This window comes from Leptopilina heterotoma, unplaced genomic scaffold, assembly GCF_015476425.1.
Source record: "Leptopilina heterotoma isolate Lh14 unplaced genomic scaffold, ASM1547642v1 Lhet_81, whole genome shotgun sequence".
Lineage (NCBI taxonomy): Eukaryota > Metazoa > Arthropoda > Insecta > Hymenoptera > Figitidae > Leptopilina > Leptopilina heterotoma.
The window spans coordinates 280603-384630 of NW_025111185.1; the positions used below are offsets into that span (position 1 = coordinate 280603).

The following is a 104028-nucleotide window of genomic DNA, read 5'->3' on the forward strand; positions in this document are numbered from 1 at the left end:
TACTAAATAAATCAAAATTTCCAATCTCGCGGTTAAAGAAATTGAACCATTAAATGGTACATGTATCTGCTAGTCCAGAAAGTTCCATAAAACTCTCGCTGAATAATTTCTTTCCTGTCGCGATTACGTTCAAAATTCAATAAAATTGAAAGGACGAACCAAATATTTTTGTCGAAATGTATTACTATTTGTTTGAATCAACTAAATTTTGATTGGTCCAAATAAAATGGGCAAAAAAATAATATTATATTAGAAAATTGATAGCGGAAAAATTAGTTATATGATATAGTAGAAAATCATTTTTCTCAAAAATCCAAAAATGCGTAATGTTTATAATACATTTTTAAATATCTGTCAGAGGGGTGCTACAAAGGGAATAATTCGGAGAAGATAACTACTTCATATCAGTTACTAAAGATCATTAATTCTTCAGAATCTTCATGCTTATAGTTTGGATTTTGTATTCAGATCGACAAAAGGTTCTCAATCACCATCTGTTACTATGTACAATATGGATCGAGAAACATATATTCTTCGGTATTACAAAGACTATAAAAATCAGAAAAAGAATTTAAAGCATCTGGGAAATTGTTTTTTTTAAACAATTAGTCGAAAATTTTGAAAATTTTATCATTTTTAACCCCCTATTAAATCTAAATCAGTAAAATTCACAACACCGTTTTTTTGAAAGTATCAAATTGATACTAAGCGGATCAAATTGGTGCCAAAAATTTTGGATCAATTTTTTGTTTGATCCACATTTTTGGTATAAATTCTTTGCAACAATAAACAACAATGAATATATAAATTAAGAACAATGAATGTTGTTGTTAATGAACGAGAAGAATTAACACACAAAAAAATAAAAACAGAAAATTGAAAACATCCAATCAAAACTATATCACAGTTTTTCTGAGGATATGAAATTGAGACAAAAAGGAATCAAAATTGTTGCATCGCAACAATTTTGATTCCTTTTTTGTCTCAATTTCATATCCTCAGAAAAATTCTGATAATAAATTGAGAATTAGAAAATAATAAAAAATACAGAAGTATACAATTGACTTTTGATACAAATGGTAATTAATAAATAATTTATAGTCAGGGAAAAAAATAAATATAACTTTTGCTTCGTGCAACCTTGCAAAAAAGCAGTGCCAATATAAACATTGACGTAAACTTTGTGTTTAATTTTCAGGTACATAAATTCTCTAAAGCTCGCTAAAGTGAATTGCTTGTCTATAATTTAACCCTCTGAATTCAATCTACTCAGAGCGCGTGACTTATTTATGATTTGTTTAACAGGAGAAGGTAGACTTTAAACAGCAATAAAGGAAAAGTTATCGTTTCATTTCCTGTTGCTGCTATGACATAACCGAGCGCATGTCAAACTTCTCGGGAGTATTTATTCTTATTCGTATATTTTAAACTTCAAATAGTCAAAGAAGAAAAAAATGACCAGTTAGTGTTATAGTCACGCATAGACTTTGGAAAAAGTAATTCATTATTAGTAGATTCACTTCTATATGAACACCAAGACACTTATTTATTTAGTTTAAATATGTTTCTTGGTGTAGAAACACTTTTACAAAATATATATACTTATTTCAAAAAGTATACTATAATGAAAAAAAGCTGTGTGCAGAAATAGTACGTTAGGACAGGATAATCATATGTTGGTTTAGTGTATAATTTATCACTTTAGGAAAGAATAAAAAATGGAAAAATGGAAACTTATCTATGTGCATTTTTGCACTTTTGCGCTCGACACCTACGTCACTTCCTTCTGTTCGATGAATCACGCATAGATTCCGTTTCTTATACGAAGTCCCAGTGGGTGTGTGCTTCTCCGTGAATGGTGAAGGTGCGACTTTCTTTGACTATTGATTCATACATATGAATATATTCGGTTGTCTAGTACTCATTAACAAAGAAGAGTCTTTGTTTCAACAATTTGACCTTTCCTTTCAATCATTTTTTCTCTCTTTTCAATTTTTTGTCTCCTTTCTTTTCTATTTTTTTCTCTTTTCTTTTTCTTCTTTTCTATATTTTTCTCTTTTTTTTCTTCTTTTCTATTTTTTCTCTCTTTTCTTTTTCTTCATTTCCATTCTTTTCTTTCCTCTTCTTCCTCTTTTTCCTCTTCTTTCTTTTCCTCTCTTCTATTCTTCTCTATTTTTTTCTTCTCTATCTGTACTTTTTTCTTCATCTCTGTTTTTTCTTCTCTATCTGTTATTTTTTCTTCATCTCTGTTTCTTCTTCTCTATCTCCTCTTTTTCTCTTCTGTTTTTTCTTTTTATCTGTTTTTTTCTTCTCTGTGTTTTCTTTCTTTTTTTCTTTTCTTTATTACACTTAGAAAGCATTATACTTAATTTACAAAGAAAAATAATTTTAAGTGATTTTGTTTAATTAAAATTAGTTTGTAAGCTTAATCCCAATATATAGAAAATATCTACTGCTTTGATTCAAAAATATTATTTGTTTGAATAATTTTATGTATAATTTAAACATATTTTCTGTTATGACTTAAACAAAAATTATGTTTAAAAATTTTATGTTTGATTCAAACTTAAAAGTTGATTATAAATAATTTAAAAACAACCATAAGTTATGTTTAAATTAAATCCTACATTACTTTTTTAAATGAATCAAAAAATATGTTTCAATTAAACTTAAATATTTTTTACTGTATATATAGCAAAGATATTTTAAGCTTGATTTAAACAAAATATGTTTGAATCGCAAATAAATCGTTTTCTCAGTGTACATTTTAATTTCTTTTTAAGAAAGAATTTTTTACGTGCTAAATTCATAATTTAATGTGTGTCTCAAGTAAATTACAAATAAAATTTAGAAAAATCGTATACAAAAAACAATTTTCTATCTTTTCCTCTTCTTTGTAATTTCTTATCAAATCGTGAAGTCGCTTATCACTAATCTATGAATACCTGATAATGCATTTGTCGAGTATATCGGCAGTCATAATATATGAATTTATCACTCGACTTCCATATTTCCAAAGAGCAAATAATGTACATAATTATTTATTTATTATTGCTCTTTTGGTTTTAACATTCACGCTAATCGTGGGAAATAAAAATCAATAATAATATTCAAAAAGTGTGAAATAAAAACAAGACAAATTAAAAATTAGGAAAAATAAAATATTCTTAAAGAGAAAATCTTTAACGGAACTCGATTTAGTATTTGAGTTAAAGATCAACTCAAAAAGTGAATAAAATTAGTGATCGGCATTTTTCTATATGCTATAAGTTAAAAGAAAAGAATGAAAATCGCTAAGTATAATTTCTGGGTTAAATTCTGATGATCATCTGTCGTAATTCAGTGTTTTTATAATTGTATTTTTTAAGAAAGGATAATAAATAATATAACTATATTTCTTAAAAACAATATGATGGTATATAAGTTCAATTCTTTTTTTTAACTCCCTTTATTTAACTCTAATTTCTACTAATTTTACTAACTAAATTTATTAGTAAAATTTACTAATTTCTACTAATTCCTATACTAATTTTACTGACTTTTTGCTTTTGAATTAGTAAATTTTACTAACAAATACAGGGTGTCTAACAAGGATTGAGAATAAGATTGCCTGACTTTTCCCCGACTTTTTCTCTGACCTATTACTAATTTTATTTTTGCTTTCTTGAGACAAAAATATGGTAACTGAAATATTTAACAATAAATTAATATCTAATGATAGAAAAAAACGGTGATAACAACCTTCTAAGTTTTGTTAGGTTAAAAAAATTTTTTATTCACAAAAAATTTTAATTTTTGTATAAATTTTTAGAAATGTCCCTGACTTTCAATGAAATTTTCTGACATTCCCTGACTTTTCCCTGACTTCCCTGACCGTTAGACACCCTGAAATAGTAAGTTCTACAAATTAATAATTAATTAATAATATTAATTCATATACTAATTTTACTGACTTTTTGCTTTTGAATTAGTAAATTTTACTAATAAATAATAATTTCTGCAAATTTATTAGTAAAATTTACTAATAATTTTTGTAAATTTTACTAATAATTAATTTAATTAATAATTATTTTATTAGTAAAATTTACTGGTAATTTTTGTAAATTTTACTAATAAATAGTCATTTATTAATAAAATTTACTAACTCAAAAGCAAAAAGTCAGTAAAATTAGTATAAGGATTAGTAGAAATTAGTAAATTTTACTAATAAATTTGTAGAAATTACTATTTATTAGTAAAATTTACTAATTCGAAAGCAAAAAGTCAGTAAAATTAGTGGAAATTTGTAGAAATTACTATTTATTATGAAAATTTAATAAAATTAAATTTAAACAAGAATAATAAATAAATTTCTTTCAAAACTTTAAAGACATTATTTTAACTTAAAAAAGCTTTCTTAAAAACATATTTTTTTGGAGCTGAAAAACTTTCATTTTAGTTAAAATTTGTTATATTTTACGAAAGTTTTCAGAAATTCAAAAATATTAATCACATTAAATTAATATCAAAATTAAATTCTTTAAGTTTTGTTTAAAATTTTTAAAAATAAACTTTTTTTCAAAACAAATAGAAAAAGAAGAAAAAACAAAAAATAAAAAAAATTTATTTTAAAATTTCAGCTCTGAAGGTATATAACCTATAAAAAAATCATTTTTTATAATTGTTCGTAAGTAGTTTGATAATTATTACATTTTCACCAAATTTAACTTTTGGAGTAAACAATAATTTCTTTTTAAAGAAAGATTTCGATAAGCATTTTGCAATAAACATTTTAATATATAGGGATCAGAAAATCATGGAAATTTAAATTCAGATTATTATAATCAGGCAGTTATACACTAAAAAAAATTTATTTGATTTCAAAATAATTTTTATTGAATCAAATAATTGTTATTGATTTCAAAGAATTTTTATTGAATCAAATAATTTTTATTGATTTCGAAGAATTTTTATTGAATCAAATAATTTTTATTTGGGTCTGTTAAATTGTATTTGCTTCAAATACTGAAATTATTGATTCAAATATACAATTTAGTTGAATCAAATAAAAATTATTCGATTCAAGTAAATATTTATTTGATAATAGACAAGTAATCGATTATTTGAATCAAATAAATTTTTTTCAGTGTAAAATTGCAAGAGAGGAAAAGAGTAAAATAGCAAGAAAGAGAAAAAAGAAAAGAGCAAAAGAGAAACAGAGTAAAACATCAAGAGAGAGATTGAATAAAATACCAAAAAAGACACAGAGTAAAATAGCAAGAGAGAGAAAAAAATAAAATACCAAAAGAAACACAGAGTAAAATAGCAAAAAAATCACAAAGTAAAATAGCAAGAGAGAGAAAGAAGCAAATAGCAAAAGAGAAACAGAGTAAAACAGAGAGAGAGAGAGAGAGAGAGAGAGAGAGAGAGAGAGAGAGAGAGAGAGAGAGAGAGAGAGAGAGAGAGAGAGAGAGAGAGAGAGAGAGAGTAAAATATCAAGAGAGAGAAATAATAAAATAGCAAAAGAAACACAGAGTAAAATAGCAAGAGAGAGAAAAAATAAAATAGCAAAAGAGAGACAGAATAAAATAGCAAGAGACAAAAAGAATAAAACAACAAGAGAGAGAGAGAGAAAGAGTAGAATAGCAAAGTGAGAAAGAATAAAATAGCAATAGAGCAAGAGAGGAGGGAGGGGGGAGAAAGAGAGAGAGAGAGAGAGAGAAACAGGAAAAAAGTGAGTGAAGAGGGTACACAGTAAAGAGGGAGAGAAAAAGAAGGAGATGAAATAAATTGAACGAGGAGAAAGCTAGAAGTTGTTGCCTGTTTCCTCTTATACACCTGTCCTCGTTTACCTGGTTCGCCCCGCCCCGACCAATAGCCAGTCGACCGATTTGTGACGTAGTTGTTGGGCACCAAGCTCCCATGGTGGGGGGTTAAAGTACCAGGAGTTGCGGACCACGTTGGTACACAAAAGAGGCGGGGGTGGGGGTGGAAGTAGTGGTGGCAGAAAGGGGCACCCGGTCCGAACTGTTCTGCTCAGCCAAAGGAACACCAAAACCATCCTCGCATTTCCCACCACTGGGTCGTTGCGGGAAAACGTTCCCGAAATTAATTTTTTCGCTCATAAAAAAAAAAAAATTTACAAAACTCTTTCATCGAAATTGTGTTTTGTGAACGCGATCGGTAGTGATTTCTCTGCTTTTTCAGGAGCAATTTTTTGGATTACAGTTAGCAGTCTTTCTTGCTAATAAAGAGATGTTTTTTTTGTGATTTAATAGAGTGATGTGAGAAATGTAGACACAACGCCAGGGGGTGAAGGATTAAGAGATAGGTAAAAGTTTGGATGTTTAAAAAAAAAGGGAAATTTGAGTGAGAAGTGAAAATTGTGGATTAGGGGGTGAAATTGGGGGTGGCTTGAAATTACGAAGTTGGGAAGGTCAGAGTGCGCAAGGGTGTGATGCCCTGGTTATGGTTAGGCGTGAGTGAGGTCAGTGGCAAGAGGAGGAGGTGGTCGACGGACCGCGATTGGCGAAAGAATAAGAAGCTGGTAGCATCATCAGCGGCGTCGTCGTCATCATCATTCACGACCCTTAACGTAGTGCAGAGTGCAGCCACCGCGCGGTACCACGAGGTCCGTGATTATGGTGTGTAATCGTGTCCTGGTAGCAAGGCCGGCGTACTTGCACCAGGTGAGTGGCTCCAGGCTGCAGTTTCCGCGTTATCTGAGAATTGTGCTTGTGCTCGTCATCCTCGGGATACCGAGTCCGGGCAATAATCTTGTCCTGGCCTGCGGTCCCGGCAGGGGTGGAGGTCGCAGGCCAACCCTTCGCAAACTCACGCCCCTTGTTTTTAAGCAACATGTGCCCAATGTCAGTGAGAACACCCTTCCGGCAAGTGGGCTCAGCGAAGGTCGCGTGTCTAGACACGATTCCAGGTTTCGGGATTTAGTGCCAAACTATAACACCGACATTATCTTCAAGGATGAGGAGGGCACTGGAGCCGATCGTCTCATGACCCAGGTGAATACGCTTTTTCTTCTCTACAAAATGATGTCTCCCAATATTTTTATTTCTCCTATTTTTTGGTGTTGGTGCAAAAATAACTCTGGTACTGAATCTGAACTGTTGCTGTCATTCTTAATTGAGAAGGACTATTGCTTTCAGATCTACATAACATTTGTTTTACTCTAAAAAAAAGTCTTATTTTAAAGCCGAAATGAAGTCTTAAATTAAGATGCAACATTTCATCCTAAAGTGACTACAATGTATTTTAAGATACCACTTTTTGCAGTCTTGTTGTTAAAACAAACTTTTCGTTATCTGAACAATTTTGAAAAGTTGTAGCAACAGATTTCCTGCTGTAAATACTTCAAGTGCTTATTGCATACTCAAAAAATTGTGCTGTATGATTTTAACACCAAAATAGATTAAAATAATCTGTACCAAGTAACTCTATAATGTTAATTCAGCATAGGAAGATCCTTAACATAAAAGATTTTCATTTTGCAAAATGATCTTATGCAACCCAATTTTTTCCCGATTTGCAATAAACCACCATTTCAGATTTTTCGAAATGTCGCATTAAAATTATAGATACTCTATAAATTGCTAAATTTCTAAAGTTGCATTTGCTTTCAATGTAACATTAAAACCGCACTTAAAAATTATATGACCAGGAAAAATAGTTGTTATTGGAAAAAATAAAATTTTTCCTCAAACATACAAGTATGCTATTTAGCGAAAACCGTTTATTCAACTTTAACATTGTTGCACGCGTGAGTAAACTTATATGCTTGAAATATCTTGTCACACAAAGATTACGATACGATTATCAAGTTTGTTGATTTTGTATATACGTAATATGTACCTACGGTTTCTCACCAAGTAGTAGAAAATAGTTGAAAACATATATTTTATATCTCATCGTAAATTTATCCATAAAAAAAATTGCGTTTGCCTCTAAAAAAAAAAAAGAATTTATTCTCTTCCAAATTTTAAATATCAGAAAAGAGGCAAAAAAATTCCAAAAGGCAAAAAAATATGTACTGTTTTGAAAGGCTCTTTAATGATTAAGGACTTTTAAATCATTAATAATTTAAACGATCTTGAAATTAATTACCACTGTTGACTGTTATTACCTGTCGTTACAGTAAATTTGATTTAAATCAGTTAATGAACGCGTGTCAAGTGTCTGCCTTTTAAAAAAAACGACTCCCAATGATTTGTGCCTTCCCATTCCTCATTATTCTATATACGCGCAAGTGAATTTTGAAATGTTTGCAATACTTTTTATTTTCAAAACCTTGATTTATGTGGGTCGTAAAATATAATTGGTATCGTTCGATGTTGATTCAAACAATTTTTTTCCTCTTAAGAAAAAAAAAAAAAAAAAAACCTGCTTCTATAAACAAAAAAAGCATCTCAACTTTTTTCTTTCTCAAAAATTTGTTTCAAACAAAAAAAAGTACCTATCTCAATTTTTTCTTCTGAAAAAATTTGCTTTTTCAAAGGAGAGGGAAGGAGAATTCTTTTCGAAATTTGATCGGCAGGGAAGTATCGGTTGAAAGCGATCGATTTGACTTCCGTCGCTTCTTCTCAGCCTTACTTCCAGCACCTGTGAAGCCCGCTGGAACATTCGAGTAACGTCGCGTTGGCCACATTCCATACGAGTCATTTATACATATACACACATACTTGTTCATACATTTATCCCGAGTATTTAAACAGCGTCCATTCGTACTTCGTTCACATTGCTTTCATCGATGTTTACCCTTCATTTCGCATACGTTCGAGAGTAAACGTTTTGGAAATCTTTTTTTTTTCTCTCTCTTTTATTTCGTCGTTGTTCATACTGCAATTTGAGCAGTGACTAAAAGGAGTTTGACCGAATCTTATACCGCGCCTCGTTTGTTTGTTTATCCATCAAAAGGGGCGCCAATTTCTTTAAAAAAAAAAAAAAAAAAATTCCCATTCAAAGAACATTAATGTCTATAACACAACGTCTTTAAACTCGCCTTTTGTAAAAAGTAAATTTATGGAAATATGACACATATGTCGGAAGGTGAATTAGTTAAAGAGTGAATTTACATTTTTCATCAGCTCGTTCAAATATTGACAGTCTTCAAAAAAAAAAGAAAGAAAAAAAAAGTAGGATGTGGATCAAATAAATCTTTATGGGCAAATTTCGAGCTATTGTGCAAATGTTTGTTTAATCATACAAGGAAAAAAATCTTTTATCGGGAAATTCGATATTTTGAGGGTACTTTTGAAATTCCTGCTGGTCAAATTCAGACGAAACAATGGAAATTTGAGGCGAATGACCACAGATTACAAGTACCGGGGTGTAGACAACGTTCTTAGAATAAAAGTACTGACGCGTTGTTGCAGTCCAATGAACTGTATTTAATCTGGAATGTTACATGTATTGTGGATGCATAAACTAAGTGCCGATTTGCTACCAAACAGGTGACAATTTCCTGTTGCGAACAAAAATTATTCCCTTTCCGCTTTTGAGAAAAAAATTGTTTACACTGTCAGATAAAATGCTTGCACTGCACATATAGACAAAAAATTATACAACATTCTAATAATTTACTCCTCTCTCAAGTTCACTGGAATTCCACACGAGAAAACGCCAGGCAAACATTATCATTTTGGAGAGATACGTTTGAAAAAAAAATAATAGGCACTTTAAAGACAAAAATGTTATGCTTATTTAGGACAAGAAAATCTCTGAAAACACCTATTTGATTTATTATTTACACGGTAAAAATTTAACATAATATCTAATTCACGTGAGCAGCGTATGTGCCAACTTTTTTTTCTCGTCTAAAAGGGATGTTTAAAAACAATCCTCTTTCAAGTCGATTGTTAACAATGAAAACAAACGACGATACTTATTTCACTTGTTTGTAATTCAATGTACAGAGTGACAGACGCAATTCGCGTTTCACATTCACAACAACGGAAATAACAGAGAACGACTCGAGACAATGCCTGAAGGTACAAACATTGTCCCCCTGTATTTTTATACAGTAGAGATTGTTTTTTAATGACGAAAAGAAAAAAGGGTAAATTCTTTTCTCTAAAAAGAATTAGTAATAATTTTCCATGCTCATTATTCATATGTTATTTAATTAATTAATTTAATTTCATGTTATTTAATTTAACCATTTTAGATAAAATAAAAATTGAATATTTAATTTAAACAGTTCCAAAGGTTTTAAAAAATAACCTCGATTTATAATTTCCAAATTATAATTCAATTTTTTATTTTAGAAACTGTCTCAATAACCTTATCAGGGACAAAAATGGTTTTGTGTAAAAGGGATAATCGTTTATCAAAGGTGATTCAAAAAAAAAGACTGAACCTCGACCGGCGCCGGATCCGGTGTTTCAAACTGCGTACACTTTCAATTGTACAAATATCATTCAAAGCGATGCATTTTAAAGATAAGAATTTCTTTTTCGAATATATACAGAACTTGAAGAAGTGATTTGCTAATCCATAAGGAAACGAATAACGGATATGATGACAAACATTGGGGAGGGTAAAAATTTGTTATTTTTAACAGGCGATGCTTTTATAAGGTGCGATATCAGAAAAGTTATCAGTCGAATGTGATTGATGGCTAATCGGACTATATACATTTTTATCAGTATTCTGTGTTAAAAATGCATTCCTCTGTTATTCCCAGACTTATATGAAGTGTAAGTCGAAAAAAATATTTTGTTTCTTATTTTTTGATATACAATTTTACGTTTTATCTCCAGGAGATGTTTTACGCATTTTCACTCAACTTTTTGTTTATCCGTATCTCTCAAGTGTAATATGTGTAGAGTTATAATCACAACAATTTTATTATCTTGATTTCCTTAACTAGAGGCAGCTTGGATCGCTAAATGATATCAAAAGAATGAAGTTTAGTTTTCAAATGAATAAAGTTCATAGTTGACAAAAGTTTATTGTTTAATTCTTAAAAGATTAATAATTTGGTTTTCAAAGATTAAAATTTGGTTCTCAAACATTAAAGTTTAATTATCAAGAGCTCGAAGTTTAGTATCCAAAAGATTTCAAGATTCATTTCAAATATTAAGGTTTAATTATCAAGAGATTGAAGTTTAGTTTCTAAAGATTAAAGTTTCAAAAGATTAAAAATTCCCCAACCGAAAGGAAACAATTGTATACTTGAGGGTACACCAACTTTTTTCGGATTTAACATATTACAAAAATAAGGCAATAGCTGTTGGCAATATTTATTTAGACAATAATTGCGGGAAAGTATTTATATCCGAGGAATAAAAGGGAATTTTTAAACCTGAAGGCAAAACCGAGAAAAGGAATGAAAATTGCACTACTTAACAAGAGATAAGGAGGTGGTAGGAAGGATAAGAGCGCAGTAAAGCGAGAAAACAATATCGTATTTTGTAAAGAGCGAAAGGGAAATCAAGTGCAAGCATCGAGAGAGAATCTCACTGCAACATTAGTCAGGAAAAAAAGAATCACGTACATATTTTTCCTCCAGACGAATGGACCTATTTATTTACTGTTTTCTTTTTCCTTAAAAACCCATCTTTAAAATAGGGTCAGTGACGTTTCTTATAATACCTAGGGCATATAGTCCTTGCGCCACATGAAATAAATAGAGAGGAAAAAGTGTATCCCGACGCTCTAAGTGATTGTGGGTAGGTTTATGGCAGTCATAACCGGTATTTGGTTTGACGAGTTAAAACTCCTCCAATTACGGCAAATAAACTTAATGGCGAGTTTGTCCTACGTCCTTTAATAATCTTTTCGTTGACTTTCCCTCCTTTTTCCTTTCCTACTTTTTTCTTTCCTTCCTTTTTCCCTTTTCTTCCGCAAGAAGAATAAGTTCTTTTTCCGAAAGGACAAAAAAACCATTTTTCCCCTGCCATGTATATGCACATTTGCGCAGTATCCTCGGAAAAATCCAAGCAAGTAGCCAGAAGTTATTGCGGTCTCGAGCAATGCCAACGAGAGTTGCCCTACTCGCGCGGGAAATAATGCCAATTCTAAAGTGTTTCGCGCTGCAATCATTGTAAAATCCTTCCGAGAAACTCTATACTGAATCGCAAAACTCGCATTTCCTTTCGCCAATCTTATGTCCAACTTTAAGATGTTACAAATCTTCAATTCGAAGCAAAGTATATAATTTTTTTCTCCCCCCGCTTCGAAAAACATTAAAACTTTTTATATGTATACACATTTTCAAAGCCATGGCAGATTTTCTTATCGAGGAGCCCTTAAAGCTATATGTCCGTGCGCGCATACCACATTTTAAGATCCTATAGATTCCATGTGTTCTTTTACTGCGCGCACTTTTTTTTTCCTCTTCTCTTTCTATATTACAGTGTTTATTTCCAAACGATTTGCAATAATGTTTTCAATTTTGCTTAAATATGCTGTTATGAGTGTAAATGGTAAAAAGAGGAATTGGATTCTCCACTTGACGATGGATATAAATTTACCATCTTATGCATTTAAATTAGTAGAAGTTTTACGGATTCGATCACTTCTATATTATCATTAAATCTCCTAACTTTGGATCACTGAAGAATTATAGTGAAAAGTTGCCCGTATTAGAGAGTACTTCTCCCCATTTCATAGTTTGCCCGTGGTTAAAAAAATACTAAAGGTCTAACGATAAATTCTAAAAATGGCCTGCGTGAGTGACCTTGAAATGAATATTAGTGCGACTCCAGGCGCACATATAATCCTTTGTTTGTGAGAATCAAGAGATGTTGGAGATTGCGCGAACACGCAGTCGAGATCAATTTTCATCACAGTGTGGATAATTGTAGTAGAGTGATAAGAGGAATCGAGACAACGAGTCTTGATGACTTGTTGCTTATTATTTGGTATCACGTGGCGCCACGTGCATCGCATTATCAGGTTACCGGTTACCGACGGTCGTCGATCGCTTCGGACATCATTAAACACCGCGATAGTTGAATGTTATATATACTCACAAATACATTATACGAATACAGAATATACATACATGCGGATACAGACTATGTTATACCAACTCACGAATACATTGTTAACGAACTATCCCAAGCACTATCAACTCGTTATCTAACATCAACCAATCGTATAATCCAAGTGACTCGCACCATTCGCACCCGGTTTGCTCTCTCAGCACTATATATATACACTCCTCGAGCGAGTACAATGTCGTAAACGCCTGCACCTTACACCTGTCCAACACGAGGTTTATTGCACGCGCGGTATTACGCGACTTTAACCAACGGATCGGAGAGCAACAAATGATACGGTAACAAGACGTCTGTATTTTCCCGGTCATGAATTCCTAACAACGTTCAAAACATACCATTAAAAACTTAATTGGAAGTTACGGCAATTTATTTCCAGTATAAAGTCTACTACACTCTTGGATCGCAACAAACTTCAGATGGATTTACAGCATCCAAATATGTCCAGTTTTCTATTGTCTGCTATTGCTCTTAAATTTTCAAGGATTAATGATTGATAAGTTAGAAACATTGGAACACTATTCCAGATTATCTTACAAATCCGTTTGGTACTTTAGGCTCTAGGTTTTTCTCAATGTCAAAAATTCTAAGGACTTGTTCTACTAAGAACAAAGTAAAGTTTATTAATTGTACATTTTTCTAGTTCCACTAAAGATTTACTTCGAAAATAGGAAAAATTTACAGAAAGGGTAAAAAAAAGTTAACAGGGTAAAAGGGCACACTAAAAAAAACCTGATTCAAACTAGTGGAAGAGTGATTTAACGAGCGTGAAGTATGCTGCTCGAGCCTCGCGAGAGCAGCACAAACTTCACACTCGTTAAATCCTTATTTTCATCACTACTGGAACAAATTTCTACTCTCACTTTCATTTAAACTTTTACTTTCAATCTAAAACTTCACTTCCCCTATCGAATAACAAAAAACATAAAATTTAGCAAATGAAATGAATCACAGAACACAGAGTATGAATAAATCAGCAAAATCTAAAAATATGCTTATTCTTTGGGTCCAAATCGAGCAATCTTGGAAAGTGGTACATCCAATAAAGGTAGCACACTTAGAACAAATGAGTACAACTAGTCAGTGAGACAGGCAAATACATCTCTCCAGGCTAAAAAGGTGTAATTTTTCACGGGATGTGAACAACAACGAAAATAGAAAGATCCTATACTCGCATATAATAATATGTGCGCGCAGGAATAGTTTCACGTCGAAGGATTTATCTCTTGGGCTCTTTTTCAGGCAAGATAAACAGCGACACGTCGTCTGTCATTTCTTTAACTGGCGACTTGTCTGACCAAACACGACATTTTTCTACTACCGCCGCACAGCACAACGCAAGAGTCTCGAAATCAAGAGTGACAAATAGCATATGAATATCATATCCTCTATAAATTCATTTCGCAAATGAAATTTTCTCCTCATGTTGAGCTCGGTTGAGATTACATAAAGTGGGAAGAGGATAAATATAAGAATGAGCGATTTGTTTCCCTGAAGGGCAAGTTCTTTTTTCAAGAAACAAATGCCCCTGTGGCTTTATATTGTTATAGAAGTATGGTTCGTGAAATGAGCAAAAAAAAAGGGGGGGGGGGGAGGGAGAAGAAAATGCAGTGTGGTCTTATGCCCCCATGGAGTCATGACGTAAGGTCAGCGTTAATCCCGCGCTCATTAGTAACACGTCACGGACAGGCACCCATAAGTAATCTCGACGTGTGCTGTTGCACGCTGCGGCTCCCTCGGGTCACAGGATCTCTTCTTTTTTTTAAGTTTCTTTTCGATATCTCTTCTCTCTGCTCGCATTGAAATGGCCGACGATAAAACGCTTCTCCTCCTAATCGCCTATCGAAATCTAAACCCGAATTTATAGCATCGACTTTCATATTACTTCAGGTATATACCAAAGAAACTAATTATCGACTAATTTTACGACTCATATACATTGAGAAATTGTTGAGGTTTTTACAGTTTTTATGTTTGACAACAAAATGATTTTTATAACAAAAGATTTGGTTGATATTTAACAGGGTTGACAAGCTTTTGCTCTTTTCAAATTACCTATGACTTTTCCAAGTTTTTAGAACAAAAATTATTCGAAAACATATTATTAGAATATTATTATAAAACATGAAGATATCAATCACTCCGAGTCTTCGATTCGGAGTGATTGCTTTCTTCATGTTTTATAATAATTAAAAATTTGCTACTTTGTTACTGTAACTTCTTCAAAAATTATTTTCATTATTATACGATTAGTCATTTCTAGAATTTTTAACTAAAATTCTTCTTCAAGTCAATTATTTTTAATAATTTTTGAAAAAGTTCTTTGTGGATTTTCAAATTCTTTTGTTTACAATTCAATTTTACGAAATTTCGATTATTCTGACATTCTTTAATTAAATATATTAGAAATTAAAAACTTCAAATAATTAAAAAATATTCCATTAAACTTTTTGAGAAAAATTAATTCTACAAAATTCTTAATTAAAAGTATGAAAAGTTCAAATTTTCAAAGATTTCAATTTGAAATTCATTTTTAAATCAATAATTATTAGAAAATTTTACGAGAATTCAATTATTTAACTATAATTAAAAATAAATATTTTATTAAACAATGGAATGTTTCTTAAAATTGAATTTTCATAAAGAATTTCTCAACAAATTTTTAAATAATTGAATTTTATTGACAAATTTTTATAAAATTTTTAAGAATAATTCCATTTTTCGAGAAATTTGATGAAAATTGTATAAAAAATAATTAAAATTCTGCCAACAATTTTATTAAAAGATTTGAAAATAATTGAATTTCAGAGAAAAATTTTATTAATTTTAAAGATAGGTAATTGAAATTTTGACGAGAATTTTTGTAAATTTTTAAACATATAATTTTTGCAAAGAATTTTATTAACAATATTTTGAAAAAAATTAAATTGTTACGCAAAGAATTTCATTAAAATTTTTGAAAATAATAACTTTTTTCGAGGAATTTCATTAAAATTGTATTAAAAATAATTGAAATTCAGCATTGAATTTTATTATTTATGAAAATATTTGAATAATATATGAAAATAATTTGTAAATAATTTAATTCGTGTGAAATTTTTATTATTTCTGAAAATAATTAAATGTTTGCGTTGAAATTTATTAAAATTTTTTTTAACTAATTAAATTCTTTTATAGAAATTTTTATACAAAAAATCATTGAATTGAGGAAAGTTTTTGAAAATATTTTACTTTCTGAGAAAAATTTTAATAACATTTCTAAGAATAATTGCATTTTTCGAGAAATTTGATGAAAATTGTGTTAAAAATAATTGAAATTCTGCCAAGAATTTTATTAAAAGTTTTGAAAATAATTGAATTTCTGAGAAAAATTTTTTTATTTACAAAGATAATTGAAATTTTGACGAGAATTTTTATAAATTTCTAAACACAATTTGATTTTTGTGAAGAATTTATTAAAATTATTTTGAAAAAAAAAGAATTGTTACGCAAAGAAGTTCATTAAAATTTTTGAAATAATTTTATTCTTAAAAGAAATTTAATTAAAAATGATTATTAAAAATAATACTTAAATTCTAATAAATAAATTGTAGCAAAGGTTATTAAAATAATTAAATTTCTTTGATAAATTTTAATAAAATTTTTAAAAATAATAACTTTTCTCGAGGAATTCCATAAAAATTGTTTTAAAAATAATTGAAATTCAACATAGAGTTTTATTATTTATGAAAATAATTGAATAATATATGAAAATGTTTGCGTTGAATTTTATTAAAAATTTTTTTAACTAATTGAATTCTTTTAGGAATTTTTATTAAAGTAGTAGATATAAAAAATCATATTGAATTGAGGAAAGTTTTTGAAAAAAATTGAAATTTTGCCAAGAACATAATAAAATTTTTGAAAATAATTGAATTTCTGAAAAGAATGTTACTATTTTTGAAAATAATTGAATTTCAGCAATCATTTGTAATTGCCTCAAAATTCAATTTATTTTAGTGTTTTCAACTAAAATTCTTCTATAAGTCCATTATTAAACTTTCTGGAATTATATACGAATTCATAAAATTGCCAATGAATAAAAAAAGATTTGTCTAACATTTTTCCTTGAGTCGATTTCAACGAAACAAGTTGATGACGTGTCAAAATGTACATGAAGCGCATGACGTGTGAATGAAATGAAAACATTACATTTATAATCTAATTAAAACTATTACTTCATTTCATGTTTAGAGTTTTGAGTCACGCCGCAACCTGTTGAAACTTGTGCGGAACTTGATAAGCGTATTTCAATTTTATTTTTAGTATTCTTATTATAGTATATAGTATTAATATTCTAGTATATATATTTCAAAAGATTAATTTCCATCACGAAGAAGAAGAAATAAAGTGCTTTTGAATAATTTTTTTTCTTCCTAAACTATTTTTTAATACATTTTATTTTAATGATGATTTGTTTCACCACATCCACAGTTTTTCTAAGATTTTAAAATTTGTTAACAAATTTTAAGACATTCTTTTTCTCAATTTGGTAAACTTAGAAGAACTGTGTCAATATGAGAAAAGAATTTGAGTTTGAAAATTGTAACGAAATGAAATTTGTAGCCGAACGTTCGCAAAAGTTTAGGAACACAGATTATTTTTGTATGTTGTACGAATGGGTTTTGACCGTATATTTGAATAAATAAATAAAAATTGAATAAATTTCGAGAATGCGAACGAAGAGGAGAATTTCATTCGGCTTTCCTTTGTCTAACTGAGCCGTCAGAGTGTTAATTAAGGAGTGGGGAGGTCGGTTCGGTTTTTTAAGGTCGAAAACACTTTTACACCGCGTTAGGGCCTATTACCTGCTGAAGACTCTCAGTTTATGCGCCTTCACTCTTCCTTTGCTAATTTGGACACTTCTTCACTAACGGAAATAGTTCGAAAGTTGGTCAAACCATTTCGTGTTATTCGCAAGAACCTTCAGATCCTCCTCCACTGAATTGAAATCAGTAATATTCTCCCTGATTCAGATCCTAAATCTGCAAAAAATTAAAAATCCAAAGTTTGTCATAGAAATGTTGTGATTTTTCGAGGAAATGGTAAAAATGTTTTTTGTACGTCGAACATTTTTGAGTGTACAGGTGTTTGAGGGGGGGAATATAAAGGAAAGAGAGAGAGAGAGATGCAAGAAAATCATCAGTAGCCGCCATAGGAAGAGCAAGAAGTTAAATTAATTATTGTGGCCCCGGTGATGGGAACCCGCATTCCAAAACGTCCGCGGGCCGCGAGCCAGTGACGTTTTAAATTAGAACGATAAATAAAGGGTTCGAGTTCTTCGCGGGGTTGTTTTTCAACGCGCGTGGTCTCCCATTGCAACGTCGCGGAATCCCATCCGAATGGCTCCGCTGCAGTTTTTTTCCCCTCTCAACAATCGCGAAACTCTGTGTGTCCTTCGAATTTCTCAAGGTCCGTTCGCCAAAAGGTGCGCACTTGGTTTTTTTTTATTTAACAACAAAATTTCGAATGACAACAAAAATAAAAAAAATTAACACAAAACTTTTCACTTTTGACGAAATAAAAGAAAAGTGAAAAAAAGGAATAAAAATTGAGGAATATATATTGGATTAGAGAGATGAAGAAAGAGAGTCGAAGAATTCATAATGGTACCTAAAAGGACGCGTTTAGGTGCCGCCCCATTAATTAGGCCTCTTCTCACGTCTCAAACCCTTTGCTCTCCATGTTTGTATCAAGGGCGCAGCCATTCACAGCTTGCGAAATATTATCCCAGATCTCTTATGATGGTTTTCTTATTTTTACCTCCATCCGATTCTTTTTTTCTCTCTCTATATTGCATACTTTGTTGCAGCAACGATTCCGCGAATTCACTGCGACCAATTATTTGTTCACGGATCGTAAAAGGAATTTAATTACGCATCATGAGGATAATTGTCCTGTTAGCTCGTATGAAATGCGCGTATACAGCAGCTGTTCCCCTCTAACATTGTTTGTTTAATGCCCTTCGAAAAAAGAAATTACTTTTTCAATCATTTCGTTCATTTGAGAAATATCTGCCGCCAGGGGTAAAAAAATTCGCTTTTAATCTTTAAATGTAAGAGAGTAAAAACGTACAGGAGTAAAAAAAGTAAAGGAGTAAGGGAGTAAAAGAAATGATTAGGGAATAAAATAGAAGAGATTTGCGCCTTTAAAATAAGAAAAGAAAAGATTTGTCCTGCTGGGAGAATCTAAGGAAAGTGTTTGCAATTGTGCGAGCTGTAAAGTGATCTTCGCGACCACTTCCTGCCTTCGGGGCGACCTAACAGGGGAGATCCAATGACCAGTTTGAGGTCGACGATGACTGACGTGGGAAACGATCGTTACGACTTTTCTTCCCCTCTCCCTCTCTCTCTCTCATCTTCCCTTTTTTTTATTTCTCCTTTCTTCCCCCGCAAATTTTACATAATTTATTTCCTCCTTATCGAGCGCGCGCAGCACCATTATTTATCCCGCGATCGTGCGTCATCCGCTTTCGCAGAATCGTTCACCTCTTGTCAGATATATATGTCGCTTTCATTTCATACCTGCACGTTCTGTCTCTCTCCAGTGGAGCTTTATGTTAATTTCCATGCCTCTGTAATCACTTTTCTTGATATGACTAATTAAAGCCGCTTATCCGGAATCTTGTCGACAAGACATGATGATTTAATGAATTAATACTCACTGTGCTGTGGTATAAACTTAAACTGTGTATAAAATGTGTCTCTGTATGTTATTTGAATAAGAGCATCAGAACTTAATGAATAATCTTTTAATTCATTTCCATTGTGCATTGTAGGAGATACGAATACAATATCGTTTACAATGCATTATGGTCCACGAGAAACGTGTTCGATACACATCCTCCTGCTTGATATTTGCATCCAACTTTTATAAATCATTCCCGAAACGGTAGTAAGAGAGGACAAAAATTACTTTCCCCTCGTCAGGACCCATTTTCTCCTCATGACACAGTAAAAATACGACTTGCAAAAGATTTGTCCTTCAAATAAAAAACGAAATCGTATTTCAAGGACGCACTTGGAGATTGTCTTGAATTTTTACAATTAAATGAAATTTAAAAGTGAATTTTGCTTCTACTAATAAACTTTGAATAAACTTAGTAAACTTTGATCGTAACATAACTTTTACTTTAAAAATAGTAAAAATTGATGAAAAAATGAGCTGAAAATCCTGTTTTAGTTTGAAAATAATAAAAATTACTATAGATTTATTCCTTGGAGAGAAAATAAGAGATAAATAGAACCAAAAAGTGGTGTACAAATATATATAGAGAAGTCAATTTATTATCGTCCTCTGAATGTTGTTTGGCACCTGTGAAAAAATGACATATTCCCGATGTCGTCTACAATGACAGGTGAACTACTGATTTCTCTGTCGAACATGAGAACCGCCTTGTTAAAAGGGACGGGCTTGTAATGTAATTATTATCGAATGATTGCCCGATGTCATGTAACGCAAACAACAATGTTGATCAATCTCTAATGTAAATTAAATATTTATACGCCACGGGAATAATCAAACAAATCTTTCGGAAACTTTAAGCGAATACTCTCTAAATTTGAATAATGTAGCTAAAAATAACTAAATGTTAGCAGAAAACAACTAATTATTAGCAGAACATAACTAATTCTTAGTAAAAAATAACTACACGGAGAAAAATATAAAGTAACTTTTACTACTTATTTATATAGTAAAACATTTCCGGTAAAGCATTTCTGGTAATTTTTACTATTTTTGGAGTAAATTTTGCTATACGTTTGAAGTAAATTTTACTAATTTTTACAAATATGTACTTCGAACGTAGCAAAATTTACTCCAAAAGTAGTAAAAATTACCAGAAATGTTTTACCGGAAATTTTTTTACTACAGAAGTAGTAAAAGTTACTTTATATTTTTCTCCGTGTACTTTTACTATAGAAAATAACTAGATATATAGTTAAAATGAATAATTAGTAAAAAAATAACTTCGAAAATAGTCAAATTTGTCAAATTGAATTAGTGTTTACAAAAATTTTATTTTGACATTTTATGATCCTCAAGTTCTGAACGTTGAAATGAACTAAATTTTTCGTTGAATTAAATCACAGTTTTTTGAAGGATATCAAATTGAGACCAAAAAAGAATCAAAAGTGTTGCGAAGCAATATTTTGATTCTTTTTTGGTCTCTTTTTTGGTCTCTTTTTTGGTCTTTTTTGGTCTCAAAAAGAATCAAAATGTTGCTTCGCAACACTTTTGATTCTTTTTTGGTCTCAATTTGATAATTGGTCTCAACTATGATAATAACAATAATAAAAGGCAAAAACGAAATTAAACATTTAGAATCTTTGCAATATTTTTTAATAAATAATGCGACTATTTTACGATAAAAGTTGATGTTGAAGAAAGAATAATTAAATTCCGTTCATTTGGATGTTCATCAAAACATTTTAGGGCCAATTTTCCTAAATAAGTTTTGAACCTTCAAATTAATGTCCGTTCTATTTCAATATAAGTTTAAAAATAACTAATATGCAAAATAATTAATTTTATTATAAAAATAAAAAAAAATTTGTTTAGTAGAAATATTAGTAATATTGCTAATTTATAACTACTTATTGTCAATAATAAAAATATAATCACAGTTAACTAAAAATGTTGAATAAACAAAAAATTTAGTTACATTTCTGGTATCAATTTGATATTTTCAAGAAAACTGTGATTAAAAAATAATAAAATATATTCCCAAAAATATTAAAAAATAAATAAAATGTAACGTACTCTAAAGATACTATACACTGTAAAAAAATTTAGTAAATTTTCTTAACATTTCTTGGATAATTTCTCTAATTATTTTGGGTAAAGTCATTTTACCCAAAATTTTTGGTAATTTTGCCAAAATTGTAAAATATTACCTAAATAAATTGGAAAACTATCCTAAAGCTTGGGTAAATTCTTCGGTAAATTTCCAAGTTTTGTGGGTAAAGACATTTTACCCAAAAATGTTTGGAATTCCATATCAAATTTGTGTAATATCACCATATGAAATTGAAAAATGTTTCGAAAGTTTAGGTAATCTCTTTGTAAATTTTCCATTTTTTTTTGTAATTTCTTATTACCTAAAAATTTTTGCATTCACACAAAAATTGTGTAATATTACCAAATGTCATTAAAAAACTTTCAATTTTTACCTAATTTTTTTTACCTAAAAATTTTTGGTTATTTTTTCCGAAAACTTTATATATAAAAATTCCAAAATATTTGAATTTTTATCCGAGAAATTTTATGTATTACTTCCAAAATCTTTGAGTAAAATTACCAAAAACCAAGTGTATTTTTTCCTACTAATTTATGGGTACTGCTACACATATAACTTTGGGTAAAGATACAAAAGCTTGTGTAATTTTATCTAAAAATTCATGGGTATTTATTTTCCAAAAAATTTATATAAAAATGCCAAAAAGTTTGTATTTTTACCCAAAAATTTTTAGGTATTTCTTCCAAAATATTTGGGTTAAGGTTACCAAAAATTTTTTTGCATTCTTACCTAAAATTATTAGGGATTTTTTCTAGAAGATTTGGGTTAAAGTTACCAAAAATTTTATGTACCTGATTTTTGCCCACAAATTCTTGGTGTAAATTACTGCCGAAACGCATTTTTGGTAAAATTACCCCCAAAAATTTTTTACAGTGTATGACAAAAATTGTCTTTTGAATCCTATTTATTAAAATTCAAAAAAGCAACAAAAGAATTCAGTTTTCTGTTCTACCTGTTGCAATAAGTCAATAAAAAGAAATGAGACCGCAAAAAATGCTAATCACCCAAATATTTGGACTCAAAAATTGCGAGAGGGAGAAAAGAGAGATTTTTTCAAAATATAAGTGGCAGTCAAATGGAACTAGTTAGATTATTATCCACTGCGATTTAATTATCCTTCAAAAATGCAATTAATTTTTTTTATAAAAATGGTTTAGTTTCTATAAAAACATGTTTTTATAAAAGAGTTTTTATAAAAACTTAATTGCTTTTTTATTCAACCAAAACAAAAAACGGTTTTATGTTTTTCTATTACGCATGTAATTTGTCAGGTGTTTCAGTGATTACTGTTCTCGCACGTATATCAGCCTCTCTCGATCAATCACTTAAATTAAGTTTAGGATCAGTGAACGTTATACAGCTTCGCGATTGTCTGAATGAATATGAAAATATACGATCTTACGTGTACTGCGTAGGTGGGCAGTAGGAACAAGCAGCGAACAACGCGTTTATTCAAATACATTCAATTAATTTCCATAGTCCGATAACAATAGCTCCCTGCCGTATGTATCTTTTGCCTGCGCAAAGACAATCCTCCTTTTCGTTCTATATGTATACATCTCAGTAGACATCAAAATATAATTACAATTTTCATGCAGAATACATATTATAACGCCAGACACGCTATTGTCCCTATTTTTTTCCCAAACCACCCCATACTTTGCGGTAGTTAAACTACAGGAAAGATTTTCTCCTTCTCTCCCATCATTGTATATATATAAATTCACCGCAATGCTCCTTTTGTCGAATAAAGCTGCTTTAATTTCTCGATCTCTCATATATCGAATATTATTAGAATATTTTTTTGACAATAGTTTTTTCACACATTTGATATGAAGGGCACTCTCTCTCTCTCGATATTCTCAGAAGGGCTTTTTCTTGCTGGGCGATAATTTATATTTGACAGGTTGATTTTTTCTTTCACTACAAATTTACAGGCATGAAATTTAAAGGTGAACAAATATTTATTTGACGGGGACATTGCGATCAAAGGAGCGTGCATTGTTATTAGACAGTATATGATTCGAAAGAACGAGGGAATGACAAATCTTCATGCGGCGACTGGAAAAAAGGGTCTGGCGATTGAAATGCCTGGGCGCAACGAGGGTGAAATTTTCAAACACGTGTCTTCTCTCTCTTCTATCCTTGCGTTTGATTCACCGATTATTTTTGCTTTACCGAAGAAATTCAATTATAAAGCCATACCTCCATTTTATAAGGCTAGGCACGCGTGTGATTCACTGACAAACGGGAACGTTTCACCACACACGTGTGCGCTTCCTTAAATAACATTTTTTCACCTAATTCGCACTCGATGATTAATTTTTTAAAAAAAGTTGCTATCGAAAAATTAAATTTTAAAAAATGCCTAATGAGGGCGCTAATGTATATCAGGGTTGTCACACTTTTGCTCTTTTCAAATTCCTTGAATTTTTCAGTTAAAAAAACGGAATTTTTCCAGGTTTTTAACTATAAAATTCTTCTTCAAGTCAATTTTTTTTAAAATAATTTTTAAAAAAGTTCTTTGTGCACGCAGAGAAAATTGATATTAAATTTTGTAAAATTATTTTACAAATTAGGGAAAAAGTGCAACAGTGAGAAATTTTAATATAAAAAATACTAAAATTTAGGAAAACTTATGAGAAATTTAGTAAAGTTATATTAGAATTTAATCAATATTTTTGCTATTTTGATATAAATATATTAAATTTCTCATAACTTTTCTTAAATTTTAGTATTTTTTATATTAAAATTTCTCATTGTTGCACTTTTTCCCTAATTTGTAAAATACTTTTACAAAATTTAATATCAATTTTCTCTGCGTGTGAACTTTCAAATTCCTTTGGTTTACAATTAAATTTTACGAAATTTTGATTATTATGACATTCTTCAATTAAATATATTAGAAATTAAAATTTTAAATAATTAAAAAAAATTCCATTAAACTTATTGAGAAAAATTAATTCTATAGAATTCTTAATTAAACGTATGAAAAGTTCAAATTTTCAAAGATTTTAATTTGAAATTCATTTTTAAATCAATATTTATTAGAAAATTCTACGAGAATTCAATTATTTAACTATATTGAATGTTTCTTAAAATTTAATTTTCATAAAGAATTTTAGTATTTACGAAATATTTAGTATTTACGATTTATTATTTATGAAAGTAGGTAATTGAATTATTGCGAAGAAATTTATAAAAAAATTTGTAAATAATTGAATTCCTGTGAAATTTTTATTATTTTATGAAAATAATTGAATATTTGCATAAAATATTATCAAATTTTTTTCAAATAATTGAATTATTTTGGAAACCTTTATTAAAATAATAAACATTGAAAATCATTTAATTCAGGAAAGTTTTTAAAAATAATTGAATTCCGGAGCAGATTTTTAATATTTTTAAAAGATAATTGAAATTTCGACGAGTTTTTAAAAATTTTTGAACGAATTTATTTATAAAAATAATTGAATTTTTGAAACGAATGTTATTAAAGTTTTAAAAAATAATTGAATTCTTGATAATAATTTTCTTACTTTTGAAAATAATTGAATGTTTGTCTAGAATTTTATAAAATTATTTTTAAATAATTGAATTATTTTGGAAAATTTTATTAAAATAATAAATATTGAAAACCATTTCATTGAGGAAAAATTTTGAAAATAATTGAAATTTTGCCAAGAAGTTTATTCAAAATTTTGAAAATAATTGAATTTCGGGGAAAAATTTTATTATTTATAAAGATAATTGAAATTTTGACAAGAAATTTTGTAAATTTTTAAACATAATTTGATTTCTGCGAATATTTTATTAAAATTATTTTGAAAAAAATTGAATTGTTACGCAAAGAATTTCATAAAAAATTTGGAAAATAATGTTATTCTTTAAAGAAATTTAATTAAAAATGATTATTAAAAATAATACTTAAATTCTAGTAAATAAATTGTAGAAAAGGTTATTAAAATAATTAAATTTCTTTGATAAATTTTAATAAAATTTTTAAGAATAATTACATTTTTCGAGGAATTTTATTAAAATTCTAATTGAAATAATTGAAAGTCTGCGATTTGTTTTATTATTTATGAAAATAATTGAATTCCAAAAAAGAATTTTATTATATTTATGAAAATAATTGAATCTTTGTAAAAAAATGTTATTATTTATGAAAATAATTTGTAAATAATTGAATTCTTTTAGGAATTTTTATTAAAGTATTAGTTGATTACTAAAAATCATTGAATTGAGGAAAGTTTTTGAAAATAATTAAAATTTTGCCAAGAATTTTATTAAAATTTTTGAAAATAATTGAATTTCTAAGAAGAATTTTACTAATTTTGAGATTAATTGAATTCCTGCAATGTGGAATGATTTGTAATTGCCTCAAAATTAAATTTGTTTTAGTGTTTTTAACTGAAATTCTTCTATAAATCCATTATTTTTAATAAAACTAGTTAAATATATTAAACAATTTAACTAATTTCAGAAGAATTTTAGTTTATAAAATTTTTTATATCTACCCAGGCGAGAACTGACGCTGGATTCAGGCTTTACGGAACCTTCGTTGAGGCTTGGTCAACATTGATCAAGCCTTGGTGGGACGGCGGAACGAAGGTTGCTTCTAGCTATAATGTAACACTTATTTAAGACTGACGCTCCAGTCTTTGTTGTAGATTGGCGTTTAATGTTCAATCAATGCTGCGGAACCCTATAATGCAGGACTGAAATAAGGCTGCTTCCACTGTTCCCAAATTTACGCGTCTCTCGCGCTTATTCAATATAATATGAATATATATGAATTGTATATAATAATATTAATAATAATATTAATAATAATAATAATAATTATTATTATTATTATAATAGTAATGAATATTATTGATATTATTTTTATTCATGTTATATGCGTTTGTTTGGAAATAAGTTATTATTATAATAATTATATTATTTTCATATAAATAATATATTACTAACAATAAATTTCATTTGAAATAGTAATATTAAAAAAATAATTTTAGTAAAAGAAACCAATTTTTCTGTTAATCGGTACATTTTTTTCTCGATTTTTCAGCAGACTTTTTAATATTATTTACAAACATATTCACATTTTTTTATTCACAACACAACACACAATTTTATTATTATATATAACGCTTAAAACAAAGAATGAAAAATATTCGCTCGCATGTGGGATCGAACTCACGCACCCCGCCCCTAACGCATACCCGGAAGTCCTAAACGCACGCATTTAAACCGCTCGGCCACAGAAGGCTGGAAGGCACCTCGCCTAATCTACTATTTCAATGCCAGCGCCGTATATTCTGTATATACGGCGCGTCACTCAATATTTGTTCAGCATGGGACACCAATGTTCGTCCCATGCTCGATTCAAGACTCGGTCAATCTTGATACAATATTCACTTTCTTTATTACCGTGTGCACTGAACAATATTAAATATCAATATTTATAAATTATTTATTATTAAAATATTTTTTATGATAATTTTATAAGTTAAATTATATATATTATTGTTTTTCTTGTATACAGTGTCAAATTATTATTTTCAAAGTTTAAGAGTTTCGTTTATCTGAAAAATTATTAGTAAAAAAAATGTTCATTAGGTAGTGATAAATATATATGCTTAGTAATTTTACACTAGGACTACTATTTTACTAATACTACTAATTTTACTATTTAGTAAATATTATCAAAAAACTATTTTTTGTCAAACGCGCGCGACTAAACACAAATAACCTTGAAACTCCAGCATTACCAACTCAACACATACGTTAAACTCTTAAGTTGGCAATGCTAAAGTCTCAAGGTTATTTGTGTTTAATCGCACGCGTTTGACAAAAAATAGTTTTTTGATAATACATATTTACTAAACAGTTAATCCTAGTGTAAAACTACTAGGCATAAATATTTATTACACCCTAATGAACATTTTTTTAACACTAAAAATTTTTCAGACAAACGAAACTCTTGAACTTTGAAAACAATTATTTGACACTGCAAGAAAAAAATAATAATGTATAATTTAACTTTATTTATATAAATTTTATATAATTAATAATAATAATAATAATTATTATTATTATTATAAAAAAAAATAATATTTAATATTTATTTTTAATTTAATATTTTATAATAATAATAATAATAATAATAATAATAATTATTATTATTATTATTATTATTATTATTATTATTATTATTATTATTATTATTATTATTATTATTATTATTATTATTATTATTATTATTATTATTATTATTATTATTAATAAATTAATAATTAATATAAATATTATACACTAGATAAATATTAATATTTATTTACCAATTGATATCTTAATAATAATAATTAATAATAATTTTTAAATAGTATACAAAATTATCATAAAAAATATTTTAATATTAATTAATTTATAAATATTTATATTTAATATTTTTAAGTGCACACGTCAATAAATAAACTGTCAAGATTGATTTAGGCTTGAATTAAGATCAGATGTTCGAGCTTCACTCACAAAGATTGACCGAGTCTTGAATCGAGCATGGAACGAACATTGGTGTCCAATGCTGAATCAACATTGAGTGACAGTGGTATAAAGACTGCTTCAACACTGGGTTACCCAGGCTGGGCGTTCAAGGCTCAATAAATCTTCAATCCATCGTCAGCATTGGTCTTTCGCGCCTGGGTAAGTTTTTTTATATTTCTAATTAAATTAATTTATAATTTAAATTTCACAAAATTTTAAATCAAAATCTTTTAAAGTTTATCTACTTATAAAAATTGTAATTATGCAATTCTTTTAAAATTGAATTAATTTTGAAATATTGAAGTAAAATTTGATTTAAACACAATAACTTTAGGAAACAACAGTTTTCCAGGATTTCATTAAAAATTCCCTGACTGTTCCAGGTTTTTTCAAGGTTTATAAAATTCCCTGACATTTCCAGGTTTCTAGGTTACGTAGCAACTCTGTATTATATGAAACAGTAGAGAGACGACGGGATGAGGGTTAAAATTTTCAAAAAAAAAAATTCTCTTTAGAATAGCCCCAAATCGGTAAAGAAAAATAAAGTACAATAAAAATATATAAAAATTGAGAACAACATGGTAATGAATAAAGAATGGAAACAAAAATGCAGAACAATACAAAATAAATGAATAAATTTGTCTGTGAGGAAAATTTTAAAGATGAGAACAAAAGGCACCGTCGCCTGTAATAATGAACTAAAAGGGATAAGAGTGCGCTTTCAGAGATACGCGAAAGATAAGGAATTTTTTTTTTTTTTTTGATACTCGCGCATTTGCCGAGGGTGAAGGTGAGTGTATATGCGAAAGACGATGCGGGCACTGAAGCCTAGCCGCCATGACGTTCCTTTGACCCGTTTGACCCCGTGCGCACTTCTTGGCCATGCATTATGGCGGCTCCGAGGCCCTCTTGGCCCTTCCTTCATCCTTTCCCCGTTCAAGTCTCCACGGACCAACCAGATTACGTCCTTCTCTCTTGCTCCTCGTCTCTCTTGTTCTCATCGCATTATCCCACACATAATCGAACTCGCGAGATGATGCCGGCTTTTGCTCCATGCGTAGGTACATAGTTGCTAACTGCAACTATGGCCATTCTGCGACTTGCAATACTCGATTTCTCCACTTTTCGAAAATTTTCTTTTTTCCTTATTCAGTTATTTCTTCCACATTTTGAAAAACACGGCTCGAACCAGTGAAAGTATTTAAAAATACGGACTTTACGAACCAAAAATTAAAAATTACTGATAAAAATATAACCAATTAACCAGTCCGAGTCAAATAAGAGAACATTTTACTTAAAACTATAAATTAAATTTTTTCATGACTATAAAAAATCATTATCAATTCAATTCTTATTTTCAAGAATTTTTAACTAAAATTCTACTTTAATTCAATTATTTTTAATAATTTTCGAAAAAGTTCTTTGACAATTTTCAAATCCATTTGTTTACAATATTCAATTTTACGAAATTTCAATTATTCGGAAAATTCTTCAATTCGTAAATATATAGGGTAAGTGCGGGTATAGTCGGACAGTACTAGTAGTCGGACACTTTCGTGTTTTTTGGCAAATAAGTAATAATGCATTGTGATAATTACTTTAAAAAGTATACTAGACGAATATGTGAAGTTTATATTTTATTAAAATAGTGTTATTTTCGAAAATAATTAAACAAGAAATATTTTATTTAATGTTTTAAAAATCATGGTGTCCGACTATAGATACAACCATTTTCGAGTAACGCGATGAGTGGCACAAAGTTTTGTTGACAATTAATCATAAATATTAAAACTTATAGGGTTTAAATATTATATTAATAACTTCTAATATGCTTTAATTCCATTTTCCAGCAGATAGCAATTAAAAAATTATCTTTTTTACTTTATAAATTCAAAATATCTGACAGATGTCCGACTATAGAAACAAGGGGAAAAAGTGTCCGACTACTAAAGCATTCGTAATTTTTTATTAAAATGTTTATATTTTATTAAATACTCAACTATTTGTAACAAATTTATATGATTTTTAATCCTGAAGAACTCCTGTAATTAATAATGTGCTTATAAGCACAGTAGATATTTGCTATTTCAAGAAAAAAAGCATAATTTAAGATTGTATCCTTAAGTGTCCGACTACTAGTGCATTTACCCTATTAGAAAATAAAAATTTAACTAAAAATATTAAGCTAAAAATATTATAAAAGAATTCAATTAAACTTTTTCAAAAAAATTAATTTTAAAATTCAATTATTTCTAAATATTCACGCTATATTCATTTTGATATTCAATTATTATCTAAAATGTTAACTGAAATTTATTTTTAAATCAATTATTATTAGCAAATTCTACTAGAATTTAATTATTTAAATACAAAAATAAATAGTACATTGAATAATTAAATGTTTCTTACAATTTAATTCGCATTAAGAATTTTATAAACAAAATTCTAAATAATTGAATTATTTCGACGAATTTTAATAAAACTTTCAAGAACAATTACATTTTTTCATTGTATCAATTCAATTATTATTTTCAAGAATTTTTAAATAAAATTCTTCTTTCAATCAACTATTTTTAATAATTTTCGAAAAAGTTCTTTGATAATTTACAAAAAAATAAATTTCAAAATTCAAATTGTTACGAAAAATGTCATTAAAAATTTTGAAAATAATTAAATTCTTTCAAGAAATTTAATTGAAAATGTAAAAAAATGTTAAGAATACATAATTGCATTTTTCGAATAATTTTGTAACTCATGAAAAGAATTGAATTCTTTTAGAAAATTTTATTTAAAAAAAGCAGATATTGAAAAGCATATTGAATTGAAAGAAAATTTTGAAAATAATTGAAAATTTTGCTAAGAATTTTATTAAACTTTTTGAAAATAATTGAGTTTCGGAAAAGAATTTTATTATTTAAAAGAAATAATTGAAATTTTGTCGGGAATTTTTTAAAAGTTTTGAATATAATTGAATTTCTAAAAAGAATATTATTACTTTCGGAAATAATTGGATTTCTGAATTATTTGTAACTTCTCCAATATTAAATTCTTTTTAGTTTTTTTAATTAAAATACTTTAAATTCCCGCTATATGGCTATGTTAATATTCAATTATTATCTAAAAATTTTAACTCAAATTTATTTTTAAATCAATTTTTCTTAGAAAATTCAACTAGAATTCAATTATTTAAATACAAAAATAAATAATTTATTGAATATTTGAATGTTCCATAAAATCCAATTCTCATAAGGAATTTTATCAACAAATTTGTAAATAATTAAATTCTTTGGACGAATTGTAATAAATTTTTTAGGAATAATTTCAATTTCGAGAAATTTGATAAAAATAGTATTAAAAATAATTGAAATTCTGCGATAAGTTTTATTATTTATGAAAATAATTGAGTTCTTAAATGGAATTTTATTATTTATGAAAATAATTATTTTTCTGCAATAATTTGCAACTTCTCCAAAATTAAATTTTTTGCAAATATTTTTTTAAGTGAAATTCTTCTTAAAATCGATTATTTTCAATAATTTTCGAAAAAGTTCTTTGAGAATATTGAAATTCATTTGTTTACAATTCAATTTTACAACATTTAAATTATTCGGATATTCACAATTAAATATTAGAAAATAAAAACTTCAAAAAAATAATTTCATATAAAATTCAAATAAACTTTTTTAAATAAATTAATTCTTTTGCAGAATATTGTTATAGTTACAAGAATTCAATTATTTAAATAGAAAAATAAATAATTTATTGAATTAATAAATGTTTTTTAAAATTGAATTCTCATAAAGAATTTTATAAACAAATTTTTAAATAATTAAATTCATTCAAAGAATTTTAATAAAAAATTTCTAAATAATTGCATTTTCCAAGGAATTCAATTATAAAATTGTATAAATAAATAATTTATTGAAGTAATAAATGTGTCTTAAAATTGAATTCTCATAAAGAATTTTATAAATTGAAATTCTGCAAATGAATTTTATTATTTATGAAAATAATTGAATTCCTAAATATATTTTAGTATTTACGAAAATAATTGAATCTCTGTAAAAAGTTTATTATTCATGAAAATAATTGAATTATTGTGAACAAATTTATAGAAAATTTTTAAATAATTGAATTCCTGTGAAATTTTTATTATTTTATGAAAATAATTGAATATTTGCATAAAATATTATCAAATTTTTTTCAAATAATTGAATTATTTTGGAAATTTTTATTCAAATAATAAATATTGAAAATCATTTAATTGAGGAAAATTTTTGAAAATAATTGAATTACGGACCAGATTTTTAATATTTTTAAGATAATAGAAATTTTTACCAGTTTTTTTAAAAATTTTTGAACGTAATTGAATTTCTGCGAAGAATTTTATTATACTTTTGAAAATAATTGAATTTCTGCAATCATTTGTTATTTTTTCTAAAATTCTCTAAATTACATCGTACAATTTACAAACTTTTCGTCCTTTGTTATCAAATTATGGTTTTTACGGAAGTTTTTTAAAAAAAACTGACTTTTGCCAACTTGAACTAGTTCGAGCCCTGCTAAATCAAAAAATACCAGAAGTATTTTTTTTTTTTTTGCTTCCAAATAAATTATTTTTAACTGATTCAAATTTAGAGAGTATAGAGTAATTTTTACTATATTTACCAAATAAAACCAAATTGACTGTAAATTAGCAGAATAATTATACCAGAATATTATTTTTAGCAGAATTTTTCACATTCGGATCGTATTAAATAAATTACCAGACTTAATGTTTGGAAAGGAATGTGCGACAACTAATTTTCAAAGACTTTTTTTTAAAAAAAGTCGTGCGAGAAATGGTTTTGAATTTCCAAAGACAAGTTTTATTACCTCGTATTAGAGTTCTCTGAGAGAAGGGAGAGAGAGAGAGAGAGAGAGAAAGAAAGAGTATGAGGAGGATAATGATGATGAGCACATGAGTATCTATTATACACGTAGAGAATAATATGATACAACAAGAATATGTGTATTTGAGGAACATTTAGTTCCCGACGCGACGGCTTCTGGTCAACCATATACACAAGACAAAATCACTATATCTGCCTTGGGTATTTAGTATTAAAAATAATATTGTACATTTATTTTATCTTGACTGCATGGTCATGATCAACCTGCAAGATGGCTTGGCCTACGACCCTAATCATCTTTGTTTTCCCTTTTACTGCCATTTTTGCCGATATCAAAGGAGAAAATAGCATTGAAAGGTCTTGTAAAATCGCGGCGCGTATTGCGTTAACGAACCGAGCAAAGTGAGAATAAAGGAAGAAGAAGAAGAAGATACGGAAAATAAGAATAAGAAGGAGGCGAAAGATGCTTTAGCAAGCTGAGGTGTGAATTTTGCCGACCTTCTCACACCACACCTTTTTGATGCAAGTGTGCACATTGAATGTGAATGTACATGCGCGCATTTGTTGCACGTATATATATATATATGAATACTGGCTATTAGTATACCCTAAGGGAAGGAAAGTACTCGTTCTGCCTTATGAAGATCCCCAAGTTCTCCTCAAAGTCTCGCTATCTCTCACGCCGCGCTTCTTCTTCTTCTTCTTTCTTCTTCTTCTTTATTCTTCTCTTTGAGATTGCACACGATTCCAGTGTGCGCGAATAGCGGTTATTCAAGATCATAAATAACATCGAAAATCACCAAATTATCGAATGCCCAGGGCGCCACATTCAATCCGATTGCTTTGCTTTATGAGTTACACCGCAAAACATTTTTTTTCCAAACCTTCTTTATTCGATGCATGCACGTTGATAATGTTTGTTATTTTCAGCATATTTCAATGACATGCTTCCTTTTTTCTCTCTATATAGTTTCAGATTCCATCTATCATTTACAACTGTCATATTCACTATTTATCATGTTTGTATAATGTTTGTATTAAAGTAACAATTTTTTTGTCGATTAGAAAACAAATTATATAGATAATCTTAATTCACTTTAATTTTCGACAAATATTTCCAAACATTTCATAAAATCATTCCTGACATTTTTAAAAAACAGAGGATTCTTTTAAAAGCTATTATACTTTTTTCTTAGGTCATCCATAAATTACATAAGGTCTTTTTGGGAAATTTTTACTCAGCAAACCAGCCCCCCTTTGTTAAATCACCCCCCCTCCCTTTCTCTAAATATCTTGCATCCAAAAAAATGTCTAGTAGATCTGACTATGTTTCAACTACTTTCAATATTTTAATAAGTCCTTAACTGAATTTAAAAAATTGTTCTGACTATACCAAACTCTCTAATCTGTATTATTAGGGAAAAGTTCACCACTAATTTAAAATATATGAATAATAATATTAATAATAGAAATAATAGAAAAAAAATAATAATAGAAAATGAAAAATCTGATTAATTTACAATGAACTTAGCAAAAATTCGAATAAATTAATCGGATTTTTAATTCATAAAATTTTTCCTTTAAAAAATTTCTATTAAGGTATAACTCGCTTTTCCGTAAAAATACTGCGGAACTGATATTTTTTGTTGAAGAAACGAATCAGTTTTTTAAAATTATCCCTTTGATAATAATTATATTTTAGGTACTTATATTGTAATGAATAATAATAAGCGCGGTTCGAAATAATATTTACTTACGAAATAAAAACAAACTGGACAGGAAACACATTGTTTGACTCACCTGAAACAAAAAGAAAAGAAAATATTTTATATTTCAAATTATTATAAAAAAAAAAAAAAAACTTAAAACAAATGGTAATTTATTTTAAAAAATTAAATTAAATTACTTCTATTGATTCAATTATAACTAGTTAAAAAGAAAAATTAAATAATAATCAGATTTTTTGTTCAATTTTTCCTCTTAATTATTGATATTTATTTATTTTTTTCTGTACCTGACAATTATTATGATATAAATTTTGAATCAACATTTTTGTTAGAACACTACTTTTGTTTTAAAATTTCACGAATTTTCCTAAATTCAAATTAATCTTCAGTAAAAAATTAGTAAATTTACTTTGGACTTGGTAAAATTTCCTCTATAAGAATAGTCAAATTTAGTATATTAAAAATTCAAAAAATTGTTATTTCCGGAATAATTTTCCCTGTTTCCGAAGAAAACATCTTTATAAAATCTTTATCAAAAATTTAAAAAAATCTACTTTAGAAGTAATAAAATTTACTACGGAAATAATAATATTTAAGAACAAATTGAATTACGTTCGAGGGAATTTATTAATATTTTTATACAAATTATTTTCATAAATAATACAAATTTCACAGGAATTCAATTATTTTCATATATTATTCAATTATTTTCATGAACAATAACACTTTTACAGGGCTTCAATTATTTTCATAAATAATAAAGCTCAATGCTGAATTTCAATTATTTTTAATATACAATTTTAATGGAACTCCTCGAAAAAAGTTATTTTTCTTAAAAATTTTATTAAAATTTATCATAGAAATTTAATTATTTTAATAACCTTTGCTACAATTTATTTATTAGAATTTAAATATTATTTTTAATACATTTTTAATTAAATTTCTTTAAACAATAAAATTATTTTCAAAAATTTTAATGCAATTCCTTGCGAAACAATAATTCAATTGTTTTCAAAATAGTTTTAATAAAATTCTTCGCAGACATCAAATTATGTTTAAAAATTTACAAAAATTTTCGTCAAAATTTCAATTATCTTAATAAATAATAAAATTTTTCTCCGAAATTCAATTATTTTCAAAACTTTTAATAAACTTGTTGGCAAAACTTCAATTATTTTTAAAATTTTTCCTCAATGAAATGATTTTCAATATTTTTTAATAAAATTTTCAAAATAATTTAATTATTTAAAAATAATTTGATAAAATTCTAGGCAAACATTCAATTATTTTCATAAGTAAGAAAATTATTCTCAGGAATTCAATTATTTTTAAAAACTTTAATAAAAAATTCGTTGCAAAAATTCAATTATTTTATCATAAATGAATACGTTCTAAAGCTTTAAAAAACTCGTCAAAATTTTAATTATCTTTAAAAATATTAAAAATCTGGTCCGTAATTCAATTATTTTAAAAAAATTTCCTCAATTAAATGATTTTCAATGTTTATTATTTTAATAAAATTTTCCAAAATAATTCAATTATTATAATATAATATATATATATATAATAATATAATAATAATATAATAATAATAATAATAATAAATAAAACCGCTGCCAAGTTGTATTTTTTTTATATAATTTTGGTGCTCATTTCATGAACACTTTACTTCCTCATAGAGATAAAAATAATAGAAATATATGAATGACTTTTTATAAATATGGTAAAAGTGATTGAATTTTGAGTCAATCAATGTATTTTTAAATACACTACAAGATAGTTACAATAATTTAATAGTTAAATAAAAATTTTCAATCAAAAAATTTGAGAAAATGTCATTTTTCACAATTTTTGGTTTTTAAAATACCAATAATTTTGAAATTTATTATCGAATTAGGTTCAAAAATAGGTCAATCGAAGCGTTTTTTAATGCTCTACAAGTTGATAACGATAATTTTAAAGTTACTTCTACGTTTTTTAACGAAATTTTCAAAAAAGTCTTATTTTCCAAAATTTTTGATTTTTAAAAGTTTAATAACTCCGGTTAATATGGACGAAAAATGTTCAATTAGGGCTCAAAAGATGCGTCTAAAAAAACTCTACAAAATTATGAAAAAACATTTATAGGTGTTCTAACATTTTTTTAAAGTTATGGGAAAAAAACGTTTTTTTGCAAAATTAAAAATAAAAAAAAATTTAGTTAAACTTTATTAATATATCAGAAAGTACTCTCGCTTTATGTCCGCAGGTGAGATCTACAATTTAAAAAAAAATTCAACCCAAAAGCTCTTCATGATTTCGAGATATTTATGAAAATGTGATGTTTACACACACACACACATACACACATACGGAATGACATTTTTTAAAAATGTCATTTTTGAACTCCTGAGGTCAAATAACATAAAGATATGTCAAAAAATCGAACTCGAAAAATTTCGGTATTACAATACTTCCTCTATGAGGAAGTAATAATAATAATAAATAATAATAATAATAATAATAAATAATAATAATAATATAATAATAATCTAATAATATATATATATATATATATATATATATATATATATATAATATTATATCATAATATTTTATGCAAATATTAAATTATTTTCATAAAATAAAAAAAATTCACAGGAATTCAATTAATTACAAATTTTTTTTGTAAATTTCTCCGCAATAATTCAATTACCTACTTTCATAAATAATAAAATTTTTACAGAGATTCAATTTGTTTTCGAAAATACTAAAATTCTTTTTAGGAATTCAATTATTTTCATAAATAATAAAACTCGTTGCAGAATTGCAATTATTTTTAACACAAATTTAATCGAATTCTTCGAAAAATGTAATTATTCTTAAAAAATTGTATTAAAATTCGTCCAAAGAATTTAATTATTTAAAAATTTGTTGATAAAATTCTTTATGAAAATTCAATTTTAAGAAACATTCAATTGTTTAAAAAAATATTTATTTTTATAGTTAAATAATTGAATTCTCATAGAATTTTCTAATAAATATTGATTTAAAATTGAATTTCAAATTAAAATCTTTGAGAATTAGAACTTTTTATACTTTTAATTATAAGAATTCTGAAGAATTAATTTTTTTTCAAAAAGTTTAACGGAATATTTTTTAATTATTTAAAGTTTTTAATTTCTAATATATTTAATTGAAGAATATCAGAATAATCGAAATTTCGTAAAATTAAGTTGTGAACAAAAGAATTTGAAAATTCACAAAGAACTTTTTCAAATAAATTATAAAAAATAATTGACTTGAAGAAGAATTTTAGTTGAAAATTCTAGAAATGAATAATCGTAATGATGAAAATAATTTTTGAAGAAGGTACAGTAACAAAGTAGCAAGTTTTAAATTATTATATGTTATTGAATTTCAAATTTTTGAATATCTTAATTTTTATCAAAAAAATAATGATTAAATATTTATTTAAAAATGAAGTTATTAATGTTTTCGAATAATTTTCATTTTAAAAACCTGGAAAAATTCCGTTTTTTAACCTGGAAAACCTAGAAAAATCAGGGAATTTGAAAAGAGCAAAAGCGTGTCAACCCTGATTTCAAAAATATTTTTTGCTGATGCGAAATTGACAATTATTTCGTATATATGAATAATTCCTGAAAATTTCAAAGATAATTATATTTGATTCAAATATATTGTTTTCTCAGTGTGATTTTCCGAGGTGTGATTTAAAATCCCAAGGAAAATTTACAGTAAAAAATGAAAAATAAAAAAAAATGTCCTAAGAAGTCACAAAATCTCAAAAATATCAGACCTTTTAAAATAAAATGCTTCAGATTTCTCATAAGCGAACATCGAGGCCATAAGGAAGAAATAAGCATACCCGATTATTTCAATTCTTCCTGCTTCATCATATATACACATGAAATTATTGTTGAGAACAAAATAAGTATTCTCATAGCAAGGGTATATTGTAGTCTAAACACAATATCAAATTCAATTCTTATTCAACTCTGGGAAAAGATATTGGTGCTGTATAATATTCTGGACCAGAGTATGTTTGTGGCGATGACGTTGGTGGTGCGCGGGACCAACGTTAATCGGCATGGCACCTTGTTTATTTTAATCGGCATTCACCAGCTTCGAGATTGTTTCGTCTCGTGCACATGATGTTTAGCTGGCCGCGTTTAATCGCCGTTAACGAGCGGTTATCGTTCGCCAAATGGAATCACGTTAGTGCTAACGAGGCGATTGACCGGAAGTGTAGCGTTCACTTCAATTTTTCCCTCTTCAATAGCAACTTTCTTCACTATTTTTTCGCATCTGTTTTTCTAATATCAAATTGAGACCAAAAAAACGTATATGAAAATTGTTGCCTACGTTTTTGGTCTCAATTTGATATTAGAAAAACTTGTAATTCTATTCTTTTTTTAATTACACAAGAACCTTGGTTTTTTCGAACTATAGGTTCTGCCTCTGAATTAGTTCGAATAATCGAGGTTCCATTGTATACAGAAAACGACCCAACGTACGTTTCGTAAAAATTTTTATATTTTCGAAACCAAAGTTTTGAATTCAGATCCAAAGATTTATAAGAAGGCAATTTAGTGACGATTGTAAATATAAATAAAGCAGTATAAAAAGCGTAAAAAACTGAAATATTTTATGTATCTATAATATTAGGAATGTTCTTTGGTAACATATTTTCGTTTCATTGAGAAACACTACTATCACATGCGTTGTCAATGCCACGAAATTAGACCGTGAACTAAACTTCCGGAATGTTTTCAAGAAGGAAAAAAAGAAAGAAGTGATTTTTATCTGTCGCTATTTTACAACATGAGCATTAAATTGGAAAGTTCTTCTGAGAACTATTTTTCGAAAAATTCAACACTCGAAAATTTTGAAACGGAAAATGCAATTTTGAGCGGAACGTCTTTCATGGGTTTATATATATGTATGTGACTTTTCAAGATGGAAACAAGCGTGTCGGCACACCTCTAAAAACATGGCACGTTGTTGTCCGGTGACTCTTTTTTTCTTTCTTTCTTCTCTCTTTTTTTTTATTTCGAAAAGATTTAGTTCAAACTGGAATTGTCGCTTGAACAGCGTGTTTGTTTACGCTTATAGCTTCAGGGCGTCTATTGTAGTTCTCGGCAGGGCCGGAAGGTAGCAAAAGGGGCGCCAAGTTCCAAGGCAGGCTTCCGTTTCTTGACTCCTTGGTGGTTTCTTTGTCCCCCAACACCGTTGGAAAGGTCCGTCTCTCCTTCAATGCTTGTGTGTGCCTACTGTATTAAATCACTACCTGTAGCCTCCCAATAATACGCGATTAGCCACGGAAAAAACAACAGCGACACCATGAAACACCTAATCGTGTTGAAAAGCACCCTCGATTTTTCAAAAAAAGACGAAGAATAGGGGAAAAAAAAATTCTCATATGCCAAAGAATACAGCGGAGAATATATAGTTAAAAATTTAGTCTCACCTTCGTCATTACACATCTTTATGTTCGTTTTCCAACATTTGTAATTCTTTATTACCCAAAACTGGTTTCGTTTATATTTTATGCAGTATTAGGAAAATTCTTTGCTTTAACAGATCTCAATTATTTCTGAACACTTTTTTACTGTTCTTTCTAACTGATTTTTTCGGTTTTGAAATTGAGACAAATCTCAAACTGTTGGTAATACTTAAGTCTCCAACTTAAAGCCCAGAAAAAAATGTACTTGACTCAGAGCCAACACTAAATTATTTATTTCTTTCAAATAAATTTATTTGTATTCAATGCAATTTTACTTGTGTTGAATCAGATTTTACCAGATTCAAAATAAATTTATTAACGTTAAATCAAATTTTACTTGAGTTAAATAAAATTTTACTTGTGTTAAGTAAAATTTATCTAGTTCAAATAAATTTATTTGTATTAAACAAAATTTTATTTCAGTTAAATAAGAATTAAATTTATGCAAAGTTAAATTTTACTTGTATTAAACAAAATTTTACTTCAGTTAAATAAAATTTTATCTGGTTCAAATAAATTTATTTGTATTAAGTAAAATTTTAACCTGGTTCAAATAAATTTATTTGTATTAAGTAAAATTTTAACCTGGTTCCAATATATTTATTAGCGTTGAATAAAATTTCACTTGTGTTAAGTAAAATTTTACTCGTATTAGACAAAGTTTTACTGGAATTAAATAAAATTTTATTTGGTTGAAATAAATATATTTCTATTAAGTAAAATTTTAATAGCGTTAAATAAAAATGTTATCTGGTTCAAATCAATTTATTTCTATTAAGTAAAATTTTAACCTGGTTCAAATATATTTTTTTGTATGCGTAAAATTTTACTTGCGTCAAATAAGAATTTACTTGTGATAAGTAAAATTTATGTAGTTCAAATAAAATTTTATTTGTGTTAAACAAAATTTTTTTTTTCACTTAAATAAAAATTAAATTTATGTTAAGTAAAATTTACATGTATTGAACAAAATTTTACTTGAATTAAATAAAAGTTTACTTGAGTTAAATAAAATTTTAACTGGTTCAAATAAATTTATTAGCGTTGCGAATAAAATTTTAATTGGGTTAAGTAAAATTTTATCTGGTTCAAATCAATTTATTTGTATTATGTAAAATTTTAACCTGGTCCAAATAAATTTATTTGTATTACGTAAAATTTTATTTGCGTTAAATAAAATTTTACTTGTGTCGTTGAGTAAAATTTATCTATAGTTCAAATAAATTTATTTGTATTAAATAAAATTTTATTTCAGTTAAATATGAATTAAATTTATGTTGTATTAAAAAATAAATTACTTTTATTAAAATTTTACGTTTATTAAACAAAATTTTACTTGCATCACATAAAAGTTTACTTGAGTTAAATCAAATTTTAACTGGTTCAAATAAATTTATTAGCGTTGTATAAAATTTTACTTCTGTCAAATAAAATTTTACCTGTATTAAACAAAATTTTACTTGAATTAAATAAAATTTTGTTTGGTTTAAATAAATTTATTTGTATTAAGTAAAATTTTAACCTGTTTCAAATATTTTTATTAAAATTACGTAATTTTTACTTCTGTTAAGTAAAATTTATCTAGTTCAAATAAATTTATTAGCGTTGAATAAAATTTTACTTGTGTTAAGTAAAATTTTACTTGTATTACAAAAATTTTACTTGAATTAAATAAAATTTCACCTGTGTTAAACAAAATTTTACTCGCATCAAATAAAAGTTTACTTGAGTTAAATAAAATTTTAACTGGTTCAAAATAAATTTATTAGCACGTTAATAAAATTTCACTTAAGTTAAATAAAATTTTATCTGGTTCAAATCAATTTATTTGTATTAAATTTAATTTTAACCTTGTTTAAATATATTTACTTGTATTACGTAAAATTTTACTTGTCTTAAGTAAAATTTATCTATAGTTCAAAAAAAAATTTAATTGTGTTAAACCAAACTTTTATTTCAGTTAAATAAAAATTAAATTTAGGTTAAGTAAAATTTTATTTGTTTTAAACAATATTTTTCTTAAATTAAATAAAATTTCATTTGGTTCAAATAAATTTATTTGCATTAAATATAATTTCACTTGCGTTAAACAAAATTTTACTTGAATTAAATAAAATTTTATTTGGTTCAAATAAATTTATTTGTATTGAATAAAATTTTACCTGTTTTAAACAAAATTTTACTTGCATTAAATAAAAGTTTACTTGCATTAATTAAAATTTTACTTGAGTTAAATAAAATTTTATCTAGTTCAAATCAATTTATTTATATTAAGTAAAATTTTAACCTGGTTCAAATAAATTTATTTGTATTACTTAAAATTTTACTTGCGTTAAATAAAATTTTATTTTTGTTAAGTAAAATTTACCGAGTTCAAGTTCAAATAAAATTTTACTTGTATTAAACAAAATTTTACTAAAAATAAAACTTTATCGAGTTCAAAAAAAAATTTTATATTAAATAAGATTTTACTCGTGTTGCGAAAAAAGTTTTCTTGTATTAAATAGAAATATATTCGTGTTAAAAAAAACTTCATTTAAAACAAATACATAAATAATTTAGTAAATTCTGTGACAAATTAACTTTTTCTAGACTCAAACGAATTATATTTAACTTAAATAAAACATTTCTCTGAGTGCATAATAATGAACAACACATGTTGAACACATTCGTTTTTCTTGCTTTTTTAAATATTATTCTATTACTATCTAAATTACCTTAAATTACCTAAATTTAAAATCCAATTATATAAACAAATAAATTTCAAAAACTGCTACTCCTAATGAAATTTTCCAATTTAACGGTACCATATCTACACATTTAATTTGAATAACACAAAAAGCAAAACTCACTAAATTATCAATCATTTTGAATATAACGTTTTTCTGAAAATTAGAAAGAAAGAAAATGTTGGAAAAATATTTTGATGCGTTAAAATGTGAGGCTACAAGCGAGGGTATTTAAAAATGAAAAATCCCCCGAAGGAATCTGGTATTTACTGTGCGCGACTAATCAATTCGAACAAAATATTTGGGGTTTCCATTTTTCTGGAAAAAGGTTTTTTTTTCATTGATGCGCAGAGAGTTCAATCTTGGAAGACATCGTTCTCTATATCTTTTTTCTCCAAACATTTACACTCACCAAAAGTAAGTCGTATATGAGATGGTTTTTCTGAAAGGTTGGGACACCATGAAAAATTGCACAGTTCGATATAGTGTCGATTTCTTTTCCCATCAACGCATTTAAATTCTTTTCCATTCGACACTAAGGAAACCTCGAAGGACTTGCGTTTTCTTCACGCATATATATATATATATGTATACTAAAAATGAAGGATTCAAATGTGAAAAGTTTTCCTTGAAAACTCGTTTTCATGCAGGTGCGCTCAAACAAATGATCCTTTCCATATCTTTTTCAAATATATACTCAACCAAAGTCTTCTCTCGAGTCTAAACAGTGGCTCATCATCCTTCACTCAAAAAGTAAATGAATCGAAAGAGGTTCATTTCCGAGTGTGTATATATATAAACATTAGAAATTCCTTAGTTTTAAAAATTTACCAAAAATATTATTTTTTTCCTTCATGCTTCATTTATGCTTTCAGAGAAGGACTTTTTATTTTCAGGAAGTGCGTCTGTTGTTTTAAAATAAACTTCGATTTAAGATGTTTTATCTGTTCAGCTGTTTTCTTATCACTTGTGAATGGATTGACAATAAAAGTTTTCTGTTTTCTTGTTTCTTCCCTAATGGAACCCACGCAGACAAATGGACGAAAGAAACGTAGTAGGTGAAGGTGCTATATCCATCATGATCACGTTAGGCTCTTAGAGAAGTTTTATAGCTGTCATAACCAGGTTGTTTATTGCCTCAATAACACTCTGCTGGGCAAAACTCTCCATAGACCGATATAATTCCTTCGTCGTATTTATTTCCGATTTACTCTCTTATATTCATTATATATAGAGACTCATCTCATAAACTTAATTTTCGTGAGAATTTTTCTACTACATAATTGAGGGGACGGATTCTAAAAGGGGATACGCGTGGATTCACGCGTTTAAGTTTTGTCCACTAGGTCAATTTTTGAAACTATTACAAATTGCAATTTGAATTACTGAAGTTTGTAGAGAATGAAAATGCGCATCTTTTTTCTTTAAGAAATAAATTTATATCTTTTTTAGTTTATGAAATAATGAGAAAAAACTAAATTTTTGAAAACAAAAAATTTAAATGTTTTGCGTCTTTAACTCGTGCTGGCGTTTTTGATTTTTCATATTTTGTAATCAAACAAAAACGAACTTACAGATTAAGACTTCCTGAAACCAGCTATACTTTTAAAACTACAAAATCTTAATTAATAAAAAGTTTATTAATTTTTTCGAAAGACGTTGCAAAAAATGTGTTTTTCCAACTTTCAACGCTTCGTTTATCGAGGAAATTTTAAGGTACAACAAACTTCCAGTGACAAAGTTTTTCATTACTATACGGACAAGTTTTCTGTAAAATTTTATTAACATGATATGAATGCTTACAAAGTTATTAATGTTTAAAGCGTATGGTGCGTCAGATTTCTCGCGCCTCGAACACATTGAGTCCCAAGGTGTTCGTTTGTAACAGATTAAGACTATTTTAGTTTATTCATTTGTTTACTTAAAAAAATACAATTTTTAATGAAGTCACAGATAACTTTTGGAATCGCAGTTTAGTTAAAAACGATTATTTATTATTAAAAAGTAACTAATAATAATTAGCCAAAATCGCCTGAAGATAGTTAAAATTGACTGACATACAAATAATTAATGCATAGTTATTTTGACATAAATTTAATGTTAATGAAACTAATAATTGTTGATTAAGAAGAGTAAAAATATTATTATTTTAGTTATTGACTAGTTTTTTGCTATCAAAGTAATTATTTTCAAATAATATTTAACTATGAGATTATGACGATTTGGCTAACTTTATATAAAAGTAGCATCAGTTTATTTATTTTAACATGTATTCTAAGTAAAAAACATAATATAAGAAATATTTTTTTAAAAAATATTGCAGAATTATTTGCAAAATAATTTGTACAATAATTCTATATTTTCTATATTCTATATTGTCGTTAAAACATATTGCTCTCTCATAGAGGAAGTATTTTTATTTTATTTATATCTGTATTTTGTCAGACATTTTCATAAAATAGAATTTTTTTGGTTATCATGTGCACTTTTCGAGGAAGTAACCCTTTTTTAAATGCTATTTTCCTCAAACTTGTGATTTGTTTTCACTCTACGGGAAAATATGGTATCCAGATGGGTCGCGGCTGCCGCGACCGTTGACTGCAAAAAAAAGGGTTCGGAAAAACCCAATACAATTTTCCCAGGATTTCGAGATTTTTTTATCACAATTGAGAAAACATTATGGCCATCTTGGTCAAGAACCGGACCAAGAAGTAATAATCCCGAAAAATGTTAAAATCAGTGAAAGCTACGCAATTCAGTATTTACCAGAATCAAGTATAAATACTTTTGAAAACTATAAATTACAAAATCCTTCCGCTTTCAAAATTGAATCAAAATGAATGATGTAAAAAGTTAAGTACGATATCTTTCTCCAAACGGACAGGAGTTTTTTAATAATTATTTTAAAAACATGAAATGTAGTAAATGAGATCATTTTGACAAAGAGTGGAAGCCTTAAACTAAATAAAACAAGAAAGTTAAATACAAGAAATATTATTGTAGTTGAGTTTTTTATATATAACAAAATAAAACATTTATGTTAAAAATAAATTTTATTAAATTTTATTTACTGTGAATATTAATTAATAATATTAATATTCAATATTAATTGACAAACACATTTTCAACGCGTTGCAAACGAACACCTTGGGACTCAATGTGTTCGAGGCGCGAGAAATCTGACGCACCATACGCTTTAAACATTAATAACTTTGTAAGCATTCATATCATGTTAATAAAATTTTACAGAAAACTTGTCCGTATAGTAATGAAAAACTTTGTCACTGGAAGTTTGTTGTACCTTAAAATTTCCTCGATAAACGAAGCGTTGAAAGTTGGAAAAACACATTTTTTGCAACGTCTTTCGAAAAAATTAATAAACTTTTTATTAATTAAGATTTTGTAGTTTTAAAAGTATAGTTGGTTTCAGGAAGTCTTAATCTGTAAGTTCGTTTTTGTTTGATTACAAAATATGAAAAATCAAAAACGCCAGCACGAGTTAAAGACGTAAAACATTTAAATTTTTTGGTTTTCAAAAATTTAGTTTTTTCTCATTATTTCATAAACTAAAAAAGATATAAATTTATTTCTTAAAGAAAAAAGATGCGCATTTTCATTGTGTATAAATTTGTGTCATTAAATTTGAAAATTGAAAATGTTTGAAAATCGCACTATTGGTCAATAGTTATACGTGACAATCCACGCGTATCCCCTTTTAGAATCCGTCCCCTCAATTTTAATCTGATTCATCATAGATGTTAAGATACCAAACGGCACTTCATTACACTCATTTCATAAATTAATTATTTCAACATTAGGCATAAGACGATAATTGAATTTCATTTTCACAATTTCATTTCATTGATAAAAAGGAAGAATAAGAAAAAGGCGCCAGAAATTTCTTATTGATATTGTTAAATGAAGAGGCAAAGTGCGATAAAATTCCGGTCATTCACGGGGCGGAGTGGAGTTTGAAAATATGTGTCTCGAGCAGAATGAATTGTGTAATATGGTGAAATCGATTTGTCAACCCTTTCAGTGAAAGTATTATGGACACTTTCATTCATTACAAATACTTTTTAAAAAAATACACTTCAGGACTCGAAACTGTGAAAGTATTTAAAAATATACGAACTTTACGGACCAAAAATGAAAAATTACGGACCAATTATTACTGATAAAAATATAACCAATCCAAATAACACAACATTTTACTTAAAACTATAAATTAAATTTTTCATAACTATAAAACTAAAATTCATTTCTTAATCAATTTTTAATAGAAAATTCTACGAGAATTCAATTATCTAAATATAAAAACATATACCCATAAATAATTTTATCAACAAATTTTTATATAATTAAATTCTTTCGACAAATTTTATTATTTATGGAAATAATTGATTCCCTAAGAAGAAATTTAATATTTCTAAACAATATTTAATTTTTGCGAAGAATTATATTATTACACTTGACAATAATTGAATTTTTACAAAAATTTGTAACTTTTCCAAAATTAAAATTTTTTTTTCGTACTTTCAACTAAAATTCTTCTATAAATCCTTCAATATTCAATTTTACGAAATTTCAATTATTCGTAAATTCTTCAATTCCTAAATATAAATATTAGAAAATAAAAACTTAAAATATTTTCAAAGAATTCAATTAAACTTTTTCAAAAAAATTAATTTCAAAATTCAATTATATTTCTAAAAATTCATGATTTAATAATTTTAATACTAAATAATTATCTAAAATTTTAACTAATGAAATTAATTTTTAAATCAATTTTTATTAGAAAATTCTACTAGAATTCAATTATGTATTAAAATACAAAAATAAATAATTTGTTGAATAATTGAATGTTTCTTCAAATTTAATACCAATATATAATTTTATCAAAAAATTTTTAAATAATTGAATTCTGAATTACAATTATTACATTTTTCGAGAAATTTTATTAAAATTGTATTAAAAACAATTGAAATTCAGCAATGAGTTTTATAATTCATGAAAATAATTGAATTTCGGAAAAGAATTTTATTATAAAAAAATTGCAAATAATTGAATTTCTTGTAAAATTTTAATTATTTATGAAAATAATTAAATGTTTGGGTAGAATTTTATCAACATTTTTTTTTTTGTTAAATAATTGAATTTTTTTTGTAAAATTTTATTAAAATATAAGACATTAAAAATCATTGAATTGAGGATAATTTTTGAAAATAATTGAATTTCATAAAAAAAATAAAAAATAATAAAATAAATAAAAAAATTGTAAATAATTGAACTCCTGTGAAATTTTTATTATTTTATGAAAATAATTATTAGAGGGTTTGCGTAGAATTTTATAACATTTTTGTTAAATAATTGAATTCTTTTGTAAAAGTTTCTTGAAATAAAAGATTTTATTAAAATTTTTCAAAATAATTAAATTTCAAAGAAGAATTTTATTGTTAATAAAAATAATTGAATTTTTGACAAGAAATTAAAAAAATTTTTTGAAAATAATTGAATTTCAGAGAAGAATTTTATTATAAAAAATTTGTAAATAATTCAATTCCTGTGAAATTTGTATTATTTTATGAAAATAATTATTAAAGGTTTGCGTAGAATTTTATAAAAAAAATTTTAAATATTTGAATTTTTTTGGAAAATTTCATTAAAATAGTAAATATTCAAAATCCTTGAATTGAAAAAAACTTTTGAAAATAATTGAAATTTTTGTCAAAAATTTCATTTCAATTTTTCAAAATAATTGAATTTCAAAAAAGAATTTTATTGTTTATAAAGATAATTGAATTTTTGACAAGAAATTTAAAAAAGTTTTGAACATAATTGAATTTCTGCAATCATATATGTAACTTCTCCAAAATTCAATTTGTTTTAGTGTTTTTAACTAAAATTCTTCTATAAATCCATTATTTTTATTAATTATCCATTATTTAATAATTTAAATTTTTGCTAAGAATTTCATTTCAATTTTTCAAAATAATTGAATTTTTGACAAGAAATTTTAAAAAGTTTTGAACATAATTGAATTTCTGCAATCATATGTAACTTCTCCAAAATTCAATTTGTTTTAGTGTTTTTAACTAAAATTCTTCTATAAATCCATTATTTTTATTATATTTATCCATTATTTGATAATTGAAATTTTTGCCAAGAATTTTATTACTTTTGAAAATAAATTGAATTTCTGCAATCACTTGTAACTTTTTCAAAATTTTTCAAATTAAATCGTCAATTTACGAACTTTTCGTCTTATTTCTATTAAATTGCAAACTTTACGGACTTTTTTTTAAAAAAAACTTATTATTTTTACAAACTTGAAGTAATATTGTAATAAGTGAAGACCCAAAGTGTGTTAAAATTCCAGTCCCATTCACAGGGCGGAGTGGAGTTTGAAAATATGTGTCCCGAGCAGAATGAATTGTGTAATATGGTAAAATCGATTTGTCAACCCTTTCAGTGAGAGTATTATGTACACTCTCCATTCATTACAAATACTTAAACAAATTAACTTTGGATATAAAATTAAAAATGCTTTTTAGAACCGAAGAATAAATTCTCGATAAAAAAGTAAATACTTTTTAAGCCTATATAGACAAAGAACTTTGATCTTTAAATTTTACAAGTTGTTAGCTGATTAAACATTGAAACTCGTTTTAATTTCGAATTTGGACATCAAACAAATTAACTTTAGAGAAGAATTCGGGACAGCATTTGGAGCTAATTTAAAAAGCATTTTTCTGACGACTTTTTATTATATATTATATATATAGAGAGAGGATGACTCAAAAGACAAATGTTATGACACACGTAGCTGGAGGTTGATAAATGCGAGTCTTTCAAAAATTGGTGTCTGTTTAGAATATTCATTGAAATCTAAGAGATAAGAGACCCCGGGTAGGATATCGATGCGGAGGAATCGATCTTTTAAGAAAAAGAAAAAGAAAAGAAATCAATAATCGAAGTTGGGTTTTCGGGTTCGGTATCCCTTTAAGGATGTATAGGCCTAAAAAAGAGAGAAAGCGAGAAAAAGAGAAAGAGAGAGGAATCCTTTTTCTGCCGTGGATTTAGGGGTCGGGGATGGCGGGTAGATGGTGAGTAGAGATAAGGAGCTACTTAACTTAACCCTTGCTCGAGCTCGTGCTCTCTTGGAGCAGAGCCAAGCAGGAGGACCTGTGAGACCGGAGGCCACACACCAAGAAAGACTAATAGCTGGGAAGATAACGCTCTTAAACACTTTGCCCAGCCAATACTTCTCTGCAACCTGCTGGTCTCCGCTCGATTAGCTCTCTTTTTCTCTCACGCTTGCAACCATCTCTCTCTCACTCTCTCTCTCACCAACGGGGTGCTACCTCGCGTCGATAAGACACGTACCAACCAGTTTTTGACTACCAAGCGGCTCCTAGGGCTTTCCATATCTAACGTATGTAATTCCCGAATCACTCGCAGGAGGAAATTTACGATAAAAACACGCTCCACACCTCCAAACTATTGCCTTTAGATTTTTGACCCAAGAATTTCTACTCCAAAAAACCAGGGTTCAAAATTTAGTTCTGTTTCTCCCTTATACTTTTCCCTCATTCTCCAGACAAAATTTTCACTTTTTCCCTGACTTCAAATAATTTCTAAAAAAAAAAATACAAGTAAACTTTTTCAAAAAAAAATCCATTTTACAGAATTGTTCAATTATTTCTAAAAAAATTCACGCTGTTTTTAATATTCAATTATTATCACAAATTTAAACGACCAAAATTCATTTGTAAAGGAATTTTTATTAGAAAATTCCATGAGAAATCAATTATTTATACTACAAAAATAAATAATTTTTTGAATAGTTGAATGTTTCTCAAAATTCAATTCTCATAAAGAATTTTAATACAATTTTTTAAGAATAATTGCATTTTTCGAAGAATTCGATTAAATTTGTATTAAAAATAATTGCAATTCTGCAACGAGTTTTATTATTTATGGAAATAATTGAATCTCTGTAAAAAAAATTTGATTATTTATGAAAACAAATATTGAATCTCTGTAAAAATTTTATTATTTATGAAAGTAGGTAATTGAATTATTGCGAAGAAATTTATAAAAAAATTTGTAAATAATTGAATTCTTGTCAAGTTTTTATTATTTTATGAAAATAATTGAATATTTGCATAAAATATTATCAAATTTTTTTCAAATAATTGAATTATTTTGGAAAATTTTATTAAAATAATAAACATTGAAAATCATTTAATTGAGGAAATTTTTTAAAAATAATTGAATTTTTACAAGAAATTTTATTAAAATTATTTGAAAATAATTGAATTGTTACCCAGAATTTCATTAAAAATTTTGAAAATAATTAAATTCTTTCAAGAAATTTAATTAAAATTGTATAAAATTTTTAAGAATAATTGCATTTTTCAAAGAATTTTATAACCTTTGAAAATAATTGAATTTTTGCCACGAATTTTATTAAAATGTTATTTTAAGTAATTGAATTCCTTTGGGTAATATACTAGATACTAAAATACTGGATATTAAAAATAATTGAATTTCGGCAAATTTTTAAAATCAATTAAATTTCTACGAGGAATTTTATTAAAATTATTTAAAAATAATTGAATTGTTACGCAGAATTTCATTAAAAAATTTTGAAAATAATTAAATTCTTTCAAGAAATTTAATTAAAAATGTATAAAATTTTAAAGAATTTTTTCAAAGAAAAGCATTTTTCAAAGAGTTTTATAACCTTTGAAAATAATTGAATTTTTGCGACGAATTTTATTAAAATGTTATTTTAAACAATTGAATTCCTTTGGGAAATTTTATCAAAATACTAGATATTGAAAATAATTGAATTTTGACAAATTTTCAAAATTAATTAAATTTTTGTTCAGAATTATATTTAAATTATTTAATAATACCTAATTGAATCGTTACGAAGAGTTCCATTAAAATTTTTGAAAATAATTAAATTTCTTTAAAGAATTTTAATAAAATTTTAAAGAATAAGTGCATTTTTACCAAAAATTTTTGAAAATAATTAAATTTCGGAGAAGAATTTAATAATTTCTAAAGATAATTGAGAAATGATGACGAGAGTTTTTACAAATTTTTGAATATAGTTGAATTTCTACAAAGAATTTTATTGTTATAATGATTTTAATATTCAATTATTATTTAAAATTTTAATTAATATTCATTATTAAATTAATTTTCATTAGAAAATTCAACTAGAATTCAATTATTTAAATGCAAAAATAAAAAATTTATTGAATATTTGAATGTTTCTTAAAATTCAATTCTCATAAGGAATTTTACCAACAAATTTTAAAATAATTAAATTCTTTCGACGAATTTTAATAAAATTTTTAAGAATAATTACATTTTTCTAGAAATTTGATTAAAATTGTATTAAAAATAATTGAAATTCCGCGATGATTTTTATATTTTATTAAAATAATTGAATTCCTAAAACCTAAAAAGAATTTTATTAACATTTTTTTATTAAATAATTGAATTTTTTCTGGAAAATTTTATTAAAACAGTAAATATTAAAAATTCTTGAATTGGAAAAATCTTTTGAAAATAATTGAAATTTTTGCCAAGAACTTCATTTGAATGTTTCAAAATAATTGAATTTCAAAGAAGAATTTTATTATCTATAAAGATAATTGAATTTTTGACAAGAATTTTTAAAAATTTCTGAACATATATTTGAATTTTTGCAATAATATTTAACTTTTCCAAAATTCAATTTTTTTAGTGTTTTTAACTATAAAATTCTTCTACAAATCTATTATTTTTAATAATTAAATAAATATGTATTAAAAAATTTAACTAATTTCAGAAGAATTTGATTTATTAAAATTTTTCAAAAATCAATAAGTTCTGTTTAAAATTTCTAATTAAATTCATTCAAAATTGAATTTTTCTAAAATTTTAAATTAAAACCTTTTGAAGTTGCTCTATTTATGAAAATCGTCTTTTAATAAAATTCCCTGACTTTTTTCTACTTTCTCTGACAAATTCTACTTTCTCTCCCTTTTCCCTGAATTCCCTGACCTGTGGCAACCCTGAAAGAATGAACGGATTTGAACAAACAAATATCCGAATTTTTGAAAATCGATCCCGATCTTTTGAAAATTTAGACTAAACGCAGAGATGACGAGAGAGAGAGGGAGAGAAAAAAAAATGAAAGAGAATGATAAACTAAAGCTTGAAAATTTTCATTATTCCCGCAGATTATGCTACATAATTTTGCGATTAACGAATAATATTTGCCACGCGAGAAAGAACGATACGAATGATAATATTTTCCGTAAACTCCTCCTCTGTTTGTGAAAGCGACATGACAGGTGCCAGGTACCCTTTGGGAACCACTTGTATAAACACTTATTTATACAATTTTATTCATGACTCACAAAACGCCATGCAGCCGCATTTACGCCTCTTGAATATATACTTGAATTCTTCTCTCGTTGACCTTTGAAGGTTCTTGTGTGTACATCTAAGCGTAACGGCAATTAATAACGGTATTGTTAAACGGATTTTAATAAATGTGCTATGTCAAGTTTCGTAAAACTCATATTCATATGCGCGCAATGTCTCATAACTCCGCGCAGATGGCAAAGACAAATTTACAAATTTCATTTTTTTCCCCATACGATTGCATAATAAAAATGAGAATTTGTACTTTCCTCAATCAATTTGTACTTTTTGTATTATGAATTTTTACTTTTTGTACAAACTTTTTGTATGAATCTGTACTTTTTTGTGTAATGAATCTCAATCTGTACTTTTAGTATAATGAATTTGCATAGTGAAGTATTAAAACAGAATCGAATTATTCCGAAATATAATAGCGGATTAGAAGAGCTCTGTAAAAATAATTGTTGTTGGTCACGTATATTTTTATTAAGTCGATATATAAGAGACGATATATAAAAGTTCTCGTGAAGAACAACACTTGCGGGATAAAAAATGCTCTTGCAATATACGGTAGTAGTATATAGTTTATGGTCAATGTGCTTGATGTAGTCAGGCTTCTTGTAACATGATCTTGACTCGCTATAATTAAAGTTCTCGATCACCGCTATCTCGTTCATCAGAGAACCGTCAGTTTTCATCACCCCAACCCCCATGAAACATTCCTTCCTTCCTTCCCTCCGCGCACCTCAATATGTCCAGATTTACTTTATTTTATTTATTTTCTCATACAATTCCCTCCACCAAAAATGGTGCCCGGAATTTATAAATAAAATTCAATTTCACACTATTACCAGTTGTAAAATAATAAGGATAAAATCGTGATAAATTCTCTTAATAGGCTGCTTGTATCTGCGTATACCCATAAAGTTAAGAACGGACACGCGGTTTATGTGAATTGGGGATATAAAATTGTTTCAGATTTCATTCTTAATGAGTCTCTTAATTAACGTGTCGCGATCTATGCAATATTCCCTTTAATTGTCTTGTAACTACATCCAATTTTTGATAGCAAAGAAGAATGCCGATTTGCATTATTTCGTTAAAAAAAAATAAGATTTCATTTTCATTTCATTCTTTTAATGTTTATAATACTTTTTATAGTTCATATGTTTTATTTTCTCGAATATCATATCGTTTCGGACAAAAATCTTATTCAGATTCATTTATCTTGAATGTCGACCTGTCATATTGTTTTTTTCGAGTCATGATGATATTGAACAAAACAACTGATGCGAGTGAGTGTGTTATATAGAAATCAATTATCGCAGTCATCATTTTTCCTTATGTTCTATTATATGTCGAAGGTCAATGAGAATGTAAATCCCAAACGATGTAACAGATTATTATTTATAATGCATAATATTTGTTGTCATATAAACGTCAATAAACGCGTGATTTTCTCTTTAATCTGTAATTGATAATCTTGACAATATGCGATCGTTATTGATGACAAATATACTTGTTTATAAACTTGGATCATCATTATCAGTTTATCGAATGCAACATCTGTGGGAAGCACTATTTGCAAATGTCTCATGTTTGATACCAAACAAATAAATTCAAGATTTTTGTTCACAGTTTCTAAGCATATCAAATTGAGACAAGAAAGTATCAAAAAATTGTTGCATCGCAACAATTTTGATACTTTCTTGTCTCAATTTGATATGCTTTGAAAAACTCTGATTGTACAACTAAATTTTTCTATACAAGAAAATGAATGAATGTTATTTTTAGGACCAAAATCAAGTTTTCGGTTGTGCAACTGTTTTAGTATTATTGTAATAAGGAAACTTTTGTACAGCCGGAACCAAACACTAAATGATGACACTTAGAGCGAAGAAACTGATCATAAAATCAAATGTTGAAAATTAAGAAAGAGCAATAAAATTTTACCTGTATGCTCTTCTCGCTCCTTAGCTAGTGATGTGATGAGTACAACAAATTCTTTAGACAAGAGCCTTCGACTTAAGAGCATCCAACAAAGAAGAGCATACTGAAATAACAACCGAATAACTATGTTTTGACCAAAATATGTCAAATATGAAAATAATACACGAAAATTTGATACACCCTCCCCAATTTTAGGTGTCGAATAACATGTGATTGGAAAGTAGACATGAAAGTGGCATGTTTTATGGCTTTTTGAAAACTTTTTTTTTTTTGTTATATTGGTTTTATGTTTTGAGCTTCTCTCTCCAGATTTCAGGAAGCGGAAAGAAGCCCCGTCGCAATGTCGTCGTCGTGGTCGTCATCATCGTCATCATCCGCACACGAAGCGAAAAATTTCTCTCTCACTCTTGCCGAATCGTATCTCATCTTTAACGGTCCCTCGCCTCGAGTCGCATTCAATTAGCGCTAATTAGCATGGCTTCCTATATGTCGCGCTTGATTGATTTACCTGACGTGCCGTCGCTCGAATCTGCGATTTTAAAAGCACATGGGAGAAACTACTCGTGGGAGAAACGTGACTCGAGAAAGAATTGACTTGGAGACGCGTGGCCTTAGAATCGCTGTTTCTAACGCGGTGTGTCTCGGGGCAATTACACGACTCAAAAGATAAATAGATAGCCGTCGACCCACGCTAAAGTCGGCGTTTCTGTCCCGCCGACGACTGCACCACACACAAACATTTTATATATGTTGCGCGCATATATACATTCGGGTCCTTTCAACAATTTTTAAGACGCCTTTAAAAATCGACAAAAAATGGTAATAGTCATGTAAATTACATTAGGTTCTACTACTTGACACCAAAATATTACCTTCCTTCTTCATTCTCATTGTATTTTATTATTCGACACTCTTCAAAATTTACATTAAACACCTTTAATTTCATAACTGGTTTTCTTTCCATATTTAATTAATTTTTCTTCGCCTTCCGTTTTCTTTTATTAATTTACATCGCGGAAAATTCACTACACGATTCATTTCTGATTTTTTGAAGTAGAATTTTTATGCGTATTACCCATGATAATTCCATGATTTCCAGATTTTCCATCATGACTTATAGAAACCCTGTATTATTTTGTATCAAAATTAACAAATGTTTTTTTGAATACAACAACTTTTGTTCCAAACATATTCTCTGCCCAAAATACAAATTTTAAGAAATATTTAAGAAGTTCCATTCTTTTGTGAAACGGAAAGTTATTATTACTGAACTTGCAGAATTGTAATCGTATAGTGTTATTGATGTTAAATTACCAAACGATTGCCCGCAATGATTTATGACTATTTTATTATATTTGTACAAGCATATTGGCGTTATCAGGTGAAATCGCGAAAGGATTTGCTCTCTCGCGTCTGGTTGAATGTACCATGATTTACAGCAGAATTAATGAGCGATTATTCCGAGCAATTAATTAGTATTCGGCGTCAATTACCGCAAAGCGTTGTACAGACACAGTGCGCTCATGCGCGACTCGACAGTCATCAATTTGCTCCCGTGAGGGGAACTATCCCACCAACACCGCTCGCCGAGGGTCCAGGTTCTCCAGCATCATTAGCACCACAGGGCACCAAAACAGTAATCTCACATTATGCACTTTTACGCTAATTACTTTTTCGCCAAAAAACGAATGTAAAATTCCTCAAAATCATTCTTATATGTCCCGGAGAGAGATTTTACGATTCTAACTGTACATTTTCTTTTTGCAAAATTGTAAAAATAAAAAATTGAAAGGGAAATTAAAATTTTTTTTGCAAATGACAATGTGGTTGATTAATCGTGAATTTGGTGGGGGTACATACTTCCCCTCAGGAGAGCGGATTGATAATTGCCCCTCCCGACAGTAATTGCCCCGCGGGGCGGCTTGACATCTTAATTGCTCGAGGCAATCGCATTGCTGAGTGGTAGCAAGTAATGCAAGTGGGCAGCTACCGTAACGAGGTGATTTTTCCCCAACACCCACGAGAGACGATTCAATTGCACTTATTCTCTGGCGATTTTAATCTTCCCATAAAGAAGAATCTTATTTTGTCATCCCAGATGGGCATCACTTTGATAAAAATCCATTCGCCTCTAGAGTATAAAAATAAAAAATATTTTAATACCATATTTGAATCTCCTGACAAATTTCGAGCATATCTTTTGGCACAAAATTCTTTGACTTTTTATGCAAACATATATATCTAAAGAGAAAAAAAAGTATAGTGTTAATTTGAAGTGGATTTTAAATGAGTTTATCTATTATTCAATGTGGCAAAAGCAAAACTACCAGATTTCAAATTATTGACTCTCGAAGGACAAGATTTTCAATTTACATTTTAATTCCTTATTAAACTTGAGGAGATAAAAAGAATCGATAATTATTCACTGTGGAAGCAAGAAAAGCAATCAGGTATAGATTGAAATTGTTGAGTATCAGCATCTTTTTATACTCGAACATCGAAAATCGTTTTCGGCGTGGCGATCGGCTTAATCCTTATCGAATCGACACTTTAAGACGTTGGTACACGAGTGACGCATTCGTGCATGAGTACTCAAGGCATAATTCCATCTTTCTTGCTCGACCGCTCAAATAAACAGCGATTAAATCCTTGTTAAGTCCAAGCACACCGACATCGCATTCCTGTGACGACGACGCAATGTTACGCCCGTGAGAGATTTAAGACTCGTTTATTCATTCTTTCCTCCTTCACTGCAGGCAAGCCGCACGGTTCCTAACAACTGAGAGAGAAAAATAGAGGGATAGATAGCGTCTGTCTATCTATACATATACACAACGAACCCAGAAGAGGAGGTATATATCTAATCTGTCCACTTTGGGTCTCGCGGGTAGCCGTGTTTTGCCCAGGGATCGTGTTAAGGGGATTTACATTCATTTCGAACCTAATAACCCGATCCCTGATCTTCACTGCGATTTCGAACACGATACATGCGGATATTCTCCATATAGGTCTCACACCTTTCTTCCAAAACTGATCTGCCGACTTCAACGTCTGCCAAATTTCACCTCAACAGATTACCAGTTATTTAATTATCCCATATTCTATAATTTGTTTTCATTTGTCCTTTTTAATCCATAGCATACTACACACCTCTGACCGAAACTTTCAAATTTACGCAACTCTCTATATTGGCTTAGACATACCCTTTTACAATCTGTCTAAACTTAATGACAACTGTTTCAAAAATTATGCAACAAAAATGCCTTCGAAGACTTGAAAAAATCGGTTCTTTTGTGTAACGCACCTTTTAAAAAAGGATCGATATTTTTTATTTTGTTTTTAAAATAGAAAAGAAGATGTTTTCCGATGAGTTTGTAAATAGCTGCTTGAGCGAAGCGAGAGCAGCAATTTACAAACTCATCGGAAAACATCTTCTTTCTACACTTGGTGCAAAATGTACAGTATTTTTTCCATTGTCAATAATTTCCCAAAAAGAAGAATCATATCAAAATCCTTAAAATCATATTGATAGGAGCATAAATCGAGAAGCTTCATCATAGTGTCATCGTCCTCGAATGATTAGTCGCAAGAATAGACAGTAGACGTTGAGTCAGCGAATGAAATGTGAGAAGGGAAAACGCAGAAATAATATAATATACAAGAAACAAGAGGCGTACAGCAAACAGGACCAGATGGAATTATTAATCGCTGCATATAAAATATCAGCGTGCGTAGGAAGATGATGAAGAAAATTTATCTTGAAGTTCTTGACTATTCGGAAGATAGAGAATCCTGGCGGGATCTTTCTTCCCTTCACTTGAAAGGATTCAAAACGACTCATCGTTGTCGTCGGCACATCATGTATAATCAGAATATATATACATATATATATATTTAACCAGATGCCGATTATTTTTGTCGAAGCTCTTGTTGTGCCATTAAGTACCGTTATCTCAACTCACCGAATATTCGCATTTAAGCTATATATGCGTGACCACCACATAAGCGTGAAATTCTTCAAAAATATACATGTCAGCAAAAACAAGTCGCAAAAATAATCGCCAAAGATTTTCAACAAGGTTTAAATTTTTAAGAGATGCACGATATCTTAAATAGATATAGTGTTTTGATAAATATTTTGATAATTTATTAAATATTGGTGAGACCTTAAATATTACGGGTTAAATACTGGCAAATACTGCCTAAGTACTGACAAAAAATGATAAATATCAGTAAACACTGAGGTAAATATTGGTCTTTTCTGTACCAAACAAAAAAATGTCGTCTTCAAGAGAATTTCATTGCACCTTCACGTGGAAGTTTGCCAACAGGTCCTAATCCCCCTAGCGGTTTCTAATCTGATGCCATTCTCTTTCAAAACCGGCAATAATCTGTTTGAGTCTCATACTCTTTGTATCGTCTTTAAGGAACACTGAAAAATTCTATATATCTTTTACAAGAAAACTACTTCATTAGAACAAAATATTTTTGGTTTTCTTGACCCAGTCCAAAGATAAGATATGTCGATAGGTTTTTTCTTTTTTTGCAAAGCGAGAGGTGTGTTACATCTGTGAGTTTCGAGTCTGGGTGCATCCAAGTGTTGCTGATCGGCTTTGACAGTGCGTCATCACCCGTATACTTCGAAGCTCGTGGTCTCATTGACGACGCGACGGGAGTGACGTGCCCAGGGGGCAAAACAACACACTTGGGCCTCCGGTAATCCGTTCCCACAGACAAAAGAGATTCGTGGCCCGTCGCCTCCAATCTTCTTCATCAACATCCTCGTGGTCGTCTCTTCGATGCAGGTAATAAGGATGTAACTTGAGCTTTCCAAACAGTGATGGTCCTCTTCGATCGCCTCCATATACGATCATGCTCGCGATCACAATTTTTCCTCGAAATCGCACCTCAAGACAGGATTCTTTCTCTCATGATGCTATAAATATATTTTTCAGCGTAGACTTTTGGTGTGTATTTACCGATCATCATCAGTCTTTGCGTTTTCAGATCTCTCAGCATCTCGTTTACTTCTTTTGTTCTGTGTATACTCAATGCGAGCTCGAAAGGACTTTGACTTTATGTATATATGTGCTCTACGATCCTTGATGGACCGAGAGGGAGAGACGCCGACGAGAAATATTAATGCAGTTTATTTTAAATGCGCATGGTAAGAGAAGATGAAAATAAAATGGTAAACGAAAGACAAGGAAGGAGGAACGAAGCGTGAGATAGGTCATCCGGTACTTGGATCGCATCTTTGCCAAGCCGGACCTCCTGAGAGCTCCACAAACACTCAAAAGTCTCGCTCGATTCTCTTTAAAAACCACTGGGCCATTGTTGCCACGTCATCTCACGAGGTTAACACCGTTGTCGCTGTACATATGAGTGAATATATCAAAAGAGGCGATCGATCTCGATACTCGCCTGTGGGTTTCTGACACCGGAAGTCAACTTCGCGTCTCTTCTATACGCACTTGTACGGCTTCTATACTCGATTTTATACAAAAGCTACTCTCGCATATTCATCACTGCATAAAATTAAAATTTCAAGTCTTTTCATAATGGCATGTGCCAACAGTTTTGTTGTGTATAGATGTAAAACAAATTTTATGTTAATGTGCCGGAGAGATGGTGACAGACTTTTGAGAATATGAAGATGGATGAGCATTTTTGAAGGAATGAAGATTAATTAGGGAAGGTGGGAAGAAAAGTGGAAGAATGACTTCCTGCTTTTAATCAGCTGATCGCAGGGCGGATCGTTCAAAGAGAGTCCATAGTGAATGGAACGAAAAGATCTGGTACTGGGCCAGTGGAGACCGGAGATGAGAATACCGCAGGTGGGAGGGAGTCGAAAGGTCGAAAGAAGAACCAAGTGGAAGGTTAGACCCTGAGAAACCGAGAGAGAGAGACAGAGAGAGGGAGTGAAGGAGCAAGGACGAAGGAGGGAGGAACCAGAAGAGCCAAGGTGGCGGGGGCGGGGCTCACCTCTGGATACTGGAATGGAGCCATGGAGCCAGGCAACCAGCGTTGCTTCTCCATCTTCCTTTATCTCGTGGGTCCACGAACCCAACCCCCTTCAACTGGCCCTCCTTCTGCACATTATAATCTTTTTTTTCCTTTTCTCGCACTCGTGCCTTCGTCTTTTCATAGACCACTCTCCTCTTCACACCACACGTGATACAAAGATAGCTACCACGCATATTACTTCAGAATTCCACTTTCGAGATCTACATTATTTTTCTAATTTACTCACTTGACTTCATTATATCTGTATTCAATAGCCATCTCCATTCACAGTGAATATCATTCCACCATTATCGCAATTATCCTCCTTTCAATGTTGCCCCTCATCTACTACTTTATCACAAATAGCACAACACTTCATAAAACATAAATTCTTTCGCATCTTATTTTAATCCTAAAGTTAGCATCGATTTTTCGCCAAAAAATAAACTAACCATTTTTTTTAAGGTTTCAGGTTAAAAGTTCACACATAATTTGCCAAACCCAAAAAGATTTAGTTCCTTAAAGATTCATAATACATACTTTCGTTTTAGGTCGATTTTTAATTATTTATTTAAAAAGAGGGATAAGACGGTGTGTTCCCACAGTAAAATAAAATGCTTGTTATACGTTATGGCCTTACAACACCCTTTAAAGTCAGTTCGCGGTGAATTATTATCTTCCACCGATCTACCCATTCTCTCTCCTTCTCTCTATATATATATAAACGCCAGAGAGTCTTGGCGCGCAGAATATAACTAAGTCTCCAAAAGCTATAAGGAATATAATGAAGCAGAAATTTATGGGTTTTATGCATGATAATCTCGCGAGATGTACGCTGAATCAATTTAACGAGACTAGCGAAACTTTATTATAGTTATATAGATCTCCTCGCTGCGGTAAAACTTATTGTAAATTGTAAAATCAACTCAAGACTTTCATCTTATTAAAAAAAAAAAAAAAAGAAATCAAGTATACATAAAATTTAATCAACAAAATTTGATGTGATCATAATAAGCGTCAAATTACAAAGTATTTATTTGTAGACCTTGTGAGAGATTGTTTTCTTTTGTCCTTGTCAGGAAAGACAGTTTTTTTATTGTAGACTATACAGTTAATTTTGCATCAAGTGTGGAAAGAAGATGTTTTCCGATGAGTTTGAAAATTGCTGCTCTCGTTTCGCTCAAGCAGCTATTTACAAACTCATCGGAAAACGTATTCTTTTCTATTTTAAAAACAAATGTCGAACAATTTTACTTTTCTCATGTGGGGTACATGCGTTGAAAAATTTACATTTTTCTGCGCATTGTGGGCATGGAAAGTAAAGAGTGCAAAAAAAAGATGAAAAGCATCCAAAATATTGCATTTTTCTGCCTAGCATGCTAATAAAATGTATACAGAAATGTGTATTTTTTGCAGAGTATGCAGCAAAGTAATAAAACATGTGCAGTAAAATGTATCTTTTCTGTATAGTAAGCAGCAAAGTAAAGAAGACCTTCCTGAAAAGAACACTCTCCAGCAGTCAAAAATACCCTCTCTAATTTCCATTCGCCATATGGAAAGCACAAAAATTAACATCCTAATGACTTGTTGAAGTGCAAAAATTAATGGTTTCCGTTTATTGGATACTTTAACTATTATACAGTATATATTCTTCGTGGAACTATTTAAGGTCAGAGCAAAGGTTATACACGACGACCGAAATGTAACGAGGAGCATCTCTCTCTCTCTCTTTCTCTCTTGTTTAGTAATAAACAGCGGCATTTTCTTTTCAAGTTTAAAAAAGTCGGTGATTCCTGCTTCCTGGGGTTATCTTTTTAGTGAAAAAGAAACAGGGATGTTCTCGCGCACGGTAGTAGGCCACCATCAAGGATATATATGTACCTTTTTTTCCCTAATGGATTACAAGCCGGGCCATTTTTCACTCGAAATGGATTTTCATAAGGGCCGACGGAGATTCTTGGCCTTTGCTTGACCGCCTCTCTTCCCTTTTTTTCCCGTTCTTTCTTTCTTTCTTTCTTTCTTTTTTTCTCTCTTTTTTTATTTAGTGCTTCTTCGTTTTGCTCCTTCCCCTTTCTCACGCGAACGCGACTCTGCCAAAATGTTTGTAAATACATATAAAGTTTTGGGAGGGGCTCGCGGATATCCCGCTGAGCGAACAGGACGCCCCATCGAGCACTCAGTTCCTTTGGCCCCCTCATCGGATTCCTTCCACTCTTTATATAAGCGATCTTAACTTTTTTACATTAAACCACATCGACTCCCCTCCCCCCTCTCTATCTCTCTTCTTTTCTCCATTCCCACAAAAACCACAAAATTCTCCACATTTCTCTAAATATTGTATATGGAGAATCGATTTTTCTTGATGTCAACTTAATACTATTTTTATTGGGTTTTTTGATAGTTGGGTGTTACCTTCCTTCCGCATTTTCTTTGTGCTTTATTTTCTTATTAAAAATTCTTCAATTTTCATTAAATCCTCCACATTTGACATAATGTGATTGTGACTCTAGGTAAAAAAAGGAAAGAGGCGGTCAATTTTGTTTATGATTAATTTTCGAATTGATAGGCCGGAAGTACAAAATACTGCGAATGGGACTCTTAAAGATTAATCGGTCTCAAGAGATATTCAACTGAATGAGGTCACCATTGAGATAAACACAAATACTCTAGAGAATAATCCCTTTAGTACAAATTCTCTCATTGACTGTCATTCACAACTTTTAGCATCGCTTTTAGCATCGCTTTTGGCACAACCATGACTCGGCAGATATTTCCAACAAGACATTTTTCCAATATACTAAGGATAACATCTTCCAGTAGGTATAACTCCTGCTAAACATGAAAATATTACTTCTAATTTCGCATTTGAATAATTTGTCCTCGAGTAATAACTCCATTGTGAAGAAATTTTTAGAACGATTGAAATGTCCAACAATGGAAAAAGTGGTTAAAGAATTAAAGGGAACCTAAAACTGGTATAAACACTCGAGTTTTTTGCCTTCACGCCCCGAGAGTCAATTGCGAGTATTATTCCCTTAATCCGGTCGGGGTGAATGTCAAATTTTTTCGAAACGGATCGCTCACAGGGGAATTAAGGTTCGCATTGAAAATCGAACCAGAATAGTTGTGTGTTGGAAAGTGTCACTAAGCTGTTAATTGTTACCTACTATAGTAACCCATTCATTCACACAAGCAAATCTTGCCCTTGGGACATTAATGGGCAATTGACATTCGCGTTTTATTATAAAAAAAATTCGGACCATCGAATCATTTTACATTTTGGTAACATTGAACGAGAGAATAAGGATCGAGTAGACGGCTGCGCGTTTCCCTTAGGAGGTTTCGAGTCTGGATAAAAGGAAAGACCGGTCGAATGCTTGTCCTGGCAGTCAATAGGACCTAATTGCTTTTACACAAACCATCCTTTAGACATGAGGAACAAATCGCCGCGCGGCCGCTTTTACCGCGTCCATCTTTCTCCCATTCAAAATTCAAAGAATCAAAAAAAAAAAAAAAGAAAGAAAAGAAAAATACAGAACCCAAAACAACTTCCCAAGTCAGAGAAAGCCAATTCACTTTTTAAGTATTTACAAACAGCTGTTAACTGTGTTTTCAGACAATTCAGATCGTTATGTAAAAAAATACCTCACTCTCACGTTCTTGTTACAATTTCTAAACAAGAATTAAACACTTCTCACAATTATCTTTTGTACATCCTTCGAAAAACTCTGTATCGTTTTCTATGCTTTTCATACTAAAATATTCATTTTTACAATCTTAGCAAAAATATGACGATATTTATATTTATCCATAAATATTTTCTTCTTTTTAGCAAAAATATTCGGATATTTACATCAAAATATTTTCTTCTTCAAAATGAAATCTCCTCAATGGGGATTCCATTAAAAAAAGAATGTTCAGATTTGTGCACATCTCTTGAAAGACTTATATTGACGAATAAAGAGAATCATTTTCAACTTTAAAAAATGAAGAGGGTTGTAATATGAATATAATAGTTTTCATTTATAGCTTTGCGAGTATATTCGTGAAATGCACATGAGCAGAAAGAAAGTTGCCTTTTTTCGCGTCCACAAGCAGAAGGCAATCATGTTTCTTAAAAATAAAAAAAAGGAAAGAAAAAACAGGTACAGAAACATTTGTCCGCGTTCATGAGGGTAAAAAAGCATTTTGAAACACGATTATCCCGCAGAGCGCTCGAAAATCAAATCCAAGTCTAGCAACTTTTGTGAATGAAAGCCACAATAATATGCGCTACGTTGCACTAGAGAGGAAGAAGAACTCAAGGGGTTTCACTCTCGTGCCCTCGATATAATACACACTATGCGGCATTCCAGATTAGACAAGGTTTCATATGGAAGTTTTGTACTCGCAGTGGCGTAGAAAATAAGGAAGTCGTTCAAAATATAATAATAATAATAATAATAATAATAATAAAAATAATAAGAATAACAAATAATAATATTAAAAATAAAAAATAATTAAAAATAATAAGAATAACAAATAATGATAAAAATTATAAAAAATAAATAATAACTCAAAAATATACTAAACTTTTGAACGCTCAAATAAACGAAAATTTATTTCTTCGTCAAATTAAATTTTTATTACAATAATTTTTCGTTCACTACCAACAAAAATTAATTACAAAGTTTCTGAATGTAAAATTTCAGTTTTTAATTTTTATATTATGTAATCGCAGTAATTTACAAAAATATTTTTAATAGACAATATTTCGTTCATTTGAACGATCAAAACTTTTATAGATAATAAAAATAAAAGTCTGAAAAAAAGGATTTTAATTTATAAAAAGGGGATTTTTCCAATTATTAAGTAAAAAAAAGTTATCCTACATCGCTTTTAAATATTCGATTAGAAATATTTGAAAAGAAATTTTGCAAAACCCGATATTTTCATTCAATTTAATTAATTATCAATTCCAAAAAAAAAGTGGAGCTGATATTTTTCGTTAAACAAACGAATCAGAATTTTTAAATGATTTCTTTTGATATATATAATCATATTTTATATACTATATATATATTTTACTTACGAAAAAAACTCATCCTTGATAGAAAACATATGTTGTTTAACTCACCTGGAAAAAAAAGAAAATACTTTATATTAAAATATTATTCTCCAATAAATAAAAAATGAAAATAATTTTATGAATTAAAGTAAGATTAAAGAAAATTTCTCTTAAATAATTTTATTAAAATATTTCGATTAATTGACATTAAAAAATAAATTATAAATTTATTAATTATTATAATTTTAGGGATCGCACAGTCATTTTTTTTTATTTAATTTTAAATAAAAAGGATGATTTTAATTTTTAAAAAGGTGATTTTTCAAATTAAATAAATTATAATTGTACTGTAGTTCATTTTAAAGATTTTTTACCTTCTGTCTTAATTGTAGCTTTTTTTAAATCAGACATTTTTGTTCATGCTTTTTTCTTAATTAATTATATTTCTTTATTTTTTCCTTAATTAACAATTTATTTAAATTTTTGAATCAAAATTTTTGTTATAACGCCACTCTTGATTTAAAATTTTATGAATTCGACTAAATCCAAAAATTGAATTTCAGTAAAAATTAGTAAAATTTACTTTGGACTTGATAAAATTTCCTCTAATAGTAAAATTTACAATTAAAAAAATTTTTTTCCGGCATAACTTTTACTATTGACGAAGAAAATTTCTTTATAAAAATGAGAAAAATTTACTTTTAAAGCAGTAAAATTTACTCTGTAAATAATAATATTTACTATCAAATTATACTACGTTCGAGAAAAATTAAAAAAAATATTTTCAAAAATTAACTGTGGAAATAGTAAAATTTGCTATTAAAAATTTGGAAATAGTACAAATCGACAGTTTAGGTTTCGCTTTGCAAATAGAAAAAGTTATTTTATGTTTGTTACTTCTTATAAAAAAATCTCAAAGTTTAAAAACTCTGAGAAAATAATATAAAAAGATTTTTAAGTTTCAAAAAATTAAAACTTTTGCAAAAGTTAGCAAAAACTAAGTAATTCTCTATCTTACAAAAATAAAATGCAAAATTTTTGTAAATTTTTTTTGAAAAATGCGGGAAAAGGGGAAAATATTCATGATTAGAAAGGAGGGGGAGCGGGGGGTAGCTGTTTCAGGGGATTTTATTAAATTTTTTTTAATTGATTAATTCACATTAGTAAAAATTTTTACTAATTTTTAGTCACTTTCCACTAACATTTTAGTAAAAAAAAAAAATAAAATTACTCTCTAAATTTGAATTAGTAAAACTGTTTCCTAATTTGAATTAGTGGCTGACTTTTTACTTTCGAGTTAGTAAATTTTAGTAATAAATAGTAATTCCTACTATTTTAATAGTAAATTTTACTAATAAATAGTATTTCCTATTTTAATAGTCAATTTTACTAATAAATAGTAATTTCTACTAATTCATTAGTAAAATTTACTCATTCAAAAGTAAAAAGTCAGTTACTAAAAATAAGTAAATTTTTACTAATGCTTGTGTAAATTAGTAAATTCTTAATGATCCTTAAGTAAGTTAGTAAATTTTTAATGATCCTTAAGTAAATTCTTACTAATCCTTAGGTAACTTCTTACTAATGTGAAAACAGTTTTCTTAAAAGTATCAAATTGATACTAAAGTGGATCAAATTGATGCAAAAAATTTTAAACAATTTCTGATTTGATCCACATTTTTGGTATCAATTCGTTGCAATTTGATACTTTTAAGTTAACAATGAATTAGTGTCTCAATTTTTACTAAAGTTAGACAGTTTTTTTAAGGATATGAAATCGAGATAAAAAACGAGTCAAAAGTTTCATTTCACAACGTTTTGATACGTTTTTCCTAAGGATATCAAATTGAGCCAAAGAACGAATCAAAAGTGTTGCGAAGCAACCTTTTGATACGTTTTTTGTCTCAATTTGACATTCTTAGAAAAACTCTGTTCAGGTTTAATAAAAGCAAACAAAAATCCAAAAATACAACCTACCAAATATACCAACTCCCAACTTTTTCCCACAAGAAAAATCAACTCCCACGCCTCTGGAATTGTGACCTCTAAAGCTCATCTTTTTCTCAAGTCAAAAGACTATGTAAATTTACCTCCACAGCTTCTTCATCTTACTAACATCTCTAATTCGGTCATCATTCTCGCATATGCTATACAGAAGGATGAACGCATCTCTCTCTCTCTCTCTCAAATAAATATAAATACACACAACTTTTCTCTGACTGCCACAGGTAGCAACGAAAAGAAGGAAAAATATTAGTCGATCGCCGTGACCGGATCTCCTCGAAGCTTGTATTTATACTCTTGTTTGCCCCTTGATTCGCCACGGACTCACCTTTAAAAGTCTGTCGGTTCGCCTGTCACACCGGTCAAAACACGCATTTACTTTTCTCCACCGTCTGTCCTTTACCTGCCGGAGACCACCCTCTGCTTCGTTTTCCTCCCTTGGATTTATTTCAATATTCTTTTTCCAAAACATATATTTTGAGGTCAAATTATGTAACTGGATGTTGGTTCAACTTCTCAAGCAAAAAAACCATTATTTTCTTAAGTAGACGTACCGAATTAAGGCTTAAAAATTTCCATTCTTCAAAAAAAAAAAAATTATTATTAATGACGTTTGAATGATTATAATATTTCTCTTTCTTTACATGTATATGTATATATAATATTTATATTCTTTATAAGTCAACCGAAAAATATACTCTAAAGCTCGCTCTAAAGAGCAAAATATATTTTTATAGACAAAATTTCTAGCTAAAAATTTCATATTTTTCTGAAAATATTTTCTATGTGCTTTAGTTTGTTTTTGGTTCAAGAAATTTATATTCAATTCAACACAGAAGGAAATTATCTGCTGGTTATTGTAGCTCTTTTGTTATTAGTAGAAAATAACTTGAAATTCGAAGAAAATGAGAAGCATTGAAGCAAATCTTTTTTTATGCATAACTTATTATTATTAGTTAATATATCATAAAAAATCTATTCTTATTTTTTTATTTCAAAACTTACTAATTTTGGGGCAGGATAAAAAAAAACTATTGATTATTCAAAAAAAAAAAAAGAAAACAAGTGCTAATGGGAAATTTTTGAATGTTTTTCAGAGGTGCAAAGAGAAGCTGAACACTTTAGCAATATCAGTGATGAACCAATGGCCAGGAGTAAAATTACGTGTAACAGAGGGTTGGGACGAGGAGGACAAACATGCCACGGACTCTCTTCATTACGAAGGACGAGCAGTCGACGTTACCACCAGTGATCGCGATCGTTCCAAGTACGGCATGCTGGCAAGACTGGCTGTCGAAGCTGGATTCGATTGGGTCTACTACGAATCCAGATCACACATCCACTGTTCTGTTAAATCTGGTAAGTTACCATCAAAAACATATTAAACCCATTTTAACTATATTAAAATCATTCTAACTAATAAAACCATTCAAACTATTAAAACCTTTCTAACTATTAAAACCGTTCTAACTATTAAAACCGTTCAAACTATTAAAACCGTTCTAAATATTAAAACCATTCTGACTAAAAAAACCATTCTAACTATTAAAACCATTCTAACTATTAAAACCGTTCTACCTATTAAAACCGTTCTACCTATTAAAACCATTCAAACTATTAAAACCATTCAAACTATTAAAACCGTTCTAACTATTAAAACCATTCAAACTATTACAACCGTTCTAACTATTAAAACCATTCAAACTATTACAACCGTTCTAACTATTAAAACCATTCAAACTATTAAAACCATTCAAACTATTAAAACCATTCAAACTATTACAACCGTTCTAACTATATTAAAACCATTCAAACTATTTTGACCATTACAACGATTCTAATCATCAAAATATTATAATCATCAAAACCATTGTAAACATTTTAATCATCAAAATCATCCTGACCACTAATAACATTTTAACCATTCAAACTATTTTAATCATGAAAATCATTTTAACCACTAAAAACACTTTAACCATTCTAAACATTAAGACAACATTTTCTCAATTTGATATCCAGGGTTGCCACAAATATTTAATTCACTCTCAAAATTATTTGATACTCAAAAAAAGGTACTATTACATTTATTTATAATTTTATACAAATTTCTCTAATTGTAAAATTATTCGAAAACAATGTTAATAAACAATGTTAACAAATAATGTTAAACAAACAGAAATATTAAATATACATTCATACAAAATTACTCTGGTTCAACGAAACTAATGTACAAAATCGAAAAAAAATCAATAACTTCTTTTTTAAATAAATATTTAATCATTATTATTTTTCCACAAAAATGAAGATTTTAAAAAATTTTAATTTCAAACCTTTTTGAAATTAAACAACTTATAAAAAATTTTTATAAAACATGAAGAAATCGATCACTCCAAGTCGAAGAATCGGAATGATCGATTTCTTCATGTTCTATAATAATTAAGATTATCATAAAATTTTTCAAACAAAATTTAATTATTTACAAAAATCCTAATCGAATTCTTCGCAAGAATCCAATTATTTTTAAAAATAGTAAAATATCTCAAAAGAATTCAATTATTTAAAAAAATGTAATAAAATTCGTTGCAAGAATTCAATTATTTTCATAAATAATAAATCGTTTATTCGGAAATTCATTTTTAAATCAATTTTTATTAGAAAATTCTACAAAAATTCAATTATTTAAATTCAAAAATAAAAAATTTATTAAATAATTGATTTTTTGTTAAAATTGAATTCTCGTAAAGAATTTTATCAGCAAATTTTTAAATAATTGAATTCTTTTGACGAATTTTAATAAAATTTTTTAAAAATAATCACACTCGTAATCACATTTTTCAAGGAATCCGATTAAAATTATATCAAAAATAATTAAAATCCTGCACTGACTTTTATTATTTATGAAAATAATTAAATTACTGAGAACAATTTTATTATTTATAAAAATGAATTATTGCGAAAAAATTTATAAAAAATTTATAAATAATTGAAATTTTGGGAAATTTTTATTATTTATAAAAAAAATTTGTTTGCGTAGAATTTTATTAACATTTTTTTTAAATAATTGAATTTCAATTCAATTCAATTATAAAGATAATTGAAATCGTGACGAGCATTTTTTTCTTAATTTTCGAAAATAATTGGATTTCTGAAAAGAATTTTCTAACTCTTGAAAATAATTTATTTATGAAAATAATTGAATTTTGCAGAGAATTTTATTAAAAATCTAGAAAACAATTGAATTTCTGGGATGAAGAATTTTGATATTTATCTAGATAATTGATTTCTTTCTAAGAATTGAGTTAAAATTTTGGAAATAATATTAAATACAATATTAAAAAATTCAACTATAATTTCAATAGAATTAAAATTAAAATTGTATTTTAAAAAATAATTGATATTCTGCGATAAGAATTTTATTAAGATTTTTTTTTAAATAATTGAATTCTTTTGGAAAATTTTATTAAAATAGTATATAGATATTTAAAGTCATTAAATTGAGGGAAATATTATTTTTGAAAATAATTAAAATTTTCCCAAGAATTTTCTTAAAGTTTTTGAAAATAATTGAATTTCGAAGAAGGATTTTATTATTTATAAAGATACATGAAATTTTGTCGAGAATTTTTAATAATTTTTGAACATAATTAAATTTTTGTGAAGAATTTCATTATTTTTGAAAATAATTGAATTTCTGCAGTTATATTTGTAATTTTAATTTATTTTATATATTATATTTATTTATTTTCATTTTTTATTTTAACGTCGTTAAAAATTCAATTTTTTTTTTTAGTGATTTTAACTAAAATTCTTCTATAAATCCATCATTTTTAATAATTCATTAAATACGTATTAAAAAATGTAACTAAGTTCAGAAGAATTTGAATTATTAAAATTTTTTTAAAAAAATAAGTTCTTTAAAATTTCTCATTAAATTCATTCAAAGTTGAGTTTTCTTATGAATTTTAAAAATTTAATTTTTTCTACTATACTTTTATTAAAAATCCTTGACTTTTCCCTGAATTCCCTGACCTGTGGCAACCCTGAATATTCTTACAAAAACTGTGACCATTTTAATCATCAAAATCATTTTAACCACTAAAAACACTTTAACCATTAAAACCTCAGTTTTTCTAAGGATATCAAATTGAGACAAAAAACGAATCAAAATTGTTGCAATGCAACAATTTGCAACAGTTTTTTGTCTCAATTTGATATCCTTAGGAAAACTGTGACCATTTTAATCATGAAAATCATTTGAATCAAAAATTCAGAATGTAAAAAAAGAATAAAGAGAAATAAATTTCACACTGATGGAAAAAAGGCATTTCGGTATTCTAATTTTGTAAAACAAAAAGATATCAATTATAATAGAAATATATCCCCTGCATTGGAACGTGAGAAAATAAAAAGATAAAATTGCAAAAAAAATGTATAATTTTATATGAATAATCGTGTTGCTATACTTGTTTTCGTGAAAATTCAAGTTCGTAAAAAATAATCGTAAACTCTTAACGAGCGAAATCACGGCGAAATGGCAAGAATCTTGGGTAAAGATATCCCTCTGCCGCGTGAGAAACTTAAAGGTGCGCTTATATATATATGTATATATGTACAAAACTGATGTCGATTCACAGTGTGCTGAAAATAGAAAGCAGGAGGGTTCATATGTATATAAGAATGCGATAAAAGACCCTCCCCGCTTGGCTTTTGGAAAGAGAATGGCCTTTTTGAGTTAAGGACTTGTTTGATTTAAATGGAAAAAAACGGAGGAAGCCATGATCAAAATTGGTTACATTAAATGAAAGGCGGAGTCAGTATATATTATAGAGGCACTCAAGAATTGTATTTCAATCGATTTTCTTAATTTCTTGATAATTTGACAAGTATAAATTTTATTTCAAAAAAAGAAGGCGCACGGTTAGAAAACGATTTTGAAAAATCGTTTTTAAATCTTAAAATTTTTATGCAATATCCCTCTTTATATAGAGACAACTTCGCGAACCAATAATAATAATTTGTATTCGTATTCTTCATAAAAGTTTTCAAACATATAGTTTTTAGTATAAAATATATAAATACACTAAAAAATGTTTTTCAATATTGAAATTTACTTTTGAAAACTTTTTTATGAAGATTGACAATAGTTGTAAAAGTTCGGATCTTAGAATTCTTAACCATGAATAACAGCGATGCAAAATATCACTGCTGCCTATAATGACCATTAAAAATTTAATTGGTCTTTCCTTATGAATAATAATATATCATTTCTCAAACGATTCTAAACTTGTTAGAAATTAATGCCTTTCTGAATAATTATCACTCATTTCAAATTAAATTGAACATGTACCATTCTGAATTATCGCATTAAAAGTTTTCTCGACACAAATCAACAGTTTTACAAAAGTATATATCATACAAAATTTTAATTAGTAAAAATGTTTACTAATTAACTTTTTGATTTTAAATTAGCAAATAGCAAATAGTTTTACTAATAAATAGTAATTTATATACTTATTAGTAAAATTTACTATAATTCAAAAAAGCAAAAAATCAGTCACTAATTCAAATTAGTAAACATTTTTACTAATTCAAAAGAAAGTAATTAAAAAATATCAAAAAGTATCGATATTGAAAATAAATATGAAAATAAAAACAAATAAAAATATATAAATGACGTCAGTGACAGAAAAAATTCTTTAAATACCTCCAATCATCTCATTATTACAATTATCATCATCAATAAATCAACAAAATTGGATAACAAGAACGAAATTCATCGGTAAATATTATTTAATCGCAAAATCGTGACCATTTATCATCATGGCACGAGTGTAATCACGCAAAGTACTACAAATCGCTCCATACAAATGGCTTAATTGATTATTTCACTCTACGATTAAAATTCTTTAGACATTTCGTAATTCTCTTTTTTAATTTTTAATTTTTTAATTCCTAAAATTGATTTTAAAAAAGATATTTATTTTATCAACATGTATCAGTTTTTCCCCCCCAAAAAAAATGTCTGATCGCAAACAATTTTTCAGATTTGCTGGAGAAATGAGTAAATAATTGAAATTGCGCGATAAGATTTCATCGATTCAAGTAACAAGAAATGTTGTTGTTGCAAAATATTTATCTTTTAAAAACCAGCTTTTGAATGTAACATAACTTCCCCGTAAGATATATTAAAGGAAAATATTAAACATAATTCTTGCATCAACATAACAGGAAAAATTTTACATTTAGGATAAATTAATGGAACCGATCTTGATCATAAACTTTCAAAATAACACTAAAATCATCAAAAACTTTTGGAAAAAAGTCTCCAAAAAAACTGTCTAAAATCAATACTAACATAAAATAATTTTAAAAGAATAGTAAATTCAGGACAAAAGTACTTAATATATATAAGACTCGTTTTGGACTTTAAACAATCATTTTCTTCTGAAACTGGTAAAATTTAGTTTCAAGAATCGTCGAGTAATTTTAAATAATTCTTCAGTTATTGGTTTCGCAATTGTTCAAAGAGTAGCGCTACTTTCTAGAGGACAAATAGAAAAGGCTGCCTTTCTTACCGACTTTGGAATATGAATATCTCCTTTGATACTACAGGTTGCTAAAGCACTGATATTGATCAAATTAATTACAAGTTTCTCTAAAAGTCATTATATTATTTCTTAAGATGTCTCTACTAGTTCCTAATACAATTTCGGGGTTGCCACGCTTTTGCTCTTTTCAAAGTCCCTGACTTTTCCGAGTTTTCCAGGTTTTTAAAACGAAAATTATTCAAAAACATCAATAACATATAATAATTAAAACTTGCTACTTTGTTACTGTAACTTCTTCGAAAATTATTTCCATCATTACGATTATTCATTTCTAGATCTAGAAATGAATAATTCATTTTTTTTCAAAAATTATTAAAAATAATTCTTCCTTAAGTGAATTATTTTTAATAATTTTTGAAAAAGTTCTTTGTGAATTTTCAAACTCTTTTGTTTACAATTTAAATTTACGAAATTTCGATTATTCAGACATTTTTCAATTAAATATATTAGAAATTAAAGACTTCAAATATAATTAAAAATATTCCATTAAACTTATTCAGAAAAATTAATTCTATAGAATTCTTAATTAAAAGTATGAAAAGTTCAAATTTTCAAAGATTTTAATTTGAAATTCATTTTTAAATCAATATTTATTAGAAAATTCTACGAGAATTCAATTATTTAACTATAAAAATAAATATTTTATTAAACAATTGAATGGTTCTTAAAATTGAATTTTCATAAAGAATTTTATCAACAAATTTTTAAATAATTAAATTCTTTGGACAAATTTGAATAAAATTTTTAAGAATAATTACATTTTTCGAAGAATTCGATTAAATTTGTATTAAAAATAATTGCAATTCTGCAACGAGTTTTATTATTTATGAAAATAATAAATTGAATTCCTAAAAAGAATTTTAGTATTTACGAAAACAAATTGAATTTATTTTTAAAGATAATTGAAATTTTGACGAGTTTTTAAAAATTTTTAAACGTATTTATTTATGAAAATAATTGAATGTTTACCTAGAATTTTATAAAATTATTTTTAAATAATTGAATTATTTTGGAAAATTTTATTAAAAAATATTGAAAATCATTTCATTGAGGAAAAATTTTGAAAATAATTGAAGTTTTGTAATCAAGTTTATTAAAAGTTTTGAAAATAATTGAATTTCGGAGAAAATTTTTATTATTTATAAAGATAATTGAAATTTTGACGAGAATTTCTGTAAATTTTTAAACATAATTTGATTCCTGCGAAGAATTTTATTGAAATTATTTTGAAAAAAATTGAATTGTTACGCAAAGGATTTCATTAAAATTTTTGAAAATAATTTTATTCTTTAAAGAAATTTAATTAAAAATGATTTCTAAGTAGTATGGTTATGCTTAATCCAAAAAGTATTTCTCGGGGACTCTTGTCGAAGTGCGTAAGGCCAATGGGGCAGGAGTATAAACAATAAAAAAAAAAAAAAAATTAATTAAAAATGTCTATCAAAAATAATACTTAAGTTCTAATAAATAAATTGTAGCAAAGGTTTTATTAAAATAATTAAATTTCTTTGATAAATTTTAATTAGATTTTTAAGAATAATAACTTTTTTCGAGGAATTCCATTTAAATTGTATTAAAAATAATTGAAATTCAGCATGAGTTTTATTATTTATGAAAATAATTGAATCCCTGTAAAAAATGTTATTATTTATAAAAATAATTGAATATAATATGTATGAAAATCATTTGTAAATAATTGAATTCCTGTGAAATTTTTCTTATTTATGAAAATAATTAAATGTTTGCGTAGAATTTTATTAAATTTTTTTTTAACTAATTGCATTCTTTTAGGAAGTTTTATTCAAGTAGTAGATATTAAAAATCATTGAATCGAAGAAAGTTTTTGAAAATAATTAAAATGTTGGCAAGAATTTTATTAACATTTTTTAAAAATAATTGAATTTTTGAGAAGAATTTTACTACTTTTGATAGTAATTTAATTTCTGCAATCATTTATAATTGAGCCTCCCAATTCAAGAACTCGCCCGACGCTCGGATGAACACTCTAACGCCAGTCAAACGTTAAGAAAAGTCACAAAAATTAAAATTTGAAATTTTGATTTTTTAGAAGCACTACCTTGTAGGAAATTGAATAGCGCATCTTTTTTTCCTTTGAACTTTTTTCGTAGGATGAATATTGTCGGAAATAATGACGAAAAATGGTAAAATTTTGTTTTTCAAATTTCATTGCTTTTTAAAACATAAATCATCGTATCTTCGACAATTATTGTCGAATTGACTTCAAATTTGGTATGCAAGTCTATTTGGGTTCTGGGAAGACGATAAAATGATCAGAATGTAAAAATTTCCTAATTGTTCACTAATTTGTTAATGTAAATAAAGGCTTGTCAATTTTAGGTTAACTTACCTTCGTCAACAAAAAGTCTGCGGTGAACTTTCGAATTGAAAAAACTTCCAGTGAGACATTTGTTTATTAGTATATAAGGAAGTTTTTTGGAAAATATTAGATTGATTTAGTAAAAAATGTGGAAAATATTAAGGTTTAAAGACAGCGCGGAGAGCGCGACATAGAGTCGCGGCGTGCAAATATCACTAAACACCAACTTTATAGGACGTCAGTTGTTGAATTTGTTCTTATTACCTCGGTTATAAAAAAAAGCATTAAATAAATTATTGGGATATAATTATAACGTTTCAAATTTTGTACATAGTTGAATTTTATAAGAAGAATTTTATTATTTTTTTTTTTTTGAAAAAAAAATTTGTAAAAATCCCGATTATCTTTATAAATAACAAAATTCTTTTCCAAAGTTTAATTATTTTCCTAAATGTCAAAAAAATTCTTGTCCTAATTTCAATTATTTTCAAAAATTTTTCTAATAATTTTTGAAAATAATTGAATTTCTGCAATTATTTGTAATTTCTCCAAAATTGAATTTTTTTAGTGTTTTCAACAAAAATTTAAATTAGAAAGTTTTCAAATTCTATTATTTTTAAAATTGCTAATTTTATTTATAAAATGTAGTAAAAAGTTAGCCGCGCGAATTGTTGCTAGTTCTTTATTATTTATAGAATTTTTATGTTTGTTATAATGTTAAACATAGCGTTATAATTATATCCCAATAATTTATTTAATGCTTTTTTTAAAGTACTGAGTAATAACCGAGGTAATAAGAACAAATTCAACAACTGACGTCCTATAAAGTTGGTGTTTAGTGATATTTGCACGCCGCGACTCGATGTCGCGCTCTCCGCGCTATCTTTAAACCTTAATATTTTCCACATTTTTTACTAAATCAATCTAATATTTTCCAAAAAACTTCCTTATATACTAATAAACAAATGTCTCACTGGAAGTTTTTTCAATTCGAAAGTTCACCGCAGACTTTTTGTCGACGAAGGTAAGTTAACCTAAAATTGACAAGCCTTTATTTACATTAACAAATTAGTGAACAATTAGGAAATTTTTACATTCTGATCATTTTATCGTCTTCCCAGAACCCAAATAGACTTGCATACCAAATTTGAAGTCAATTCGACAATAATTGTCGAAGATACGATGATTTATGTTTTAAAAAGCAATGAAATTTGAAAAACAAAATTTTACCATTTTTCGTCATTATTTCCGACAATATTCATCCTACGAAAAAAGTTCAAAGGAAAAAAAGATGCGCTATTCAATTTCCTACAAGGTAGTGCTTCTAAAAAATCAAAATTTCAAATTTTAATTTTTGTGACTTTTCTTAACGTTTGACTGGCGTTAGAGTGTTCATCCGAGCGTCGGGCGAGTTCTTGAATTGGGAGGCTCAATTGCTTCAAAATTCAATTTGTTTTAGTGTTTTTAACTATAATTCTTCTATAAATCCATTATTTTTAATAATCAATTAAATACTTCCTCTATGAGGAAGTAATATATAATAAAAAATTTATCTAATTTCAGAAGAATTTTAGTTTTAAAAATTTTGTTTAAATTTAAGTTTTTTTATATTTCTAATTAAATTGATTTAAAATTTTAATTTTACAAAATTTTAAATCAAAATCTTTTCAAGTTCATCTACTTATAAAAATTGTAAATGCAATTCTTTTAAAATTGAATTAATTTTGAAATATTTAAGTGAAATTAGACTTCAAGAATAAACACAATAACTTTAGAAAACAACAATTTTCCAGGATTTCAATCAAAATTCCCTGACTTTTCCAGGTTGCGTAGCAAACCCTGAATTTAAAAAGAACATTCAAATACAGCAGAAATAAATATTTCCAGCAACGAATGCCAAAAGCGAAAAACAATTCAATAAAAACTTTAGTCTCGAAATTTTGGTGATACCATTTTTCCTGAATTGAAGATTTTTGAAGTGACAGTGAACCGCGAAGATTATGTTTTTTAAAAATTCTTTTTCATCGTTTTCAGATCACGTCAGTTTCTATGACTTGTTCTTGTATATTTATTTACCTACTTATGCACAATCAACGGACCATGTTCATTTTGGACCCGCGTCTCCGATTTCAAAATAAATGCCAATAAAATCGAGGCTGACCTGCCGGCTCGAATTAAAAGTGAGCGCCACATTGGCGCGAAATTGATACGATCCAATGGGCATCATTCACGAAATGCTTGACGGGTGCGATACACGCGTCAATTTTAACACGTGTGTGACCAATTTTTTCTCCAAGCTTTATTCGCTTTTTGAAATTTTTTATATTATTCACACATCACCTAATATTTGAGAGTAATTTTGCAATTCTATTTTCAACTTTATGCGAGAGATCACTATATACATATAGTCTATTTTTGAAGCTGAAAACGCTGAAGAAAGGAGCCTAAGAATCAAAAAGTTTTAGGTTATGTTTGTCATTTTAAGGTCCATGTCCTTCTTTTAGAACTCGTCACAAATTATATCAAAAATCGTATACAAAATAAAATTCCGTTTTGAAAAAAGCAAAAGGGGAACAACTTTAGATACTTATGAGCCTACAGCAAAAAACTGCACAGCAGTTTTGATATTTGATGATAATATTGAACTTTTGCAATATAACCAAAAGGAAATTCTGACCTTCGAATAAAAATTTTGGAATGTTGGATCATAGCACCACGATTAGGACCTCTGTTCCATGCGAGCTATATCGGTTTCCTCGCATTAAATGAGATTATATTTATACATATGATTTCCCACGGTGACCGGGCCTCATACTTGTCTTTTCGTGTTTGCGTCACACCTTACACGTGGTCAAAACGACAACTCCCGGATCCAATTACCTGATCGAGAAACCGATTGGCTTCAATTTCTTTCAAAAGCTTATACATATATATATATATATACCTACATATACTTTGGCGGCGAGTATTATTCACAACTGTGCACCGCAAATGCCAAAGAAATATATAAAATTTTCACATACATATATAGCAAGAGATCCTAAAAAGTCTCCAAGTTTTTAAACACCATCTTTCTTTCATAACACTGCAAAGTGATTTTTACTAACAATTTACACAGAAGAAACACAGTCTGTGGAACTGATAATTTAAAATCAATATTTTTGAAAAGTAGCCTATTTTTATAAAACTATAAAATTTTTATTTACTTTTTAAAAGGTTAAGTCATAAACTTAAAGGGCTTAAAATCATATGATTTTAAAAAATTGGAGTAGATAAAATTAGGTCCCTGAAGTTAGTGTCGAACACGATTTTTATCTCTAAAATCCTCAAATAATAGCAGACTTCGTGCTCGATAATTAATTTTAAAAAAGTAGCTTTCAAACTAAAGAAAGTATTAAAAAAGTAGCTATCGAAAAATTAAACTTGACAACAAAAAAAAAAAACTCATTTTAGACACTTCACAAAACTGCCAAAAATTACATTCTGTATTTTATTTTCCTGCCATTTTCCTAATTTTCACCAAAAATATTTACTTCTTTCTTTTCCTGCAAATAAATTGAATTTCTGCAATGAATTTTATTATTTATGAAAGAATTTAAATATTTATAAAAATAATTTAATTCTTGGGAAGAATTTTATAAAAATTTTTTAAATATGTAATTGATTTCTTTCGAATAATTTTATGCAAATTCTAATTTAAAAAATTAAATTCCTGATAAATTTTTATTATTCATGAAAAGAATTGAATTCTTACGAAGATTTTTACAAAATTTTTTTTAAATATTTGAATTTTGTTTGGAAATTTTATGAAAATATTGAAAATCATTGAATTGCGAAAAGTTTTTAAAAATAATTAAATTTTACAAAAAATTCTATTACGAACGATTTTTTTAGAATTTTTTTAAATAATTTAATTTCCAAGAAAAAATCTATTGCTTTTAAAAATAATTGAATTCTTGTGATGAATATGGTTATTTATGAAAATAATTGAATTTTGCAAAAAATTTTATTAAAATGCCTTAAAATAATTGAATTTTTAGAAATAATTTTGTTATTTATCGATATCATTGAATTCATTCGAAGAATTATTCATGCAAATAATTGAATTCTTAGGAAGAATTTAATTAAAATCTAAAAGAATAATTGAATTATTTAAAAAAAAAATATAATTAAAATTGAATTTAAAATAATTATGATTTCTTTTGACCAATTTTATGAAAATATTTGAAACTAATTGAACTCCTATGAAAAATTCTAATTCTTTTGTAAATAATTGAATTTTTCCAAAGAAATTTAAAAAAATATTCTTTTAAATAAACGATTTTTTCGAGGAATTGAAATTCATTTTTAAAAAATAATTTCATTTTTCGTGAAACTTGATGAAAATTGTATTAAAAATAATTCAAATTCTACCAAGAGTTTTATTAAAATTTTCAAAAATAATTGAATTTCTGAGAAGAATTTTATTATTTATCAAAATAATTGAATTATTGCGAAAAATTTTATTAAAATGTCTTAAAAAAAATTGAATTTCTGCGAAAAATTTTGTCATTTTGAAAAATAATTGAATTCTTCATAAGAATGTTATCAACATTATTTTAAATAATTATTTTTCTCGAAATATAATAAATATTACGAAAATTTTACTTTAAATAATTGAATTCTTCTAGAAAACTTTATTTGTCAAAATAATTGAATTTTTCGATTAATCAATTTAAAATTGAATTAAAAATAATTAAAATTCTTCGATGAGTTTTATTATTTATGAAAATAATTGAATTCTTGCTCAAATTTTTTTTAAAAATTGAATTTCCTTGAAAAATGTTATTATTAGTAAATTTTTGAAAATAATTACGAAGTTGAAGTCCACAACGTTTATCAACGAAAAAACTATATTTAATGCATTCAAGTATTATTTTTAATTTAATATTTAATTGTAAAATAATTATTATCAAAATATAAACATCAATCTTTTTTTTTCTAAATATTTTTGTGACAATATTGCTGCGTATTTTTAATTAATTTACTAAGTAAACAATTTTTCTTCGTTGATCAACGTTGTGGACTTCAACTTGGTAAATAATTGAATCGTTTTGAAGAATTTGATTATAGTTTTTTTTACTTAAAAATTAAAAATTTTTTTTTACTTAAAAATAATAAATATAATTATTTATTTATTGCTTAATCTAGTATCATTAATACCAATAGTGTATGAATAATGATATAAAAGAATTTATTTCATAATTTACATAAGAAATTGCATTTATTTTGCACAAAGAAGTTCACGACCCAATGTTGGGTCGCTAACAGTCTGGGCCATCTTTTCTCACAACCAGTTTGGGTTGTTAACAGGCAACGGATTAAAGTAGTGGAAATTAGGAAAAAACAAAAATAGTTCCTTATTTAGTGGCTGAAATCTAAAAAAAGTACCCAAATAGTAGAAAAACGTAAAAAAAAGTAGTAAATAGTAGGTTTTAGTAGATGAGTACGAAGTCTGTAATAGTTTTCGACGCTAACTTCAGGGACATGTGAAATTCAGTTAAAAATGGTTCTATGCATTCTTCTTGTAAACTTCTTCTTGTTTTAGTCAAAAGTACCCCGACCAGTAAAATTTACCTTTTAAAGTGAAGAACATTTTAAAAATAATGCCCTTTCTCCTGTTTCAGAATCATCATCAGCGGGCAAATCGGGAGGTTGCTTCCCCGGCAAGAGCATAGTGAGGACAAAGGAGGGTACCAAAAAGAGATTAGACGAACTGAAGATCGGCGAAGAAATTGCGTCGCTCAATTCGAACGGCGACATTGTCTACAGTGAAGTAATAAGCTTCATGGATCGACAGCCAACCGAGAAGAGGCAATTCATTCAACTCACAACTGCCACGGGTAAAGTTTTAACCTTGACACCATCACATCTTCTGCCAGTCGAGGGAAAATCGATCATCTTTGCCGCGAGGGTTGAAGTTGGCGATAAAATATTGGTGAGGGATTCCGATGAAGCAGAAAATATGGTGCACGATGCTCTTCGTTACGACAGGATAATTGAAGCGAAACTCGTTCTAGAGGAAGGTGTTTTCGCCCCATTAACTAATGAAGGAACAGTTCTCATTGATGACGTTGTTGCTTCGTGTTACGCCTTAATCGAAAGCCAAACTATAGCCCATTACTCATTCCTCCCTTACAGACTCTGGAGTTATGTAACGTCCGGTGTCAGTAGGTTCGCCAGATTCATCATTGAATCTGTTAAGAGAGAGCCGGAAGTCAGAGCATCGGTAACCACGGAATTGAATTCGATACGGGAACAACCGGAAGGTGTTCTTTGGTACGCTTCTATGCTGTATACCTTGTCCGCATACGTAGTTCCTTCAAATATGATGTACTGAAGAATATTATTGATTCCAACGTGTAAATTTAGAAACGTGAAAGACTGTTAGATATTTTATAGGAAAATAGTGAACACGACCTCTTCCTTAACAGAAATTTCTGTTTAATATTATATTATTATTATATATACATTATTTTATGTGATGTTATTTAAATTCGCCCTACAATCATACATATATATAATTACAATCGCTCAATCCTTTTTTTTTATTAAATTATACGTATATTGACGTAAAAATATGTACCCAGTGTAAAAAGATCTCTTATTTTGAAGGCGGAAAGAACTGCAAATAGATTCACAGCAAATGTTCTATTAAAATAGTTTGCTTCTCTTTCATTCTTAACTAGAACAAAAAGAGCTTTGCATCGATTTTGTAGAGCAAAATTTTCTCTTACTTTCTTGCGACAATGTTTCTCTAAAATTTTGAACGTTCAAATAAACGAATTTTTTTCCCAGTGTTTACAAAAATTACTATGAAAAATGGAAATGTTAAATTAAATTCAACATTTATTTAGTTAAAAATTTATTTTTCTCTTAATATTTATTCACAGTCTCAATTTGATATCCTTAGAGAAACTGTATTAATATAATACTTAAAAGTAGTAACAAAAATTTTGCTTATTTATACGTTCAAAACTTTAAAAACATACAATTTTCAAAAAGTTCTTTATTGAATTTCTAAACGTATTTTATATTTTATAATTTACACTGCTACATACTGCTTCTAAGACAATTTGGTCTTAAAATCCGTAAAAAGCGCAATTTGACTTAAAAACATAGCTTTCTTAAATTAAGGCTCAAGATTTTTATTTCAATTTTTTATTTTTTTGCTCATTTACAGAAATGTAAATGAATTAAGATTCTTGGAATTTTCCAAGTTATTTATAACTTAATTTATTTTTAAACAATTTAATTTCAGTAGCATCTTAAAATAAGATTCTTTTTTACTGTGTATTAACTCACTAAATCTGAAAAAGTGAAAATTCACTTAGAATATGTCAAAAGTCTTTTCCACAAAAATCAATACAAAAATTCAATAAAAATTAAAATATAAAAATATTTTCCAACAATTAAAAATAAGTGATTTTCACTTTAAAAAAATTCGTCAAAGTTCACAACTTTTATGATCAACGAGAGAAAGAAAAAAAATTTTCCAAACAAGAAGAATACAATTTTTTGTTCCAAAAAATTTTTCTTTTTTAAATTATTATTGACCAAAAAACTATGCAAAACATTTTTTATACAAAAATTTATAAAAATTCAATAAAAATTAAAGTATAAAAATATTTTCCAACAATTAAAAATAAGTGATTTTCACTTAAAAATATTCGTCAAAGTTCACAACTTTTATGATCAATGAGAAAAAAAATTCCCAAACAAGAAGAACACAATTTTTTGTTTCCAAAAATTTTTCTTTTTTAAATTATTATTGACCAAAAAACTATGCAAAACTTTTTACATACAAAAATTTATAAAAATATTTCTTTTTATAAATCGTTTACAAACGTTGTGAACTTTACAAAAGTCTTCAGAACGTTTGTAATCAAAGATTAAAAAAAAAAAAATTTTGACGAAAACAAACTTTTTTGTTGCAAAAAAAATTGTCCTTTTTAAAATTATTTATCAAAGTACTATGCAAAACTTTTTTATACAAAAAATTTATAAAAATTCGAATAAAAATCTAAATATAAAAATATTTTTTCTTCGAGACTATTGATAAATGTTGTGAACTACATCAACGTCTCAAAATGTTGATGATGTTCACAATGTTCATGATTCACGAATAAAAGAACAAAAAAAATTATTTCAAAACAATAAAATTTCCCGTTTAGAAAAATTCTTCTACTTTAAATTATTAAACAAAAAAAACTATGAAAAACATTCTTTATACAAAAATTTATATAAAAAAAAATTCTCTAAATTCAATAAAAATATTTTTTCTTCTCGATCGTTTACAAACGTTGTGAACTTCACAAATATCTAAAAATATCGGTGAAATTCACAACGTTTCCAATCAACGATTAAATAAAAAACGAATTTCTTTAACCAAAACAAATTTTTTTGTGTAGAAAATTTTTCTTTGCTTAAATTTTTAATTCAAAAACGACGTATTCTCAGTGAAATTTTAACCAAAACAAAATTTTTTTATGTAAAAATTTTCTATTGATAAAAAAACGACCTATTCTTAAGTAAATTTTCACTTTTTCAAATTCAGAGAAAAACACATAACAGACCCAAAATTTCGAAAATGCATAAGAAAATTAAGAAGAAAAAAATTCATTGTAATTAATTTTGTACGTTGGATGAAAATTATGCAATATTCTTTTCTAAATTTATCTTGTCGTCGAATGAATTTAGAAAGAAAGTCAAAGAAATTTATTTCGATTCTAAATTATTGAGCTAGTCGTCAAAAGTGTGTTGCACAGGTAGATTTATATATAATTATAAATATATATAAATATATTATATATATTAAGATTTTTCTAATCAAATATAATTTTGTAAATAATTTTTTTTTTATTGTTTATTTAAATTAGTCAAGTTTTATAATTTCCAAAATTCAGACGCAGGACGTATGTTTTTAAAAGATCACTTGTGATTTGACTGATGCGGATAAATAAAATAATAAGACGAAAAAAGAAAATATATATATATTATATTTATCTGCTTCCATTCGTCCAGTGAAATTTTTCTTTTGGGAGTGGATCGCGTTCGCTTATGTCGGGCAATTAATAAATACTAAAGTGCGCTGTAAAGTGCATTTTTTTATGCCTTTCACCCCATCTGTGGACAATTTTTGCGTGTGTCGAGTATGAGTGTATGATATTTAAGTTGGCCAGTGCCCCCGTTCACCGAGTGACGTGCGTGACGCGTGTATAAATAATATTTTACTTGGATGTACCGAAAGAAAAAAAAAAGAAACCAAGAAGCTTTATTAAAGTTTGCCTGAGAAAAAATGATTGCGTGTGTGTGTGTGTGAGTGTATGATAAGAGTGTAGGAATCAAATGCTCTATTTAATCTGGTCGATCAAAGGTAACATCGTGGGTTAATAAAAAAAAAAAGAAGAATATTTCAAATAGAACGCGGGTTTTTTAGAACCTACAAACTTTGTCTCAATTTTTGAGGCAAATAAAATGTATAATCTTATTCAAGTATAGTAATTGTGTATAATTCAATTTTTAACTTCGTAAATATCCCACAAAAAATAGTGAACAAGAAACGTTCAAAACGTTCAAAATGTTCACAAATAAATACTCGCTTTGTGAAACGAAAAAAAAAACATACTTCATAAAAATAAAGAATTGATTTTTTTTCGATCATCAAAAGTTTGAGTACTGAGTCCTTAGGGTGTGTACGTTATTTATTATTAATATTATTATTCTATTATTAATTAATTAATTATAAATTCGATATAGCAGAAAAAGAAAAGTCAAGCATTCCTTCGCATTGAATAAAAAATCTATAATGAACTCAGAAATATTTTAAATACAGACTTTCTTTTCTTTTTTGCGCAAATATAATAAAAATCATAATTGGATGTTTTTTTTTTGAATAATTATTGTATTCAATGCCTATTGAAACCGGTGCAACATTTTTAAGGCCCCTAATGATTTATTAGAATGTATGACTTCATTGAAAATGAGTGTACGTTTCTTTTTTTTTAGAAATTATATACATATATGTGCATGAAAGTGTTGAAAAAATATATTTTTACACCTGATTGTCACTTATAGTATAAACAACATGTACATATAATATTCCTATAATATTTATTGTAATTCGCATTGGGATACATAGCATTGAATCGAATTGGACGCACTTTTCAGTGAAAGCCTATTGTTTTTATTTTCCATTTATCATTTTAATGATCAAACAAAAAAATAAAAAATAAATCTTATTTTCTCGAGAATATTTATCATGTGTCGACAAATGAGATGTGGCTCGAATGAGCTTGAGAAAAGCGTAGGCGAAAAAACAGTATTATTTTTTATCATTTAACAATTTCGCCCCGTCTCACTGTACGATTTCAGAAAAAAGAACCCCTATAAGTATGTAAATCAAAAAAATATGTAAAGAAGAAAAATTACTACAACATAAATTCTATTAATAAATTAATAAATAAATTAATTCAAAAACATTACCCTATCAATACGTAATGAATTTTGATATGTTTACAAAAAAAATGTACTTCTGGATAACAAAATCTAATTTCATTTATGGAAAATTTCAAACTTGAAAAAATTTCTCTTCTTCTTAATGTCTTCAATAATTATCGACATAATGAATTGAAAAATGTGAATTCTTGTCGTTGTACAGTAATTGTTAAGCTATCGCTCATCTTTTTTTTTCTTTTTTTTTCCAATAATCGTTAACAATCTTCGCTCCATTCAAGAATTAATAACTGTGCCCGATTATTGTATATCGATGCATGAGTTATCCCAAAATATTATCTATTATTATATATTATATTATTACCGTAATTATAATTATTATATTTGTACGTAGCTCAAACAAATTGAAATTTATGTATATATCATCGAAAATAGAATTGCATTATAAAAAGATAATTGCTGCCTTTTTCATTTTAATTAACTTTTCCTTTGTACATCATTTTTTTTTTTCGAACCATTTTTTAAATCTCATTAACGGAGAATTTTCTGTACTCAATACTTTTTACTTTAAATTTGTCCCACTTACTATAAAAATCTATTTAACAAATTTTTTTTAATTTTCATACTATAATCTTCAAACATTTTCTCTTTTAAATTCTTCACTTCATAATTCCGTGAATTTTTTTTTTATCCAAGTATAAAAGTTTATGAATTTTTAAATAAAGTGATAATTAAAAATGTTGAAGATTGTAATAATTATTATTGTTTAATTTCAAAATTATCTTTATTTATAAATAAATTGCATTCATTTATAAATAATTGCATTAAATCGTTTATTTTATTAATTATTATTAATTAGTTTATTATTAATTAATTATTTATTAAATAACTTTATAATTGTAACTTGGCTAACTTTTAATTTTATAATTTTATTATAAAGTAAATTTATATATTAATAAAGAAATTGTATTTATTTATAATAATTACTATAAACTTTAAAAAAAGAAATAAAATTTTAATACCTGATAATAATAATAATAATAAAAAGATATTTTCTTATTACACATTTTTTTACATTAACCTTTAAAGTGCTAAGTGTTGAAAAATCACGCTCAGTGCTAACCCCGGTCTGTCAGACCGCTATTCCCTTTTGACAGTTTTTTAGTCATTTATAATTTTTAAAAGGCAACTATTATAAATATTTTTTACTTTTTAACAAAAAAAGTCATTTCTGTATTATGCATTTATTTATTTTATTTATTTTATAAATGCAGTCTATGAGAACTGTCAGTAGAACTAGCTGCGCGTCAAGTTGCGCAGACGCCACTCATGGGAATATACTGGTATATACTTTCACTTAAAGCTAACCCCGGTCTCACAGACCGCTATACTTCAAATATTTATTTATATTACAAAATTTAACGAATAAAAATTTTTGAAAAAGTTGTCTCCTAACAGATTTTCATAAAATATGAAGCTACTAAAAAGTTCAAGTTCTTATTATACTTTGAAAAAAAGTTACAAGCAAAGAAAATTTTAATAGCGGTCTGTCAGACCGGCATAGCACTTTAAAGGTTAATGAAGGGTATTTTTTGTAAACCCGTTTATGTTGAATAAATATATGAATAAAAAAAATTTTAATTTTATTATAATTTTAAATTTTTTAAATTTTTAAAGAAATTGTATTTAAGTATTTATAATTTCTATAAAATTTAAAAAAGAAATAAAATAAAAATTTGATATGACTTTCAACTTCTGCTTTTATCTGCAGAATACTATGTGACAGGTGTCACGATACGTAATTCTTTTAATATTTACATAAAACAAAGTTTCTTTAAATGGAAATTTATTGAGGGGAGAGTACACCGATATTTTTAACTATATCAAGAAAATATTTGAAATATTCCCTTAAATTATTTTCATGGTAATTTTTTCTGAAGAATTCAATGGTCATAAAATAAAATGATTCAGAAAATATTTTGACTTCTTTGGGATTTTTATTTTTCCAATTCCATTTTTTCATTTTTCCATGACATTTTTTCATTTTGAAAATTTATTTATTTATTTTTCTAACTAATTTCACAATATAATCAAAGTTTTAAAATATTTTTTATTTTTCATATTTTTTAGTTAAAAGTTAAAAAATTAGTTTTTATATAAAAAAATATGATTTTAAACATAGAAAATTTAAAAAATTAAATGAAAATTAAATTTAATTTAATTTAAATGAAATTCAAAAAAAAAAAAATTGAATAAAATAGTATTTTTTAACAGACAATTTTTATAAAAAAAAGAACTTCAAAAATAGTTTCATTAAATTTTTGTAATCAATCTTTTTATGGATAAAAAAACATATTTTCTAGAAAATTACGCCTGCATTTCAAAATCTTACAATTTTTGGTAAAAATAAAAATACCAAAGTGGTCAAAATATTTTCTAAAAATTGAAAATTTAAAAAATAAATAAACATTTTATAATCTTCTCACTCAAGGTATTTTACATTTTTTATATCTCCCTCTAATACAGTTTTGATATACAAATTCTTCAAGAAAGTGAAAAGCAATTTTTTAAGAGAGAATTACCAGTGGAAATGTGAAAGAAGCAGAAAAAAATTTATACAGTGCCATAAAAATTTTAATATTAACCCAGTTTCGCAAGCATATTTGAGAAGTATTCGTTATTTTCTATATATATAAGCCCATAAATAAAAAAGGAACATTTTTCAGCAAATCTAATTTAACTCGTGACTTTTTCAAGAAAAACCAATTTTACCAAATTAAAAGTTAGCCAAGTTACAATTATAAAGTTATTGCTGAAACGTCAAAAAAGTTTCCATCGATAAAGTTATCACGTAATATTTGAGTCGTGAAAATAATTCCTATGAAGAAAACCAAAATGGACATAAAATCGAAAGGCTTGCCATAAATATTTCATTAAACAACAAAAGAGTAGATCAATTTAAAGCTTCATTAAAAATTTTTTAAATAACTTAAATTAAAAAAAATTCGGAGTTTAATGAAAAAAAAAATATTCTCAGAGTATAATAAATTATTCAGAGTATAATAGAAAAAATGTTCAAAGTTTAATGGGAAAAAGATAAAAAAAAAATAAAAAATGAAGAAAGAAGGAAATAATTTGAAATTCGCTGAAACAACAGTAAATAAATTTGATAAATTGACGCGTGTATAATAAATATTATCATACCAAAGTAACAGGAACAAAATGTCAATTTGCAAATCCTGCTTTTTGGGGGAGAGATATAACGAAATAAATAAACTGGGAGTTTAAAAAAAAGAGTAAACGAAAAGTGAAAGCAAATCGATACGAATCTTTTAGGATCTTCACCCTCTCTAATTGTAAAGGAACACGTGGATAAAGCTTGGCATGTTTTCTGAGTCGCAGCAGCCATGCTCCCAACCGAGTTCCAAAAATCGCTTCGTTCGCGAGAAGACAGGAGAAAAAGAGGAGAGAAAGAAGCAGGGCTTCCTCGTGTATCTCTGGCCATATTTCAGTGCGCGCTTTACAAGACAATGGTTTCAAGCGAACAGCGATAAAAATTATTCAAATGAACGTGCCGCTGTAAATTCCATTGAGAATTCAGGCCATTGCTTGACCATACCAATTGCCTCTGCTCTCATTCTCAAATCTTCCAATACTATACTTATAAATATAAACTCGAAATACGAATTAGTCAAAATAAAATACAAAAAACTTCCCGACTAATTAAAACTGCTCGAAAAATGTTCTATTATAAAATATTTAGGTAAATCCCTATTTTAAAAACGCATCGCGGGCATTTCAAGTTTTTCAAATTCTCTATAATTAATATAATTACTTGTCAAGTTTCAATCTTCCAATTTAAAGAGGAATTTTTTTCACAATTGGGTAATAATTCTGCTCTTTAAAATAACTTTCAAAAAATACTAAAAAATGAGCGTCAAAACTAAATAAGAAGATAATCAAAAGACTTACCAAACGAAGTTTTCTTAGTTGCTAAGCGAAGATCAGCATTCTCCTATATTGAATAATCCTTTGAGATCTGAAAAACAAAACGAAATAAATTTTATTAAAGAAGTGAAACGTACAGATCATTAATTTTTCCAACTTATCTCTAAACCTGAATAGCGAAATTCCCAGCGTAAATCAGTGAAACATTTATTGCTGGGAAAATAGTTATAAATTTTCGCTAATTCGCAGAATTAGAGAGTTTAAATTTAGCTATTCACCGTTCTTCACGATTGCTATAAAAATTATATTATTTCCCTGATTTTCAGATAAAATTTTAATAGCGAATTCAAATTTGCAAAATTTCAAACCTTTTGGAATTAAATAGAAGTGTGCAAAAAGCTCATGGGCTGAGCCGAGCCGGCTCAATGTATCGAGTACTCGAATTCACTCGAGTACTCGAAAAATTCAAGTACTCGGGTAAATTCAATCACTCGAGTGAATTCGAGTAGGGGAGACTATAGTTGCGGTTGTTACGCTGTGCAGTTGTTACAAATAGAATATCTCAGAAACAGTTAGTTATATAGAGATGGGAGAAAAATGTTTAGTTTTTATGTACGAACTTACTGCGATATGTTTAAAAATTATATGCAAGCTTTACAAGTAAAAAATAGGCACATTGGTTTTTAGAGGCCAAAAATAAATATTTCTCTGCCTGATATTTTTTAAATAATTAATAGACCTTTATACTTAACAAAGTAAATTTTTTTAATATCAATTTTATGAGGATTAAGCTTTAAAAAACTGCCTTGGTTGTCCACATTTAGTGTATACTTCTTTAATAAAGTGTTTTATTGTAAAAAATGTACCTGTTGTGCAGTTGTTATAAGTGATAATGAGAACGGATATTTTTTCCAAAATTCAGCACATTCGTTTGAAATGTAAAATATTTGTCAAAAATGTAATCACACTCATTTTTTATGAAAAATCTCATGGTTTTTCTAAATTAGTCTTCAAAATTAATGAAAAAAAAACTTTTTTAAGTTTCTTTCATTTCGAAACAATATTAATGCTGCCATCATTAATGCTGCCATCTCTATATATATGGAACTGAGTCAAAACGCGTCAACCGTGAATACATTTTTTTTATAGTTTTGGAAAAGTCAAAACATTTATGAAAATCTGTAGTTCACAGCAAACCAAAAAAACACTTTTAACCGTTTTTCAAAATTTTAAATATTTATACCTTTTTTTATAATAAAAAATTTTTGCATTATTTAAGAAAAAAAATTAATAACTCATTACTGTTTTGCTAGAAATTAATGGCAATTTTTTTGGTAGTCATTGAATATCCACTCTTTTAAATAAACTTAATTGTGAAAAAAATTTTTGAAAAATTTTTAATTTTTTTAATAACAATTTTATAAACAATTAGTGTTTTTTATGCTTTCTAGAGCAAGGATTTTAATGAAATTTATATGTAAGATACATTAAACCTACATCTTTATATTCCCGAAAAAAAAAATTTGTATTTCCAATTACAACCGGAGATTTTGAATTTTTTGTTGCGCCGTGCGCCGTCACCGCGGCATCCATCGCTGTGATAAATGCCGCGGTAAACGAGCAGACGGCGCAACAGAAAATTCAAAATCTCCGGTTGTAATTGGAAATACAAATTTTTTTTTTCGGGAATATAAAGATGTAGGTTTAATGTATCTTACATATAAATTTCATTAAAATCCTTGCTCTAGAAAGCATAAAAAACACTAATTGCTTATAAAATTGTTATTAAAAATTAAAAATTTTTCAAAATTTTTTTTCACAATTAAGTTTATTTAAAAGAGTGGATATTCAATGACTACCAAAAAAATTGCCATCAATTTCTAGCAAAACAGTAATGAGTTATTAATTTTTTTTCTTAAATAATGCAAAAAATTCATTATTCACGGTTGATGCGTTTTGACTCAACTGTCACGTACTATTATGTTGAGCCAAAGATTATAAATAATTAATAAAAATGGTTATAACAAATTATTTGTCTGCAATTTAGAAATGTTGTATAGATGATTTTTAGTATTGTAACAACCGGCATTCACTTTGTGCAGTCGTTTCAATTTACACGCTGTCACTCAAATGATTTTAGTTAATTAAATAATAGATATAGAGCTAAATCAATTGTGGCCTTTTAAAACTAGATAATATACCTTTGATTTAATCGTTTGACCAAACAAATTGGATTTAAACTCTAATCACAGTAACTGTTTTTATCAAAATTATTACAACTGCACCTAGTCTCCCCTACTCGATTAAATTTGAGCACTCGAGTGTAATCGATTACTCGAATGGATTCAAGCTTTTAAATTACTAAAAAAAACTATTAATAAGTAGAAAATTTTGAATTTTCGCGAATTACTGAATCAATAAAGTAAATAAGACTTCAATTTCAAAGTGTATTTCAATTTGCTAAAGATTATATGAATTTTCTCTAGAACTCGAATTTACTCAAGAGCTCGAAAAAATTCGAGTACTCGAAATATACGAGTATGCTTGAAAAATTCGAGTACTTGAATTCACTTGAGCACTCGAAACGTTCGAGTACTCGAACGATAAATTTGTATCCTGAACTTTTTAGAGACAATTTAAAAAAAAATTTTTTCGTTGAATCAACGTTGGTAACTTCAGTTTCATTTAAGAATTCAATAATTCAAAGAAAAAAAGAAAGAACACAGAGAATAAAATATTCTATTATTAAGGATGTTGCTCAGCAACATCCTAGCAACATTCAAGGTGGATAAAAGTCCGTAGAAAATAATAGAATATTATAATAAAATAAATAATAAAATAATAGTGTATACTTCTTAAAAGTTGAAATAAAATAGAACTAACTTTTGTTCCGATTGTTTGACATATTCTTCTTCAAATATATATTTTTTCTTCACTGTTTTCTTAAAAGTATCAAGTTGCAACGAAGTGATACCAAAAATATAGATCTTATCAAAACTTGATCCAAATTTTTAGCATCAATTTGATCTACTTTAGTATCAATTTTCAGGGTGGCGAGTTTTTAGTTTTATAGTTTACTATGTCATTAATTATTTTAAACTACAGTTACATTCGCGAAATTAAAAAATTACCATTTTTGGATATTTAACAAATTTAAAGAGCAAATAGTAGAAAGAACACAAGAAATTCCCGGTCATTTCGCGGTTTTTCCCGGTCAGCTCGCCACCCTGATTTTATACTGTCAAGAAAACTGTGTTCTAAATCGTTGATTGTGAACGTTATAAACTTCATCAACGTTCTATTCGTTTATAGAGAACTATGATAATCATGATAATTGAAAATAGCTCACCGCGATGTTCATTTCCTGGATCCAATATGTCGCTCTTGTTTTGAAGACGAAGAAAACTCACTCACTCACTCGCGATTTAACAACTGTCGATAACACTTATCAATTTGAAAAAAACTCACTACATATTTCTCTACCGCGATTTAAAAAATTTCGATTCCCGACGATATTACTTATACTTCCGAAATTAGTTTTAAAAAGTTTACTTTTCGAATGCGAACACTCCCGACGGTATAAAGTATAGAAAAGTCCATGTGGTCTGAAAATATTTCCGAAGAAGGCGAATTTTCCAAACACATCTTCTTATTCTTCTTCTACTCATCGTTATTCTTCACTTGGTGGCCTCGAAAATTTCAAGGCAATTGTTTTCAAACACTTCAATTCAAGGCAATCCTGTAGGCATTCACTTTTAGGTTATGTCGATCTTGTTTCAATTTTCCAGGCAATTGTGGCTCATTTCTTCAGTATTCATTCTTCAATATATTGTTGTTCACACTTTTAGGTTAAATGGCAATTTGAATATGAAGTTAACTCGTATTTAACTTTCAGGAAAATCTTGTAGGTAATCAAGTTCAGGTTACGTCTTACGTCCATCTTGTTTTAATTTTCCAGGCAAAAGTTGTTCAATTTCTTCAGCTAATGGCAATTCGTTTTTAGTCATGTTAAGTTGCATGTCAAATTCATTCAAATATCAATTAATTATGAATTACAAATTAACTCAAATTAATTTGTCATAACTTCGTTAAGGTTCCATCAGTCATTTTCATTACTTTCATGTTACTTCAATGTCAACAATTCATTAACAATTTCAGTCCATTTCCATCACTCCCTTTCTCCTTACATAGCCCAGATCTCCAACAATCGTTTCTGACCAATAATTTGTATAACTTTCCTCAGACTTCGTCCATTATATAATACATAAAATACAGTTTAGCATCTCTACTTTCTCATCCCCAATAAATTATCACACATAGAATCTAAACATTGTAATACACAATGTAATAAAGTGTCTCCTTCCAATAGTGGAGGTTTAGAGAGTATTCTATTGTGAACAAGTATATTTTAAAAACACATAAAATCTTTTTGGCCATTTTTTTCTTGAAAAACGTATTAAAATTGAAAATTTTTCAATGGCTGCGTGTGTGTTTGCAAATTCCCACTTTGAAAATATATGTTTCATTGAAATGCAACATGGTATGCGGGATATTTCATTGATGAAGGCGCTGGTCCGACAGCTGGTCCGTTAACCGCAGGGTCTCCTACATATATCATGGATGCTGAAGATAGATACTGCGTTAAGTCTCCAGAGAGACTCGCCGAAAAGCCAGAAGAGTGTGTATCACGTAGACGTTTGAATATTGTGACTGCTGTTGTGTCAATGACAATGCCGACATTGGGGCGTTTATTGTCGAGTTTGGTTTTTGTGATGGGGACCCACACGGTGGGTGACAAAAGGCCCTTGTCCCATTTAGAAAAGATAGTGCCATGGCGCACGCCCTTTGAAAATTGACTCGAACCGCCGAAAGAATCACTCCAAATGTCCAAAAAGTTTTGTCTCATTCTTCAAAGAAAATTGCGTCACATAGAGGAATACGAATATATCACTTGCTCTTCACATTTTTCGATCCATTTTCTGCTGATAATAGCGATTTTATACGCAAATTAACCTGAAAAATAAGTGTTAAATGTTTATTCGTAAATTTTTGTGTGTTTATTAATTTTACGTAGGGTAAGTGTGCCAATTATGGCGGGTGCTCCAATTATTAATTTAATTATTTAAGAACAAAAATTGCTCCGCGCCATAATTGGCACATTTCCAATGAATGCACGTGCTCCAGTTATGGCGCGCAACGTAAACTCAAATACACGTTATTATCCCCGCCGAAATTGACTCAATCCCGCCATAATTGATGTTTTTGATCTTATTTTTTATTGCTTTAATTTGTTTAAATAATTAATTTTTATAAAGTTTTCAAATAATCAAATAATATTTATTGGAGTCAATTAAATGGTATTTTCTTCAAATACTGAAATTATTGGTTCAAATACCATTTAATTCACTCCAATAAATATTATTTGATTCAAGAAAATATTTAATTGATAATAGTGAATTAATCGGTTAATTTAAATAAAATGAATTTTTTTTCAGTTTACTTTATTTAAGTATTATATATACGAGAATATTGTTACTGTAACTTCTTTAAAATTATTTTCATAATTTCAATTGAATTATGATTTTCTAGAATTTTTAATTAAAAATTCTTCTTTATAAATCAATTATTTTTAATAATTATTCAAAAAGTTCTTATTGAGAATTTTCAAATCCATTCCTTTTACAATTCAATTTTACCAAAAATTTAGATTATTCGTAAATTCTTCAATTAAAAAAATATTAGAAAATAAAAACTTAAAATAATATTTAAAAAATTCAATTAAACTTTTTTAAAAAATTAATTTTACAGAATTGTATGTTAAAAGTAAGAAAAATTTACATTTTCAAAGATTTTAATTTGAAAGCCTTTCAAAATTCAATTATTTCTAAAAATTAACGCTATAATGATTAATATTCAATTATTACCTAAAATTTTACGAGAATTAAATTATTTAAAAACAGCGAAATAAATAATTTATTGAATAATTGAACGTTGAAAAAATTGAACGAGAAATTCGATTAAAATTGTATTGAAAATAATTGAATTATTAAGAAGAATTTTATAAAAAAAATTTTTAATAGTTGATTTTTTAAAATTTATTACAATTCTTTTGTAAATAATTGAATTTCTGGGAAATTTTTATTTATAAAAATAATTAAATGTTTGCGTAGAATTGTAATAAAATTTTTTTAAACAATTAAATTCTTTTTGGAAAACATTAAAATAGTATAAATATTGAAAATCATTGAATTGAGGAAAATTTTTAAAAATACTTGAAATTTTGCCAGCAACTTTATTAAAATTTTTGAAAAGAAAAAATTGAAGGTTATGTATTAAAATTCGTTTAGATTACGGTTTTACTGTTAATTGGTGGTTTTCTACTAATTCAGATTAAGAAAATAAATTAAGTAAAGGAAAAAAGTAAGGTTAGGTTAAGGTTTGTACTTACCAATTGTTATATTTGTCGGAAAACAAAATTTTATTAAACTTTGTGAATACGTTTAACAAGTATGACTCTGTATTCTCCCATTGTTACGTCCAGGAACCATAACCTCGATTCCCTGCCAATCATATAAAAAAACATTATTACTTAGAATTGTAATTATCTTGTGTCACTTTTGTTTCAGATTATTCTCAAATGTAAATATATTTCTCATGTATTTACTGGGATATTTATTTTTTGTACATATAGATTAACTACTGTAGGAATTGACCAAACGTAAAGTCAAGAAGACTAGTACAAAATTATTCGCACACTGTAACTTAAATTGCAAATGGCGGAGCTAAGTATAAGTTGCAGTGTTTTCCCCACAGAGTGCGCTAGTATCCAATACAAAAAAAATAAAAAGATAATGAAACGAAATAAAAAAATATGAATACTAGATTGTAAAAAATGCTTTAGTATCAATAAGGAAATAGAAGTAAGGTTAGGTTAAAATTTGTACTCACCAATTGTTATTCATCGCAAACAAAGTTTCACTAAACTTTGAGAATATGTCGAACAAGTACAGCTGAAGTTCTAATTCTTATTGTTACGTCCAGGAATCCTAACCTCGATTTCCTGTGAATCACATAAAGTTAACAGTATTACTTAGAATTGTAATTATCTTTTGTCACTTTTGTTTCAGATTTTTTTAATATACACTGCGAATTTTTAGTAATATAGGTAGGAACTGAGAAAATTGCCGAAATGTAATTGTAAAACTTTCAACCCTTTTAATATTAGTCGCACACGCACGTCGCACACTGTGAGTGAAATTGCAAATGGCGGATCTATCTATGAGTTGCAGCGCTTCCCCTACAGAGTGCGCTAGTGTTTAACACGACAACATATTTTTAAAAAATTAATTATAAGAATTTCTTTGTTATAATTTTTTGAAAATATTATACCTTAAGGGCATTTGAACCATTATGACGTCATAGGTTCTGCAAAGCAAGTGTTTTAAGGCTGTGACGTCATCATGGTTCAAATGCCCTTAATAACTTAAGAAAAACTATAGAGAGTCACAATTATTATAAAAAACTGAGTTTATGTATTTAAATAATTGAATTCTAGATGAACTTTTGGAAGATTATTTAAATTAATTGATTCAGAGATGAAGTTTAGTTGAAAATTGTAGAAAATAATTAAATTCAGGAAGGATTATAATTGTAATTTTTCGAAATTATTAAAATTCATAAATTTTACTCATTTTCCGTAAACATTAATATTTTCCTAATGTAAAAAGAATTTTGTTAGGGAAAGTAATTTTAATGGCAGGAAATTGTCAGGAAAATTGATAAATTGAAATATGTGACCACCCTGAGAGGTTATGTTCTGTAGGGAATCGCGCAATAATCATTTAAACAACATTTATATAAATTCCAGTAGTATTAGTGGTAAATTTCTAATACTGTACGCAGAAATATTTAATAAAAATAAATATATTCTAAAGTAATACATTTTTAATAATTCTTACCCGAAGAAGCTGAAGAATAGCAAAGGCAATTGGAATCTCAACAAATCGGATTTCAGGCGGAGAATTTCGATGGATTCCATGTTTCTATACAAACGACAACCTAAACATAAATACATTGTATATTTATTTACAGCACTAGTTTCGTAGAGATTTAAAGTCAAACTACATTCTATAAATTTGAAGGCAAGCACTTTTCCCGTATAAATGTTATTTCAGCTGCTAGTTGGCTATTTAGAAAACATTGGCTTTTCCTCTGCCACACATATATGCGGTTGGCTCGATTGTAGGAGTAAAAGGTTCAAGTTTAAGTAGCATATAAACCACTAAAGGTGTCTTTTCATTTATACTGTGCAGGTCTCAGCATGCTGAGCTTCACTTTTGTAGACATAAATCGAGACCGACAAATGGATACACGCGTCCCTCAGCAGGACATATTTTGGATGGAAATCGCGTTTATCGGCTGGTATTTATATGTGTGTGTTGTGTATAATTTTTTTTTCCAACAACACTACATATTGGTTTAGAAAAAAAAAGCTCCAGCGAGATCTCGCTGATCGATATCCATTCGATGACCTCGATGGCGATGTCTTTTCCCAATAGACACACCTAGGTCTATTTTTCTACCGGATATACCAAAAAGAAATATAGGCTTGAGACATCCGTCTCTCTCTCTCTCTATCTTACCAGTAGCAATTTTAAAATTCGATGAAGGTTCATTCTTCCTTGAAATTCAGTTTACGATTTGCATATTTAATTAAAAAATGGTGCTACTTTTAAAATTTATGTCTCAAAGGGAGATTAATTTTCATGAATCTTATATAATATATACAACTTTCTATATATTTATTCAATTTTAATATGACTCTAATGAAAGAAGAGGAGTTTCATTCATCTATGCCGCACTAGACACGCGACTTTATGTTTCTTTTTATAGGAGAATATTTAAGGACACTATACATTTTATATGGCAAAAAGTAACAGAGGGAAAATTGTCCCGAGAAAATATGGTTAAATTTATACCGTTACCAAATCTCTATTTGGTATTAGTTTGCAACAAAAAGTTTACAACTCGTCATATAAAGTGTAATGAAAAATATTTAACACTTAAATTTCTATTTTCGGTGAAAATAATATTTTTTTTTAGGGTCTATAACGGCATACTACATCTAGCGGGACTTGATAGAAATTCACAGTTTTTTTAAGAATATCAAATTGAGAGAAAAAATGGATCAAAACGTAGCAACGTTTTGATACATTTTTTCTCTCAATTTGATATCTGCAGAAAAACTGTGAATTAACGTAAAACAGAGACAAGACTGCAATTAAACAGAGTGAACAAAAAATAGCGTTGATATTAAATAAATTGAAACAAAATATCACCGGATTTAGAGCATGTTGGCATTAAAGCTCCGACTTTTCGGATGAACCGACGCTACATTTTAAAATTATTGCCAATTTATTAAAACGTTGAATTGAAACTTCGGAAATTAATATTTTTATATAAATACATACCCCTTTCTTATTGCAGCAAAATTATCTTCTGTAGTGAATTCCTCCCATTTTTCTCCCATCAAGATAATAATTATAGTTTCAAAAAAAACTCCTAATTTGAACGAATTGTCCTCTTCCGAGTAGTATTCCTCTTACAATCGCAGTTGGAATACAGTTTTAACGATCTGTATAAAACACACGAAAAAAAAATAATATTCGAAAATAGGTTATGTTTTCAACTTTTTTCGAAAAGTTCGGAAATAAAACAACTGGTTATTAATTCAATTGAAGATGTACTTACGTTTGAAGACCCTGCAGTAATTGATCACGTTGCAATTAATTCGATATTTTCATAAGAGAATTAATTTTTTCACTTGGAAAAACGACGACGTACTTGCGGAGACTGCAACGCCATGCGACTTGTTTCTGACTGACGCCATTGCTGTGACGTCAGTTCGCGCATGCGTCTACTCTGCGCGGTAAGATTCAAACTCGAAGTAATTTCAAAAAGACTAAAAAATAAACTTTCAATATTTAAAAAGAGTAAAAAGTAAAATTTCAATATTTTAAAAGATTAAAAAGTAAAATTTCAATATTTAGAAAAAGTTGAAATTTGTTTAAAAAAAAAAATTCAATTCAAATATTAAATAATAATAAATATTAATTCAGGGTTACCACAAAAATTAAATTTTGTTTTTCCCTGATTTCCAGACAAAATTTTGTATTTTTCCCTGACCCTAAAGAGTATTTTGATTCACTCTCCAAATAGTTGTAAAATTATTCGAAACCATGAATAGCTTTATTTAAAATAAATATTTAACCATTATTATTTATCCATAAGAATTAAAATTTTCAAAATATTACAAGAATATTGTTTCTGTAACTTCTTTAAAATTATTTTCATCATTTCAATTAAATTCTTATTTTCTAGAATTTTTAACTAAACTTCTTCATTAAATCAATTATTTTTAATAATTTATAAAAAAGTTCTTTGAGAATTTTAAAATCCATTTGTTTGCAATTATATTTTAACAAAAGTTTCGATTATTCGGAAATTCTTCAATTAAATTTATATTAGAAAATAAAAACTACAAATAATTTTTAAAAAATTGAATCAAACTTTTTCAAAAAAAAAATTAATTCTAGAGAATCGTTAGTTAAAAGTATGAAAAATTCAGATTTTCAAAAATTTTAATTTGAAACCTTTTCGAAATTCAATTATTTCTAAAAATTCATGCTATCATGGCTTTAATATTCAATTATCTAAATTAACTAAAATGCATTTCTAAATCAATTTTTGTTTGAAAATTGTACGAAAATTTCATTATTTAAATTCAAAAATAATTTATTTATTGAATAATTAAGTTTCCTAAAATTGAATTCTCATAAAGAATTTCATCGACAAATTTTTAAATAATTAAATTCTTTCGACGAATTTCAATAACATTTTTCGAGGAATTCATTTAAAATTGTATTAAAAATAATTGAAATTCTGTAATGAGTTCTATTATTTATGACAATAATTAAATTCTTAAAAAGAATTTTATTTTTTATGTAAATAATTGAATCTCTGTAAAAAATCTTATTATTTATGAAAATAATAAATTTGCTGTGAAAAAATTAATAAACAAATTGTAAATAATTGAATTCCTGTAAAATTTGTATTAGTTATGAAAATAATTAAATGTTTGGGTAGAATTTTACCAACATTTTTTTGTCAAATAATTGAATTCTTCTGTAAAATTTAAATAAAAATAGTAGATATTGAAAGTCATTGAATTGAGGAAAAATTTTGAAAATAATCGAAATTTTTTATTAAAATTTTTGAAATTATAATTAAATGTCGGAGAAGAATTTTATTATTTATATAAAGATAATTGAAATCTTGACAATAATTCTAAAAAAAAATTTGAAAATAATTGAACTCTTATGATGATTATTGTTATTTATGAAAATAATTGAATTTAGCCAAGAATTCTATTCAAATGTTTAAAAATAATTGAATTTTGGAGAAGAATTTTGCTAATTATAAAGAAAATTGAATTATTGAGGATGATTTAAAAAAATTTTTGAAGATAATTAAATTTCTACGATGAATATTGTTATTTATGAAAATAATTGAATTTTTCAAAGAATTTTATGAAAATTCCTGAATTGAGGACAATTTTTGAAAATAATTGAAATTTTGCCAAGAATTTTTTAAAAATTTTTGAAAATAATTTAATATCGGACAAGAATTAAGTTATTTAACTAGAAATTATTGTCAGCAATAGAAAAGATTGTAGTTTCTGAATTAGAATTCTTGGTGATTTCGTAGTTTATGAGGAAACAAAATTAGTTACCAAAATTCAGAATTTTCTTTTGACTTCTAAAAATTAAATTTTTTCCAGTACTTTTAATAAAAATCCCTGACTTTTCCCTGACTTTCCTGACCTGTCGCAACCCTGTAATTAATATTTCTATTTTTATTTCAAAAATTTAAAATTTACATTTTCCTATGTTATTATTACACACATGATACA

General features: G+C 27.5%; 1 protein-coding gene and 1 long non-coding RNA gene across 2 annotated transcripts; one reads left to right on the top strand and one right to left on the bottom strand.

Moving 5' to 3' along the window:
• Positions 1-5671: 5671 nt before the first annotated feature.
• Positions 5672-85057, top strand: LOC122511202 (sonic hedgehog protein A). The gene is made up of 3 exons (XM_043626315.1): positions 5672-6998; positions 69767-70028; positions 83282-85057. Exons 1-3 carry the CDS (start codon positions 6621-6623, stop codon positions 83992-83994), a joined length of 1353 nt encoding a protein of 450 aa, XP_043482250.1. The 5' UTR covers positions 5672-6620; the 3' UTR covers positions 83995-85057.
• A 14954-nt stretch (positions 85058-100011) lies between these two features.
• LOC122511287 lies at positions 100012-101977 on the bottom strand. Its single transcript, XR_006302502.1, has 3 exons — positions 101808-101977; positions 101528-101691; positions 100012-100115 (listed from the first exon to the last, which is right to left on the bottom strand). It is a non-coding gene; the product is annotated as an uncharacterized LOC122511287 (long non-coding RNA).
• Between the last annotated feature and the right edge of the window lie 2051 nt (positions 101978-104028).

Excerpts from the sequence above, each read along its gene's own strand:
- LOC122511202 (XM_043626315.1), top strand. The coding sequence starts at position 6,621 with ATGGTGTGTAATCGTGTCCTGGTAGCAAGGCCGGCGTACTTGCACCAG. Across the intron at positions 6,999-69,766 it reads CCGATCGTCTCATGACCCAG|AGGTGCAAAGAGAAGCTGAA; the intron begins GTGAATACGCTT and ends AATGTTTTTCAG. Across the intron at positions 70,029-83,281 it reads CCACTGTTCTGTTAAATCTG|AATCATCATCAGCGGGCAAA; the intron begins GTAAGTTACCAT and ends CTCCTGTTTCAG.